A 138460-nucleotide genomic window follows, 5' to 3' on the forward strand; every position below is an offset into this window, starting at 1 on the left:
ATGATTACAGCGTAGCCGGGCGTCCGCGGCGAGCGGCGCACAAAGCTGTGGTAATTAATCACAGCGTCCCGGTGAATACCGTCTAAAATTCGGCGAAACAATCGAGGGAAGTTGCGCCGCCCCCCTCCAGTATATGCGGCACAAGTGCCATCCACAGGCGAGCGGAGGGTGGTTTCCATCGGCCTTCCAATCCATCTGTAAACTGTCCACTTTGATGGGACGACAATCACACCCCCGTTGTAACGAAGCTTCGCGGCGGTATTGTCTCGTTTGCGCGAAATTCTAACGCCGCGCCACGCTGGCCCACCGTTCCGGGTATCGGGTTGGGCTGAAAATAAAGATCACTCGGCGTTGATTGCGCCATTGCGAAGTAATCGAGGAGTAACGGGCCGCCGATGGATCGCACGCACGCACCACCCCTTCTATTATCACTCGTTTTTCCTCCTCTTTTCCCTCCTTGTCGCGTATACTCCATTTACTTCTTTCCCTCCTCCTCCTCTTCCTCCTCCTCCCTTCGTCGAAGGATCGAAGAACGTAGGCGCGGGGCGAAGGCCGCTACGTCGATTAACGGCGATAAACTAGGAAAATTGCATGGACGAGCGACGGGCGGAGAGCGTGCGTGGACGGGGAGGGCCGCAGGGGGCGACGATCCGCCGTAAAAAAATAATGAAAAAACGTTCCGGAAGGGGGATCGAATTCGGGAAAATCAATTTTGACGCGCATTTATTCGGCATCCTCTCCCCGCCCCCTTTCCCTCTCCGTAGTAATTAGAATAATTTAGGGACGTGATTAAAATGCTTCTGCTCGCGCGATCAGAATAACAGGGGAACCGAAGCCGAATCGAACAGTACCAATACGCCTCTATTATTTGGACGCGCCCCGATACACGTCCATCTCTGCCGCTTGAATTCCTTTAATTAGAGAGAGGATTAATATCGCGGCTACGGGCGAACGAAAATAAACAATATATCATTCGTATAATGTATTTCCTATATATATACGGAAAAAAGACAGCATTTCAATTCAATTCTCCTTCACCTCCTCGAGCTCTAACATTTCAACCAAGTTATAAAGAGTATAAATAATAGAAACGTCGTTTGGTCGATTCGATTCCTATATATAAAAGTGAGTGGACGTGGTGTTTAAGCGGGCACGCAGGTGTAGCAGCATGGGATGTGCGCGGGCACGTGATGGCTGGAGATCGCTAAATCAGAATGATCGATACGGGCGATCAGACGAGGCTAGGATTACGGCGACGCGATTTGTTCGGCAAATTATACCGGCAATCACCGACTGTCCCGCTTAATCGAGTCGTTATGGCTTCCTATATAACGCTGAAAGCCAATAAAATCGTGGGGATATATCGTTCGGATGAAGGGAGGGGGAGGGAAGGAGGGACCACTTACCGATCGAACGACCGTCGGACACGACGAGAGGGGTTATAAAAATATTTTTAATTGCCAATCCTTGGCCACGTGGAATCGCGCGTTAAACGCGCCTTTCGTCCACGAGGAGGAGACCTGTCCGTTTTCGAGATCGATCGTCGAGCGTGGATGATTATTAACGTTCATACGTGAATATCCTTTTACGAAATTATGATTATTCGCAACAATTTTGGAGATTAGCTGCAGAGTCTTGCGTAATATCCGTATGGATCTTGAACCGACGCCAAAGCGAAAGGTTTTTCCAATGGGAGCAACAAGTGTCGTATTCCTCTTATTTTTCTCGTCGCGTATATAAGAAAATATATATATATATATACATATATATATGTATATATGTATATATATATATGTAGTTTGGTAGAGAAGCTAGTTGAAATTTAGTGGGCAGTAAAACTTTCGGCGTATATCTCGCAAAGTGGCGGCATCCATCTTGGAAATGGCCGGGACGGTACTACGGTTGCCACCGGGAGGAAAATGCAAATTGTCGAATATTTATACGCGACGCTGTTCGGGAATGATTTGCATCCTCGCCTCGAATTTCTCTCCGCCGTTTCTTATCCAAGAACGAAGCAGGAATACCACCTATCCGTCGAACCGAGGAAAATCTTTCCACCGTATATTTCCTCCATTTATCGTCGGAATGGAAATCTCTCTCAGTCTCGATACACTCCAATACTTGTTTCCCGCCAATCTACTTTGACCCGCTTTTTACTTTCTCTCGACTCGATCTTCCGATTAATGTACCCTTCGTATCTTATCAATAGTTCTTTTCACCCGTATCGAATCCATGACGAAACACCTTGTTACATTTTAACGAAAAAAAATAAACGAGTTTGCAAAGTCATTCGTTTCGAGTTAACGGATAAAGTTTCCAACGGAGTTATTTTCTACTTTTGTCCAAAGCGGGGAAACGTATTAAAAAGAAAAAAAAGAAACTTTCACGGGATGAACAGAGGCAACAGTTGCGTTACCCCGCGTACACGGAGCGAAACGCAGAGGGCAAGCAACGGCGGGTAAGCAGAAACCGTACCGATGTTGTACAGCAGCCGCAGCTTTCCCATTTTCCGCGACACCATTTCCGCCGCAATATCGCGCGGCCACACACGTTTCCATGCATTATGCAACGAATGATATACGCACGATATCGCGCATTATGCGAGCGACAGATGTAACAGTCTGTTGCGCTCGTTGCCACCGACTTACGTTTTCGCCGAGAGAGAGAGACGTGCCAACCAGAGGCGTTCCACCGCCGTGAAACAAAGTCTGCCATTTAGTTCGCCGCGCCTCGTATTTCCTTCGAAATTTCCTGTCGAACAACTGCGTCTACGGAACAATCCAGAAAAGGCAGGAATCCCCCCCTTTTTTTTTTTTTCGAACAGCATGTTTCGAAATAAGCGGTCGAAACGAGATTCGCGAAAATTTGCATTTTCGACTCGCATTTCGTATCGGTTGACGCAATGGCAGGTTTGCATATGCAATCGTACCGTATGTCGCGTTAGGTATATGTATATATATATATATACATATATATATGTATGTACTCATTACACATGTATGTATACGTATATAATATATACAGATTTCTATATGTATATAACGTTAACAAACACGATAGAGGTTGTACATAATTATAGCCGGTACACACGCATCGTCTGTCGATGTCTGCACATAATGTATGTACATATGTATAAATATATGGACAGGAATTGGCACACACGTAACGCGACGCGTATACGTGTGTTGTATATGCATAGGCATTATATGCCTATTAGAGGAATACGGGGATGTATACGTAGGTACATACAATATAGACACAGGAAGGAAGAGGAGTGGGATCACGGGGGATAGTACCATTACTAGTATTGATGAGCAGCTGACCAGAGGAATTGGTTCAGCACGTGTGATCGATCTACCTAATCTCCCTTTGCGGCCGGCCAGATGCTAATCTTCGATCGATATCTGCCTACGATACGATATTATTACGTTATAGCGCGTGAAAAAATTTCCAACCTCGATGGAAATTATCAACGTATATATATATATCTCTTGGAACCGTATCCGTTCGTAGAATTAGCTTCTCCTCTCCTCGATGAAGGATGTAGCCTAACCTAAGACAGCCTTTGCTCGATGGAAGCTCAATTATCGAAATCAACGCATTAAGTGGAAAAGATAACTAAGAAATTTTGAATAAAGTTGCCCTATATGCTATATTTGGCATTACAATTATGTTTCGAACGATAAGTAACTTTATTCGTAACTTTAGCTCGACAGCAACGATCGTCCTAATGCCTATTAATGACAACATTCGGGGAGAAATCGTGTCAAGGAGACAATGAATCCAACGACCCGTGCGTGCTCCACGGGTTTTCGAAGCGAATCGAACGAAATATGTAACGTTGTATAATCTTCTGCCGTAACGCGTTCCACGCCGCAGAAATTAAGCGGAAAAGATCGGTCTAAAAAGATAGTGGATCCGTTTCGCACGAGATCGCGAGAAATGTCGATCGTACCGTTAACATTTCCCGCGTGCATATAATGCAAAAGGCTCGAATTACCATTATTAATTATCGTGTTTTGATACCCACTTCGACGGAGCGTTTCGCGTATAATTTTTACGACGGTCATTTACAACAGTTTTACGGTTTCTTTACGACGACGACGGTTTCTTCCTCCTCCTCCTTCTCTCCCCCCCCTCCCCTCCCCTCTCCGCGAGAAGCACGAGAAATTAAAGATCACGGAAGCGTGAAAATTCATCGTGACTCTCGGATCGAGACGACCTTGCAAATTTGCGACAGAAGGTGAGAGAGAAATTCGCCTCGTTACCTTACTTTTGTAATAATTCCTCGTAACAAGTCCCCCGTTTCCGGCTCGCTGCCCGACTCGGAAGACAGAGAGAGAGAGAGAGAGAGAGAGGCAAGAAGCAGGCTAGAAACTCATTAAGCTTCGAATCCATCCACGTGGCGTCCACGCTCCTTCCTTCTCCTCGCGTGGGTCGTCCTCACCTGGATGCGTACGCGCCGAGAAAACTTATTATGCAACGGGTGCGTGAAGGATCGCGCGGTGGATGCACCCCTCCTTTGCGCTGAGCGGAACGGGAGGTACTTTGCTAAATTAAAGCGCGAACCTCACGCAATTCGGGCTCGCGCATATGCACGCATGCGACAGACGCGTGCACGCGTCCTGCACGTTTGCTCTCTCTCCTCTACACGCACCTATCTTGTCCGAGAAATTTCGAGCCTCGATGCACGCTCGCGTGTCAATGTGAATTACGTGCCACGCTCTTCTTCTCCGATCATTATTATCGCTGCGGTTTGGAAATGTTTGGATTCGCTCGTTTATTACTTTTATCGCGAGAGTATATATATCGATATATCGAAGAGAAAAAGGTTTTGATTCCCTCCCGAATAGATTGGGGATTTGTTAAAAATTCATGCACGGGGATCGTTCGTTAGCGTGTCATCGATACAACCTTTTTTTTTTTTTTTCTTTTATTATTGTCGGTTAATGCGGTGTGTGATCGAGACGAGCACGACGATCGAGGGGAGCACGAGGGGAACAATGAAACGAAAAGCTAGATTTACTTTATTGCGCGCAGGTGTCGTTGTTCGTGAATTATCCCCGGTGTATTAATGCCATTGAATGCCGGGACGGAACGTTCCACGGAAAATAAATAGTCGTCTTTCTCGTATCGCATCTCCTCGTTCCAACGATTATCATAATTTCACCGTCGAGTACGTCGTCGAGTGGCTTTATAACTCTCTCTCTCCCTCTCTCTCTCTACCAGGGAGCATAGTAGCACCCTGCGTAGCAGAACGGGTATAACGCTATCGTTTAACGGTGATTCGGATATAACTGCATTTTCATTCGTTCGCCATTTAAATCGAAATGCAGTTTGTTGTCTTTGTGGAGTTTTAATCGAATATCTCGTGCCGCCTACCTACGTTCCCTTTATAAACCTAACCCTGCTCTCCCCCCTCTCCCCGAATTTTCAACGAGAACCCGGCAATTGTTATACGGCAATCGATTAAAATATTTTCATTAAGGGCCGCCGCGTGCGGAGTTTGGAGGACGCGTGGTGCAACGAATGATTCGAATCAGGGCTGATTGTAAATTAAGCGCGAAACCGCCGTTGATTGGTTTAAAATCAGATCACCGCGAACGTTCGTCGGTCAGTAGTCGGGCGCGTCTATCGTTCGTGTGCATCTGCACGGGAGAGAAGAGTTGGCGGGAGTGCATCGAGGGAGAGTATGCAATAGGGGGGAAGGGGGGAGGGGATATATTGCATACAGAGAAACTTCCCCAAAATGAATTACACCATGGCGTGGATCGGTTGCCAGGCAACGCGAATTCCTCTCTCCCTCTCGCTCTCTCTCTCTCTCTCTCTCCCGCGTTGATGCGTTCTCTGCCTCGCGCTCGGTTTTTGTTTGTATTACAGTACAGCCCTGTCACGCGCCCTGTTGTATCCGAATATCGGGGAATTTGTAAATTCTGGGTCGAGTTGGGTCAATTGACCCGTGCGCGAAGTAATCAGCGATTTTGGGGAAGAGGAAGGGGAAGGGGAAGGGGAAAAATGGATTGGCTGTTTTTTTTTTTTACATCGATATGTTTTTTCTTTTTTTTTTTTACGTCCAACCAGAAGCGTGACACCTGGAATTTACCACTTGTCGTTTGCATATCATCCACATTTGTGACATTATGCGATCGCGAAATTTATCTCGGATACAAAATTCACGGGGATGTTTTTTGTCTCCTTTCTTTTTTTATCCTGCGTTCCACGATTTACAGTTTCAACGTAACGGGTGACGGAGAACGATAAATTTTCAGCGTGACAAAAGCGGCCCCGGTGTCGCGGCCGTTTCCACGCCAACAGGTATGTTTATTTTTCCCTTTTGTGAAAAAGATCGCGAAGATTTCGCCATTCATCGGCGAACGTCGACAGAAAAAAAAAAGAAAGAAAGAAAAAAGAAGGATATTGGAACGTGCGAGGGGTACGAAACGAAGTGTATTCCTTTCGTTCGGTTCCGGCTGCACTCGACACCGGAGTTCCCACAACCGAATGGATCCAACCACTCCCCCTCCCCCTCCCCTCCCTCCAGTTTCACGGTTGTAACTGCGATTTGCTCTTTCGCGAGCCGGCCTTTAAACTTTCAACCCTAAAAGTGTTTCACGCTTCGTATCACCCATTGATCGAATTTAAAACTGATGCGTGTACCCGTTCGGGTGACATCGCTTTGACATCCGGATGTACTGATTTTACAAGCAGGCACGCGGCGGAAACGGATTCTGGGAATTAAATTTAGGGTTAAAAAAAAAAAGGAGAAAAGAGAGACGATCGTTTCAGATCCATTCATTCGATCTATTCAACGTGCGATAAGCGGGACGAATTCTACGAAATCGTGCGACGCAGCATCAATTAGTCACGTCGATCGTGTTAATGATAAGTGCGTTGCAAATATCTAATAGTAATAGAGATAAGTAAAGAAATTGCAGTTGAATCATCAGTTTTAAAAGCTTTCGCATGCACCGATTAGATTAACTTGCTTTGCTAACTTGTCCAGATATCGAAATGATCTGGATATATATCGATAACGATCCGGTTTCAAAGGATTGATGATTGGAAACACAAGCTCGGGAGAGAGGTTTTAGGTTCAAGGACTTCGTTTCCCGAACTGGAACTGGGTTTCCAGGTAAGAGAGGCGGATTCCGCGGACAGCAGTCCTCGTCCGCAACTTCGTCGAACCGAATCTTTTACAAGGAAACAGGAAAGCCATAGTAGAAAGGGTGACGACGGACGGTGTGTTGGATTACATCGTTTCGTTCCGTAAGAATTCCACCCGGCCGATATATGTCGTATTCATTGCGCAATTCGACGAACCGAACGACCGATCGATACGGCGATAATCCCAACGACGATTCCCATTTCAGAGTTCCTTTTTGGACCGCGTCCAACGGAATGGAAACCACCCGTAGAGAGAGAGAAAGATATTCGCCGTGGCGGGAATCGAAACAGTATCGATAAGACGGATCGCATCGATCACCGTGCGAATAAAAGGAAAGCAGAAAGCGATCCGGTTCACGCAATAATCGTATCCGGCGTAAAACGGCGAGGATCTCGAAATGGAAAATTATTCACGCTCCGATTCATTCATCGGTTTTCCTCGATAATGACTCCTAGTGAAGGGAGGGGTTCGCGTTAATTGCGAACGAAACGGGTGGCAACACTTGTCGCGCGGCGGGAGACCTTTCGCGCATCGCCACCGCGTCGAATCGTAAAAAGCGCCGCTTTGCATACGATCCAACGAAATCGGACGTCACGTTCCTCGAAACGGTTCCCTTATCATCGACCGAGGGGTCCTCTGTTCCGGTCGTTAGAGGCGCTCGTTTTATCTCCATCGGCGGTGAACAGCCGGTGAATAGGTTTCCCATAGGTTGCTCGAGGATTAAGTAAATCTGGTCACGTTGAATCACGGAGGAGGAGAGTTTCGAACGCGGCCTGATTCTCCCCCTTTGTCTTCTTCTCGCGTGTAAAAAAAGAAACGAAAGTATATGGTCGATAGCGGAAAGGAAACTCGAGGACCCCGAGCGGTAGTATTTACAGAGAACTTTTCCAGAGAGAGAGAGAGAGAAGGAAGGAAGGAACGGACAAAAGGATCTCTCTCACCACGGGCGGTCGGCTACTCTGCAGCGGGTTACTTTCGTGTAAACAGGTCGAGCTACGGGGGCTGTTATCGCGGGATTATTTCTTTCGTTCGTCGACTCGACTTAAGGATGCTAAGAATAAAATATGCACGGCTGTTTCTGGGAGCCGCCTTTCTTCGCCAACGTTATCCCGCCCCGTTCTTCGATAATTAGGCCCGTTAATTGCGAAACACCATCTCTCTTTCTCGTTCTTTTCTCCTTCCTTCGGATCTTTCTGAGGAGAAAGAGAGAAAGAAGGAAGGGAGAGAAATGGTATTAAAAGAATGTTTACGAGAGGCCGGTTCTCGGGTGTTAAAGTGTAATAGGACGTATGCCTTTGGGCGCTCCTTCTCTCAGGATTAATATCGCTAATTGTTAGTCTCAAAGGATGCGAAGTATGTCGGGTTGAGGAGCTTGCAGGAGGGGGAGGGCTGGGGCAATGACTCGGAAAATTAAGGATTAAGACTTCGGGGCTAATATCGTGCCTTCGTGTTCCTCGTGAAACATGGGCGAAGGTGGTAATTTAAAGAACAAAGGGGTTTTTGTCGGGCTTAAGAAACCGTTTCCCGCGGAGGAACCGAGAGGATTTGCGTTCGACACAACATGATACGAATAATGTTTCTCGCGTTAGCGGGAACGTTAACAAAGAGGTTATTCTATTCTATTTCTTCTTAAAAAATAAAGGGATGCATTAAATTTTTTTTCTTTTTTTTCCATTATCGAGTAGGAGGAAAAGGAGATCCGTCTCCGAGTCCGTCTATTCGTTCTTGTTTTTAAGATGCGCCAAAGAGTATTGTTTTAAAACACCGCGCTATCATTCTCACATTACTGTTTGCTTTGCCTTCGGACTTCCAAAGAGGGAGATTCTCGGATTTATACGATAAGAATGCTCGTTCTTATTCGTCCGCTTCTAAAATATCACATTACGGGTATCGGGTTACGATTTATCAAGTTTTTTTTTAGGCATACAGAAAATTTAAAAGGGGGATATCAGATTGCGAGTTACTGCGTTGTCAAAAGAATATTGACTTTTTGCAGGGACATTGGTCATTAAAGAGAGAGAGAGAAAGAATTGTTTTCACGCAATATTTAATTTACCGTGTTTGAGTTGAGCTATTTTGTCACGCATTGTGAAAAAGTGTATATAAAGCAAGTATAATACGATCATTAAGATGTATCCCGTTCGCTCCAAGTCAAGTGTTACAGACTGGTTTAACAACACCTCGACAGACATAATTAAGAATGTATCAACGCAACGTAAATGGATGGTAGCAGTTATCAAGTTCTTTCAGCTGTTGAAACAGTCCGCCGCGTCGGTTCGTAAGACTTCCTTCTTCTTTCTTTTACGGCAAAACCACCGTCATTTATTATAATGCCTCCATTCCGCGCCACACATATAAACATCTTGGCCTTTAGAAAGCAACAGGGAACGGTTTACTTTCACTTTTACCCTATTCTCTGCGTGCACACTCGTCGTATCGGCTGGACGCGATGCAACGGATCTGTTCAAAAGGTGTCGGAGGATCCGACGAATTTTTATTTCTCACTTTTCGTAGCGTAGCTTCACCTTCCTCTGAAAGCTCGTGCGTGGGATTTTCCCATTGTAAATCAATCTACGTTTGACGTAGTAGCTGATACACGAGAGTTTCACTACTTTCTAACACGCGTGTGAACGAGACGAAAATTAAATTTTACGAATAAGAATCTGAAAGAGGAGCACGCGTAATAAACGAATGGAAAAGCAAGAGGATTTATTTTTAAAAATATCGATGATTCGGGAAAGCATAAATTCGTACGCGTGAAATAATAATTTATAAACCAGACCAGGTTCTCGAAACGAAAACAGAGGAGGTGAAAAAAGAAAAAAAAGGAAAATGCGGGCGGAAGATAAAAGAGACGACGGTGCACCGGGTGATAGATCTTCATTAGAGGTTGTCGGTGCATAAGTCACGCGACGGGGGGTGACTTTTAGCCACCCTCGTAATTCTTCGGCACGTACTCCAACCCCGTGCGTGGATCCATAGCAATAATGGACAACAATTGCGATAGACGATTATCGATTTTGCCTCGGGAGCCACTCGTAATTCGCGTAACAGGTCTTTATGTGGATTATACGACGACGGTCAAATTATACGTTATACGTTCGGATACGATACATCTGTTAATAATATCGGTATTACATAAGTGCAGAATAAACTCGTAACAGACACCTGGTCTCGATCTCGACGATATATATATATATATATATGGAGAATATATAGATATTTGAACATTTGTTGGAATAATCATAAATAATTGCATTGATTTAGCGTGTATTTTTCGTAAATATTTCATAATTAGTTAGTATACGAGTTACATTATCGCTTCAACGGTTATTATGGAGTATAAATTCACATAGAAGTATCGTGGGGATGTAGCTCAGTGGTAGAGCGTTCGCTTTGCATGTGAAAGGCCCCGGGTTCGATCCCCGGCATCTCCAATTTTTTTTTTTTTTTTTTACGCACATTTGCACGATGATACATTCTGTCAAGATATTACATTACTTATAATTTTATGCTCGAAAAGTGTGTACGCACGGTAATTTGACGTGTAAATTCTTATAATTCTCTGTTCATACGAACGGAACACAAGTGAATACAAGGATGGAATTAATCGAAATCATCGATACGACTATTGTACAGTCGAGCAAGAAACATCGTAATTACGATATATATTATAAACCTTCGTGCAAGTAAAAAATAATTACACGTTATTTTTCAATGGGAGGTGCTTATACGAGCTATCTTTTATTTGTATAATTTTATCTTGATTACCGATAAATCAAAATAGAAGAAAAGGAAAAAAAAAAGAAAAAAGAGAGAATACGGTGGTTTATACAGTGAAATCTGATATTCGTGTAAAAAAGCATAGAAGTAAATTGAAATAACAGGAAGCTGTGGAGTGCACACGTATAATCATCGATTCCCCTCCCAATCTCGCTCGCTCGCTCGATCGTTCGATATCAGCAATCAGCAACTTCCTCCTCTTTTCCTTTTTTTCTTTCTTTCCTTACATTTTTTATAAACCTTTTTTTTCCCAGAAACCTCACAACTCCCGACCGGACAGAGATATTTTACGTTTCGCGAAGCCAGAAAATCGCGGGATTCGCAAAGATTTTATTAAGGTTTCCGTGTTTAATTTTCCGGGAACGTATACGACGATTCTATTAAAATGGAACGAAACAAACGCTGGTGTGCGCTCGACGCGCGAGCCAATAGTAGAAGAAACACACGAGCAACGACGGGTTGACAGAGAGAGGCATTTTTAAGGGAAAAATTGGTGGTGGAGGGTACACGATACAATGGTCGGCGCGCTTTAAACTAAATTTTAATTATTCCACGCCCCCGTCGTGTTTCCGTCGCGAATAGCTCATGGAGCTCGCCGTACCTACGTACGTAAATGAAAATTCTTTCCTCTTCTGTTGGAAGAGAGGGAAAATACAGGGAGCAAATCGTTCGTAGCGTTTCTTTCATCGTACGGTGAAAAACAAAGGCGAAACACCGGCGAAAATATAACATATATATATATATCTCGGGTAGGTAAACGGGGTTTGGAGGGAGAACGCCGGGAGAATAAACGCCGATCGAGCGTGGGTAACACGAGCCCCGAAGGGGTTGTTGCTCGTTCGTTTCGCATGCCTCTCTCTCTCTCTCTCCGCCTTTCCACCTTCCAGTTCATCTCGGAATCGAACGAAACGGAGAAAGAGAAGAAGCGGAGACCCTCTCCCTCAAAAAAAAAAAAAGAAGAAAGAAAGGGAAACAAAGGGAGCAGCAAAGAAAAAAAATTGCACGTAACTGCAGAATCGTGTTGACTGCAGCGGAATAACACGGTTCCCGGATCCTCTTCCTCCTCCTCTTCACTAATCCAGTTAGGACGAAAACTGCATCCGAATGCAACGGGGCGCAAGAGTGTTGCGCCGCGTGTGGCGTCGAATCTCGGCGCGGAAAGCGCGCGGGCCGAGGAGAAAGAAGCGTGGAGGAGCGGTCGCTTCTGGCTAAACGCATTTATCGGCGATGCACCGGGGGAGAAAAATCAGAGCCCTCAGAGTCGTCGCACCGCCATTGTCCCCGTTGGAGGGCGAGGGAGGACGCGAGAGAGGCGGGTCGAGAGTAAGGGTTGCGAGGGAGGGTTGCGGGGTGGAAGGGGTTGCGAGCCATTCCTCCGGCATTACGTCATACGTCGATTCCCCGGGGGGATTCCCACGGCGTCAACCGACGACGAGTCGAGAAACTTCGTCGCAACGAAACGCTTTCTGCCAGGTAATAATAATACGCCTCCTTCTCCTTCGTTTTGCACTTATCCACCGTTATTAGCGATATTAGAAGGATAGACTCCGCAGTTTCCTTTTCTTTCCTTTCGCCGAGAAGAGGAGATCTCTGTTTGCTTTGTAGGGAGAAGGGAGAGAGTTGTTGGATATTTGTGGGAGGAAGAAAATTGAGGTATATGATGAGATATGTCTCATATATGTATATGTATATGTGTTTAATTGATTCGAATGGGAAAATTGAATCGGTTTTCGAATGAGTTTCACGAGGAGAGAAATTCTTCTCGATCGAGTTGATATATTTGAAGAAAAATTCCATGTACATACAGTTTGCGAGAGGAGATAAGGGTATTAATTCGAAAAATCGAGCGGAATCGAACGAATTGGTTCGACCACGATCGTCCGATAACAGTCATAGCAATCGTTTTTCGAATCGTTCTCGTGTAAAGAATTTTAAACGGAAAAGAAGAAAGAAAGAAAGGAAATCGAAAAAGAAAAGGGAGCGAATAATGGAAGCGGTGTCTCGCTTAGGGGCAATCGTCGTCGCGTGCTCGGGGGGGAGGGAGGAGGGCTAAAAATGGGGCTGCCGGGACTGATTAATCATCGGCAATCTCGCGAAAGCGCGTCGAAAAGACCGCGGCCATTAAAGGTAAACGACGAAAACTTCGTCACCGGGCGAACCCGTTCGAACGCTCGTCGATCGGGGTGGACCCGTTATTTGTTTCCACTCCACGCCCTTTCGCCGCCGGGAGGAGGGAGGGGAACGAAGGAAATAGAAGAACGGGCGGATAATTTAATTGAAATTCCCCTGCCACCTTCCGCCAATGATAGCGTGGAAATTATGGAAAAATCGAGTCATACGCGGGTCATACGTGAAAATGGAATTATACGCGCGTAGGAAAACGAGGTTTGGCCCGATGACGCGGACGGGTTGGGAAGGGGGTTGCGCTCGAATCGAATCGAAAGAGCGAGGGGAAGGAGGGTTTGTCGGGACAAAATTTTTTGGTTTTAAATTTCCGCGCAAATTGGCCTTGCAAAATTACTCTCAATTACCGCGTCGTGCTCGAAATCTCTCGATGGTGCGCGCGCCTGTGCGTGTGCACGCGATATACAGGTTCTCGAGCAGGCTGTGCGCAACTCGGTTGAAAAATATCTCCTATCTCGAGCGTACGAGTTTTCCACGCGTGCACGTGCACCGCGTACGTTGTACAAATTGCTCGGTGCACAAATCGATCGATAATCCGGCCGGTAATCGAGCAGTTTTTCCCCGAACCGATATCGCACGAGCGGAAATATACGTACACAGCCTCGAAATACCTGCTGGGGGGGAAGGCGACCACTTATAACGCAATTTGTTTTAATTAAAAAAAATCGCTCTATATCGATAGAATAAAATCCGCGTTATTATATATATCCCGTTTGGAAAAATTTGCACGACGTATAACGCGTCTCGACGTTGAATCTCTCCCGCGTTAATTATGAATCGATCGCGAGACGATCGTGGCGAAGGCCTCATCTCGGTATGCGCATTTTAATTAAAAGCGGCCGGGCGGAGAAAGAGCGATATCTCGACGCCGAGACAAACAGAAACACCGATCGTGTAATTCGATTCGGAAGGTGCAAATATTTGACAAGGTTGTAACGTTGTGTTTCCAGAGGTTAGCCAGAGGCGCGGTTCCTCGTATCCGGAGCCGGTGCAACCGAGTGCATATAGACACTTCATCGCCGCGCATCCGGAATCGCCGGAGGTCAGTTACGCGAAAATATTCCCCTCCGCCGCGTTTCGGGAAACGCGCCGTTTCGAAACCACCCCGGCTGCTTCCACCCGGTTGGATTCCGCCGCTCAATCTCCGGGTTTGCAATCGTTTGCGCCGATTCGAAACGGAACGGAGAATTCTCGGGCGGAGAGAAAATATCGGCCGATCGCGCGTAATGGAACGCGGCAACCCAACAATGGGATCCCGCGCTCGTTACCTATACGCGAGGCACGCATCTACCGGTCCGCGCATCCGCTAAATAGCTCGCGTTTATCGCTTATGAATCACGGATATGTAGTCGGCTAAGCGTAGAGACGCGTGGAGAGGCGGGCCGACTGTTAAAGCGTCCACGTTTCCCCGCTCCTCATCAATTGTCATTAAACGACATGATTATTGAGCGTGTTGACGATTATTGCGGCGATAGGGCACCGTTAACGGGAGGATAACCCACGATACCCGCGATGATCGATGCTCGATACGCATTCATCGAGTATTTGGTTAATGGGCGGCACATTGTGTCGGGCCGGTGTGCACGGCCTCGCGAAAATACCGTCCCCCATTCGACGTTAACGAGCCGTTTCGAGGAGAGCTTTCCAGTTTTATACAAGTCCTCTTGCCTGGGCTTTTCCTGGCCTCGGATCGTTCCGCGTGGAAACGGGAATAATCGATCTGCAGGCGAGTCTGTCGATAAATCGTTTCGCGGTTAATTGATTATTTTAATTTTTCCAACGTGACTCTTGCTCCGCCGCTAATGATTTCGATTGTCCTGGGAAAACGATCGTTTAACGGGGCAAATGATCGTATCATCCGATTAATAGTTGGACGGCGATGATTTTGCGTTATTGAAACGAACACCTGTACCGCATATCGAGTGTATTATCCGCCCGCGTGTTTCCCTCCCATGATTCGCCGAAAATAATAGATTTATCATCCCCAATTGGCTTCTACCAGTTTATTTCCACGGAGGATCCGTATAACGCCCTCGCGTATAATATTATACGCGACATGGCTGATATACGCGCCCGGGATTTTCTCTCCGCACGATATGCAACACGCGGGACCGTAATTCAGTCGATGCAAGTCATCGGGATCATCTACGACGTATGGACTACGAGTACGCTACTAACGATCCATCATTTACCGAGACAGCCACGAGTATTAGGCTAAAGTGGCGGCGTGATTCTGCTAAACGCGATGCTAAACAACGGTATATACCTCGCTCCTGTCGCCAACCTTTCCGTAACTGTGAAAGGAACGATATCGTTTCGATGCGAGAAGCCGAAAGAGATCCGCTCTGATAAATCATTTGAAATGTCACGTATTCCTTCGCATTTTCATATCAAAATTCATAAAAGGTCAAGGATTGGATTTCTAAATAATTCGTATAAGTAATATCTTCTTATCTTCTTATCGGTGTCAAGAGATTCTTATCGGTTGAAGAGATTCGAAGAATGATGAATTTAACGTGATTTTCCATAGATCGATGAAATGGAGAAACGAAGAAAAAAATGAGAATATATCGATGAATATATAAGGATGTAAAAGGAGGCAAAGTTATAAACCATCGGCATAAAGAATACGAAAGAGCCAGATTTATCTTCTATTTTTCCAACGTGGTCGTATCTGCGATCCGTAACGAGGGGATCCTCACTTGCGAAGACCGATTTCGGCTTATCTCGCCGGCTTATCAGCTACACGAATATTCACGCGAATTTATCGATCTGTCTGCAGCCGTTTCGGCATGGCCGGTGTTCTTTTTCTCTTTCTAAAGCGTCAGTTTTACGCTCGTCGTTCCCGAGGGACGAAGATAAGAAGAAAAAAAAAAAAGAAAAAAGGAAAAGGGAGAGAAAGAGAGAAAGGGAGGGGGAAAAAAAAAGGAAAATAAGTCTTACTTGGAGTCGCGTTATGAGCATGAATTTTTATATTGAGATGTTATCGCGTTGCTACCGAGAAGAGAAAATAAAAACGAGAAGAGATTCCGCGACCATAATGACGTACGTTCGCGATTTCCTCCTTTCTTTTTGTCTTTTTTTTCAACGTGCGAATATCTTCTCGAAGAAAAGAAAATAACAATAATAAAAGATACAAAAGTCACGTGAGAGGTAACGACCGACGAAATCGATCGTAAAAATTTTCGTTCCCTATGAGTTACCAAATACAAGTATAACGCGGTTAATACGTTATATGAATTCGCGTTAAAGAAAAATTATGCTGTTATTTTTCTTCGTATAACGCGAAGAAGAAAATAATCTAATGCTCAACTAAAACAGATTCAAGATTTTTTAAATAAGGTGTGTTTATTATTTGGCACGTTGTACCAAGAATCGTTGTATAAATAGTCGCAATATTTTTAGGAATATATGTTTTAGGAATTCGCGTTATAAAAATTCGAGAATCTATTGTAAGTCTTCCAGTTTTAAAAATAACGAGTGATTTGATATCTTTAGAATTTGATAAATATATATATATATATATCGGAAGATTAATGCAGTTTCATTATTTCGCGATTAATATAAAAATAAGATTGAACAAGAAAGATAAAAAGTTAACCATGATAAAGAAGAGGACTATGTAGAAAACAGCAGGCTATTGTGAAGAATCCATAAGGGAAAGAGAAAGTTTGCACGTGTCTATAGAAAAACGTTGAATACAAGGTCATCTTGAACGAGACCCTTTTGGAGAAAAAGTGTCTGTCAAGATTATGTGCGCGTAAAAGAGCCTAAATGCGCATAAAACGGACAAATATTTTAGAATATATTGTTTTAAAAATAACAAATATATCCACAAAGACGTAGACAAAATTTCATACACGACGTATTATCTTTGTTTTCTTTTTTTTTTTCTTTTTCTTTATTATCTTTGCCATTATCTTTGATTTTGTCCTTGCGATGACGAATTTCTAAGAACGCAATACAGTTGAATGTGCAATTTCGCAGTGAGAAAAATATATGAAATATTAACGTCATATCGGCGCGGAAACGAAACGACTCGATTTGCCTGTCCGCTTACGAGAAAGATGATTCCTCGTCGAATTACGCAACCCGTTTGGCGAGAATAGACGTCACGCATTCACCGTTATATACACTGGCGGCCGAAAGCGAGACCACCTCTTTATCATGATGATAACCTGCGACGATCATTCGCTGTCTGTGATGAAAGCGTTTAATCATTGCTCCACGATACCAACTTCCTGCCTTAATTGCCCCGTCTGTTGACTTAATTAATTGTTTCTGCCGCGCGAGAAGTATATAATTTCTGATGTTACACAGAGACGAGATGTTACACAGAGAGTTTGTATCATGTACCGACGTATTGCTGCATTTTGCAAAAGATTTTTCATGAAAGTTTTCACATGTAGCTTAAACTAATTCTAGTTTAAGATTTCCAAGAAATTTTGTAATTTCTTGGACATGATTCTTAATGAAGTAATCGAGATAAATATTTTTCTCGAAATGCATTTTTCTTGAAAAGTATTTAAATAACGTGCAAATAATTTATCGTTTATTTATAAAAATATATTTTGCATTCTTGTGATTGGTAACGACTTCCGTTTAGAAGGAATGTTGAAAAAATATGCGTAAAATGATTAAACCAAAGTTGTGAATATGACGGTATATAGAATATAGATGTAATATAGTGCAAAATGTTTGTTAAACGATAAATTAATATACGTTATATAATATATATAGTAACAAACAATTTTTCTACCAAGATAGAGGACGACAATTTCCGAAGGCAGCGTGGCCGAGCGGTCTAAGGCGCTGGTTTTAGGCACCAGTCCGTAAGGGCGTGGGTTCGAATCCCACCGCTGTCAATTTCTTTTTTTTCCTTTCTCTTTTAATTATTCATAACCAAGGAAACGCAACGAGCAAATTTAAATATTTGAATCTTTTGTAAATCTATTCGATAAACGATGAAAATAGAGGCAATTATTAAAAATATTATTGTGGGATCTAAATAGATACCGACGATCGATAATGTCTCTTTCATAAAATAGATAAACGATAATTGATTAAATTTTAGATTATATTTAAAATCGTTTCAAAATAGCATATCGGTGTATCGGTGAATGCAATGAATTCGATGCAAGTTATCGTAAGATATATGATATCTGTATAACAACAATAACGAATATTTTTTATTGATATAGCTTCTTTTGTGAATAATTGGACGTTTTAAAAATTAATTTACGTGTGTTGTAAAATATAGTTTATCGGTTGAAATAAAATCAATGAGATAAGATAATGGCGTAAATTCTTGCACGACGAAAGATATTGGTAAAATATTAAGGTTATGGTTCGTGATCATGGTCATAGACAAAAATTATGTTTAAAAAAATCCAAAATTCAAAGGTCCCACCGAGATTTGAACTCGGATCGCTGGATTCAGAGTCCAGAGTGCTAGCCATTACACCATGAGACCCTCGAAATTATTTTGTATCCTTACAGGTGAAATGTGACCTTGAAATTAAACATTACTACGAATAAAGAACCACTAGTGTGTTAAAATCAAGAATTGGTTCGACTTAAAATTATTCGTACAATAATTAAATCTAATCGTTTCATATAAATCATTTTTTTGTAAATTAAATTAATATAAACAATTAGATAATCCAATTGTTTAACAAATATTAATTAAAAACGATCGATATATCGATCGAAGACAAGAGTCACGATTAAATCAATTTAACGAAATTTAAAATCGACTTTCTCATCAAGATCGATAAAAAAAGTTCTAATATTGAAATTAAATTTCAACGTGTATGCGTAGAATCGAATTTTAAATAAAATAAATAACATTTAAAAAAATCAATAAAAATTATAATAAACTCCTCTTTCATTTGTACGAAAATTCTTAACATCGGGGATGTAGCTCAGTGGTAGAGCGTTCGCTTTGCATGTGAAAGGCCCCGGGTTCGATCCCCGGCATCTCCAATTTTTTTTTTTTTTTTTTTTTTTTCGATTCGTTCCTTGCAAAGCAATACCGTTCGTATAAGACGAGCGAATTAAAATTGGTGGGAGAATATTAATTTCGGCAGTCGCGAGTCGACGCTCGAACGGAAAGGTCGTGTTTGTGTCTGTCGCGTTTCGATTATATTCGTATATTTAATTCGTGCAAATTTATATAACATTGCCAATAATTCTTCACTTTTTAATATTAATATTTATAATATTAAATATATCATATATTAATCAATAAAAATCAATACAAATACATTCACATCGATATTAAAATAGTCGCGCACAAAACGATCGATTCCGCGAAGACAAATCTTTGTTGTTTCCTCTTAGAAGTTTTTTCTCTCTCTCAGAAGTTGACCAACAATCGTATATCCTCTGAGAAATTAATAAAAAGTGATCAGAGAGGTTTATTTATATTCATTTTCCCCGCCTCTTTCTCGATATATATTATCTCTCGCGTAGTAAACGTAGAAAACAATCGTGCTCGATTATCCATAATCCAAAGTGTGTACGAAGCTTCGCATCGCTGTTCGAAATGTGCAGCAACTGCGCACTTATGGCACGTGATTGGCTTTGCGATTGCGAACACGTGCAGTACGATTATCGACTCGGTCGACAAGCATACGTCGTCGGGCGACTGACACATCGAGATGAAAATAATAACAATAATAATAATAATAAGAAGGAAAAGAAAAAGAGGGAAACGAAAAATAAAGGAAAAGAAATGAAAAGAAATGAAAAGAGGAGCAAAAGAATGACGAGGCAACGTATATATACGTATATACGTATATACGTAATTCGAGTCGATGGCCATGGCCGTATGTAAAGCGAGATAGGCATGGAGGAGATGATAGGATGCAAACGAAGCCGGGCGAAGGAGATTGAATGGTAATAGTCCCCGATTCGTCATATGCAAAAGTTTCGTATAAACTGCGTGAAAAGCGGCGGTGGTGAAGAGAAGAGGGAGAAGGAGGAGATGGTATCGTTTGAATTGCCTTGCTCATCGCGCTTGCCGGATACCTCGTATCTGTACATGATAAACGCCAAGTGAAATAATCGCGAGAAATATATCGTGACAGCCTCTTTTTTTCTTCTTTCCTCCCCCTCTCCTCCTTCCCTCGCCTTATTCTCTCGCTTTTCTTTTTTTCTTTTTTACTCCTTACTCCCTCCCTCTCTTTCTCCCTCTCTCTCTCTCTCCCTCCCGCGGGAAGGGGAGGGGGAAATATACACCAAGATCGCGCGAACCGTGGAGAATTAATCATCGCGGTGAAACGACGCAGTAAGGCAGAAACATAGCTCGGCCGTAACGTAATAGAGCCGAGCCGATGAGTTGTACGATGCAAGAAATATACACCGATGCGGGAATAAAGGCCTTGATTGATCGGAGGTAAACGTGACCGTTTAAATGTTGCGGCAGGGGAAAGAGGGAAAAGACACGGCCGATCGGGAAAAAAGATACACACAGCTGCGCGCAGTTGTTTCTTTTCTTTTTTTTTTCCTTTTTTTTTTTCCCCTCTTCTTCTTCCTCTTGTTCCCTATTGTTCCAACAGGCCTATTATCCACCATGCAAATTCATCCTGGCGTCCGAACCGCTCTGCCTCCGCGCGTTACGTAAATCTATTTTGCACCGGTGGACGGCCGGTGCATCTCGATGAAAGAAAAAGGAGCGCGAAGTCGTCGTGAAACGACGACGGCGTTTTGTAACCTGCCTTCTTGTGAAACGTTATGGACCTTGAACGGGAATTCAACGAGAGAGAGAGGGGGAGAGAGGAGGAAAATTAGAGAAAACCGCGTATCGGATGGCGGCGTACGCGGGACACGCGAGAAGAAATCTAAACAGAGGCTAAGGCCAAATCAGCGGGCAGATTTCAAAGCGTTGTATTTCCCTCGAAAGGGAGAGGAAAGAAACAGGGATCCCCCCCTGTCATTGGACCGTTATAATATTCTGTCCACGGCAATCCCGTATCTATTTTATTCTTTCCCCGATTCGTAACTACGTGAAAACAACGTAAAGAAAGAAAGAAAGAAGGAAGGAAGAAAATCACGCGTAGAGATATCGAGTTTTGACCCCGATAGGGTCAGCACTGGAGCGTGTGACCATTTTGTCACCCTCGCGAGAAAATTTTATTTACGAATATCCGACGAGTGTCCGAGCGATCCTCGGCGGATCGGCATAAAATCGTATCGGGGATGGCTCTCTTTCCCGAGTTCCAAGGCGCGTTCCAAAAACTTTCTCGCTGAATTTAAATGTCGAGTTGAACGAGGAGCAAGGATTCTCGTCCCTCGATTCTCTCAACCACCACTCCTCTTCCACCACTTTTCCTGCCTTCGTTCGGTTGGCATCCGACGAGACGCACCAGGAAGAAACACCATCATCCTCGTCCTCGTCCTCGTCGTCTCATTCCCGAGGTCGTTGTTCCATGAATTCGTGGCAGGGACGAGAATTCGCGTCACGTAGATGTCTCCACTTCGCGTGATAAGTCTCCTCGAAGAAATTACCGCGTTAATTCGATGCTCTCGCCCCGGTATTTTCCTCTTCTGTTCGACGGAAGGGAGGGTGCGAGGCGTTGTTGGAGCCTCGGTTGAATGGCGAGGACGAGGCAAAAGGACGAGGAAAAAGGATTTAAAACAAAAAGTCAGTCCAATGGCACGAAGCGCAACGGGAAGTGACGAGCGAGGTGGTTAGAGGTGGGTGCAACAGAAATCCATCAGATGGAAGAGATCACGCCTGTCTCCATGCCCGGGACAATGACGCGTCCCGCAGACGCTTGTTTTTTATATTCCCTCCCTCCTCTCTTTCTTTTCCTTTATTTTTTTCCTGTTTCTATTTTTTTCCCTTCCCTTTCCTTCCTTCTATCCACCCCCCTGAAGCGAGCAACTCGATTCGCCTCGGCGTTGTGCTTCCAAGACTCTGCAACGAACGAACGAACGAAGAAACGAACGAACGAGCGAACGAACGAAAGGCGAATAGTAGGGGAGAGCTTTAAATATTTAGGCGGCTAATTTTCACGGAGGATTTTTAAGCCGGCGAAGGAAAGTGAGAATTGAAAAGAAACGCGGTGACGCGGAGGAAGAGAGGACTGTGGGCGAAATGTCCTCCAGACTGAAATAATAATGAGAGGCGCCAGCGCCTTTAATCACGATATTAAACATTTACGATTGCCGTGCCGTCCTCCTCTTTAAGACGGACTATTCTTTCCTTCCTTTTTTTAACGCGGCCCCGATCCGATCTTCCCTTCCCCACACAAAGACTCCACGCCACCTCTTGTTTATGTTTACGTACCTTCTGATAACCTTACGCGGAGATCAACCCGGTTCACCGAGAGACTTCCTTCCAGATATATATATATACTCACACCCGTGCAACCGACGCTCGAGATTATTGCCAGGCAGGCGGAGAGAAAGAGAGAGAGAGAGAGAGCGAGGGTGACTATCGCGGCGGCAACAGAGGGTCGAAGGACGAAACGAGTATTCGTTCGTTCAAAGGAAAGGTGGCTGGCTCGCTTTGGATGTCCAAACAGAGATACAGTTCATTTTTCTTGACTGCTACACCGTAAGCCGGGGAGATTATGTCCAGTAGCTGGTATCGATGACAATGGCGAGAGCACCTCTCAACCTATTCCTCCGTTTGTTTTGCTTTCCCGCGCGATTTGTCATCCATTGTCCGAACGAGCGACCTCGCCCCGCCTCGCGATTCGTTATTTATGGTTTCCGCTTGATTAATTTTTCCCTCATCTTCGTATCATCCGCGATACCTCTGAAATTGTCAAGCGCAGACAAGCCTCCCCGGCTGACACTCGATTTGCAACGCGATTTTACAACGCGATTTCCATTGTGAAATCCCGCGGCGAGTGGACAAACAACAACGTGCGAGAAAGAAAATTTTTCTACAAAAATCTACTCGAGTATTTGGATTCATCGAGGCGTGATCGTTGGAATAAAATAAAATCTCTCCGGCGAATCGTTCATCCCTCGCGTGGAGGGACGAAGGGATATCCCTTGGAAGGGAGGGAAAGAGGCACGTTTTTAAGATTCGATTAAGATGACGATAATGCGGGACGATAGCCTGGGAGGACAGAGATGAATTTAATATTCCGAATCCGGGTAACGCGATTTCGCCGGATGTCAGGCTTGAAATGCGTAAGTATTATAAATACGATTTCCCTTTTCGATTCATCGAGGGGATCGGTTCGCGGCTCGCCCATTTCCAACCTGTTTTCCAATTTCTCTCCTTCTTTCTTTCTCGCTTTCACGCCTCAATGTGTCGGAATCGAATTATCGTGATACCCGGTTGACACCGGGCGGGAGAACGAAGGAAGAGGAAACGGTAGAGCAATCGGAAAGAGATGCTTCTCGAGAATATCGATAGAAGAACGAACCCGGGTTGGTTGATTAATTCAAATTGCATAATGCAAAGCGTGGCGGATCGAGCGGATGGAAGAGCAAGGAACAGGAGAGGAAGAAGAGTCGAGCGAAGGAAAAAAATAATGCGAAATATCCCGATTCGCGGACACCTATGTTCTACCCTGTTCTACTCTCCCTGTCGTTCACCGCCTCCCCCCCTCCTCCTTTTTTTTCTCCATAGCAGACCCTTTATACGTCGACCACAGTATCGACAGGAACGGCACCCCTTAGCTAGAGGGGGACCTTCGAGGCTGTTCCATTGTTCGCGCAAGGGTTGCTTGAAATACGCGCGTCTGATTTTTCTCCATTCTTTTTCAACGCGTTCCCATCTCTCTCTTTCTCTTTCCTTCTTTCTCTCGTTCTCTCCTTCCCCGCTTCCCCTTTCATTCCTGGTGGTCCCTGCGATCGTTCGAAGAAAGTCGACGAGATATTGGGCGCGGTAACGTGAGAATGACACAACAGATGCGGTGGAATGAAATTACAAGTGTCCCCGGATTCATTGTGAGGCCGGCGCAGGAGTTGTGCTTTTTTTTTTAGCGAAATTGTTGTGACAAGCATTTGAACCGGTCCCGACTCTTCCTCTCTTCTCCCGATTCCGGTACACGGGATACTCCCCCTTTCCGAATAGGGTGGTCTCATGACACTTTTACGGTGTCAAGTCCTGGTCTTCTGGGAAATGGGGTGGGCCACCACCGGGTTCGGTAATCCGATTTAATCGGCTCTCTTTCCTTCCCGGTACGACGATTCGGGCGAAACTGTTGGCAAAACTTGGAAACGTCGATAAAACGAGATCAGGAGCACGGAGGGAGGGGAGGGGGAGGGGTTTGGACACGTTCGTAAGGCCTCTTTTCTCGAATGAATGCGAATTATGAACGCGAGACGAGAAAGTTACGCGACAATGGAAGGATATTGGTATATATAAGGTGTCTGGTTTGCGAAGAAACGTACGGTTGGTTATGCGAATGCGCGTGGACGAAAACGTTGGTATTACGTTGCCTCTTGGATAACGGGATTAACGGACTAGAGTTACTCGTTGCATAGTTCGCTGCCTTATCTCAGCCTCCCTAATTGTCTATGACTATTCATCAAGTCATTTATACTCGACTCAATTACCGCCGCCATCAGTTACGAGACTCCGGAGTCACTTCGAATCCGGCTTCAGCGAAAGCCCCGACCATTTATCTTTACGCGAAGATATCCCGTAATTGCAAATCAGCCCCTAGACCGTCAATTAATGATTTGTTAACGAAACCATTTTTCTCGGAATTTAAACATTATTTTCTCGTTAAGAAATTACTTGAGATTTTTTTTTATATTTTTTTTTTTCTATGCGGCTTGACAAGACATCATTGGATATGTAATTTATGAAATACGTATATTTAGGCTGTTAATTTTTTTTTAATCAAATTGATAAATCAATTGAAATTTTTATATAAATAATTTTGATTAATGTTTTTGTTACGTTTTGAAAAAATAAAAAATAAGAAAAAAAAATATTTGCTAAGTGTGGGGTTCGAACCCACGCTCCCAGAGGGAACCAGAACTTAAGTCTGGCGCCTTAGACCGCTCGGCCAACCTAGCACCGTTGAAAAGGCTTATATTATTTGAGTACATAGGGTATCGAATCATTTCTATATATCTATATAAAATGATTAATATTATAAATATAACGTATTATGCTAAATGAGTATGTATACGATATAAATTTAGATACGGTAAAATTTAATTTTAGTGAGTATATATGATAAAAATAAAATAAGAAATATCTTTCGAATATAGATTGATTTAAGAATAAATTATTGCGATGTCGAAAAAAAAAAATTCTTCCATGTTTGTTTGTTGAATAATAGTTTTTTGATTCATATGGAAATTTAATTACGCATCTATTAATTGATGCAAAATTACAATAGAATACTAATTCACCATGAAGCGCTAACGAACTCTCCTTTGTTAGAAGTCGGAGAAAAATTATGGAAGTTGTAAAAGGCGAAGGGCGATTTGAATAATACAATCATTATTCACCCTCGTTGTTTTCAGCGTTGACTAATGATCGACTCGAGGAAATAGCGCGCACTCGTAAAACTCGATTGTGTTTAAATACAAACGACGTTCTTTCTATCGTACAAGAGCATATTGCTCTTTTATGCGCGTTTCTTCGCTTAGCGCGATTGAAATAATTATAATTCGAGGCACTTACCGAAAAGATGGATATACTTCGATCGTTCCAATGTGATCCGATAATCCTCTATCTTTCCGCAAGAAGATCCAATAATCTATTTCCAGTAGTTAACACTTTAACACTTAACACAATATTTCGCGTATTTATATATCATCCACTTCGATACTTCACTGATATAACAAGTAGGAATTGTGATACGATTGTTGCACCGTCGATAAGATGGGATGACACATACCACAAGCATAGTGGTCTTGCAATAAAACCGAATCGTAATATTTGGATTACATTCTTTGTAAAAAAAAGACAACTTCCCTAAAAGTAGTTCGTTGTTAGTATTTATAAGGATAAGATTGATGTCGTGGTTGATGCCAGGATCGCGTGCCACCAATATCGTACCAGTCTGCACCTATCCCATCGTTAAAATAAGTATTCCGCCATATTATTAACGTAATCACTCTCCGTCACTTTGAGAACTCGACGAGAATACTCGATATATTTTAAGTAGTCGAAACTTTTCATTTCACTTCCGACGTGATTATTTTCACTCACATTTATATTCGATGTATAACGTAATTTGTTTTCACGATCTCGCGCGAATATAATATACGATTAATTAATTTTTCAAATGTTCGAAAAATGTGAACTTTAATGCTAGAATACCCAATACTGTTGCATTAAGACGTTAATCTTGAAACAAGAGAGTGATTAATTGAGACACACATTCTTTCGAAAACACATGTTTTAGAATGTAAACTCGACGTCCTGAACCGCACATGTTGAATCCTATCTGAATTTAGATTAACATATATCTTGACTTTTCTTCGAAAAACACGAACTGACACGGTTGAACAAGAAAAAGATATCACTGACTGAAATTTCGACGATTTTGAAAAAATTCGATTATATTTTGTTTCGCATAAAAGTTTAACGAGAGTATAAAAAAGTAATCTATGCAAGATACTTGTGAAACGAATCGATAAAATAGGTTAAAATTGATCCAATATCCTTTATATTGACAAGAAGAAAAAAGATTATGTTTTTTATTAGTAGGCATTGACCGAGTTCACAATATTTTTCTTTGAAAGCAAAGAAGTTTATGTAAGTAATAGAAATGAACTTCGTGTTGAAGTTACTGCGCGAGATGTTTTTCTACGAATGTGTAATTGACAGGTTAGGTTATCGAGAAATAATCATAGAATGAGAAATCTAGCTTTGGTAAGTGAATGAAGGGCTTTGTATCCTAAGATTGATCGAGAATTTTGTTTGTAAATACTGATTATAAGCATCAACGACACGCAATCGTTGTCGAGGTTATCATATGAAAGAAACAGCATCTTGTTATATCATTTTTAACCATTTTTTGATCTTTTACACTATCACACTTCATAAACACTTTTTATTCACGACGTACTTATAAAAATATAAGTACAAATATATATAATAAAACCTAAATATATATAACAAAACCTAGTCGAAATACGTTTTATCGAAATACGTTATACGATTGAATTTTTTTATATTCCCGCTTGACAGCGCCAACAGTAAAGCAGTGTGACCAACGCAACAATTAATCAGGAATCAATATTGTTGCAAGGTATATCGATTTTAAACGGTTGGTCAATTCTATCACTAGATTTTAAATTAGTATTGTCGAATGGCTTTTTGGTGTCGTGTGCAAAGTTGAGTGTTGAGTTGAAAATACGATGGAATTTCCGCTTTCTAGAAAATGCAGACGGTGCACCATAATGATGTATGTATATAATCCTTTGACTTTGTGTACGGTACAGAGAAAAATTAGCTTTTTGAAATAATCCACGTGTGTTATTGGCTAGTAAGGGTCGTTTCATGTTCACCGCTCATTGTTTTCGTCGTACCACGAGGGACTGCTTTTATGCCAATACTTCAAAGTGCTATAACCTACGTGGGGTATCATACGATGCAAAAGTTACGTGGGTTAAAATCATGGACCATTATCGTCGTCTTCAGGTGTCTTTCCAAGGTAACCTATTTGCAATTGCCAAATGGCGTCTTCGTTCTAATCTAACATTTCAAAATGGCGTGCATGAACAAGCTTCTTTATTACGCATGTATATATACATATATATATAGAAAATTCGTTTTATTTTTTACATATTTGTTGTATTATATTATATAATATACATATTATACGCACAATTATATAATATAATATGTATGTTATAAAGAAATAGATGATTAATTTAAAAAATAAGCATAAATAATTTCCTTTAAAAAATAAATTCTTCGGTAAGAACACATTTAAAACCGTATATAATATTCTATATAACAAAGTTGTGTTAAAATTTGTCGCGATTCTACGTTATTTTTTATTTGGTCTGTGTATCTCCGCTTCTCATTACAATGTACAATGCGAGTGAAACGAAACTTTGTGATGTACACGCGTACCGATCTGAGCATCAGTGGAGAGGAACACTGTCGATTGCATCCGCCGACAGGAGTACTAATCATGGAACTCGCTGTCTTTTAAGATTATTAAAATCGTCAAAGCTTCAAAGTCCTCAAAGGGTTAATTACCCTACGGGATATTTATGGCTGGGTTACTCTCTTCCCTCGCTCGCCAGGGAGCAGAGGCAAATAAAGAAGGAGCATGCGGACAGAGAAAAGGTAGACTGCGAACTGCCGTGGAAAGAGCCTTTCTCTTCGTATGTCATTGTCAGGGTCTGTAGATTGCTCAGACGGTAATTGATTTCCTGTGTCATGTCGAATAATTGAATGCCTAATATTGTATATTTTTAAGTGAAGAAAAAAAAATAATATTTGATTTATATTTGACATTCTTCCAACGAATTCTTCAATTCTTTATTTCGTGTAATTTGAATTTATGAGCGGTAGAGCAGTCTTTTATTTATTTCAAACAAATCATTTCCGACTCTTTTTATTGAAAATTGTTTTCTAAACACTGTTGTAAATATATATATATATATATATATATTAAAACAGTTACAAGTTTTGCTAGAACAATAAGGGCGTTTTGTCTTACTATTTCTATATTTCTATTACATTATATATTCGATATTACATTTCATCAAAATATATTTAAGAAAAAAATTGAATTCTTCGCAAAGAAAATGCAATCTTTAGCTTTTAATGCACACAACGATTATACTTCAAAACTTTATTACAATGAAAAAAAATAAAAGAAAGAGTAGCGATATTGGTCCGATGAAACCAGTAAATGGTTCAGGGGTACAAAAAAACGCGACACGTAGGAAGAGATGCGAAAAGTAATGCTGGAACGGTGATATCTGCAACGTTTATATCCTGTTACGAACGTACTTAGACAAAGTACTTACTCGCAATCGCTTTAAGAGCACGGGCATGCCAACTATGAAAGGTGTTAAGAGGAACCGTGAACGGGCTAGCCGCGATAATGCGCTCGTATAAACGTCTGTGTACTTCACATGGATTAATGTTCGAAGAAAAAGGTTCGCTCGCTGATGGACGCCATCGTCACGTTTTAAAAGACCGCTGCCATGCTGTTACATGAACCGTGATATGATTCGTTTGCATTAAGTATTCATACATGTATATATCCGTAAATCGTGAAAAAATAACGGAATACTAAATGCACGAGATTTGAATTACCAGCGAATGGTTTTAGTTGTCTGGAAAGAATCGTTCTTGGAATGTCTTGACAAGTTTGTATCGCTTCTCGAAAATATCTTTTAAGAAATGAACTGGAATAACATGGTTGCTTTTATTAGTCAATTACATATTCATATACGGTTCTCCAATGATTATTCTTGTTAATGTCATTAATCGGGTACGAAATTTGCGTATAAAAATATAATACATTTTATTTTCTAAAGATTTTCTATTTTTCTATTTTTACTTTTTTGCATTTTTAATTTTTTTTGCATACTATTAATCGCACGATTACTTTGTAACACTAAAGCAAAATATTACTTTTATTAAAAATCATTACGTGTTGATTGTTTTTTCGCTTCTTGAGCATTCATATTAATTTACGCGTTCCTTGGTTAATCGATTCTTGGTTTAATTTCACAGTAGAACAAGTTATACGACCTCGAGCGATGACATTAACAAGACGACGAATTGTCTTCTGTTCCGTAGACACGTTTCGGTATGTTTAACGCGCCACTAACTTTGGAATGACATGAATTACATGGGTGACGTTCGTCTGTATAGAATCTTTCACTGTCAAACTTAATTTTCGGTTAAAAAGGGAATAGAAACAGAAATATACATGTATTTAAAACGAATCCGTATTTAAAAATACGAGAATGTAAAATACTACGTACAAGTGTAAAACGAATTTTACGAATGTATAAACAAACCGAACTTGAATGCAAAAATACTCGGTTGTACTCGAATGTAAAATCGGTTTTCGGATCAACGAACAAATTGAATATTTAAATTTAGGGAAAAAAAAAATGTATCAATCGATGAACAAACAGCATGGCACGTTTAATCGAAACTATTACTAGCTACGGTGCTATAGAAGAATCTCGCGATCACCTTTATATTTATTATCCAAACGAAAAGCATTTCTCTCGCAATTTGCAACAACCTGCAAGCGCGTATTCGAACATGCCATTTCCAAGAAAGGTTTCCCTTATCGCGAGAGATGGCGAGTTCGACATAACGTTTCGGGACCCTCGTTCGTCGTACTAAACGTTCCTAAATGAATCGTTAATCGTTTAACGGCGTGGCATTACGACTCTCAGCCTCGCTTATAAACCGGAAATTCGTCGGTCGAATGTCCAACTGTCCAAATCGTTCGAACCTCTTCCGGTCAATAAAGCCAGGCCTGTTTTATCGCTAAAAGAGACCTAGCTCCCGACTAAACCTATCGTTAAAGCGTACGTTAAAAGCGCACTGTTTTTTCATTTCGTTAAATCGTCCCTTTCGCCCTGCCTCCTCTTCGACACCGGTTCGCTCTTTCTCCCTCCTCTGTACATAACCGTTCTCCGCTCCCGCGGAACGAGACTCGGTAGGATCGTCGAAAGGTTGTAAACGGTCGGCTCATCCAATACGGAATGTCGACTACTAACGAAATAGTCCGGATTCCTGGCTTTATTAAGGCTTCGGTTTATGCGGGACGTTTTGAACGTTGACCCACGTGCGCCATCGGAAACAAAGCCGACCCGGACGAACGGAGAGAGAGAGAGAGAGAGAGGCCGACTTGGATTTTGATGAGCGGCATAAAAGTGCGCGTAGTCGGGTGCGCGATGATAAAAACGATTACGCTCGAGCCAAACGCTCTCTTCCTCATTTAATCGTCGTAGTTAAATGTTACTCGTTGCGTTGGATTTGGTTTTCACGAGTGAAATTTATCGTGACAAGAACGCTGACGATCCTTTTTGTTGCTTCTTTTTTTTCCTTCCTTTTCTCTCGGGCGTAAAAAAAAAAAAAGAAACGGAGGATAAAATTAGAAAAATTACGTACGAGAGCGCGAAGCGTGACGATTCGATTCGTAACATTGGACGAGGGTAAACAGGGAGGTTTGTTGTCGTTTATGGGATACGGAAGTCCCGCAGATTTATGATATTCTATTATAGGTGGACGATAGAAAAATAGCGTGCGACAGTTTTATGGTTTTATTAGCGGTTTTATGCGTTTGAAGAAAATTTTAATTCGCTTTTTGCGCCTTGGGGACCCTTTGCCTTCTTTTTGCACCCTTTCGATCGTCCCGTGGCTGCGAACACGATTCAACCCGCCCCCCAAATAATCGTAAAATTTGATAATTAAATTTAATCGCGTCTCCTTAATGACTCTTCCTCGCTGCCATTGTGTATCCGTTCACCGGCCGTTTACTGCGATTACTCGAACCTTTAAAACATATGCTTTACGCACATCTTGGATACGCCATTACGCGAGCTTGACACGTCATTAAGTTCATTAATGCTTACAATGCAAGTCGTTTCGAGCTGTTTCCACTCTCCTCGAACCGAAACGGTTGCCCTTCTCTCTAATAACAATTCTCGTAACATAACCGTTGAATATCACCGCCCCTTTCTTTTTCACTCGCGATATAGTTTAAATTAACGTCGCTTAAAATAGAAATCGTTGGAAACGCAGTGTCTAATGCGCGTCGTTATTAATGTATCATATTATTATTATACGTTGGTATTCCATTAAAACTCGGTTGATAGCGCGAGAGTATATTTTCCATTGCGTTGGTCATCCGTGTCGGGGAAGGGACGCGATCAACGCGTGGTTGTCTCGAAGCAGGTTTCGATTAACCGACATCTCGCTGATTGGCGGGAAAAATGCGATTGAAATTGCGCGTATCGACCTCATCTCTATTTACAAACTGTTAACCTGTTTTAAACGAAAGCAGCGTGAAAGGGTTATGCGTCGTTGTCAAGTTTGTCGGAAAGAAGGAGAAAAATGAACGAAAAAGGTACGGGTGGGACAAAGAGAATGAGAGAGGAGGTAAAAAAGAGACAGAAAGGAAAGAAACTACGTCTGGAACGTAATTTGTACTCTGTCATACAGTCGGGGGTCGTTGTATTAGCAACACGACAGAAAAGTTATCGCGGTGCTTAAAAGCACTAGCCCGTAGTATTAAGCGTCGCGATACTACTCGAGCAATCTTGTCTCGCTAAATGCTGGAGTGCACGTAATTCCACGGAAGATATTGGATAACCCTCGAGTGCATGGTCGACCGTTAAACGGGAGGGGGAGGGTTAACTACGTGGAACATATATATATATATCTTTATCGTGGGTGAAAACGTGCGTATCACAATGATAGTTCATTTCGCGAGGAGGAGGTGCTTGATCGTTGGATCGCCAATTAAAACGCCAATAATGTAGCACAATGAACCCCCGCAATTCCGTGCTCCATCGAGGCGAGTTTTTGATGCCGAGCGATCCTTCTATGCGACGCCGAGGCCTCCTCCTCGTATAACAAAACGCGGCCATGGATGGATCCACGTGTGCGTGTGCGCACACCGATACGGAAAACGCGGCGTGTACCACCCCGATCGCGTGGTTGTAAGAGTCGGTACAATGGAGCAGAAAACAAGAGACGGTCGGGGACATCAAAGTGGCGGATGTTATGGAGTGAGAACGCTGGATCCGGCGTAGTCTGATAATCATCTGTACCAAATACTTTGTAATCGTTAATTACGGCGCAGCATCGACCACGCTTTGGGCAAAAGATCAGTCACGAGGGGGAGGTGGGCGGGTGAAAGAACCAAGGGTTTTACAAGTCTTTTATATTGTAAAGAACGCCAGATATATATATATATATATATGTATATTTCAAGTCCTCTGTAGGCCTCGGATTCGGATCCTTTTGAGCCTGCCAACCCCTTATTCAGCACTTCGCCTTCTTTAACCGACGGGTATTACCGATTATTTCTCGCGAGTCTACTTTCCCTCTGAATCCACGTTTTCCATTCCGCGGCTGGTATAATAAGGTGCGCTTTGTGAGAGCTCGAGAGGAAAGACGCCGATAGGAAAGTTAAATATGTTCACTTTTGTGGACGAGAGGAATAATTTTTCCCTTCAAACTTTGAAATTTTTCGAATGATCGATCGTAATTTTTCTCGAATCGAATTTTCAAAGTACAATTTTGAAGAAACAAAGATCGTCTGTTTGACAAAACAGTAAATAGTAAAGAAATATAGTAAAGAAAAATTCATTCGTACTTTGGAATGGGATAAATGGGAACGAGAAAAGAGCGGACTATTACGGTTTCCAACTAAACTGAACGCGTAAATCTTCATTCGAGCGAAAGATGGCGATGATTCGAAAGGAAACGGTGGAATTTATCGTCGATGTTTAAACCGTTTGGGCTGTCAAGCAGGGGCAGCGCACGGTACGTCAAGCTGTGAGCCAGGATCAAATGAGGCGTCGGAAGATTTCGCGAAAATTTCTCTTCTCCTCTCCTCTCCTCTCCTCTCCTCTCCTCTCCTCGAACCCTAGCCATAGGAAACTCTTCCTTTTTTTCCTCTTCTTTTTTTTTTCTTCCCTCTGCCGAAGGGGCGTAACGCTCGGGTAAATGAAGCGCACTGGAAAAGGAATCGCCTCGAGGAGAGAAAGGCTCTGCTAAATATTCGAATGCTCGAGTGCATTCAAAGTGGTGCTCAGACTCGGTGCGCGGCTATCATTTCTCCGCGATATTTTAAACTTTTATATCCCCGCATTGTCTTTTATCACTATATTTCTACTCGTTCCTTCTCTCGCATGTATGAATCTTCGTGCGAACCCGAGGAAAAGATTTCGTTCGAGTACGTTTTATTTTTGCGAATATACTACCATCTTCTACGATCTTCCGTGATTAATTATATGTTAATAATTAATTAAATATTACGCGTAATCGTTTTAACAATGAACAACGTTATAAATTTGTGAAAATTCATTAATACAAAATTTATTTCAATTTATATTATATACGAAATGTACGGTAATCGTGACTCATATCGAATGTTATTATACACAACTTCTCCTTTGTATACAAAACTCCACTTTACTTGGAAGGAAAAAATGACAACAAATAGGACGATTCGACGCAATTCGAGAACGGACTCCGCCCCTCGATGTTTTCCTCTTCAGTTTCCTCCTTGACGCTCGCGTTGAACGGTCCCTCGTCGCGAAAATGGCGCGTGTCTTTCCAATTTTCGCGTCTCAATCCTTCGCGTAGTTTTCTCCAACGATTTCCCCGCGTTCATCATCGCTCTTCCCGTCGTTTCTTTGTCCCGTATCGTCCATTAACCGCGACGGGGCTCGTGCCGCGTTGACCGCACCAGGAAACGAAGACGAGTTACGCCATTACGAGTTTTCGAGATTGCAGCGCGTCTTTCGCTCTAATAAGAGCAACGCGAACCTGGCCTGGCGAAGGGAGGAAGGGAAGAAGGCTTTAAGAAGAATTATAAAATCCGAGCAAACAACCACAAAAACCGCAGCGTTGCGCCGCTCTAGGTTCAAGTAGCAAGTTCAGTGGCCTTGATAGGCGTTTGTTGCCTGAAAACGCGGCTCTCCGTAAGTACTATGTTCGAGACCTGCGTAGAAATCACAGGTATGGTGGGATTAAAAGGGAGTCCGTTAATCGTTAACAGGGGAACACATGGCGCGTTTTCTCTCTTATATAATATAATACTTGCACGCAGTTTTATTACCGCAATAAATTGCGCAGTTTATTATTTCGAACAAATTTTATCGCCGATTTAAAACGTGCTCCCATCCTCGCCGATCGTTTCGAAATTCCGATAATTACGCGGGCTCGAGAGAAGAAAAGAGGGTCGATCCGACGGGAAAAGGGGGAAAAAAATCGTAGCAAAGATTTGCGATTCTTGATTGAAAACGATTTACGATATACGCGATTCTTACGACGTATTGATTCACCTACGCGTGCCGCGATAACAGGTGTTAGCATGTCCACTCGTTCGTTGGGCAAATAGAAAGTTAAAATACCTTTGGAAGCGATAGTAATATCGATTGCTCGTTTTTTCCATCGTTCTCTGGATACGATTCGATCGCGACCTCATCGAGTCTCGCACGATTGCCTTCTAAAACTCTGTGTATCTTGCTTTAAAGAGAGACAGAGGGGGGAAAGATGACGGTGATTATATTCGTCTCTCGTAACGGAGTACGCCCCTGGAGGCTGTAGGTCGCTGTAGAGATGATTTATCGCTGCCCGAATTCCCTTCGCTCGTTTCTCTCTCTCGCAATCTTTTTCGAGTCGTGGATAATTTCGCGATTCGACGGGACACGCGTGTTCTGCATCTCTGTTTCGTGATTAAACGCGCAGGCTCGTCGAGTTGGAGGGCAGGGATCGGGTATCGAGACGTTAACGGGCGTCAGGTGGGTCGAGACGCATCATCAACGCGCGCACACGCATGCAATCAGCTATGCCGCGACGTACACCGCTCTCGCCTGTGAATTAGGGATAGTCCTTGCTCTGGATTATTACGTCATAACAGTAGGACCACCTGGACGCAATTGCCCGATCGAACCTGTCCTCCCATTCAACGTTTCCGCCTGTCGCCTCTTTATCGTCGCGAGATCTCGTCCTCCATTTTTACACACCGATTTACGACTCGCTTGTCTATATTTTTCTCACCCTCGAATCGTCGCACGTTTTCCCCGATAACAGCCTCGTGGATTTTTTCGAGGCTCGAAACGGCTTATTACGATATAATGATCGTTGCTACACCGTTCATGACAACCGTGACACCGTAATCGTGTAGGAAGTTGCGACGTCGATTTTCACGGTCTATCCTTGAAACTCGTTCCTCTTCTTCTTCTTATTCCTCGTTTTGCATCATCGATTATTGTACACGAATATATACGCGTACACTGAAATTAACAGATGTTCGTGGTTCGCAACGAATTCCTCGTTTTCTATCATCGATTATTATACGCGTGCACCGAAGGTTGAAATTAACACACGTTCGGATGTTCGTGGTTCGCAACGAATCGTAAAATATGAAACGTATCGGATCGATAGGATTCCGGTAGGTGGAGGAGGAGCATAAACGTATTTACTCTGGCCGGGCATAATATCGCGAGCTTTTATAACCGATAAAAGTTAGAGAGAGCCGTCGCTTCTCCGTGCCACGAGATACGGTTGTTCTTTTTAGACGTGCGCGGGCTCTCGAAGATGGAAGGAGGCGATTTACGAGCGACGAGAGACACGATAACCGGCCGATCGAAACAATCGCGGTATTGTACATTGCCTCGAGATCTATTTCGAGGACCGCGACTCGTGACCTGTACACCATCTTCCGTTCCATCTTAATTGAATCGAGGCGCAACGAAGCTGTCGAAAGCGTCGCGTTCAGATTCGAGTTCCTTTCGAGTTTCTTAGTTTAACGACTCCCGGAGAACGAGGCTTTGATAAAGCGACCAACTCTCTTTAACGTAGACGTAGATTTTTATCGCGCGATAAAAGTGAACGCGACGGGTGTCTTGGCACAATTAATAACGAAGGATGTATTGGATACCTCGAAATCTCACCATTGATAGTCGAACTCTAAATACCAACGATAATAAAGGTTTTATGAAAGCTCGTTCTCGGCGGGTGGGTCTGCCGGCAATTAGAAATATTGGTATCTCGGTCCGGGACGCTGTTCGAAAAATTTTATCGTCACCGAGGAAAAACGAGATTAAAGACGAAACTCTTGAAACTCGAGCTCGGCATCGAAACGCGACTCACGCTTAAAATTACCACTTTATCCTTTCCCCGAAGGAATCTCGAAATCGCAATTCCCGTTCTTTCCTACAATGTTCGTCGAAACGAACCGCATGTTCGACGTCGCTCGTTTCCTCGACGGTGAAAGAGAACAACAGAGCCGATATAATGGTTCGAGTCGAGTCGTGACGCGGTTTTACGACTCTTTTAACCGAACCGTTTCATTGATCAAATGAAATAAAGCGACGAGAATGAGTCACGTAGCAGTTGGATTTATCGGACCGCCTTCTGTTTATAATTACACCGTGGTGGCGCTTCACCCGATATCTCGCGATGAAATTGCGATCGACCTCGACTTCCCGACGCACGTACGCCTCCGCCTAATGTTCCCTTGGAGGACACGCGGATCGATAGGGACTCGTGCTCCTTCCGTCTTTTATCGGCGCTAGACCTTGCTTTACGGCGCAGTAATAATAATAACAATATTACAGGTGGGTTTCGCGCTGGAATACGATCGATAAAACGGTGGTCCGTCCATTGAGAGAGAAATACGATTTTGCGAGTTTAAATATTAATAAATAGTGATGAGAGATTGCAGCCGATTCTCTCTCGGTTGAAAAATACTTGCTTAAGGAAGGCGCGGAAGAAATCAATTAATCTGGTTTTACAACGAAGGGAAAGCAATTAGTCGTTTCGTGGAAAGGTGCAGCTGCGATCACGGGATATTTCCTATTTCGCGAGCTCCTATTAACGATTTTCTTTCGTTCGAAAAGCAATTAAACAAGGTTGGCACGGCGACGCTTGGCGGGGTGGAAGGAAACGGGCGTTGAAGGGTTGATAAAGGCTGCTCAACGGGTAGCTGGGAAATGCTTTTATACATCCTGTACCCTGGAGAATATCCCAGAAGAAGATAGCGTTTGATATACGATTGCGCGCCGGTATAAATTAACTTCTGCTGACGTTTAGATTAATCGTCGGAGTTGGTTAGGGAAAGAGAGCCTCGTTCTTTTTTCTTTTTTTTTTTTTTAAGCAATCGTAATCATTATCTTCATTAACAATTCGAAACGAAATCCAAAATGCGCGGTTCGCAGTTTCGATCACGAATAAACCACGAAATAAAGCGAGAAGTTATTAGTCGATCGTTACTCAAGCGTTTTTCCGCGTGCAGGCTATAACTCAAACGGGACAATGAATAGATGCGTATACGTACTCGAATCGGTCGGAGACAATGTAACACGGTGGGTGGTGCAGGGTCGGCATTACTGTTACGCCGTCACGAAACTCGTCACGGATATCGTCTCGATTTAATTTCAACGACGACCGAAACAGATAGATAAATAGAGAAAGAGAGAATAATACCCCGGGTGGTTTTTCGACGAAGACGGTCATTAGGGCAAAACCTTTCTCTTTGATCTCGTCACGATCTCGCCGTGTCCCGCAGGAGCACTCGTTCGGGAAACGAAATGTCCGAAATGCGGTCGCATGTCCTTTTTCGATCCTTCCTCCCCCCCCCCCTGTCCTGTCCTCCTTCTATCTTTATTGATATCCAAAGGACTCGGGCACGAATACAGGGCTGCGGTAAGGCGCGCCCGCATTGTGTCAACAACCCTCGCCGACGGAAAACCAGAAGCTGCGAATTATGATAGGGGCTGAAGCACCCTGACGTTGTCATTAGTGGTGGGCGAGAGGGGGGCTGGGAGGGGACGCAGGCGTAACGAATCTCATCGAGCACGTTTTCAAACTTGCGCCACCATTCGGATAATTGTATCCTCTCGTCCACCAACTTTCGATCTTGCTCTCTCTCTCTCTCTGTTTATCCGAGTTCGTAAATTTAAGTACCTTCAATTTTTTCGTTTCTCTCTCCCTTTTCGCGGTGTGCAAGGGAAAACTTTGTTAATTTAATTACGCTCGATATTTTATTAACCTTTCGATTCTTCGGGAAGGAAGAATCTCGTTGTTGAAAATTGCTCGCGCCCTCCTCCCCCTCGCGGGATCATTCTGTTTTCTTTCCCGTCTCGGAACTCGGAGCCAACCGACGCCGGCGAGCGGCAATTTCCTCCGGCATATCCGGATTTACGGTACTCCTCGTTCGTAGGAGGATATCGAACAAATTTAGCGCGAAACACGTAACGAACGAGGGAATTCGCGGCGTTTGGATGGGGGTGGTATATCGCGGCGGCGCAGTTTGAAAACTTTAACTACCTCACAGCTCATAACCCCGTTATGACCTCTCCGTGCTCTCTCAAGCTCCTCCTATCTTCTCTCGCTTATTATTTTCTTCTTCTCCGGGTCAAGACAAATATTGTCTAGACATTAGTGATCCGGGATCTCGAAGGAGCATCTCATCGCCCTTGTTGTTATTTCAAGCGAGATACACTTTTCCGGATAACCCGCGTTGCACAGAGGAGAAAAAGAGGGAGAGGGGGTGGGTTAAACCGAATCTCGAGGCCAATTTCGTGGCCTGTATCGCTTAGACCGCAGACGATGGTCACTTTTGTGTCGATTTCACGTGTCGTGCTCGAATCTCTGATCCTTTCCCTAAGCCTGAAAGGAGGAGCCTGTTATGTCAGGATGGAGGGTGGCCTTTTTTCTCCTCCTCCTCCTCCTCCTCGATGAATTCTTCTCTGATCTCGGCGCCGCGAGCTGAGATTCTCTTCTCTTGGAAATAACAAGCTTCCAACGGCAGCCGAGAATATCCTTCCGTAAATTTATCGACCGACGAAATGGAAGAAGAAATATATATATATATACACGTGTTTATTGTATATAGCAAGAAGATCTCACGGTTATCGTTTCCACAACTACGTCTCTCAGAATTCAAAACGCATTGGAGCGAGATACGAAGGATGTAAACGAGATGAGATTCGATTTAAAAAACAGTATGCCCCGTTTTGTTTATCTTGAACGCGATATCCATTAATATTGGGAGAAGGGATCGATGGACGATCGATGCGTTTCACGATGCGACAGCTACACGCTCTATCCGGGGTTTAGCCGGGCGAAGCGGAACGCGTTTTAAACGATGATTCAGCTTGAGACACCGGGAGAAAGAGACACCCTCCTCCAGTGAGAAGGAAGCGTCAAAAGCTGCGATCACCCCTTGACAGCCACTTTAAAATTATACCGATAATGAAATCCAGCCTCGTCGACCCCTAATTCCTAAGCTAAACCCTGCGGACAGACCGGAGGAACAGATGCGGGGACAATGGCGAGTCGATCGTCGGTACGAAATGAATTTAAAGTCGGGATTTAAAGGCCCCGGAAACACAAAACATCTCCCCCTTTTTTTCGCCGTACCACCGTACAGTCGCAATTATTACAAGCCGATCACCCGTAAGAGATATTGTTAGTTCTTCTAGGGGACGGAGGGGGATACCGGTTGTGGGGATGTGTTAAAAGTGTTAAACGGTGATTCGCTACAACCTTGTTGCTCGACGGATCGTGGCGAAGTTTGATAGCCTGTGACACACGTAACGCACGACTAATTGCGTCGAGGTAAACACGCCAGGGTAGTTTTCGTCGGGGTAGTCGTCGGGAATATCGAGAAAACCCTCCCTTTTTTTTTATGGCTTTACATTTCGATTTAACAAGTTTAGAAAAGAAGTAAAGAATCGTGTACAGGTTGCGGTAAGACGGGAAAAAGTTATTTCACCTTTTGGATTTGTGGATCCTATAAAATTCGGAGGGAATCTGGTTTGAGGATCGATAAAATTTTGATCTTTCCCTAAAAAAGTTTGGAATATTTTAAAACGAATCTATGAAAATAAGTAATAAACTGGTCCAAATATTTTTTTGGAGAATTCTAATAATCGTTTATTCGGTTTACGTTCAACGGGATCCTCAGATCCGATTGGATCGAATTTTAAAATTGCTAATCCAATAAATACTTCTACTCAGGTTAAATGACATTTTCTTTTTTCTTTTCTTACTCAATTCTACATAATGCAATTCCAAATAATCCTTGTGGAGTAAATTGATTTAACGATATCAATCTTAATTTACAATTTCATACAATAACGAACTAATTAAATCTTTTCGATAAAATCTATTATCGAACATTTATTAATAATTTTATTTTATCAATCCACGAAATTAAAATTACCACGAAAGATCTCGAGTGATCTCAAATTATTTGCTAGCTCAACTATCTTTCATCTAATATCCATGTTTTCGTTCTTCTCAATTAAATTCCCTACACAATATCCCCGCGCAAGTTCTGAAATCTTGATCTCCAGCTTCCCCGGATCGATCGATGCTCACCTTGCGTAACCGTGATTTCTCGAGCGACCCATCCCGCATCAGCTTCGTGGCGGCAGCGTGAACGCGCCATTAGGCGGGTTTTTGCGAGCCCGTGCATAAAGCGGGCATGAATGGGCGAGAAGAGCGGCGCGATTTCCCAAGTTTCCGCGCAAGTTTGTCCTCTCCCATTTGCCGCGCAAGATTTAACACTTCCACCGCGTAGTTTACGATACACGGATATATATATGTACAGTACCTGAACTGGTTACGAGTGGGTGGGAACTGGTGTACTGTAGCTACGTGTATATATATGTATAGCGTTATGCATGGGGTGCCATTCCGGCGCGCTTTAACACCCGTATATAAGGGTGAAATTACACCTCCGGCCATTGCTGTATTTTCGGAACTTGATTAACGCCGCCGTCCGAGACGATTATGGCACTACGTGATGGGATTAGTTAGGGCCGTCGTCGCGAGGTTTACTTCTTCTCGCCACGTTGTAACGACTCGCCTAATTCCGCCAACATCCATTTTTCCCCTCCCCTCCTTCTCAAATTGATCGCCGATCTTTTCTCTCTTTTGTCTCGTCCATCGTCTCGTCACTGAAAAAACCGTGACAATGAAACTTTATTATCTCGAACGGTAAAAGATTACCTATCTCTCTTTCCCTCTCTCTCTCTCTCTGCAGATTAATCGCGGAGGTGCGTCCAATGTTTTGCTCGCGGAAAAATCGTGACAATGAAAGTTTATTATCTCGGAGAGAGAGAGAGAGAGAGAGAGAGAGAGAGAGCGGCGGTGACAAATTATGGTTCGTTAATCCTTTGATACACAGCTGTCGAACGAAACGAGGCAGGATGGAGAAGAATGGCAATCGTTAGAATCGTCGTCGCGCCGTTTCCTCCGTTACCCTTTGTGCCGATCTTTCACGACAACATAAAATCTTTCATTTCCATCCCGAAAAACTGCGACGCGCGCGTAAACGCGAGCGTGTGCTGCACCCAGCGTGTGGAAGCTTCTCCTTTTTTTCTCCCTCTCGACGTGTTGTTGGCAAGTGGGGTGGCGAGGCGATAAAAATGGCGAACAACATTATACAGATTTGTCGGTCGGATTGGTTTTACGATTTTTCTTCGCGCCGTTTCGCGAACGTGGACGTGCACAGCCAGCCACCGGGCTGTGTGTCCCACTCGCCACTTTTTATTCCCATAATTTAATTATCTCCGCTTTATGGCCGGGGACTCCTAGCCTCCAGTGGGTTAGAGATCCGTCGACCGTATAACGCCTCGCATAAATCCAGTTACGAAGATATCGCGCTCGCCTTCCTCGAATATCTCCTTCCGCGGATATTCCCCATAAATGTAGATAGACGCTCTTGGATCGAGAATAGCTTAGATCATCCTCCCTCGATCCTTCAATTTGTTCGATATGAATAGAATTAGGAGGAAATTAGAGTTCTTGTTGAAACGAAACTATCTAAATTTTACTCGTTGCTTTCAAAAATATCCAATGTTTCATTTACAACTTGACTCTAATTCGTGATATTCGTATCCAAGTTCAAAATATCGATCAAAATATCGAGTCTGTCTGTTAATTAATTATTTAACAATCTTAAAAATCTCGATGATTATTTCTCGATACCAAGTGTAGTCAAGATTTTCCCTCGCCTCGTTTAGAACGAAAAATAATAATCTTCTTTCTAAATTAAAAACACTTCTCCAGCTTTAATTCGCGAATAATTAAATAATTATTTACAGTGTTAACGATCAAAGCATCTCGTGTTTCTCGAAACAAGAGAAAGGAATAGAAAAAAAATTAATTGACATGTACGTTTCACCTTTACATTCACAGATTGGTCATTGCCAGGTGGTCGCCCGCCGCGCCGGAAGTCGGTTTCTGATATATCTCGACGAAGATATATCCTCCCCCTCTCGCCAAACAAAACGTGTGAACGCGTTTTATGGAAATAAGGTCAAAGCTCGCGTGGGGTGGATCGAGGAATAGGAAGGGTGATGAGTCGAAAGGTGAACACCGTGAACCGCATAATAGGGAATCACCGTGTTGCTCAGCGCAACATCTTTCGTTTCGCGATGTTGCTAGGCGTTTTCGAGCGCGTGGAGGGTGCGAGCGCAGGTACACAATGAGGCCAAGGGAAATAAGAGGGAGGAGAGGGGAAAAAACTCTCGACAACACGCGTAACGCGGCACAATGCGCTCGTTCAGGTTCCGCGTCGCAATTTTTCTTGGGGTTGGGAATCGGCTGGGGTGGTTCTTTTTTTTTCTTTTTTTCGAGCGAACGTTCGTTGGGTAATTAGACGACGCGAAGGTTGGTCTTTCGAGGGAGAGTATCTAAGAGTTTCTTCGATATTCTTTTTTTTTTTTTGTACAGATTGCATAAGAGGAATACGTACGTGAAAGGAAGACGCAGGGAAAGGTTCGTTGGACCATAACGGTTCGTTCGTCTTTTTTTTTTTTTTCCGTTTATCTCCTTTTGTTCCGGGAAATCGGAGAAGAGGAGGCTCGTTAGCGTGTCGCTACCTCCTTTTTAGATTAAGCGTTGTTGCGCGACGCCATGGTTCACTGTCAGCGTATCCGCGCGGAGCAATTTGTTAATTTGAAGCGGATAAGCATCGGCTATTCCCAATGGGGGAGCCCCGCTGGCATTCGGGGTGAAATTGCGTATTTATGCCGCGCATAATCCGACCATTCTCCAAATGGTGGCGAATCTATCAATGCCGTCGCATTACCGGTTTCATTTTCCTACGTCGATGGAGACACACAAAGCCGTAAAAAATAGATCCCGTCCGGCTATTTCGTAGCTCGCTCCCCCTCTCCCTCCTTCCCATCGTCTCCTCCTCGTTTCCATCGAGGATATCGCTCAATTTTTTACTTTCGCCTCGCGCGGCCGGGACAGGACAGGACAGGACAGGAAGGTCCGTCCAACGTTCACGTTTTTTCCCCTTTCTCTCTCTCTCTCTCTTCCGGCCTTGTCGTCGAACGACAAAAGTCGAAGGTTTGATCGATCTGTTTCTGATTATCCTTTCTTCCTTTTTTTCCTTCCCGTAATACGGAAAAAGTATCATGGCGTGGAATTTTTTATTTCGACCGGAACGAGCGATCTCACGACTCGTCCCCTCACGACATCGCCACCGTTTAAACTTTATTCTCCCCCGATTACCGTAGATGCGATTCCCTTTCAATCAGCAGTCGAATCCTTACGAGGCGAAGTTTACGCTGTGCAATAAAGTCGCGCGCCTCCTCGCGTACGCGCTAGGAAGAGTATATAGTCGAGGAGAGGAGAGGAGGGAGGAGGGAAAGAAGGAGGCGCGTGGGATAGAGCGTGCAACGAGGCAGGCCTGCGAGACGTGGATGATTGCGAGGAATAAAAGTCGCAGGGTGTGACTGATCGTTTATCTTGCGACAGGGATGGAAGGTTAGGCTAGGTTCGTGCGAGAGGAAGCAGAGAGAGAGAGGGAGGGAGAAATGAAACCGTTACGCGTCGAGGGATATTAGGGTGCTACCACTCCACCCTCCTCTCGCCGCACACACTCGAAAGCGTGGAATTTGTACTTCTATCACACTCGTTTCGCGATAACGTTCTCAAGTATCTCGAGTTTCTCCTCCTCCTTCTTTCTTTCCGTTCTTCTCGTTTCGACGCCTTTACGGGTGTCCCGGCTTCCCCGATATCGATACCTTTGAAAAGAAATGTTGTCATTAGGTGGAATTTAATCCTGCCCGGATAATACTCGTCGGATAATCGTGCATTCTTCTCTAATCGAACCGAATATTGCGAGAGGAAACATTTTTACGCGTCGATGTTATTGCTATTGTCTCGTCTCGCGTTCGAAATTACTGTATATAGAATTGGTATCCGTATCATCATCGAAATGAAAAATCCCGTTCATTAAACACGGTGGAAAAAAGTTTCTATCCCGATGTTTCCAATTCCAATTTCTTTAAGAACGTCGTCATCGTACGTCACGCGCAGTCCCGTTGACTAATTATTAAATATTTAATTTAAATTAAATTTCCTTCATTGCTTCCTTTCGCGTGTATTTCCCGAGCTCAGGATCTCATAATTAGCATAAGTGACACGCGGGAGAACGAAGCGTTTCGAATCTCGCGTTCGAAGACAAGAACCGTCCTCGGTGTGCAATTATCTAATGAGTTAATTGGATTAACATTGGCGAAGTTTTATTACCGTGATGTAATTACATCTCCGCGCAACATCTTCCCCCTCCCCCCTCTCTCCTGGTTATCGGATCGAGTCGTGTGCCGCACGTAATTACACCATCGCGTAGAGATAATATGCTAACAAGCCGAGCCGTCGTTTCAACGATACGCGCGCGAATCCCAGAACGGGTTCTCGCGACGAGGCTGACTAATCGTCTGATCGTTGCGCGTAAGATCAATCAGAAATCCTCGAAGGATCATCGTATGTATTGATCTTCGATTCCTTTCTCAAAATTCCACTTGGAAACTAAACTCTCTCTCCTCTCCACAGAGCAGTTAATTCCGCTCTGGAAAAAAAGAAGGAATCTCTTCGCGAGCGAGAGTCGTATTCGTATATTCCTTTTTTCGACGCGTGGAGAATCCGCAAAATATCAGGTGGCGCGGAGAGCAGCTAATAAAAGTGTCTCCTCCGATAATTAGCTTTGGCGGGGAGACCTTTTAATTGTTATCGTTAAAACAAACGAGGAAGTCTGGTAGAGAGAGAGAAAAAGAAGAAGGATACGAGGGTCGAAATAATAGCGAGAGATAAAAGGAGGGCTGCTGTTACTTAAGGGACGTCCGTTTATGATCGAGGCTGTTCGTGCTTTAGTGGCTATTTAAAAACTCTGCTTTATTACGTCCCACCCGCCGGCATAGGAGATTTTTATAATCATTATCTTTTCGTACGCTCCAAGAGACTCGGATTCTCTAGCTCCTTCTCCCTTGTCGCGGGACAAATTTTGCGCGCCTCTTTTTGCCCTAAAATATTTCGATACCCGCGATCATTCGTCCTTCTCCCTCTATCTCGCGTAATTTGAAAAAAAGCGAATGCGGAACTCTGCGTGCATCGATCGTGACAGATCTCGAACCGTTCTTATGATCGACGAATAAGAGGTGGAGAAAGTTAAAAAGAAAAGAAAAAGAATCCGATAAAAGAGAGAGAGAGAAAAAAGGGGAAAAAGTTGATGGTTGCACGTGCGCGGCAATAACGAGGCCTCTCGAAAAACTCGGTCGATAGCTCGAAAAGTAACGATTCCCCCGGCGAGAAAAATTCCGCGAAGCGTATATAACGCGCATCTTGGACACATAGGTGGTGTATAATAAGGAAGCGACCTCGGGCCGCGTAACCGTGACCCTCGCCGAGGGCGCACGACGGTGAGCTCGTCAACGACGTCACGCCAACTTTACATACGTTTGAACCCGACAATGCACGGGTTAAACGATATTACATAGCGCGTTCAAAGGCGCGAGCAACGCGAGCCAAGCCGGGTTAAAGCGGAGATAAATCAGCGTAACGTTATTACGCCTCGTAGAAATCGTAGCCACTTCTGAATCCATTAAGAGGCGCCGCGATGCGCTGTTATTCTCGTAATGAGATCCTACGGGGCCAGGTGTAAAGAGAGCTTATGCACGAAGGAAACGGAGGAAGAAGGTGAAGAAGGTGAAGAAGGGGGCGGGGGCGAAAGAGGTCGGCTGAGATCGAGAAGGTTGACTGATCGTGGACGATTCGTCACAAGATTCCCATGGAACGTGGCCGAGCCAAGCCCGAAATATCCGAATCCCTTGCTCGTTGCGCCTCGTCTCTAACGTCGGTTTCCACGTGTCGGGAACGAGAAGGGGCTTTTGTCGTGTAAAGGTGAGTCAACCTGCACGGAATCGGGTCGTCTCTTGACAATGGATTGATTTAGTGCACTTGTGTTCGAGGCGGAGGCCCAGGAATGCCTTAGACAGATCTTGGCCAACCCTCCAATCGCGCCCCCTCCTCCTCTATGTATAACACGGTTCCTTCCATGCGCGTATATGTACGTTCCAGAGAAACATATATATATATACATTATATATTATATCATACCAGGTCTGGATGAAAAATCTGTCACTTTGTTTTCTAACCATCGAATTTCGTCGTTCTTTACAAGCAATTTCTCTAAAGAAAAAGAAAAAAAGGGATCAAAGATAAAAGAAAGTTTTCAAAAGTGGTATTATCGTCTCGAGAAATGGAGAAACAAAGAGGCAGCGAAATTTTTCGTCCACGGTAAATGCGTCGCGAAGCATCGCAAGATGGCCACGTTGCTCGGTTTAAAACGGTCGGTGAATGGAGGACGGCGGTAAATCGGAAGATGAATTCGAAAAGCCATTAAGGGGCGACGCAGTTGCGAGTCGCGAGCACGTGCACGAAAACGTAACGCTGTCCTTTCCGTCTATTATGCGCGGTAGCGCATCGCGTCGGATGACGCGTTGCCCGCCTCTTCTTCTCTCCACCTACGTCCTACCTCTTTTCGAGCTCAGAAGCTTGGAGGATTATCGGGCGATCGGATGCGCGGTCACGCACGTGCGTTTACGACGCGCCTCTCGCATGACTCCACCTGCAAATCCGTGCCTCGCTCTCGGATTTGAAACGCGCCCGTACCTATCCTCCACGGCTCAACTCCAAGTGGAATCGATTAGAGCCGCGTAACTGCGGGGGTTTCATAAGTTACTCGAGGATCCGAGTAAGCCGATTTTTAAACTCTGAATCGTTCGCCGTTGTTGTATCGTTTTCGAAGAAGAAATCAACGCCGTAACCGTCCTTCTTCTCCTTTCAATCGCGCGAAAACCGTGACGATTCTCTCGATCTTTGACACCTCTCTCTACATTCGATTCGGCGGCTAATTTTTTTCCTCCGTCGATTCCCCTCCTGCTTTGTCTCGAGGCGATTTTACGTTTACGATTCAAGCCACCGGAATTATTATAAGCCTCTGCGTTTCGTGCGATTCGCCTTGCCTTTTTTCTCCTCTCTTTTTTTTTTCCCCGGCCTCGAATTTTCGACGAAGCTGGAACGCGTTCCGCGAACTCGATGGACCGGCGAGAATGAAACTCGGCCATTTGCACGGGTGACGTTTGGAGAACGGCGGTTGATGGAGGCGGGTCGCAAAATTACACGGAGGAAAAAAAAAAAAAAACGTTGGATGAATGCCACCTATGCCGTCCCCGTGTCTCGATGCAACGTTTCACGGGAGATTAAATCGAGTCCAATTTGGAATAAAAATAGACAGAGAGAGAGAAAGAATGGAGGAAGGAAAAAATCCTTTCTCTCTCTGCTTTCCTAATTCGGATTAATCGGTGTCCAAAAGAGAGTGGGTTAATAAATCGCTACGCAAAGGTTTGTAATATAATTCTCGTTGAATGGACGTTCGAAACGGCGCGATTTATTCTTCCTCCCCCTCGATTTTTAAGTCAGCCACGACGTGGTGGTGCACTGTTCGGTTTAAGCAAGCAGGAAGCTAAGGGCGGATTAAGGGGCCGGTGAAGTGGTGCAACTTACGATCAGATTTCACGAATGAGCGCACCGTGGCTCCGGGCTGACAGCTGGCGAAAAGTCTGTGCACTTTGCCAGCTCCAGAAGAGGAGAGGAGAAGGAAAGGAGCAGGTTGCTCGCCGGTTAATCCGTGTTTCGATTCTAAGCAGGACCCTCCACCGATGGATCGAGGTCGATGATATTATCCGCCTCGGTTTTATTTCGGGACACGGTGCTATGCCGATTAAAATTCACGTCGCGAAGCGCCCTTGACTTTTAACGAAGCACTTGCTACCTCTTCACCACGTTTTCTGGACGCGGCCGAGGTCTCCTCCTACTCGTCGAATTACGATCGAATATATCTCTCGATCTTTATTCCGAATCTCCCTTCTTTTCTTTTTTTTTTTAGAGAAAATTTTTATCACTCTCTCTCTCTCCGTCCAAAAATAAAAGAAAATAAAATAAATTAACGTCTCTACGAAGCAACGAAGTGGAATTTTCGTTCGAACTTGAAATGTATTTAATTAAAAAAGAAAAAAGGTATAATAAGCAAAACATTTTAACGAAAGAGCAAACAATTGTTCACATTGCTCGAACGAGGAATCCAAGCAGGATACTACTACAGATCGTACATCACTACAAAACTCGGCTGTTTTTAGGAGAGAGAGTGGCGCGCCCCATGAGGGATGATCTCGCTGCCCCTAGCTATTGAAAAATGAATGGCTCATCGAATGCACTCACGGCCGATCGGCTCGAAACACGGATTCGTTGTTTTATCAACGCCGTTTCCTCCTCTTCCTCCTATTTCTCCACGGTTTATATACATCCACGTATAGAAACGAACCGTGCAAGTCGAACCATTGAGCCATTTCACCGTACATATATATATGTACGAACGAGCGAGAACGAGGGAAGATGGAATAATTTCGGGGTTAAAGTATCGCCGCGGCGAGAAAGCAGGGCGGGGCCAATTTCGCTCGCAGTGAAAAAATCTGTTTTCAGCCGATGGACCGGGGATAAAAGTGTACGGGGAGGGGGAGGGGCGCGATTAGCGGGGGACGAGAAACGCAGTACACGGCGCGACATTATGCGCACATGCGCGAGGTGAACGGCGCGTCTCGGTCGGTGTGAAGCATAAACCGAGGCATAAACCGGCCGAGCGAGCGTAAAGCATAAAACGCGAAATGCAACGCGATGCCCGGTGACAGATGCCGTTTATTAACACCGTGCATCGTGTCTCTCTCTTTTACCGTGTCGAGGCGGACGTCATGCCTGTCAATTCGACAGGAGTAGACACGGCAAGTTGTATTTCGTTTAGCGCCGGCTATGAATTTCGTCGCACCCATCCTCCTCCCGTTTTTCTCTTACTTTCTGCTTTCCCCGCTGATTTTATTACTCGTCTCCTTTGGAACTATCGATGGAAATATCGGACTTTGGCGAGGAATGTGACGGTAATTTATCAATCTTTTTTTTCTTTTTCTTTTAGAAAGGGAGGAGGGATGCAAGTTGATTTACTCGTGCTTTGGAACTATCGCGTGGGAATACGCGCTTGGACACGCTCGATGACACGACGAGAGGACGTCGTCTCGGAACGATGGTAATTTATTAGTGTTTTTTGGGTAAGTGTCGCGATGAATCGGTCTCGAACGTTGAGAGAGTGAAGATATACGGGATCGAGGGTGTGAGGAAAAGAGTGACTGGCTGCTTCTCTTTATGATTCGTTTAGAACGTTGCTGGAATTGAGATGGATCGTACGTCCTCCGCATTGCCAATGACGTTTGAATATATATATATACATTATCCATGTTTCGTACTCGTCGAAGAAATAATCCCCTCTTGATGACGATGAATTTATTCCTTTTTTTCTTTACGTGGAATTTCTTGCATAAATTTCTTTTTCCATAGTTTCGACTTTCTCTTGAAATATAGAGACATTTCGCCACCCTTGTAATATATCCCTCGCATATACGTAGCTTTCTTCCCGTTCGTTCCTTCCGTTCGTCTATTTTCTTCGACGAGAAAGTTCTCGTATCTCGGGCAGGCGTTGTTAATCGCTCCATTACCGTGAAAGCTCTCATTATCGTTGACACGAATTAGCTCTCGAGACGTTCAACTATGCATAAGATGCATCTTGTACGGACTCGGACGATCAAATATTAATTTAATCGATCTACGTCTCTCGCTTGTCCACTCAACCTCCCCTCCTCTCTCTCTCTCTCTCTCTGTATCTCTTACTTTTTATTTCCCCCTCGTCGATCCTATTCCTATCTCGAATTAAACGAGCGGCGATTCTTCAACGCTTATTAGTCCGCAACGAGGAATCGTGTGTATCCATTATGATGGGCACAGCGAACCGAGAATAATAGAATAACGCGAAAATTGTGTTTTAGAACGGCGAGATTTACGAGTGTGAAATGATTGGTATCCGCGGAACAGGGAGAGGAAGGGAGAGTAGAAGATGTTGCAAGGGCGAAGGCCTTTGCCACCCTCGGCCCCACGACACGTGAATTAAATGCATTTTACACTCTGTTTCCTCTCTCTATCCGAGAGAGGGATGGCGCAACCCCTCCTAATGTCCGGTGACTCGGCAAAGTGGTAAGATGACCGGGGCATCAATCTTCACGCTTTCTCACTTTTTGTCAAAAGTCGAACGGGGATAAGTCTTCCTTCCTTCCTCCTCCTCCTTTCTCTCTTATGAACGACGCCGTCTTGGCTCCGCCTCGAGTGTTCCTCGAAGAAAAAAGGAACGAGCGCGTCGTCGTTCCCTTTCCTCGTGGTTTCCAGCGTTCTCGTGTCGCTTCCGGTTCCCGAGACGTTGAAAAATCGCTCGCCTTCTTCGCTCGTGTTGCGCATCGATCTCGAAACGTGACGAATCGGAAAAAGTGGCACGCCTTTCCTTTCCTCTCGCGAGTTAATATCCAATCGCGATTTGCATCGATTCCGTTCCTTTTCTGGATGGAAAAACAGTTTGCCCGATAAAATTCCCAGGTTTCTCGATTTCCATAGAGCGAAATAACAACGCGTGCACTCTATTTTCGGGAAGGGAATCGAGTGCACCGACGCCCTCCTCCTCTTCTTATTCTTATCCCCCGTGCTTTCTCGCGCGGTGTCGCGCATAAAATAAGTATTATGCAGAGCGCGCCGAGGGTTTCGCTCCACCCTTGGCGCGACTGCCGCTTCCCGTAGTCGTCGTCGTCCCGGCCAAAAACTAATAAGATCGAGTGAAATACGCGCCAGCCTTCCGGCCAATAGCACCCGCGAAAGCGTGAGCCCGGATCTTAGAGCAATCTTTTCGAATTCCTTCTCTCGCGTCTACTACCCTCCTCCCTTTCCCCGCACTTTTCATACACCGCGCATACGGAGAGATAAAGAAAGAGAGAGAGTATAGTAATAATCGGCGGAGAAGAGAAAGGCGAGGAGACGACACCGTTCGCCTTGGAAAGGTCGCGCATGGGGAGGAGGTGTTTTCTTAAGCGGCGTAAAAAATCGCACCACCGACCGCGAACCGAGGTAATAAGTTTCGTTGGTTTATCGCCCTCGCTTCCCTGAAAACAGCGACAACGTGGAATCGTCGCCTGCGACCGCACGTATCCTCCTGGAGAGCGTGGAAGGGAAAGGGAAGGGAAAGAAGGTTATAGAATCGCGTATATCAAGCGATGTTTGCACCCGAGGATCGACGAATGTTTTTCAAAGGTCGAGCAGCAATCGGTCGGTTCTTCAACAGGAGTAAAAAAGAAAATAGGCTTCGAGCATTGCGTTTCGGATACGCCGCAAATCGAAGGAGGGATATTCCCTGACGTTTTTATAGCCCTACTTTCCACGGATCCTCTGCGTCGCGTCCTGGAAGGAGAGCACAAGGTTCGAAAATCGCGAGATCCTTCGCTGCGGCGAATTGCGGCCACGGATTAAAACGAGGGGACAAATATTTGTTCTCGAGAGAGAGAGAGAGAGTGGTGGCCGATAAATCTGGAACGGATACGAAAGTTTGGCGAATGAGAAACGGTTCGAGGCCCGCCATTGGGAGGAATTAACCACGCGCGCGTGTGTGTGTAGGTTTGTCGGTTGACGCGACACGGGTCGGTTCCGCAAAGCAAATATTTTTCTCGCTTTACTACCGTCGGTCGCGTCACTTTCACGAGCTACCGACCTCGAATTCGTTCGAGGAAAGAGGAGCAATATCGTGGAATGCGTGGCCAACAACGTGGTCTCGCCTCTGTACGTTGCACTCGGAGAGGAGGGGGAGGAGGGAAAGGAGAGGAGGAAGCTAAGGAACTCGGGCGCATTTCATCTCGACCGAGGATTTATCCCGAGTCCTTCCGGGCTAGGATCGCGGGGTCGAATCGTAAAGCGGCGAAATTGCGGCTTTCAGCCTTTATTGCGGCCCGTATATTAAAATCTTTCTAATTAATTCTATGGACAGGGATATTTCATCGATGACACGCCCTATAACTCTCTCCTCTCTTACGGCGCGATCGAATTATTCATTTCAATTCGAAAATTGTATATCTCGAAAGTTGCGTATACCTCTTTGCTTCGTTTCTCCTTCTCCTCTTCTTTTCTTCAACATTCAACGATTTTCAACCCTCGTCTCAACGCGCTTTCATCCGCTTCAACGAACAATTCAATTCAAACCGCACGACGCAATAAAATCTCTTGGTTAAATTTTTTAATCGTACAACATGCCGACGCTGTAGCACGTGTCCACCGCCGTGTTTCTCGTTGCTCGTCGCTCCTTTTCACGCGGCGCGGCACTCGGCCACTGAAGAAGAAAAGGATTTGTCGAATAATTAATCGTCGGAAAGAGAGAAAGAGAGAGAGAGATGGTGGCGCGAGAATGGCGGTTGGGACGAAGCGTACGGTAGCCGGTAATGCCGGTAGTCCTGACAGGATGAAGGGAAGGCTGACCGCAAATTAATCCTCGAGAAAAATTCCGGCTGCCGTAATATTCCCTTTCGGTGCTCGGCGGCCGGGCAAAGGAAACGAGAGAGAGAGAGAGAGAGAAATTCACAGAGAGACGCCGACGGAGGCGCGAGGCTTAATCGAAGTCTCGACCTCTAAAGGTGGCGGACGTCGTCCCGCGCCTGCTGCGACATTATTTATTTATTTACGCCACATTCAATTATGAGCGCGAGACCGCAAAACTGATTGCGGCAGGCGGCGGCGTTGGCGAGCGGGCACGTTGGCCGGGATTCGCGACGCTATTTGCATGCAAATTCTTTCGAGGCGCACGCGGAAGAATCCGAGCCGTGACGAAACGGGGCCGTGCGCGAGGGCGAGGCGAGGCTCTCGGACATGTCACGACACCACGACGGTCGCCTCCACTCTCACCTTCGACCTCCTCCTCCTCCGCCAATTTTTCTTCCCAACTTGCCACTCTTAGACCCGTAATCGCGCCCCTCTCGCTTATTAACTCCCCTAACTCTTCAAATGCCCGCCCATCACGCGACGTCAAGATTCTGTTTCTCGCTTCCGACCGTGGAAATAATTCTCCCTCGTGAAACGCGCCAACCATCGCGTTCATCCTGCCTTCGCGATTCCTGCGCGTCCCTTTTCTCAACCGATTCTTTCCTCCCTTCGAGATTCGCGTCTCGTGATCGAATAAAGGGAATCGAATCCGCGTTCCGATTTCGAAGGGGGAAGAAGGAGCGTGTCGGTGGTGGATCCGCGCTCGAAGCGAGGGAGGAGGAGGGAAAGGTACAAAAGGCGCGCCGTCGGGAATAAAATTGATAACGCAAGGAGGAGATCTCGGGCCGGGTCACCACCCGGGGCGCAAGATGCCGCTGACAATAATCTCGTTGTAAACATTTCGTAACAACATAATTGCCGGTTCGGAATCGGGCGTGCGTCTCCCGTTCATCTCTCCTCGTTCGTCGTTTCGCTTGGCCGAGGAAGAAGCGCCGGGGGTCCTTTTAAATTGGCGACTTTTTCGGTCAACAATCGACCCTTCCGGAAGGTCGGTGGCAACCGCCCGCCCGAATCTCCTCGATTCTCGGCCCGTGAACAACCCTATAGACACCCTACGGCTACGCTATAATGGTCACGGAGTGTAAAGGGGCTGAAAAGAAACCGCCCTCAAACTTCTATATATATATATATATATATACATTGTACCGTATATATACAGTATAGGCCCGTCTGCGAATAGAATTTAACTTTCACCGAATCTTCAAAGGGATCTCTCGGCGGTTTAAGGTGAGATTTCGCGTTTTCCACCGCCTCTCTCTTTTATCCTCCTCCCCCTCCCTCTTCTTCTTCTTTTTTTTCCTTTCCGTCGAAGAGACGATCCCCGAAGAGGCGAGCCGCTTGTTTGTTACAAACGTGACGCTCCTCTTCTCCCTTCCCTCGCGGTTGAGACAATATTAAAGCTCTTTTTCCCGGAGAGAAAAAGACGCTTTTTTTCACGCCCGTACCGAAGTGTCTCCGGTTACATTCCTACGAATCTCGTCGTCCCTTGCTTCTCTTTCTTCTTTTTTCGTTTCCCTTCTCTCTCTCTCGGTTCCTTTCTTTCTTTTTGCGACACGAGTCGACGAAAGACACGGATGGAAAGATAGGACGGAGAGATTATGGAGAAACGCAGGTCGCGCTTACTCGCATTACCCGCAGCCTGTCGATTTTTGACAGATGGAAGATGGCCAACGCCCTCACTGCAGCACGTGTTCTCGCCACGTGCTTGTCCGAGGGTGTGAAAGTGAATTTCGATTAACTGCGCCGACAGTTAACGCGTGATGCGCCTTGTCCCTGTACCCAAAGCAAACCGGGGTAAATATATCTATTCCTCGCACAAAAGCTTTCTATTATTCCTCGAGCGCACAATTTTTTTCAATCGTTCGATTTTTCTCGTTCCATTCTTCATACGCGAAAAGTTATCACGAGAAAGAGATTCGATCTCTTTCGATCTCTCCACGGAATTCGTTTAAAAATTTGAATCTCTCAGGAGGAGGAAAAAAGGGAGGTCTGATATTATTATTATTATTATTACGGCCACTCTGCCGTTCCCCGTATTACTTTTAAACTTCCGATGATATATCACGAGTGGAGCGGGCAGCGGTCAGTTTTCTGCGCGGATATCGCAACACGGAGCGGGGGATATCCCTATAAAATACGTCCGAGCCATTAATCCCGAATAGAAGGAAAATATTCGGCTCGACGCTCCACGACCACGCCGTCGACCTTAATATGAATACAAAAGCGATATAATTCCCGTGTCTATTATTTATTATCGTCGTCGTGCGTCGTTTGCGGGCAGCGCAAAAGCATTTCGAGCGAGACGAGAGCGAGAGAGACTGCGTAGAAAATATATATATAATAGATCTCGTTATATCGGTGTTATGCACAACGGTTGTGCATTTGGACGGCGTCAAAGGGCCGTTTTTGCGCGCCCACTTTACGCCCGAGCCGTGAAACGGATTAACACCTTGCTAACACCCAGGAATCGTCGATCGGGTTTATTTCCGCGGGTTTTTTTTTTTTTATCCTCGACGCCTCTCGTAACCTACCGTTGTTTACGCATTCTTTTGGCAAATTTGTCGACGCTTTGTTTCGCGCGTTACATCAAAGCGCGGGAATCGAGCGACGCGTTGAAAAATTCCACGCTTCCCCCTCCCCCTTTTTATCGTTTTCGCACGGCTCTCCGCGTGTTTATTTGTCAACGCGTGAACGCCGCCAATGAAATTTTCTCCCCTCCCTCCTCTTTCTGGATGCAGCCTCTCTGCACCGACAAATTCGAGCGATGCATAATGGAGACGTTTCGGACAGGGAGCGTGACAGGGTGTAACGGTAAAAACGTTACGTACTACCGGTAGCTCGGCCGCAAATTGACACGCCGAATTCGACGCGCGAATCAATCCGAAATAATCAGCAGCAAGGGCGGGGGGGGGGGAGGGGACAGAAGGGTTACAGTTTCGATTCATTATCCGCGTTTCCAATTCCACCTCTATATATCCCCCAGAAGGGGAGGAGAAAGGGGGAGGAATTAACGTATTATCATAATTTAACGGCGGGGCGTTGCGACGAATCCCGGGGCGCAATTATCTGTATCGCGCCGCTTTCGAAAATTCGGGTTCATCGAATACCCGGCTCGTTCGAATCGAGCGATGAGGAAGGATAGGAGACTCGAAGAGATACTGTGATAATTTATTATTAGAATTATTAGAGCGATTGTTACGTTTTCCATCGTATCGTCTCGATCTCCTCCCTCCCATACATTTCTCCCTTTCCAAAGTTTCCCGTTAATGCCGTCGTGGTCGTGAACGACGCCATCCTCCCCACTTGGTTGAACGGGTATCGACATTATCTCGTCAGATCGGGGCAATAACCATTGCACCCGTGGTGGTCATCGCGATTTTCGTCGTCGTTCCGACAATTTTCTTTGCGCAATTACCGCCGAAAGAGCGTGATTTTCGCCCCCCCCCCAAACCTACGTAGGAGGGTGCTACGAAGATAACTAATCCCAGTTACCGTCGGCGTTACGTTTTACGTTGATTGCGTCAACCCTTCCCGCGGCGTCGGACAGCTCGTCACACTTATCTCCCGCAGAGCTTTTCGCCTCTCGGATATTCTCGCGCTCCTCTCGTCCTGCTTGTTAACAACATTGTTAATTTCGAGGCTCCCTTCCCCGATTAGGCGGCGCCCGCCCGATTAGAATTGCCAATTTCTCTTTGTTCCGTTCCTCCGAAGAGTGGAGCCGTGTCGTCTTGCTTGGTTCTGTCTTTCGGAGAAGGGGGGGTCTCGTGGTCGACGATCCGCGTGGTGTTTGCCTCGCGCACGGTCCATCGGGTTTCTGGGATTAATCGCGGGGAATTAGATGGGCCGATCGCCGATCGTGGAACAGCAACAGGGCCTTTGTTCTCTAATCGCCCGAAGCTTGTTCGAGGAGGAAGCCGCGGCTCGTTGCACGTCTCGCGTGTGTGCGCGAGAACGGAGCCTGAAGGGGCGAGCCTGTTTCTGTCACCGGTGTCCGGCCTGATTACCATGCTCGAATAAATTAATAAAGTCCGGAGTCGGCCTGTCGCCGACACGTTTCGTCGATCGCGCTCGAATTGTTGGCGCGCAATTTGAAAAAAGGAGAGGAGAGAGAAAGAAGAGGAGGGAGATGTGCGTTCATCTCTGTTCGCCCGTCGTGGAATCGCGCGGACGGTCACGTGGCCGTGACTAATGCGACGGGGCACAATATTGGCAGCATCGATCACGTTAATATGCAAAGCGAATGCACCGTCGGCTATTCTCGCGATTCGAATCGCGGCCGTTAACGAAATCTCTCTCCCGTAGTTGGGATCTATCTTAATCTCGATCCTCGGAGATTGGATTCGATTCTGGAGGAAAGTAGAGAAGGAGGAAGAAAAAAATGTGACTCGACGAAAGAGTGGAGTAGGGAGCAGGCGATGTCGAGGCATTAATCGGGCGGCAATTAATCGGAGAGAAAAAGGGCCGACGATTACGAATGACGGATCATCGCGCCACGAGGACGATCCATTAAGCTTTTTCTTTGAGCGTTAAGATCGTTAGTTGCAGCGCCAGCCTTTTATCAAAACGCGTTCCCTTTTTCTTCCTTCCTCTTTCGAAGAATCCGGAAGGAAAACCTCCATTCCGAAAGACGACGGCTCTGCTGTCGATTTTTTACGTAACGGTAATATCGACAGACGTTCAATCTCGAAGAAAATGCAAGAAAACGTGCTCGCGCATTGATAATTCAATAATCGATTGATAATTTCGAGAGAACATTGAAGACATCGAACCGAATTCTTCTCTGATATTAATTTAATTATTTTAATTTCAATTTTTTCTTTTTAACGATATGTATATCTTCGTGAATGGAATATTTTTAGAATGGCGCGAAATGATTGCTTTTCGATTGTCCCTTGAACCAACGAATTCCGTTACGAATTACATTACTCAGAAGGGACGAGAAAGATTTTGAAAGAGCGGGCGAAAAGTATCTCTTCCTCCATTCTTCCGGTTTCCCATTTAAGCTTTATTTCACGCGACACCGTGAAAACCTGTTTACTCGCGCGCATATCTCTACCGCCAAAATGCATTTCGTCTATCGTCTCCTTCTCCCCTCTCCTTCCTTCCATTCTCTCCTCCTCCCCTGAAAAGAGCCGCGCACTCTCAATCCCACGAACACGAAGAGCGAGACTTCCACTTTCGGAGCCACGGCAATCCTCTCGAATCCTTTTAACTCCATTCTTCTAATTTTATGCTCAACCAGCGTGGATGCGCTTTTTACGAGTGTCTCCGCGAACGCTGCTCCATCCTACGAAATATCTTTTTTCCCCACCGTCGATAAGTAAGTTATACAGATATATTTCTCTTATAGAACAAAGAAAAGAAAGAAAGAAAGATTTTTCAATCCTCTTCAAAACTATCGTCCGTCAGAATCTTACGAATATAATTACGCATTTGATATCGCGACTCTCGATGCATTCGATTCGCAAGATTCGATGTTTCGACGATCGTAAACCGGGTCCGGCGCGTTTTAATCCGATTTATCGGTAATTCGGTTCAGATATCGCTGGGAAAAGTTGGACCCGTTACATTAACACTGCACGCTTGCACGGCAGCCCGGTTATAACGGGTATAACGGCCCCGTTACACAGAGGTGACTACGCTCGAATATTGGCTTTTACACTTGCTCCCTTCCTCCCCCCCTCCCCGAATTATTAAATTGATACACGCGGAACGTGTAATTCACGCGCATCGGCCGGCGTCCAATGTAATCGACACCCGGCTGAAATTGTACTCCCGCGGATCGGGAGTACATCCGGGAAGGTAATCCAATTAAAAGCGAAATTCGGCAAGTAACGGCGATAAAATTTTCATCCGGTCGCCGTCCCGTATATATTTGTAACCGTGCGACGAATCGGTATCCAATCCTCCTCTCCCCTCTCACCGACACTTTAATAGGTATTTAGTTTGCCCTCCCTTTCAGATTCTAGGGAAAAATCCCTGGCGGACGAGCGGGCGCGAATGAATTCGTCATTAGATTCGGTGGACACCGAACAGGTTTTACTTTAACGCACTTTCCCTCTCCATCTCTCTTTCTCTCTCTCTGTGTCCAGCCCTGTTCGTTTTAGGGATTAGACCACGTCCATTGGATTTACCGAGTTTTTCCACCAAGGCTCCGGATAAATCCTGTATCCCCGGCTAACGATGATTCGATATACAGCCGCTCCACGGTCAATCGTGTTATCATAATATCTCCCCGATTATCCGATCTACTGTCCCTTATTGCGCCATATTTTCTTAGCCAGCGATTGTTCTCGGTAATAAAATTATCTTTGGTCAGAAGCTTATATATTATATAATAGAAATAGAGCGACAGAAAATCGATTTTCTCTCGATTCGAAACATTGGCGTATCTTTAGAATATTTAGAACATTTTTTACAGAAGTTTTTCTAATAGTGATTTTTCAATTTTTGCGATGACGTAGATCGAAGGGGTTTTTTGCAAGAGAATCGAAAACGAATTAAACTAGTAGATCCAATTCATCTCATTCGTCGAATTAGAATATTCTTTCGGAGTAAGGAGAAAATTTGATAAAGATAAGAAATTAATTTTTCCAAGATCGAATCCCAAGGATTCGGAGAGCTTCGAAGTTGATGGAAGAGCTTCGAAACGCGAGACGATGACACGCGAGAAGGATGCGTCGATAATGATTCGTGATAACGATCTTATGCTGCGTTCGACGCTGTTTAAAACATTTTCACACGAAGAGGAGGTCGGCGTTTTGAATTCCTCGAGGGATGATCGCGCTTTGATGAGGGTGAGAGCGCCCCGGGGGTTAACTCGTATTTCACGTGAGGCTTGTTGTCGGGTGATAGGCATTAAAATGGCGAACGGGGCATCGATCAAAGGCCTGACAGATTTTAGATTGCTCTCCTCGCGCGCCTACAAACCGATGGACGAGCGAGCCCACTTTCGTTTCGACGTTTTCAGATTTAGCACTCTCGATCCATCCTCCTTATTCTCCTCAAATCGAGATAGAAATTTTTTCCTATTTAAAATCTAAGAAGAGAGATACGAACAAGATATTAATACAACGAATCGAATAAGAGGATTAAATTAAAGGGAGAGATTGTCGGGCAAGGAGAGAAACTGGGCGTACTTTACGATGGACAGCCATAGGAATATGAGAATTGGGCGTCGAATCAATTCACCGATTTGGTATTTACTCCTTCCAGACGAGCGGCCGTTACGAGTCTGACCGAGGGGTCCGGATGGCATGCTATTATCATGCGTGACTATTGTTGGACAGAGAGTTACCTCAGTCCTTTGAGTGGTGGTCCGATATGAGCATATTTGAACTCACGCACACGCCGCCGGTGCTGGTCCATCGACGCGGCACGCTCTGGCATTCTGCCTACGAGGTGTTTGAATTTAATCAACTCGGTCATGCGTTCGAGATACGTTCGTCGCGCCAACTCAAAGCCCGATTAACATCAAATACCATTATGCCAGTAGTTGTCATAGATCACCGGTGATTCAAAAGGTGGGGACGAGGATGGGGATGCGTCGCGCCGAAATTTTACGTACTTTTTTCCTTTCTTTTTAATTTGAAATTTCTCCAATTTTCTTAATAGGACGAGTAGCCAAAAAATCTAATGATTCTTTCTTACGTTTCAACTCTTAAAGACGTCTTTTGTGAATTTTCAAAAAATGTTTCAGTTTTTACCTCTTCGGCGGTGAATCATATGAATATTCATGAAATGAAAATTTAAATTTTAACAATAATAATCATTTTACATCTTTTACATTAACATCTATATCTTTATTCGTATTAAATCATCACGATTTCGAACGTTTTACGTATCCATTACGTTCTATGTTAATCAAGGACGATAAATTCTTTTGCTTGTCGCAAAGAAATTCGAAGCGAAGAAACGATGTTCCCCCCAATCGTCGACCTCTTAATTTTTCATTCGCCGGTAATCGCAGCGCGAATTAAAAGTCTCTCGCTTCTCCTCCCCTAAGGAAGTATCGCGCGCAGTGACAGATAAGCTTTTTCTATCTTTGCTCCATTGTCGGGCGAGCTGCAGCGGAAACATTGACTGATCGGCGGGACACCCTTGGAATATATAATTACCAATCCTCCCCCCTCGACTCGACTCGACCTAACCCGGCTTGGCCTCCTCTTTTCCTCGCCATCCTCCTGCCGCTGGTCGCTACAACACCCCACTAATAGGGGATGACTGTAACTCTGACGTCACCGGGAGGAAGAGAAGAAGAAGCGGAGGGGGAGGCGAGAAGGAGAGGATGGTGCGCGTGATTGATTGGCCCATTCAAATGCTTATGAACGGTAAGAGAGAGTCACAAGTTGGTAGCTGATTGGCGACCTACACCGGGATCTCTCTTTCCTCGATCGCTCTTTCGATTGTCATAAGCGGAGATAAATAAATTATCGTCGTTCCAAGAAGATGTCGATCTTGAATGGAACCCGGTTCTATACGTCATTCTCGATGGCGCATACGAACAATGGTATGAAGATGTGGGGATAGTTTTCGAAATTTTTTAATAAAAAAATGTCTTTGGCGATCGTCGAAGAGATTATTGCTCCTTTTTTCTTCTTTTTATTAATCGTTAATCGTGTATTCGATTCGTGAAGCGGGATTATTTTCACGGATTCGCGATCGTTCATCAGTGTCGGATAGTTTTTCGAAAACGCGCGCGAGCGAGGGGTTTGATTAATTAATCCATCTCACGGAGTAAGAGAAACGAGAGCGATGCGATTCGAAACGAGCGTGGAATTTCGGTTTCAATGCATATTGGTCGCGGCAAACGGTGCGGGGTGGAGGGAGTTTTCATTGGAAAAGGGGGAATCAATGTGTTCCCCGTGTCCACGGATTGACGTGAAATATTTTTTGATATTAGCGCTTATTACCTGGATCCGAACGGGTTTAACCATCACCGTAACGGAGAATGGAAGAGTCATCGGTTCGGCTCGAACGCGTCCCACCACTCCTCCCTCTTTTTTTTCTCCCTCCCCCCTCCCCCCGTACGAGAGAGAGCTTTTAACGTGTACGATCCGGGGCCATTTATCCTACTACCGATTATTCTTTCACGTTCATTCTTCACGGCGAAGAATGAACATCCATCGACTCGATAGATATCCCAAAGAAATATGAACGGGCTTCGATTCGGGCTCTATTTATTTATTATTCATCTCGTTACACGAATATTATTATTCTAGCCGAATAGATTTGTACCGATTTGTCACCGTTCGCAATTTCCGTCCGATTAATCCACTCCACCTTCCCCGCCCGAATAAATCAACCGTGGACGTATCTTTGATGAAAAAAAAACCCTCTCTCTTTCCCTTTACGCGAGGACTCACCTTATCGACTTGCCGACCCCAGTCGCCACCGCGCTCGATAATCTATCTAATCCTTCAAGCGGTTTCCCGAGCAGAAAAAGCTTTTTTCTCTTTTCTCTTTTTTTCTCTCGTCTCTTGTTCCGGTCGTCGTGGTCGTTCCATAAACGGCGTGAAGTTTTCCCGTGAAATTGGGAGATCTCTCCGAAGCGGGGAATTTTATTATTCTCTCTCCCCTTCTCTTCCTCCTTTTTTTTCCTTCGATCGCGTAAAAAATGCAACGCGCATTAAGCGGGACAGGGCGATGATCCGCGAACGATGGCCGAACTCGATGCTCGGGGAAGCGTGAATGATGGAGGAGCGGCCGATTACAGGACCGTACGCGAAAATTATTCCGAAATTTGGTTACGACGATTCTCTCTGGTCCTTTCTCTTCTTTCCGCCCTCTTCGCGATGGACGAGAGACGCGATCCCCGTTATTTACTCGGGTAATCTCGTATGACGGATCGCCCACCCCACACCTTCTTCCTTCTCCCTTCTGTCTCTCCGGGGGTGGTCGATACGAATTTACTTAGAGGGCTGATTTTCCCGCCGCCAGAGTTTTCCGTTCCTGACTGACCGGTCATTTGTCCGGATCTTATCGCACCCCGGGGACACCGGAGGATACCGTCTCCGCCTCGTGGCTTGTACTCCGTGTTGCACGCGTTTCCAAGCGGCTGTCCTTCCAAAGGACGGGATAAAAGGCGAGAGGAGTATGACTCGAATTCTATCGCGTGTTTGACGAATCGTAAAATTAAGGAATTTCTTCTCCCTTTGTCTTTGTCAGCTTTTCTGCATCGAAGACAAAAGGTACAAAGATCCTTTCCTTTTCTTTCCTTTTTTGTAATCGATTATTCAAAGCTTGGTTATAATTTCAGTTTACTTTTCTTCGAATCTTTGAGTTCGTTAACTCACGAAGTTTACGATCATAAGTCGATTCGAACGTTTTTTTCTCTCGATCATTCTCTCTCGCTCTTTCGTCGGCGCTTTATCCGCGTCATCACGACCCGTGGAATATTTCTAAAGGGCGGAGGGTTGTTTGGCAACGTAACGGTAAATAGGTGTTAATGCGAGGCATCTTGAACAGGGGTTGAGGCTCGGACGAGTACAGGGCTGCGACGAGATTGTAAAGGACGGCCATCAGGGCGGACAATGTATTAAGTACCAGAGGGACACCATTCACGGGGGATTACCTTAAACGCACGAGCAGGTCCCATTGTCTAAACTGATGGTCCAATCCAACTGGCGGAGGACTAACTGAATTCGGTGTGCCGCCTCGTCCACGCGGGAAGACCTATCTTGACCGATTGGATACTCTACACCTTCCTCCTCCCTCCCTCTACATCCAAATGAGATGTTCCTCCTTGAGATACTCTATCTCTCCTTCGTGTCGACGTAGCGTACGCGCGTACGTATACACACAGACAAGCTGCGTTGGTAATCTAGCTTAATGGCGATTCGCAGATAGTTTGAGGATTTAACTGGAATTTTATCGCGTGCGATAATTACGCTGTCGTCTTAATGGCGGGTGTAAAATGCCTCTTCGAGTTGATGTTTTCAGTTGGAAACTGTCACGTAATGGATACGCTCCGACCATAAATTTATCCATCGATTAACCGTCGATGTGTAACCAAGCCAGGCAATGGACGATCATGCAAATTACGAGTGTAATTCATTAAAGGCGTAGAAGGTTGTTTTATAATAATAGCCTCGGGAACGATACGATTGCTACCGCTAGAACGTAAATTACATTGTCTCTTGTCCTTTGACTTCCAACTCTCACTTATTCGTTTCGAATTATGGCTATTATCGTATTTCTTTTTAATATTTTTTCCTAACACGGATTAACAAAGCCGAGAGTAAATATTTATACTACTTGGAAAGTGTTCATCTTCCTCGAATTACGTCTCTATTTCGAGCAACGACGAGTACTCGAAAAGGAAACTTGTTTTCGCGCGTCGGTTGATTTTACGTACGCCTCGGAAAAAGATAGTCATCCTCGTTCGACTCGAAAACGGTTCGATTATCGGCGTGGAAAAGTCAATAACAAACGCGGTTAAATAATTACCGCGCCATTTACTCGATCGCTCGAGTTTCGGTCATTGTCGATTCTTCGTGCAAACAACCTCCCTCCCTCACTCCCTTCTTCCGCCTCCATCCTTGGTCCTTTCGAAACGAGAGGCGAGGCCTCTCTATCCGCTCGAGAATCTAATCAAACATTTATGCTAAATCACGAAACAATCCGCACGGAATCAGCAAATAAAAGGGCCCCATTTCGCCGCCCCCTTAAAGCCTTCGCCTGGTCATTTGACTCTCCTATTTACTCGTGCTCGACGGACAAAAAGTTGATGGACATTCCGCGCCGGACAAAAGGCTCTGGATTGACCGAGAGAGAAAGAGAAAGAGGAGGAGGAGGGCAGCGTCAGTATGTAAATTCTTAGGGTTGGCGGACACTGGCTTTGAGAGCGGCGGGGGAGGGGAGGCGAATTTGCATGGGCCGCGCATTTGCGGCGACGGCGACTACCTTCGCCAACGATTCCTCCTCGATTGCCCTCGTTTATTAAGATTAACTTCTCTCTCTCTCTCGCGCGTGTAATCTGAAGCCAAGCACGGATATACGAGTTTATGGCTAAGCCTCGTTCGCCCATTGTTTCTCCGAAGATTCCGATTACGAGGAGGAAATCGCCCTCGATTTTATCTCGTCCCATATATACGCGTGTGCGCGCGATTTTCACCTCCATTGACGAGAAGTAATTATGTAATTCCTCGATCGTTTCTATCTCTATCCCCCCTCCCCTCCTGTACGGGAAACTACCGGTTTTCATTGCGTATTATCGATGTTGAACGATCGCAAAAAGAGGAAAAAGCGATACGATTTCTACTAGCTCGAAACTAGACTACCGCTATTATATATACACGGTGTAATGCACAAGGCAAGTCGTAAAAGCGGCCTAAGTCGTAATAGGTAGTTTTACTCGGGGCCTCGTTGCATCATTAACGGGTAATAAGAGAATTGTGCGCGGCGTAATAATCGTACACCCGGCGTGTCTGAGAGCAACAATTAAGTCCCGACATTATCGGCGGTCCTCTTTTCAATAAACGTTGCAACGAGCGTGCACGACATCGAGCTGCTACGATTTTTTGCCCGCGCACGATTCACTCGCTTTTTCTTGGAAATTTTGCGCCTCGACTCGTAATTGCATCGTATTATATATATATATATGTATATAACGCGTTATCCGCCTTTCTTCTCGTTAATCGACCGGCCATTTTCCCGTTTCAAACGGGAATGTTACACGCTCCCGTAGAATAATTGTCACTCTAGAGAGCCCGCATAATCACTTGTACTGCGATTCCTCCCTTTCGTTCTCGTTTTATCCGTTCCAAGGATTTAATTAATTACCATGGACACGAATCGTGCCATTTACGGGACGATCCCCCGTAATCCTAATCCAAAAAGTCACCCTATACACGATACAACGGTTGATCGGCTTGACACTTGGTTACTAGAAAGAATAGAGAGCCGCGTCCATTTGTCAAACTCGACGCCCACCCGTTTCTTCTCTCCTTTCGAGAACTTTTCCAAGCTCTCGCAATTGTCGCGCTCCACCTCCTCCTCCTCCTCGCACGCACGACGAGGATCGATCCCTTGGATACCTCGATGCGTCGTGTCGGGGAGCATCGAATCTTTGACGAGACATCATCGTTCTATTTCCGTAGCGCTCGTCGTCTATATTCCGTGTCGTGCGCGGAATTCAACCGCCACGATCGATCTCTCGAGAGAGAGACACAATCGAGGGTGGAGAAAATGGAAATTACGCGCGTGGTTACATTTGTTTCTCTCCATCGCTCTGCTAAACCTTCTTAACTTCCCTCCGTTTCTCTCTCTTGCAAGGCAAAGGGAGGAGGAGGCTCGTCTAACGATCCGTCAACGATGATGTATGAATCGTATACGTTTCTCGTATATAAGATGTACGATACGTCACTCTCGATTAGATCGCCCGGAATAAACGTCGATTTCCAGATTTCCAGATCGTCGTCGCTGTGATTTTTTAAAATTTCATTTTAAATCCTCCTTGGATAGATTCGTTCGAGAAAGAGCGCAAAAAGTATCAATTAAATTATCTCTTGGATAACGAGAAGATCGTGAAAACGTATATAAATGAAAGGAATAAACAATTTATTAAAGGGACAATCAACCAGTTTTTATAAAATTCTTTAACGCGAAAATGTTTCCTGCCCCCAATCCTCGAACGTCTCCATCCACCGCGCTGCTAACAATCGACTATAATGGCCCACGTTTCCGCCAACGTGTCGTCCACCCTCCGTTATAATGGAGGACGCCGCTCCAATGTATAGCGGTAATTTACTCTAATTTTAGAAGCCCGCATATCTTTCCTCCTAACACAAATTACCTAATACAACTCCTCTTATATCATACCACCTTCTCCTTAACCAAACCAACGATATTGGAAAAATTCTCTTACAAGACAATTAACGCACTACCGTGTTTGCTCGATTCGAACACGTTTGCGCCGCATTGAAGAAGCAGGCAACGCTCGATCGGCCATTCTTCCGCCCGTTTTACGAAGGGAGAGGATACTCGTGCGTGTGGGTCGGAGTTTTCGAGTTCCGTAGTAAGCGCATGAAACGACGGTCGCGTTGCATCCGAATGCACGCGTTTTAGCGCGGATGAAATGCGCGCACGAAGAGGGAGGGAGAGCTTTACGGCCGCAGGCTGCATGCGGAAAGGATTACGCGGGGGGAGGGGTGCTCGGCGGGGAAATTATTGGCGCGTCCGCGCGGGCAGAATGCGAGGCGAGCCGCGACATCGGTTGCACGGGCCGCGCTTGCGAAACGATTTAGACTGTCATTACCTCGTCGATCGGAAGAAAAGGGATGCCGATCGACGATCAACACTCTTGTGCTCGCCAGATTTGTCCGGGGAACAATGAGGGAGGGAGTGCGCATGGATCAAGACTTAATAACGGACTCGTACTACGCAGGATTTCGTGCAAACCGAATTCGGGAATACCGCCTTTGTACCGCGGGGGAACAATGGCGTTTTTTCGCGATTCGAGCGCGAGGCTACTACAATGGCCCCGAAACCTTCGATGCGTCGCTTTTGTCGCTGCGCTTTAATTGTTTCGTTGTTGTTTTTTTTCTTTTTCTTTCTGTTTTCCTTTTCTTCCTCTCCCTTTTTTTATCTTTCGCTTGGGAAATATTTTTCGACGCTTCTCTCTTCTTTTCTTCTCGTCACTAGTGACCAGATATTTGACTAAAGATCTTGTTTACGAGAGAGAGAAAAAGAGAGAGGAGAAGAAGGCGCGTCGTAAAAATTGGTGAGCTCTCAACAGGGAGGAACCTCAAACGGCCTCGGGTAGGTGCTAAAATCTGGGGCATAAACACTGACCGCGACATAAAATGGAAGTATTGAATCGTTCTTCCCTCCTTCTTTTTTTCATTCTCTCTTTCTCTCTTTCTCTCTTTCTTTCTTTCTTTCATTCCCTTCATCTCGCCACTCGTTCACTCGCGGTTCGGCATAAATCACCGCCGCCTTCGTATTTATATTCATAGGCGCGTTGAGGAAGATTGAAGAGCTGCGGCCCCGTCGGGAATCGCTCGTAAAATCCGTTAGATTGTAAAATATTGTTGCGACGATACGAAAAGCCGACCGATCTTCCGCCGGATGTCCCGACCATCGTTTTCGAATAGAAGGATCGAAGAACGCGAGAACCGCCGCCGCCGCCGACTTTCTTCTTTCTTTCTTTCTTTCTTTCCCGGGAGAAACGACATTTCTCGAAACTCTAATAACGCGAAACCCGGGAACGATTACGGGGAGATATACGGTACAGTTTAAAGGGACACTTTGACGCGGAAATTTTTACAACTGGCGCGTTGTCGCGCGACGTATTAAATACTTCATAAAAAGCGTGGGCCGTGACCATGTTTGCGAGCGCGCACGTATTCGCGTTCCGTTGCGGTGAGCCCACTTTTACGCGGCCATCACTGCCGCTGTAAATATTTATCCTCTCCGCTGTTGCGGCCACGATATTCGGTGCAACGATCTTGGAAGGTCGATCATCATTGGAACGAGGGAACGCGGCTGTATTCCGCCACTGAAACCGTCCCGCGCTGTATAACGCGCTGAAAACGGTTTCGAGGGAGGAGGAGGAGGAGGAGGAGGGAGGAGGAGGTTAGTTGTTGTGCGCAGAGAGACCGCAGACTCGTAAGTAACCGCTCGTCTGGCGGAAGTCTGGTGAACAACATCGATGAGTAATGCGACGTGAATGGCCAGTTATTAATCACTGTTGCGAGCCAAGAAGACGAAGGAAGCCGCGCGAGAATCTAACGGATAGCGTAGCTCTGTAGGATGCTGTTGGAATATCGATTATCGGTGAGTATCAATCGTTCCTTTTTTCGTTTAACCTTGCCATGGATCAACGTCGATAACGATACGCTCGTATCGTTCGCGACGAAACGTTGATCGAATCCACGTGGCATGGATAATCGAGGAGAAAGAAACACGGATCGAACCGATCCCGTTTCTGTGACCGGGTCACTCGGTACGTAACCGTGACGTAACCGTAGTTAATTCGAAATCAAGGTTCGGTTAGGGAGCGCAAACATTGTTTCCAGGATTAGCACGGATGCACCGTGTTGCTTCAATTAAGTCGTATTTCCTAATGTCGCGTATACCACCGGATATCTACTCAGTATTATAATCAGACGGCTGGAAGCTCCTGATCTGTTGACACGGACATGCCACAATACGCGACATTGATGTTTGCGGGCGTATATTAGACGTTGGCGTGTGTAAACTGTGACCAACAGAACAGCCGAGATGTCAATTCATTAACCCGGTATTCGATTATCGGACCGCTTGTGCCTGCACGATAATGTTAACAATTTACGATTAACTTAACTCCTTAAACCACATCGGATCGACAACCTTCGGATCCGACACCTTCGTTCGAACACCTTCATCCTTGGTCTTTCACGGAGTATCCAGGGGTTAACCAGCTCGCAACCTTGCTCGCTATCCCCTCAATTATTTCGAGACGACGTCACGTCACGTTCGTTCGATCGGATGTAATTAACGCGGTATGGCGCTTTATTTATACCGCCTATATATTATGTAGCCAACCGTTCCGTTCACGGTCATACACCGGTATAGATGTATATAATACGTAGCCCGGTTATTCGCACGCACACGTGCATCCTATAAGGACATCGACACGTGCTACCAGGAAGGGGGGTGGTTCGAGTTCGATCCTCCCTTGGTCCTCCTCATCCTCCTCCTCCTCGCTGACGCCACCCGGCAGTCCACGGAAGAGGAGGAGGAGGAGGAGGTGGAGATGGTGGGGGTGGTTGACAGTGACAGATGACCGCTGTCCAGAGTCCAATACGTATACCCCACTGGACTGGTGGACAGTCCATAGTGTCCTGGAACCAGCTACGTAACGTTGCCCCCCTCCCCCGATACGCAGCACGCGTGTGCGTGTATATACGCGGCCTCTATACACGATAGTAATTCGAGGTTGCACCGGTCACGGAATACGCCGCGAAATGTCACGTAGCTATCCTCCTGGTGTCATAGGTCGCACCATTCATCGCGTGTGACATTTCGCCACTCTTTTAATGGGAGGGCTCGAAATGTTAGTAGCATTCTTTATGAAACGTGGAGGAAGGGGGTGGGGAGGTATTTGATAGGGGTCGATGATGATTAGCCTTTGAAACGAGACGAGGTTCTCGTGAATATCGAGGGAACGTGTAATGGTAGGGTAGGTAATTCCAAAGTAATTGGCGCATATATATATATATATTTTTTTAAAGCGATGAGTGAATTTTAATATTCGAAGTATTCGAAAAATTATTTCTCGTTTCTTTCTCTAAAGCATCTGAATATCTTTCGTTTCGATCGGGAGTTCGATCGTTTTGGTTTCTCTCTACTTTCGTGAATGAAAAAATTTTCACTCGATTTCGATTATTCCTTCTTTCCGTAGAAGGAAATATTGCACGGTTATAACGATTATTTCGAAGAATAGCGTTCTAATTTTCATGTATTGGCCATTTTCATCAATCTTGCATGCTCGTCCAAGGAGCTTATATCGGTATAAGAATCGCGACACTTAATTCGTGGAGCGGCTAATCAATCAAATCCGACCGAGACGCGAAACTTTTCCACGATATCAGCGTATCGGATCCGAGGGCTTATCCTCCGTCCAGAGAAACAACCCCAAGTTCGCCCCATCCCCGCCCTCCTCCCTCCTGCACCCGGGGGGGATGATACCAGATTCGGAATTCCGAGCGGCACTCAACCGACCCTTGACTAATTACCAGGGGATGACTGGCATCTTCTCTCACTTATCTCTATAGCTTGCTCCCTTTCAATCGAATTACTTTTTCTAGGTATTCACTTCGTGGCGTCCCAATTTTTTGGCTAATTGACCGGTGGCTTCCACCGTTGGCTCTCTCTCTCTCCCGTGAAAGCGCTCCGAGACATTTGTCTTGTCACTTTGGACAGATTGAATTCGGAGCAGGTCGACCCTTAACCTCTCCACTTCCCTTTTGTCTCTTTCTTAACTTTTTTCCGTCGAGAACGATATCGATCGACCGATGGAATCTCTTTCTCTCTCTCAACCTTTACGATCTTCTCGCGTGAAAAGTAAATATAACTCGCAATTTTGGAAAAGATCGTTTCCAGCGTCGCAATTTGCAAACCGCTTTCCCAAAGGAATCGGCGCCCTTCTTTTTTTTTTTTCTACGCTATTCTTTGGGACTTTGAATTTAGCATTTTACGATTGTTGATAATAAGAGGAGGAAGGAAGGAAGGACCCAGGTGGCGAGTTTCGCAGAGGAAGCCGGCCTCGCTCGTTCCAACGATTTTCGTACGCGAAGGTTTCGAAGGTATCGAAGATACCCCGCCTCCCCTTGTAAACAGCCCTAATGCCTGGTTACGACTTCGCCGCGCTGCCTATTCTTTATGATATTGCTGGATTAGACTGAAATATTTCACACTTGGAAATATCTGCCGTGCTTACGTTTTATGACGCAGCCCGCCTTACCCTCTCGCCCCCTACCCTCCCCTCTTGCCCAACTCTCGTAAACGTGCTAACTAGAAGCGCTCTCGTTTCACGGAATTCCGCCTTTCGAAGTGGTGCCCGCGCTAATCCCCTCCCCTAGCAATTACATTTCCATTCGTTAAAAGTACGTGACGCGTAAAATTTTGAAACGAACGAGTAAAAGTATTTCGTCCCCTTAATCTTTAAAAAAGAAGCCGAAGAAGAGAATAATTAATCGTTCGAAGTGACTTTAACCTCATCTCTGTGTACAAATGATCCTTAAATTATTCAAGAAAATTCCACTCCAAATAATCGTATCGTCAAAAGTTAATTACCACTAAAACCTAAATTTCTAGATTTTAATTTGATCGTTTGATATTTTTATTACTCTGTTTTCTCCTCGTCGGTTTCTTATCTTGGACGACGAACCACACCCGTCGAATCGAGGCCGTGAAATCGCGCGTCGTCGAGGGAGCGGTCGCGAGAAAAATGGTACGTGTCAATGCGGCCTCCGCCTTTGACTGCGATAATAAGTACGAATCCCGTTTCGGATTCCCAGCGGAAAACCGCGGCCGAGCCGCGATAGCGCGTATGAATAATTGCGACGACAAGCGACGGGGGATAAATAATACATCGGACGCGACGTTATCCGGCGGCGATGAGTTAGAGCCGGGCGAGGAGAAACTTTGCCGCGAGACCGGTTTCAAGGGGTAGATCTTAATCTCGAGGCGGAACCGCGAAATGAGGGATTGTCTCGAGGTGACGAGGCAGCAACGACTTTTCCGTTGGAAAATCATCCGAAATCTCTCTTATCTCGAATGGAAAGACTCTTCCCTTATCTCGAATTTCCCCCCCTCCACCCGAAAACGTTCTCTCTCCTCGTCTCTGGAAAATGTATCGACACGATTTACGCGTCGCTCGTTCGATTTCTCTCTCTCTCTCTCTCTCCCTCTCTTTCTCTCTTCCCCGAGACAAAATCGACCGGCAAAAACGGCTCTAATTTGATTGGAGAGCACTAACCTCTCTCTCTCTTAGGGATGAAAATACGTTTCCGACGAGACACAAACCGAACGCGGTGTTTTTAGGGGGAGGAGGGAGAGAAGCGGGATTTGAAAAATGCCGAATCCAATTTCCCTGATGATGGTCCCTTGGGAACCGAGGAACCGACCACCCTCCGTCTTCCTCCGTGTTTTCGTCGCGTCCGCTCCCTCCCTCCATTGTCGACGGCTAAAAACAAATAGGGTAAGAGGGATAATTCGTTTCCTCCGTGACCGATGGAGGATCACTTTTTCTTTCTCTATCTCTCTCTCTCTTCCTTGCGTCTCGAAGAAAAATCAGATCGTTAACGTTAAGTTTTTTTCAATAGACAAATGTGCCGTTTTCGATTCTTTCGTGCAATTCGATTGGTCTTCGACGAAGGATTCTTCAACGCGTCATTGCAAGTAGCGTGTGCTCGAACGTGTAAATCGATTCCACGATCATGGAAAATTGTATCGAAGTTCGAGAGTTTTGACTTTCCTTGAAATTACACGAATCTACGTGTGTTTCACCTTTTTCGATAGTTAGGAAATTTGTCACACGGGGAGGATCCATTAGATGGAAACAACGGGTCAAATAATATTTCCTACCGCGAGGCGGCAGTAAAGACGTTCCATTTGACTATCCTTCCACTAATTAACGACTAAGATTCTCTCTCTCTCCCCAATGTTGAATACCGTACAGTCATCGACCGAGTCTCATCTCGTCTCGGTCATCGTTTGGAACTCGGTACTAATTAAGACTCGCGCCGTTATATTCCCTCCGGTTTAAGGCGAGCGCATCGCGTCGCATTCGTGGAGAAGCGGGGGGTGTGGGCGACGATCGTTGTGTTTAGAACGGTTGCTCGTTTCGCCGTCGAGATACGTACATCCTGCCCGCGGGATGAATAATCCTGGCGGAGTTGTCGTGCGACCCGCAGGAATTGCGTCGCATTAAACTCCGCCCCCGCGCGACGACTTGGCTCGCCTCGGCTCGAAGAGGAACAATGAGGTGACAAATGTCTCGGGTCCGTCCCGAGCAGAGCAACCACCGAACCCACTCCTTCCCCCTCCCCTTGGCGAGCAGCACTTGGAAGATTTAAGCCGGACATCGAGGGCAAGGGGGCCGAGGATCGAAATTAATAATCCGATTAGGCCAATATTCTTCGATACGATGGCGAGCCGGTGATTTAGGTTTTTCCTGTTTAATCGTTAAGGAGAGATGAAAGTTTGACGGAGCATGGCCCCCCTTTCTCGTTCCCCTTCACTGATTCTAGTCCTAGTTGAATAGTTAGGCGAGGAACAATGAGGCGACGAATAAGGTCCTCCATAGACGACCCCCGCGGCGTCTATTTCGTCGACTCGAGGGTAAGGTTTGGTGTGCTCGATGGATCGTTGCCATTTGCGAACCAAAGCCTCGAAGCTGTCTTAAAATACACGAGTTCGCAGAGAGAACTCTCTCACTTTGTCGACGGTTAGCCTCGATCGACAACGTCGATCTCTCGTACGCGGATGAATCTTGGGAGAGGACGTTGCGCGCGTTTGACACGTGTCACTTGTACGTGACTGGAACCCGTGATTGCCTGTGTGGACGGAAGAGAAAAAGGAGGAGCCGAGCGAAATCGCGACGAACGTAAATAGCGATATCTGTCGGTTATCGAAGAGGAGCTCGGTTTGGTAACGAGCCATCACGGAGCAGGGGCCACATGGGTCCCGATAATCCCAGAAGGGTTACCGAACCCTTGTCCAATGATTTGCGGAAATTTGAATCCCGCTTCTCCACGTTCGCTTCTCCCCTTCTCCCCTCCCCTGTGCAGTAACCTGGATATTATCCATTCTCCCTTTTCTTCTTTTCGTTCCATCCCCCTATCTGTTCGACGAGTGACAAGTGAACGCAGCCCACTTCACTCCCCTTCCTCTTTCTCCTACTTCCCTCCCCGATCTCTGTTCGACTCCCGTTTCACCTTGCACGGTCCGCTAATGATTTTCGGAAGACGCAGAAGCCGGTTGAAGAACAAGTTGAGGCCGAGGAGCGACACGATGTTAATTAGAACGGCGTCAGGGAGCGCCTCCGCGTCCCCTAAGAGAGCGAGACTTAGCGACTTGACTTGATTTCGAGGTTTTCGAGGCCAAATTTGAATCAGGGGTGGCTTCCTGTTGAGCCATCCACCGGCAAATCCCCGGCAGAAAGTTGGCGTGGATTACGGGCCGCATCCATCACCCGTTTCTTTCGCCTGTTTCGCTCTCACGGAACCCCAGGAATAGCATTGTCTCTGCCCCTCTGTGATCTTCCTCTATCTCTCGTAGGGAGATGGTTTCTCGTACGGAGAGAAATTGATAATACAATCGAACCTTTTACCCCTCTCGAAATTCTGTCGAAAAGACACTGCGGGGGATTATGAATTTCAAATTTCGCTCGCGATAGGTGACGCGTAAAGCTGGCATTACCGTTCCTCCGAAGTTTAAGACATCGTAGGAACTTTTCACGCTAGACTGAGCTCCGGGATAGTTGGAAATTTTCGAATTTCCGACCGACACCGAGTCGGTGCAACGACCTCTCTCTCTCCCCCTCTCTCTTTCGAACGCGACGCCATCAACCCTCGATATTGGAAAGAAGGGGGACGAATTTAATCGAGAGAGATACAGCGAAACGTAACGTAAATGCAAAATCTTTTTTCCAGCCGCTCGAAATGAGAAATGGAACGACGGTATCCGGCTAATTGTTTCGTTCTTCCCCTCCCCGTGTCTGGATCCGGGTAGTAACACCGTCGATCTCCTTTTAAAAAGGCATTAAACCCGATCGCGCGCATGGGGCGCGATCTCGGAATAATATCTCATAATTAAAGCGAAGCCCGTGGCGGGCTGCGAGTATCAGTCAGACTTAGCGCGGCGATCTGTCAAGTCGGAGAGACGAGAAATCCAGACTGGAAAATCTCAACCCTTTTACGCACGGTCACGTGACCTGACAGCAAGGGGGCGACACGTGACCCCCTCCCCTCCCATCCCATCCATCGGTCTCCGTGTTTTAGATACGCGTGTCAAATCCCGAAACGAAGACTTTCATCCTCCCTTTCGCCACCCCTCTCTCTCTCTCTCTCTCTCTCTCTCTCTCTCCTTTCCTCCTCTCTTCTTCTCTATTTCTGTATATAAATAGTTATATAACGACGATTTAATTTCGAATCGAGTTTGATCGGGTAATAACGGGAGGATTTTTCGCAGGATTTTTCAATGATGAGGATGGAGAAGGAGGAGAAAAGGTGGTGAAGGTGAAGAGGCGGAGAGGGAAGTTGGAAAGGAAGCCGTAATGGCGGCGAGGAAAAGGGGTGCGTCGTCGGCTCGACGACGAGTTTCCGCGGATTCCTCCACTAATTCTTTTTCTAAGTTTCCGCTTTCGCTACTCTTTTGTGATGACGTCACGGTGTCCAGCTCGGAAACGGCGGAAGACAGCCACGTTAATGGCCTCGTAAAAGTTAACGACAATGTTCTCTTACGATTTTCCGCCATCCTTTCCTATCCCTTGGCGGTGGAGATAGGTGGGTGGTGGTGGTGGGGCCATCCGTTAGCCTCCCGAAAGAACCAGTGCCCGAAATTATTGTCGCCGACGTGGAATTAATTTCCGCCCTCGCCCATCCCTCCCCCTTCTATTCAACGGAGGAGGATTGAATCCTCGGACGGGGGAGGATTCTGACTTCTCGATCGTGCGTTGGGATTAGAGGAGAAGAACTCGTTGGCCGCGATTCGGAAGTTTGGAAAGCCTGGAAACCCTGATTTTTACGACTTGCTCGTTCGGCCTGGCAACTTTTTAATCCGAATGTTCCTCGATAAATTCGTTGGAACTTAATTTCTTCTCGTCGTCCTCGCGTATTGTGTACGGATACAATAGCGGGCGAATCTTCATTTTCCCTCTTTTCCTCGTCGAGAGAATTTTTTTTATAGGGAATAGGTTGGTCAATTAATTCATATCTCGATTCCTTTTTTGTATATAGCGTAAAGTGATATATAATTTTTTTAGAAAGTATTTATTTATACCTGCAAGATCGATGACTGATATCAAATTACCAACTTTTCTTTCATTATATTCATCAATTGGAACGAAGATGATAGTTGTCGACGATTTTAGAATTTATTATTGTCAGATACGAGACGATTCTCGACGATCGAGTTGGCGCCAAATTTTCATCCCCGGTCGGAATCGGTCGTAAATTCAACGGCCTAGGAATCTTCGATAATTGGAAGGCCGCTTAGCATATTTCTGGTTCTAATCACAGACACCAGTCAGTAAGTAAGGGCGGTTTAAAGTCTGTCCCGGCAATCTCCCTGCTTCTGTTCCCCCCTGCGCGCCACCCTCGTTGTACCGAGATAGGGGCTTAGGGGTGAGACCAATCTGCTTACAACCCCCTTAGCCTGAATAATTAACCCGGGGAGAGGAGAATGCGCGCACGACTTTTTGCCAGTGTCATTTATTACGAAATCACCTTGTTCGTTAACTTCGTATTTGAATGTGAATAGGAGCGCGTAAAAAAAAAAAGAAAGGAGAGACAGAAAGAGGGGAGAGAGGGAAAAAAAACCAAGACAGGTAGAAAACCACGAAGATCATCGTTACCGTTATTAATCGATCTTCCGGAATTTGTCATGCCTCGTGCAAACACCGTCCGAGATGACGTTGGAAAAGTTTTTTTTCCATGTTTTTTTTCTTCCAATTTTTTCCTCTCCCTCTCTCTCTCGCTCACCAAAACCCAACCCTTTTTTTCATTCAACGCCGCAACACCTGAGCGTTCCCAGGTACGTAGTAACGGAGGGAAGGGGGGGGGGGAGGGGTGGGATATCGGTGACGCTCTCAGGTTAATTCTCCGTCATTAGTCACACGTCGGCCGAAACCCAGGCCGCGTCCGTGGAAAAATTTATTAGCCGTTCCGTGGAGCGGGGTTTCACGGCGTAAAAGTGTGCGTATTTGCACGCGCAGCGCCACGGCTTTCATTTGCCTAAGCCACGGAGATCCGGAACGGTTCGGGATTCGTTGAGGCCGATTTCGACCACCGCGATGCGAGGGGGAGAGGAGGGAGATGTGTGCGCGCGGGATGGACGCAGGGATTAATGGCGATTTTGAATATTTAATTAATGAAAGTTCGAAGCCCGCTTTCGAACCCTCCTATTTTTCGCGCGTTTCTCTTTCTCTCTCTCTCTGTATTTTTTGTTTTATTCTCATCCTTCCTTTATATATCCTTTTTTTTTTCGCCCCAGCGCGAACGAATTTCATATGGCGTGGATATCTTCGTTTCCCTCCGAATTTTCGGGCGTGCATTCCGTTTCATTCGAGTCGTTGTTTGATGAAATTTTGTTTAAGAGGGGGGAATTTTGGAAAGGGGGAGTTGTCGAGCGAGATTAAGGGAGCCGTTTGGCAATTATCTCGATTTGTCAAGTGAATGGATTATCACGCGAACGTTACTTTTAATAACGAGGGTCGTTAGCTTTCTGACAAATTTCGCGGCCTGAACCGCCTACTTCACGCCTCGGCTGCCCTCAGACGGCCGAATCCACGATAGGAATTCATTTAATCTTCGCCACGGTATTAATTAATAACGACTTGCCCGCGGAGGAGGAGGATATTTCGTGGACGGAGGGTTGTAACGACGATATCGGTCGTGCTTTTGACTTATCGATTAATCGTGCTTTGAAGGCCATTTAATTCGATTAGTATTTTCGTAATTTTTATCGAACAAACTTGGAAAAGCTCCTCGTTCCAATAAGTCGAAGCGATAACAAGTTTCTTCTCCCGATTTTTCCATTCCCATTTCCTCGAAGCGAAGGAGAAACGTCTCGAGAAGTTGAGAAATGAAAATGTCGATTGGCGGGTTGGAAAAGTGGAAAATGGCAAGATAAAAAAAGGGAAGAGGAGAGAGGAAAGGCGGTGGTACGCCCTTGAAAATCGTTAACTCTTGTTCGCGATGACCTCGAGCCATTTGCGCTTTACCCGTCGCACGGTGACTGAGTAAGTACAATCGTTTTTAGACCATACTGTATAAACCCCACGGGCAGAAAGGGGTTAGGGAAGATCATTATCAGAGGCTTAACCACGCGAGAATTTTTAATCAGAGGGTGCGTACCCCTCTGGGGTAATACCGTTGCTCCCGATAAACGGACAACAATTGTCGGCCGCCTCTATTTAATTTAGAAAATCGCCCCGATCCACCGTTGGACAATATTTAACCGTGGCCCTCGTCGTTTTCGAGTAGGTGCTACCCCGAGCGGGATTACACTCGGTTCAGGCCAGTCATCGAAACCACGCGGTGACATTAGAAGCGGTGCCCGAGTTACCGCCACTCTTGTATTAGATTCCATTCACGATGCGAATACCTGGCCATAAAAAATACTCCCAACCCCGCTATTCCACCACCAACTCGATTTCCCTGCCTCCCTTTCTCCCTCTCTCTTCGAAGAGATTCGAAGGAGGGAGTTTTTCGAAATTTCATCTCTCGTCTGGAACGACTTCGGTCGAGCGTAATTTCTCCTTTTCGATTCCCCCGTTTCCCTCGAAAAGCGGAATTCGGGCTCCTCGTGTTCACTCCGAATTCCCTCGAAAACCGCTAAAACCAAACGAACCGTGGATACGTATACAGAGCCCGAAGTGGTCTCCCGATTAGCATCATCTTAAGCTCGTACACACCGTCGTAAGTAACTCCACCCTTTCGGGTATTCATATGCAAAACTGGCCAGATAGTGACCCGTCGATTTACATAACGTTAGATTGAGCGTGATTTCGTTCTCGACCAAAGGGTTTCGTCCTCCAGATGGAAACTCCTACGAGACGCGTAAATTCATGCAAACTGTGTCGTCTTGAGGAGGCCGGTGGTCGCCTCGTGATCGAAACGGCCAAGTGTTCTCCCTCTGTCCGTGTTCCGTCTCCACGATGGCGGTCCTCCGATTGATTTTAACGGAGAGACAGAGAGAGAGAGACACACGCACACATATATACGCGTCCATTCTCGGCCGAATCGATACTCGCACGCTCGGAATACTTTCGTTAATACGCTTACATTCTGCCGCCGGCCGAGTCGCGGACCCGTGAAACATGGTATTAAGGGATACGCCGATCCCTGATGGTAACAAATGATAGGATCCTTAATGGTCGAGGCGCGTATATGGGCTCGCGTACGCATCGAACTGTCTCGCCAACTGAATCGAGTTGTCCCTTTGATCGATCGCTTTTGTCACCGCTTGCCTCCCCGTCAAACCGCCTTTCCCCCCGCGCGATCCTCCCTTTTAATTACGGACTTAATTACCCACCTATCCCCCCTCTCTCGTTTTCGCGCACACGACGAGGAGAGGAACTTTCGAACCAACTTTAAAACCTTATTCCCTCGAGTCTACGACAATCGACAGGGTGGACGTTGAAAAGTATACAGGGTGGACGTTGAAAAGTATTTGCAACTCGCTTTCGATCTTTCGTAAACGATCTTTTTGTCGTTTTTCATGCGACGAAGATTCGATGAACAAGTAAAGTAAAAGGCGTTGTTGTAAAAAGAAAAAATCGTTGATATCGTTGCACTACCGATTGATTGCTCCGTTATGAAATGAAGAAGAACGCGTGCAGTGTTTTTCTTCCTCTTTTTCTTCCTCATTTTTTTTTTTTTTTTTTTTTTTGCTTACGTTTGACGGAACGAGGCGAGGTGATGGCGCGTAGGAAAGCTTTAAGCGGGTTCCACGATGATTGGCTGCGATGAGAATTGAATACGAACACCGTGTATATTGGTAGGTAGAGGCGTGTATGCAGGAGAGAGTAGTGTATACGTAGTAGGGTGTACGGGATACGGGTTACTAAGGCCTCCATAATGACCACTGCAATCCTGCCCTCGCGCACAATCCCATAATTAAATCCGTTAATCAAGGCTTACTGCTCGGGCTGACCCTATCAACTTGGTTTATTGTGATCTGCGTAATCTATGCTAAATTAAGACGGACCGTCGTCGCGGAATCGCAGGTCTAGTTTGCGTAACGTCGTGTTACGCGTTCGGCATTAATTAGACTCGGTACTTAGTTTCGATTACCGTCGTCGCTTCGATATTTTGGACCACGTTCTTCTTCGTCTTTTTCCTCGAGGAAAAAATCAACGAGAGATATCGAATCTGTGTATGTTCGCGGCTAAGATAAGGGAGAAGACAAAGAGTGATTTTGTTGCTTTTGAAGTTTTTGAAAAAAAAAGAAAGCCAAGGCACGAGAAATAGGGAACGAAAGAATCGGGATTCATCCACTCGACTTATTTTCCGGCGTGCAAAACTGTTTCCCCGACGATCGCACAAAGGAAGTAATCCATTGATCTCTCTGTGAAATCTGGTCGAAAACCCATCGCCGTCCCCCGCTACCTTGCACGCCTCATCTGCGCAACAAGGTGGGCATTCATCGAGATAAAAAGCGAGATCCTCCGCGTTTCAGAAGCGGATCACCCAAGTTTCTTCGTCTTCTTTAGATTCGTCTTAGAATTAATTGTCTGGCTTATCTCTCCGGCTGGCTTCCTCGTCTCGCGCTTTATTGCTCGAAAAAGAGGAAGAAGAGGAGGAAGAAGAAGAGGAAGAGGAAGAAGAAGGCGCAAGGCTTTAAGCATCGATCGAATCCGTGGCGGAGGCGGCAGGCCATCTCCTCCCCTCCCTTTTCGATTCCGCCACTCTCGCCTCTCCAACCGTTTCGTTGGCTTTGAAATGACAGAAGTCAAGTAGAAGAGTAGAAATACGGAGAACGTGGTTGAAGTGTAATTGGCACTGGAGTGCACTCGTCTTGGTTCATTAGAGAAAATATCTTCCCCATTGTCGAGGGGCTTAGGTAGCTTCGCTAGCTGGTCCGCTCATTTTTCTTTCTTTCTTCTTCTTCTTCTCCTTTTTTTTTTTATCTCTCTTCCCCGGGACAGAATTATTTTTGTTTCGAGTGGATACGGTCACTCGATGCACAACCAACCACCCCTCCACGGGACTCACCCTCCTCGAAGCGAAAGCTTATTGTGAGACGTGGAAACGTGGAAAAGCTTGCGTGACAGTCTAATCTTCTCGAGTATTCCGGAGAATGGAGACTGATTCTCGAGTGATCTCGAAAGGAATTGACCCGGATGACGCTCCTCCTCCTCCTCCCTTCCAACCGAAATTCCATATTTCGCGTTTCTTCGGCTTTCCTCTTTGAACTCCTCCTCGTCGTCGTCGTTGTTTTCGTCGTCGTAGACTGGAATAACTGAAAAAACCAACGACGCTTCCACCGTCTTTTGATCCGTTCGCCTAACTTTGATACTCTCTCTCTCCTCCCCTTTTAGTGTGTACCTTCGGTTTACGTTTATTCCCAGGGATAAGAGCGCGGGACCACTGTTTGGCATTCTTATGAAGCGCTCTTGTGAAGCCAGAACGGCAAAAGTTCTTTCTACAGAGCTTAGAAACAGGAACACTCGTCCCGTTTAGTTAGTCGCTCGAGCGTCCGTCTTCGAGTCCGAATCGTTGAACGGTGATTTTAGAGAAACGTTCATCATCGGCAGGAGTGAAAGGCGAAATCTATCAGGACCGCAAAACTTAACGCTCGAGAATCAAACGCGTTGAGAAGAACACTCTCCCTTCCACCCCCCCTCCTTCCTTGTTGAAGAAGCTTGTTCCCCCCCTATTACGCGATAAAAACTCACGTTTAATGGCCACCATGTTTTACCAACAGCTTATTAACCGCAAAACGGTTTCTCCTCACGATGGCCCTTTTCAAATTCCTCTCCTTCCGAGCGGCGGGGAAAATATGACAATAAGCGCGGTGCAGATGCAGCCGGGCAAGAACGAGAAAGAGAGAGAGAGAGAGAAAGGGGTTACTACGTCGCACACTTTTCGAGAGGAGTCTCTCTCTCACCGAGCCCTCCAACCCGGAAAGGAGAAATATACGGGCCCGCTTTGTATACGAGTTGAGTGTGCAGAGGTATAAGAGGTTTTTAAGAGAACGAGTGCTTACTTGTGCATACCTGCATACTTCAGGTCCGCGAAAGCACCTGTTGAAACCCGTCGGCTTTCACGAGTCCATTCGCTCACTTGGAAGCCGATTCACCCGATTCGTTCGTCGAACGATCGAGATCGTTCGTTGGATCGATCCGAGTTAATGCGATCTCCAGTTTCCAAGCGATATATTTTTCCTTCCACTCGCCCTCTCTCTCTCTCTCTCTATTATTTCAACAAGCCGCGGCTGTGTCTCGAACAGGCACAGACGTTAGACGTTCCACGCTAATCGAAACGAACAAATATCGTCGTCGAGCCACATCCACGCTCTCATCTCTCTCTCTCTCTCCGTCTCCCTTCCTCTCGAGAGTAGCGTAACCGTTTAACGCTCGGTGCAGGCAGCCCCTCGACACGAACGTAACCGTATCGCGTGATGGAGCGGCACGAGAGGCGAAACACTGATTATTTATAATCAGGCCGGAGGCACCTGCTAAACGACGTTCCCATGCGAGCTGAAATAGTTCGAGGTTTACGAAGGGGTCCCAACCCCTTTCGATAAAAAGGCGACCACGAGTCGTGGCGTCTGACGCGTCACAAGGTGGTGCTCGTTGCTAAATATAGCACCGAGATAGCACCGCGCGCCGTGGAAAAAAGGAAAAGAGAGAGAGAGAAAAAAGAAAATGAAAAGAAAGAGTTCGGAAACCACCGCCGCCGTAAATATAGAGCCTCTCCCACGACGGTGGTGGGACCGCTCGATGGATATTTTCACCAGTTTGTTTGGCCCGTTACACCCTCCTCCGCTCCTCCCGAAACACGAGAACGTCCATTTATGAGAAGGAGAAGGAGACGATGCTCTATGGTGATCGGTCGATCGATCGATGATTGGCAAACGCTTTAAACGCTCGAACGTTGCAGTGCTTAAAGATAGAGAGAGAGAGAGAGACATAGCGAGGAAAGAGGGGAGTGGAGCACGAAGAGATAGGAGATACGCTATAAATCATACTCCGTTGGCTGGGTCACGAGTGGAACGGCCGTGAATCCGTGACGGGAAGGAATAAGCGAGAGTGGAACTTCTCTTCTCGGAGAAATGATGTATCGCGTTGAAAAAGAAAGAAAGAAAGAAAGAAAGAAAAAAGAAAGGAACAGTTTCCCCTCCCCCTCTTGGAGTTGCGATATAGATTTTATCGGGGAGTGAAAGCCGCCGACCTACGTGACGGCTCATTACCCGGCCCATCCCGGTGGTGGACAGTGGTACGCACCGGCCACCCCATTTCTCTTACGCGACACGCGGGATAACTATACATATACATGAGACGTGGAGGGCAGACGTGGTGGACAGAAGCGGCCATGTGTTACGTCTCATCCCAACCATTGGTCCCCTGGTCAACCATTCGCATTATAAAACCATAAAACGTAGCGTTTTCGTGGCGAGGACCCCGCCGTCCCTTCCTCCGGGGCGGTGGCCATGTGTCCCGACACTTTTTCCGAAAAAATTGGTGTCGTGAAACCGCCACCCCTTTCCCATTCGATCCTCGTCCATCTTCGTGCAGGGGGGGGGGGGAAATAGAATAAAAAATTGTTTTCCACCGCCGTTCTCGAATTACCGGCGCGGCAATCTCCTCGGATACAGACGACGACGATTTTTTTCATTCAAATGATTCAACCCCTCGCTCGATTGGGTGTGTTTCGTTGGTCGAGCAAGAAAGGGGGTGGAAAGGAGAGGATTTTTTAACGCGTCGAGGATGCAAAGCAGAGGGGAACTTCTTTCTCGAGAGAAAGAGAGAAAGACAAGGAGCGCTGTAGTGGTGTCTTCCTATCCGTATTTTTCGCAAGTGTCATCGCTGTAAATTATTATGCGTATTTACTCGTCGAGTCAATTTTTATCGTAACAGGAAAATTTAAACTTCGATTCCACTTTTTATATTTAGCATATCGATCGAGCGTGGCATCGTGGCTCACATCACAGGGCTTTCCCGTTACCGTCCGCCACCTTTTAAATATAAAAACCTCGCGTCCTCGTTCCGAAACGAGGCGGCGGCGTTCCCTTCCACCTTCGCAGAAGTGTTTTGGGAACACTTCTCCAGAACGGGAGACAAATTCATCCTTATCCGAATAGATCAGATTCCGGGCCGAGAGAGCTTGTTGTTGTTAATCCTCTCCTTTTAAAAGGGAACTCTCTCTCTCTCTCTCCAAAAGAGAGAGAGAAAGGATTGAATAGAATTAATAATCTAATTGTTAACAGGTACGAGATGGGACGAGAGAAAGAAAAAAGACGAGAGTCGCGTTTTTTTTCGGCGATTCAAAGGGCCTTGCCTGCGAAGAATAGTAGCCTTAACTAACTATAGACTCCTTGGACGACATAATCTCTATCCTAACATGCGAAGCGAGTGTGTTCTTTGCCGCTAAGTACACATTCAATCCCGCGTTCCCTCCTCGGCTCGCGCGAGTGTGGGTGCGCTCAGAGAGAGAGAGAGAGAGAGAGATAAGAGAAAGAGTTTACGCGCGGGGGTGTGCGCGCGTGTTGTAAAACTGGCTGGCTGGTGCGTACGTGTGAGAGAGGAGGGAAACGGGACGATGACGAGGGGACACGAGCTCTGATCTTTATGAGTCACCGTCATTCGGATAAAAATACCGGGGTGCTTGTACAAACAGTTACCCTTCGGGTGTCTCTCGTAGCGACGTTCTATCTCGGACAGGTTCACACGCCACTCGACCAACCAGGTGGCCTCACCTGAAAGACAACCGAGACACATTTCCTCCTCCTCCTCCTCCTCCTCCTTCTCCTCTTTTCCCCGTTTTCACTCCCTTGAAAGGAGAGGAACAAGGTATAATACGAAACTGGCATTCGGTCTCGGGATCGTACCTCTCGTGCATACCTCGCGAGTTATATAGACGAATAATAATAGAGGGAGGGAGAAATGTGAAACGATATATTTGAGATATATATATATATGTATGGAAGATTGATATCTCGTGTCACGGAGATATGTATGGTAATCCGTGAAAAAGAAAGAAAAAAAGAAGAAGAAAGTAGCAGATATCTTCCCTAAATCATTCGATATATAAATTCGTCGGACTTGTGGACGTCACGAGCCGACTTTTTCGATGCGGATCATTTGTCAAGGAGCTGTGAGCGAGCGATAGATGATCCCATGATCGTGGTCGAGGCAAGGCCCCCGATCGTAAACTCCGGAGGATACCGTTACCATTCTCTCTCTCTCTCTCTTCGTACGGCACGAGCGTACGCGATAAATAATAAGGTGGAGGACCGTGTTCTGGTTCATGGATCCCGGTTCATAGTTTTCCTCCACGCTTGTGAGGAAGAAAAGCGGTTGAAAAAACGCGGATACGTGGACGAAGAGAGGGGAAGGGGTCCAGGTAAAGCGATCGTAAATAGCGTCGACAATGGGCCGCTGTTTGACACTAATACTAATGATCCGCGCTACGGGACGATAATAGATAAACCGATACAAAGGCGACGGAAAATCGGTGAAATTGAGCAGAACGGATGTTTCGCCGTGGGCCTTTGAACAGGCAGTTTCCGGTCGGTTGGCCACGCTCGCCCGACTCCCGACTTTAATGATGGGAAATGACGGTTTATGAGCCCGACGACGAGTTTGATTTATTCCCCGCGTACCACTCCACCATCTATCCCGTAATAGGGATCCTTTAAGCTGCTCGACTTCCGCGCGAGAAAATAAACCTATTTATTTCCAAGTGTTGTGTGTGTACGCCGAATCTTTCTGAATCTTCGAGCGTGAAGATTCGATCGTCGCCTCGATTAATTTTCTATTTTTCAACAACAACAACTGTCACTGGAAGATGTACCGCGTTTGAGATAGATTGGAAAGGCGTTGATCGCGTCTAGTGGAGGAATTTAAGTTACAAATTGTCGTAGCCAATATCTGTTTCGAGAGTGAAATTGTAATCGTGTATTTGAATATTTTCGGAACAGAGAGATTTCACTCGCCGCGTTTCGGAGAATAAAACGACGAGGACGGCATCGCATTATATCGCGCCACTCGGTGATCGATAAATTCGTTTATTTTCAAACGCGATTTCGCGATCCACTCGACGGCCTCGTATCGAATTAAATACTCGTCCGGTCAAATATCCGGACGACATCTGCGAGCAATCCTCCCCCGTTAAAATATATATATATATATATATATATATATATCTTCCATATTTATATTCCTCTCCGTTATTTACCCGGAAATACGTGAAAGAATTATCGGTCGTCGATAAATTCGATTTCACCGTCGATTAGATCCAATTATCGCGGATTAAACGCAAGCTCGAAACGGTCACGAATAGAGAAAGGAGAGGATCGAGCTCGTGGCCGTTTCGTGACGCGGGCCAATAAAAATTGCACCCGTTAATTTCTCTACCCTCGAAAAAAGAAGCCTCGTTGTTCGTAGCGCTCGATCGATCCAAGATTGGAGGGGTTGGAAACCACCCACGGCGAAGGAAATACGCTTTTTAGACCTTGTCCAGATGCGTTTAGATAGACTCGCTCGCGAGATCCTCGAGAGCGTGGCGTGAGAAACGTCTCGCCACCTGAAATCCTAGGATTTCCATTATCGGGAGCCTGGTTATTTTAATCGATCCGCTTCACGGTTAATTTTATCGCGCGGCAAACTTTGCTGGAACGAGATTCGTTGGTTCGTCAAGTCGATAACTCTTCGCCGAGTTTACGAGTCGTTTCCCGATACGTTGACGTACGCGATTCCACGCAGGAATCGGATACGTATATACAGGGAATGGCCACGATACGGGAGAGATAAAAATCCAATTTAATCCCCCGGGGCTAATCTTTACGGGCCGGCGGCAGATTTAACCCTGTTCGAAAGGAGAGGCGGATATAGAGCCTTGGCTACGCGAAAGCCAGCCTCGTGCGAAAGAATAGTAATTTTAATGGCGCGCCTAATGACACCCGGCCGCTCGATATTTACGGCCAATCGGCGAATTGCCGCGACGGGTGCGATCGATCCGCGTACAGGCGGTGATATAAAAGGATTCGATGCAATCGCGACGGGTGATTATATCGTCGTGTCTAGGAATAAACGGCGACCTTCTATCCGCCTCCCTTCCCGTTTTTACTTTATTATTCTTGTCCACCACGGTTGGCGGTGCTTCTATCGCGGGCACACCCACCACGGCCATAATTCACTGCTAGAACCCATGCAACCCGTACGTTACACTCGCCCATCCACAACACTTTCCCGTTCTGTGTACACAATTTTGCAACGCCCGCCACTCTGTCTGTCCTGCCACTACCGTCTACTTATCGCGTTGCCCCGATATACGATTCTAGAGATCCGGAGAGAGAGAGAAAAAGAGAGAGGGAGAGAAGGAGACGTGTATGTACACCGTCGTCACGTTTTTCATTTCAGGCTCACCTTTGCGCGGGGAGTCCACGGTGAACCGATTAAATGGTACGCGCGACTTATTGTTACGTAGTAGCAGCGGCCTTTTGTAATACGTGCCGGCTGCTGAAATTCTCGTAGACCTCGATTTCCAGCCGTACGTGATTCCAATCCTCGACGACGCAACGCTGGGAAAAGAAATCTCGCGGTTTCGAAGGAAATCGTGCGATTGCTTGTATGCGCGGGGAGCAGATTGGTAAACGAGGAGAAAGGAGGGTGATAGAAAAATCGAGTCGAGAAATAAGTTAGGATTTGATTTCGAGGAAAAAATCGAGTTTAAATATTAATTGGGTAATTGTAATGGAATATTAAGATAAACTTTATTATTCCAAAGATTGCGTACACTGTATATATTCAATTTCTAGAAGAATGATTAAATCGGTTCGTTCTATATTTTTAAAATGGTTCGATCGTACTCTTTCAACAACCGAGTATTAGAGAATGGGTCGATTTGTTCCCCCGTGATAAGTTTTCACTGTCAAGGATGGAAGATAAATTTATTCCCTCGTTGTAATCGAATACGTATACGAATGCGAAGAAAACGTTAGCAATAGTGTTTCTGAAGCGTATTCGCCGTGTTCCGCCCCGGGGATGATATCGATTTCGCGTTGAAGGGCGGCCCACACGATTGGCGAATATTAATTGCACGGGCTTCCGTCCGCGCGACACCAAAGGTTTTCCCCTCGTGCTCGATTGATGTCAACCCCGAAAACGAGCATTGACCAAACCGAACTAAACCATTCCTCTCTCTCTCTTTCTTTCTCTCTTGCCCAAAGATCACCCCGGAAATTGCGTAATTTGTAATGCTTCTGACTCCTCTCCTTAACGCCTTCTGCCTCGCTCGCCAGAAACAAAATCAGAAAAAAAGAAAGAGAAAAGGGAGGGAAAAAAAAAGAAATAGATTGCTTTTTCTACAATGCTCGCAGCAGCGTAAAAAAAAACAACAATGCTCTCCCTGTAAAATACACCACGCATCATCATTATTGTATATATATATATATAATAACCACGAATGTTACGAAAGCAAGTTTTGGTGCGTTGACTCTCGTGGAGGAACGCGCGGTGAAAAGATGAGCGTCCCTCGTACGCTCGGCGCCCCCTCGTCGCTTCGCTATAAAGCAGTCACGTGTCCTCCCCCCTCTCCCCCCGAATATGAGGGCCCCCCCTCCCCTTGTATATTCCTTCGCCAGCGTGAATGGTGTAGGAGCGAACAGAGATGCTCTCACGATGGGGTCCTGCCCCGATGGCGTGACGCGATGGTGTGACCAGTAACCACCGTTCTCTCATTAACGGCTAATGTCGATTCCTCCTTCGTCGAACTGGTCCGCGTCACGACCACGGACCACTTTTATTGGAAATCGGGAGCGTTGTGTTCCATTTCCCCTCTTCTTTTTTCTTTTTCCCCTTCTTTCGTTCGCTCGTGCGATTTCGATTAATTTGTTCTTTGGAGATGGAGACCATCAGATTTTCGATTTTAGATCGCGAGAGAGGAGCGTTTCTTTCGAAAGTCGTTCTATCGGTGAAAAGGAAGAGAGATGTATTCGATCAATGAGTTAATTCTCGTTCTAATTCTCCGTTTCATTTTTCATTTTCTTTCGTCGATAAATGGATTCATCGAAGAGTCTTGTTCGGTGTACTTGTTGAGTGTAATGCGTCAAGTAGCCAGTTTCGTATCGAGATAGCATCGCTGTATCGAAAAGAAAACTGTTTTCCTCGAACGAGTCTTTGACGCGTTTCCTCGTTCCTTCTCGTTTTGTCACTTTGTGCCAGCGAACGAACGTAAACTCGTCGGGTTGGCTCGAAAAAAAGAAAGAAAGAAAGAAGAGAAAAGAGGAAGTTATAGCATCACCGATAAGGATCGGCGGCCTCCCGGCTTCGTTTCGCTCGTTTATCACCGTTTTATCGGGCCTCGCTCGACCGTTAATTTACATTTCCTGGCCTCGTACGTTGCCTCTGTCGCCGTCTCCTCCGCGATTAGCAAAGTACACGGTAAATGGGATCGAAGACGCAGCGCCAACCGGTCCCACCACCGCTTTGTTTTACGATTCACCGAGGAGGAGAGATCACGATCTCTCTCTCTTTCTCTCGAGTTTTATCGTTTCTGTAACAGAGCACGATCCGTAACGTAACGTAACGTAACGTAACGTAACGTAACGCGAATCGAGATTTCGAACGACGATCGGACGCGATTAAAATTTTAACGATTCCTCTCGCCTGTCCTCCTGTTCGTCGCCTCGACTCTTCTCTCTCTCTCGTTAACGATCGTTCGTAACGCGGGAGCAACGTTTCATAAACGTGGTCAGACTTGCAGTTTATACGCGCGCACATCCTCCCTCCCTCCCTCCCTCCCTGTTTAGCATTCAGACGACGCGCGTTAAATTAATGTAACGCGGAATTAATTTACGCGGACGTTTCTCATCCGCGTGTCCGGATGCACCGATCGTAAATGGAAATCGATACGCACAATGGTGTTGGGGGATCGTAAATGGAAATCGCTCGTACGACTCGTTACACTGTTTACATTCTGATGATAATAATCGTCGATCGCATGACCCGCGACGCGTAACGATATTCCATAACGTGAAACGAACGCACTTTGTTATTATTTGTATTTCTCGCGGATCCGCGTGGGCGTACGAAGGAACGATCTTCTTTCGTTTCGTCACGTTAATTCTCTTGAATCACGGATCAAAAACAATCGTTTTGAAATAGTCGACGGTTTGAGAAAACGGTGGACGATTTCTTCCGCTCGCGGATTCTCGTTCCGTTCGAGCGGGTTGAAAAATATCCGAGGACTCGTCTCCATCTTCCCCCTTGTTCTCTCTTTCTCCTACGCGAAGAAAAATCGTGGCGGACGAGAGCGCGACGTCTCGCGATTTGTCAGATTCCCTCCTTTTCCCTCGATATCTGCTGGTGGACGAGACACGTCACACATAATCGAATACCTTTCCTCCTCCTTCTTCTTCTCCTTCGTATCGTCCGTGGCAAGCTCGAGGAGGGGGGAGGAGGTTGCGCGACGGGGTTTTAGGTTTCAAAATGATTGGGGTGAAATTGGGGTAAGCCGATACCGTCTGGCCACCCTCGATGTGATTTCCTCAAGGGCGTAGATACGCGTACATACCTACCTACCTACCTACCTACCTACCTACCTACCGGTCAATTTGGAGACCGTCTGTCACTCATGGAAGAAAAGATTCTCGTACTTGCTTCTTTCTCAAGTAATGATCCCGCGTCAAGGGAGACGCTTCTTCTCTTTCGGCTGGTCTCCTTTCTCGGATCGGGTTTCGCTTTTGATTCACTTTGGTTTGGGTTTTTTTTTTCTTTTTTCTTTTTTATGTGTACACATTCTTCGATAAAATACCTTTTCCGACGACGAGAGTGAATGGGATTCCTGATAAACGTCATCATTTGTTGTTGATTATATCGCGTGCGTCGAGGAAAGTAGAATAACTTTTTTTTTTAAAAGAGTTTTTAGGTTTCGTGAGTTTGAAAGTGAAATTAGATAATTGAGATTACAGAATTATGTTCTTTCGCAAGGAGAGGGGGAATTAATTTGATTCTTAATAGTTGCGAATAAAGTTACTTTCGATAATTTATGTTCAGAATAAAGTAATAATCGCAAATAAAGTAACAAAAGCGAATTAATTGTATTAAGTAGTACATGTACTAACAAGTGACTTTATTCGTAAATTTTTAACTAATTACTTTTTCAACTTCGATTTTCTCCAACGATAAAATTTTCATTCCGCGCATACAAAATATCCACTTGAACTTTCTATAGCCACACCTATACACGCGCATACACTCATACCGGCTTTATTATTAACGAGACTTTCGAATCGCCTTTTTCATCGTTCAAACGATCCCCTAATGGATCCATATACACGATCCATCGTTTCGATCTCCCGTCGAGGTTTCACCTGGGAATCACGGAATCGATTGGCCGCTCGCCCCTTTCTTTCTTTCTTTCTTTTTTTTTTCCGCAGCCAACGTTTTCCATTTCGAGAAAATGAAGATTGACAGGGTCCACGTGTCGGCCGCTCGCCGACACGAATCGTTTTCCTCCCGTGCCCCCATGTCGTGGCAAACGACGCAGCTCCCCCCCTCCCCTTCCTTCAGGAAAGGAACCCCTTCGATTCGAAGGGGGTCAGCTCGAAAATTGACGAGCGTCAATTAACCGTGGTCAGTTGCTGCGGCGTGTCTAAGACGACGGCGACAGGACTCGTCTCACGGTACTTAGGATCGTAGAAACGGCGCCCTTGTGTCCGTTGGATTGGCAAACAGAGAGGCTTGTGCGTGCCGCATTGTCGAATCTCGCCGATCTGTGTCTCTGGGAACTGACCACTGGTCACCTCCTCGCTGCTCCTCTCGATTGATCCTCGGCTCGACACGGACGAGCGTGTTAAACGCGCCCCTTTCATCACGGACACGCTTCCGTTTTCGGATCTTTCGGCCGCGATAAGAAAGGGACTTTACGCTCGTCAAACAACGCCGTGTATCAACGATGGGATGACCGGTGGTCATCGAAGGGAGTTGGCCAACTGCGAAATAAGGGAAATCCAGGTTTCTCCGTGGGATTTTTGCGAGAGGGGGAAAGGAGAGGAAGGATCAGAGAGACAAACACGGCAACAAGGCAGATTGGAGGAAGATGCGCTTTTGGATATGGAAACCGTGTGTTTGAAGGGCGCGTTTGATTCCCGAACAAATCGTCCCTCGATTCGACGCGGGGATGAAGGCGAAACTCAATTTCTTGGTATCTGAATACCAGCCAATTACGCGTGATGCGCGAAGGGTACGCGCGACATATGTATATTTCCGTCATTTTCCCCGAGAACGAATTTGAATGTCATCTTCGTATCATCCCCATTTCGTCCTTTTCAATTTATTCCCCTCCCCTCCTCCTTCCCTTTCTCTCGAAGCGAGCCGTGCGAGCCACCGAATGATTTGCATTTTCGGAAAAAAAAAAAAAAGAAAAGGAGAGACACATCGCGGCTACGTCGATTTTGCAAGTCAGATGGGAGATATCGCGCGAACGGTGTCGTGATAAATCGTTCCTCGCCTCAATCGTTCGAGCGTTAGATCGTGCTACGTTTTCATAATGGGTATGCGAAAATGGAGACGTGACTCCATCACCATTCATCCTCCGCCGCTCGTAGTAGTACGTCTCGTCGCCTCTCTGTGGATGGAATTGCTCGAAGAAGAAGAAGAAGAGGAGGAGGAGGGCAAGTTACCGTTTCCATTTCGAATTTGTTCCAAAAAAAAAGAAACTGAAGATAGAAATTTTGAAAAAGAAAGAATTCGCATTTCCCTGATAAAAAATTGTTATTAATAATATGAGACGTGAAATCTCTGGAGGATCAGTTTCGAAAGTTGTTCGTCGCTAAATATAATGAATGTTTCCAGCCTCGAGGGTGGTGGTGGAAATAAATGATATCCATGGTTATGGATAAATATATTCGAGGCAATTTCGCTCTCAAATACTACTCTTTCGATTCGATGTTTAATCTCTCGAAATCGGGACGGATGATATAATATTAACGGGAGGAAGCGAAACATTAATGCGTTGGCCGGTGGACAAAGTCACGAAAAGTGTACCGAAGCGACGAGAGCCGCATACGTAATATTTGCATGGGGAATTAAACGTCTGTTTGCGAACGAGAAATGTCCTTCGTTGAAAAGATCGAACGCCGTAGGCCTCGGCTACCATATATATATATTCAGAGAGAATATCGTACGTGGATTCGCATCGCTGTCAAACGGCGACCTGATAAAGTATTCCCTGTGATCCGTTCGACGTTCGACCCGTGTTTCCCCGTGTATCCCGCCCGCCTTCGATCGTGTACCCAAAATTTCCCTTTTCGTTGCGTTCCGTGTCGAAACACGCGTCGTGAGTCGGTTTCCAAACGGTCGGTCCGATTGAAACGAATGGGACCGAGATCGAATTGTGGTGGCGGGAGTGGACGAGGAATACGAAAGAGAGTTAATCTTTTTTCCAAGATTAAAAAATAAAGAAACAAAGCATTAATTTCAAAATAATTTCAACAAAATGAAATTGATATAATCGTGCTAGACGATTATAGAAAAAAAAGAATATTTTCGAATTGCGATTCTTCTAATTTCTAGCAATTCAGCACACAACGATTGATTCTGAAATAAAAATCGTGATTGAAAGAAACGAGATTCTAATTTGTTCATATTTGTAATCTTCGACTATTCCAGGACAATATCGAATTTTTCAACTTGAAATACTGAAAGAGAAAGGGGAAATCTTGGAAAATGGAAGATGGAAGGCGAAAGAGTTACTCTTTGAAGTCTTTGACTAAGAGCGGATATACAGCTAGCCTATTGTCGTTGGCTAAGAGAATGGACGTCGAATGAGATTTTTGCCAGTCGAATCGCGAACCGAATTTCTCGTTATCGCAATTAAAATGGTCGTGAAATCTCAAAAGCTCGTCGGATATTTCATCCCCTGAAACGGGGATATCCCCCTTCTCGAAAAAGATACGTCCCGTCTTTGCAACGACGTCAGACGTTTTCGCGGATATATAATATTTCTAAGGCGGTCCACCTCTCTCTCTTCATTCCTCCTCCTCCTCCTCCTCTTTTTTGAGAGAAAGAGAGCTTCGAAGGAAGTCCCATTGAGGGCGCTCCTTTGATCTCTCCAGTCAGGCTTTATTGAACGTCGAGACGCGATTGGCGAGACTCAATCATATTCTATTTCGTCGAGATTAAGGGAAATTTGCAATTATACGGATTACGCGCTGGATGCTTCTCGTCGAGGATATAATATTCAATTCGACGAATTCTTCGACTCGAAAGAAGTTCTAATTTTCCGTAATTTTGCGCTCGTTCCTTTTAGGGACGAGATTGGTTTCGATTCTTTTTTTCACGAGGGTGTACATATTTTCTTCTATGGTGAAGTTGCAGTGAAGAAAGCGACTCGAATTCATTTTTCTTTCCTACGATATTTGAATCGATCTTCCTATACACCATAATTCCTTAACAAAAGAAACAAAAAGAACGAAATTAAGACGTCTATCACATCTCGTTCTATTTCAATTTTTGCGGGTTGTAAGAGGGTCGTGAAGATGGAGGCCGATTCCATCGCGTCCGTGACTCGTGGAAAAACGTCGAGAACGTCGGGGACGAGTTCGTTAACGAACCAACGCGATGGAATGCGATTCACACGCGAATTATTCCGCCCTTTCGACCGGACGCGGCGAAAGGGCTGTTGTTGGATCACGTTCCGGGCCGTGGTCGTTACTAGCCGGGCCACGCTATTTACCCTTGTAGTTGAGACGGTCGCATAAAGATTCAGATAGCGCTCACCCTACGACGACGGTGGTTAACTGCGCCAGGACAGGTTAGTGGACACGAGGGGGTAAAGAAATTTTTCCTCCTCGCCTTTTCAACGCGTGTTCATCGTCATAAGTAACATCTCTTGATTGAAAGAAATCTTGGAAGAAATAAGGAGGAGAGTAGTAACATTGAGTTAAACGATTTACAAGTTGAAGTGCAGCGACTTTCACGGAACTATAAACATTATTTTATTACATAAAATTATGCACGTTTGTTTATACAATAAAAATTGTAAACGTATACATCGTTTACATTCGTTGAAAGTGTGAAGTAAAAAAAAAAAAGAAGAAAAAGAGAATGAGAGAAATCGAAGAAAGATATACCCATCGACTCGCTTGTCACGATTAATTACAGAGGAAGTTTGGGGCTCGGGTGTGTAAGAGCGCGACAGGTTGTCGACGGAGGGGTGGAACGTGGCGGAGAGGACCGGTGTCAAACCCCCTCAGGCTCTCCCTCTCTCTCTCTCTCCACCCATTCGTCTCGCATTCTGCGGATGTCGGAATTTCCGCGACATCATTTTTAATCACGCGAGCATTTTAGCGACGCGTTGTACTCCGGGACTCCGGTTTAATATAGCAGCAATGCGGTTATGCATAGTGATGAGGAGAATGGAAACGAGGAGCAGGAGGAGGAGGAGGAGGAGGAGGAGGGGGTTTCGGAGCGCGAAATGCTTCGGCTAAAAACTCCATCTGTAGGCAAATTGTTTAATTACTTACGATATTGCGGGGGTGTCGGGCGCCCGGAAATTCGACGAGGCGCGGTGGAAAAGAAGGGGGGCGAGGAGGAAGGGGGGAGGAGGGCAGGTCTCCTCGGCGAAACGGTGGCGAAAACTGCTGGTGGCTAAACCGATTTTAATCTATGCGGCCTGCGAGCTCGAATTCGTTAATTTCCACGAGTCCCCGGCCTCGTTAAAGGGAAATTTAATTGCGGCAAGTGCGATTGATTAAACCGTCGGGGACGATCGAAAAGGAGAAGGATCTTTTTCCTCTTTCTAGAACGCTAGATTATTTCTCTTCGAATATTTCGTCTTTGGGTGTCCACTGTCTCGCTCCTCCTGTACTTCCTCGTTAACACGAAACAGAAAGAAGGGTTAAGAGAGAGAGAGAGAGAGAATTAAATTCGTTCGCAACTCGGGCGAAGTTGGCGGGAACACAAAGCGAAAGCCCGTTAGGTTAGGTATCCGTGCGGTTTTTAGCCGCGGATAATTTTTTTTTTTATTTCCCAAGACTTCATTTTATACTTCATTCATCCCCTTTGTACTTGATGGCTTGGAAAAAATTGAAGTCCAAAGGGGAGGGGGGAGATAACCGCTTCACCATTATTGCAATTTTCTTCTCGGCCCGTTCAACGGCGAACAAAAACCGGGGTCCGGTTTCGTAGAAAATATACCGTCGATGTGGTAACGCGTTTATCAAGCCAATGTAAACGCGGCCCGCATTTTCGCTTTGCGCCCCGGTTGAACGGAGAGAGGGAATCGAATTTGCCCTCCTCCCCCCCGTCGTGTAAACAGCACGCGCGGAACAGCACGTCCGGAAAAATTCCATGCATCCATGAGAGGTTTTATACACGGCAGAGTGGTCGTTGTGCAACGCAACCGATCCTTCCTCAACAGCAGGACCCTCTCTCTCTCTCCTACTCGGTCGTTCGCTCGCCAAAATTGAATAAAATTTCGGACGGAATAACGACGGGGCTATGAATATTTCGTTGCCGTTAGAAAGGATAGATTGGTCGTAAAAATTGCTCCGCTATTCGTTGGAATAGCGTTGCGACTCGTCTCGTCCGTAAAAGTGCCGTAATAAAAATCGCCGTATATATAAATTAAAAGGGACGACGACAGAGCGTTGCGTCGCTCGAACGCATCGTACGTACGCATCTCCGCAGTACCGTGGCGGTGCGAACACAGGGGGTTTAATGGACCTCGAAAGCGGCAGCTGTATCGTAGTTGCTTCGAATCGAAGGGGAGGTGATCGAAGGAAACGAAAGAAAGGCCGGCAAGCTTCGATGGAGATTCCCGATGGACGATCGTCGCGAGATGGTGAACCCAGAAACGGGTTTTAGCTCGAGGGTGATGGTGGTTAATTAGCATGGAGGAAAGGTTACTTTCGAAGGCCTCGAGGAGCCTCGCCTATATCCCAACATAGCTGACATAGTAGAATGCTGCTACTCTCGGTCGATTCGAGAGAACCAGTTTGTCTGCATTGTCTCTCGCTACGTGTACGAGGCGAGTAATAATGGCGGCGAGGTCGGCCGGCCAAGTTATTCCGTGATTTAGCGCGAGAATCATCCCTCGAGGAGTCGGGGACCCCTTGTTGTACAAGCCTCGCCACCCCCTCCCCCAGTGGCGAGCAACAACTACAGCCAGGATGTATATATATGGCGTAGGATCATCCGCATTTGGATTTCTCCTAAAACCCTATACCTCTAACCCAGCCCGACCCGTCGAAATATTTTCATAGAAATGTACCGCGGAAATGAGCGACGAGAGAGAGGCAAGCGAGGGGGATATATTGGAGCAACCTATAACCCGCAGGGAGGCTCAGATGCTGTCCCTCTTTTCCCTCTTTTCCTTTTTATTTTTTTATTTTTTTACTCCTATCCCCGGGATAGGTGGGATAGGGAGGGATGCTCATTACGGGGCGAGGGAAGGGTAGGAACGATACGGTAGCGCCGACGAAACGGTAATTGTTTTTAATCACTCGAGGGAAGGGGATTGCCGCGCTATTTCTGCGGAGGACCGACGCGGTTAACCGACAACTAACCCCTTCGCAACCGCTTTCCCTTAATGTCCTGCCACTTCTTTAACCCTTGCGCGCGAAATATCGTGAAAGGTTGCGGGGACTCGGAGATTCGTATCTTCAATCCTCCTTCCCCTCCTAGATATCGCGCGTTTTGGAAGCGTTAATGTCTTTAAATGCTCCCATCTCTCTTATAACTTATTCTAATTCGTCTGCGGAAAGAAAGTTTTGCTCGTGTTTTGTTCGATCTTTCTTTAAATCGGGCGAGAGATTTTTGAAATGACATATATGAATTAATAAATAAATAATATATAAATTTGACGCAATGAAAGGGGAATAAAAACGGACGAGGTTCTCGAACTACATTCGTTGGAACGTTCCTTTTTTTCTTTTCTTGTTCTTTTTTCTTTTTTTTTTTTTTGTTTCCTAGGTTATTGAAATCGATTAAGCAATCTCGAAGGCATTCAACGTTTCGAAAGTCTCGCGTGCACCGCGATCCGTGGCGCACCGTGATCGTTTTCTCCGCATTGAAACGCTTATTGTTCCTTTCTGCTTCTCGCGTCCCAAATAGAGTCACGGTGCGTTTTCAACGGGGCAAACGTGGGTCACGTTTACGAGCGGCTACCGTGCACGCGTGTTGATGCGAGATTTTCTTGTTACTCGGTTACCGCGAGGTAGTACAGCGTTTAATGGGGCACGAAAAGGCAGGTTGCATCACGGCAACTGGTAATCCGTGTGTAATTATTTGTCCCTGTATTACGTGCGTGTGCGCGATTTGCCTTGGACTGTGTGTTCATCGTGTGTACAGGGAATAGGAGACCGATTGGTCATTATGACGGATAGGATAATCGAACTGTAAATGTCGCGTGGGTTAATTGACGCGTTCTCTTCGCCGTTATAGGATAATCAATTCTTTTACACGCTTTCGCTACGAAACAATGTTTTAACGTCACGCGTAAACTTTGATAATTTTTATCGAAATTAATCACGGTGTATTATTGAGAAATCTTGTTGTTGGAATCTTAATGCGGATTTTTACGTAAAATTATTTTTATCTTTTTGTACCTTTTTTTAAATTTTTATGCATATCGCAACCACGATACAGATATTTTAATTTACGAATTATCAGCAGAATTACGAGAAAAGAATTTGTAAGATTGGTTACTTACCCTTTGGCATTGTAAATATCTCTCGTTTCAACCAGCGATAAAATATCGATGGAATATCCCTCAAAGTCAACTTAATCTCTCGCGTTTCAACAACACTCGGTGTATCTCTTAGCTTAGCAACCGACCTCACGACAGACACCATAACTTTCCCCCTCCTCATCGATTAATCAGAATGCTATCCACCACGATCCGGCATACAACAACGAAACACTCGTCGCGTTTGCGAAAGATAAAAAGAAGTTTCGAAGTCCTTCTTCGATACCGTTCGAAAAACTTTCTTCCTCTTCTTCTTCCTCTTCTTTTTTCCTTTTTTTCCTCCGTCCACGATTGCACCATCATTGACGGGAGGCCGCGACCTGCAAGTTTCAGGTGGCGCAAAAAACGCTTTGCTCGCACGAAGAGGAGGTGCTCGCTCGTTCGTTCGTTCGGAGTTGAAAACGCGGTTGGGCGAGGCGAGGAGGGGACGCGTAATACGCGTTGGCGGAACTGACAAACAAGGCTCGTAACGGGTTTTACGCGGTTGCCAATTATCAGAGTTGTCAGCCAGTCGGTTTAACGCCTCCATTTATGCGCGTATAAACGGGAGTCGAAGCCTCGAGCCAATGAAATGTAAAGCCCGGGCCGCATTAATCTCCGACTCCGGGGGTCGCCGTTTTACGCCGCTCCTCCTCGAATTTACCCGACCCGTCCACCGTTTAATCCGCGTTACACCGTTTAACTATCACGCGAGCAAAGAACATTTTCGAATCGAGTATGTATCGATCGTCCATATTTCCTCGAGATCGTTATATCACGTGTTGTCGTCGCACGTTCGCGCTCCGAAAATGGTCGACGATCGCGACCATTCGGAATTCGCGATTCGAACCGGTTCGTACGAAAGAGATTTGTTTATTGGATTCGGTTTAACAAACGTGTTCTCTCTAAAGAAATTTTCGAAATGGGCGCAGCGGTATGATACATTGGATTTTAACGCGAAAAAGGATGATGGATGGATTAGAAATAGAAAAACGTTAAAAAAGAATCGTTCCTTCTCACGTTTCCCTTCCCTCCTGTTAAATTAATTAATTTCCTTGGCGCGACTTCCGATCGAAGATGAGAGCGCACATAATCGGTGCGATCTCGAGGGGCACGCCATTCGCCCGTTAAATTCGTCGGCGATTAATATGAGGAAGAGTGAGAAATATCGAAGCGGGGGTGGAGAATGCATATATGTAATATACATATATATATATTGTAGATGGATGGTTTCCTTCGCCCGCGTTAATGGAATACCGAGCACGTCCTAATGCACGGTCTAAAGAATATCTAATTATCGAGCACGTGACCCGACACGTGTGGGAAGCTCCCGCCGCTATTTTCTGATTCATTTATCGGCTGGCTCCGAGGAAGGAAGAAGGAGAGGAGTGAAACCGTGGCGGCCCCTTGGTGAGATATTTTGTAAAGTTTACCGCGCTGCGAAACGCGCGCCATTATTATTATTATTATTATTATTATTATGGAGGCCCACTTTTCACGCAACGCACGAGGCCGCGTGTCCTACCTGCGTGTTCGTGCGCGTGCCGCGCCACGATTGCAGCATGGTGCAACCACTTGGTCGATCGATGTTGACGGTAATAATAATAATAATACTAATAATAATAATAATATCGTCTATTAGAAACAAAAATGTCGAAATCGTTTAATTGGCCGTACCAATAATCGTTCACCTTCTTCGCGCTTCTACCCGCAATAAGAAGCCTGTTGGAGGGCTTCTCGTGGAGCATAATGCGCCATGCCACGATTCTTTACTACGTATATATATATAGAGAGAGAGAGACGCGTGAGACGCGTCTCGTATATTCTCGCAATACGATATTTATTCTCGTAACGAGGATACTTCTAGGCTCGATGACATTTTCGAAAGCGAAACACAATTGCGAGTGAGAACGCAACAAGAGAAGTATAAAGCACGCGCGACTCTCGTTCTCGAGCTTTGTTCAACTCAGGAAATGTATATATATTTTCTCTCATTGCTCCTGGTTGGAGCGTACTACTCGTTGGAGAGGACGCCGGTTCGAGAGGGCCTCGCACGAAATTTTCGAGTGTTTCCCATGCCTGTCAAATCGCCGTCCCGTTCTGCATCCGCACGCGCGCAACGATCAGGTATTTCTCTTCCCTTAACACCACCGCCCGCCGCTACTACGACGCCGCTGCGACACCCATTACCGCCCCAATGACTCCGCGGCGTGCTTTAATATTTACTATTGCATCCCTCGAGCACCCTCGAGCACCCGTGTATCGTGCCACGGTCGAACGCCATCCACCCGTCAATATGCTTCGATCCTCCAAGGGCGGGATTGGCGAGAAGGGGCCGGTGGTTAGAGGTGGTAGGTAGCAGCATCTCGCTACTACGTGGAAACGTGCGGATCGGATCGGCCGAGGAGGGATGGAAAGGGGGAGGAATGGATGGATGGATGGATGGATGGGCGGGGAGGGAGGCAAGTGGCGAAAACACGGAGCAGAGTGTGGGTAGGGTGCGGAACACAGGGTGGCGGAGGGGTTAGCTCGGTGCTAACAAGTAAGCACCGGCAGGAAAACTGGCCACGGATTGAGAGCGCGAGTTAATTGATCGGAAGTCTTGAGGCTGCACGTGCCACGTTTTGTGTTTTCGCCGAACTGTGCGGAATCGACTCCGCGTTATTCGAGAATAAATAGTCGGAGCGAGTATTTCTTCAACTCTTCTTCGGTTCGTCGACTCGGGATTCGTGTCTTTAACGCGACTAAGACCTTGTCACATTTCTCTTTTTTTTTTCTTCTTTTATTTCTGTCCACGCGGTCGCGATTAAAAATGGAGGCAATTACCACGTTTGATCGCGTTCTTCTCACCAATCTTCTCAATTTCCGCTCGAGGATATTAGTTAGCCGGCAATTGCGCGAAAATTGGCGGCAGCCAGCGGCTTTTTCCGCTGCCGAGTCGAATTAAATTTTCTAAATCCCGGAGCGAAACGGCGGCTGCCTGATATCGTCGTCCCTCCTCCACCCTCTTTCGTTCCTCGCCGACCTCGTCTCGACATCGACTTTGTCCTCGTGCGAAAACAGAGAGGGAGGGAAAAATAAAAAATATCCCGATAAACCGTAGCGTTAATGCGATTGCAGAGAGGGAAGGTTGACTGCCTCCCATATATAATCGAGTTTCCATCTAGCGGCGGAGAGACGGACAAGGAGGGAAGAGGAACGAACGAAACCACCCCCCGGTTTTGTAATTGCTGGTATTTATAAGCAATACCCGGGCGAGTATAGGGCCGTGGGGCTCTCCTAAACGTAATATGGTAATACGGGCAATGGCCCATATTGACATGAACGATGCCCGCCATTAGCGGGCCCGGCTCTGGATGACTGTTTTTAATTTCCTCGCCAAGTGAATTTCTGCCCGATGGCTGAGGGTGGATATTGCCGCGTATCACTCATAATCGCTTTTCTCCTCTCTCTCTCTCTCTCCTTCCTCCAGACCTTTTTTCCACAATTTCTCCATATCTCTCCTAAACGACGAGTCCTTTCGCGTTTTCGTTGGATGAAATATTTCGGGAAAATACAAACTCGAATAGGGATAGGTTGGGAAAGGCAAAAAAGGAACGAAAGAAAATACAGTAATCTATATATATATTATATACGAGGGCGCGTGTTTCGAATTAGAAATTCGGATAGATCGGTGAGTGGATAGACACCGTTTAAACATACGGCCTCGTCGCGACCCTCGCCGACCCCGAAACTCGAGCAAATTTATTCCACCGTTTCGGAGATAATGATCGGTTGTTCTCCCGTGGAACGGGACCGAGACACGTACACGTACGCGTGTGTACGGCACGAAAAAGTCATCGAGAGGCTAATTCTGTTTGACAAAACGAGCGAGCGTTTGACGTGGTTGTTGCGGGCCCACGAATGGTAACGAGAGCGCACCTGCGAGCTGGCCTTTCCTGCCTCCACTTCTCGCTTCCACTGTTGCACTCCACCCAACGTTTTGTATACACGTTTGTGTCAAGTGGCCATTAAAAGTGGCACCGAAAAAGCGGCGCGGGACACGGAAATCTACGATTTCGATCTCTCGCGGGTGAAATTAAATCACCATCACGACCGGTTCCGCGCCTACCTACACCGTAGTAGTAGATCCGCATCGGTGTGGGATTGGCGCAGGTGTCACGTCTCGTTGCGGTTACGCCAGTGCCGCGTATTACGCTTGCACGACTCCACGTACGTATATATATACATATATACATACGTATACGTGTTGTACGTATAGGTGGAGAACCGCGCGCTCTCGCCGCCTCCTCTATCTGATCAACGATTTGTCGCGGTGCCTTTTGCCGGCCCAACGGCAAACGATATCCTTCCGCGCGCCACGAAGAAGCCACGTGGGATCGATTAATTAAGTCGTTCCGCGTGGCGAGCAAAGTGGTTGGATTTATCTCGCAACGTTGCTCCGTACGATCGCGGCCCTATTCCGGTTACCATAGTTTTCTTCTTCCCTCCCTTTCCTTCCTTTTCGTGCATGCGTTCGTTTGAAAACTCGGTTCTGGATCTCGAAAGAACAAAGGAATGACAATTTTCGAATGGTAGAAAACGTTGTTGCACCTCGACTCGGGAGAATATTTTTTCTTCCAAGTCTTGGAATTCTTTCCGCGAAGTTAAGAGTTGAAACGATCTTGTTTTATTTGAAAAAAAGATAGAATAGGAATGAATGAGAAGGCGAGGAAGGAGAAAAAGATGGATCTAGAATCGGGCAACAACAACAACGGGTCCATATGTTTTAATGTTCCCGTTAATAGAGATCCTTCATTCCACCCCTTTTAATCTGGAGAATACATCCCGCAAGGATTACCGATGATATACGCTGATGGAAAGTTGTACGGTTTATAGTAGTTATTCTCCTCTGATGAGCACCATTCATAGCCGACGCGGCGGCGGGACAGACAGACAGAGAGGATGCGCGTCTGGTTATCAGGGGGTCCGTAATTAACATTGTCCCCCCCCCTTCGTCTCCGCCTCTCCGACTCGCGGCGTCTAACCCTCGCGCGGCGAGAGAATTTTTCGCTGATGTTTTAACGATCTAACGCGACTTAATAATCGAGTTACGACGAACAATTTCGTGTCTCGAAATGGCTAATCTACCGCTAATCGAATCATCCCTCTCGTTCTTCGAGGCGAAGAAAATCCGTGTCCCTGAGTTTTCGACCGGGTTCGAAGAACTCAAACCCCCTGCCTCAACCTTTCCCCTCCCGCTCGATTTTTGACTTTCGACCGGCCGTGCACTTTCACGAGGAACCATTACGCCGCGAAAGGTCGTAAAGCGTAAAAGGCTCGCTTTAAAGGCTCGCCTCTTAATGACGTCCACGCGCATAATGCCTACGTGGAAACGAAAGTCCTTCCCCCGATTATTACGAGGTTAATGCGTGGCGGCGATCGTGTCGAAAATACCTGCTACTACTAAAAAAAAAATGTCCGTGAGTTTTGATAATGGTTTCAACGATATTCGCGAGGATCTTTGTTTATCTTATCTAACGAGGTTTCGAGTTCGAGTGAATCGCTCGTGCTCGATGCTAAAATCGTAATTGAAACGAGACGATGTTCGTTTCTTCGATTATTTTTAATTTTTCTTTTTTTGCCCCGCACACGCGCTTCTTCTAATCTCTGGCCCGACAGAGAAGGATTTTACGCGGTGTGTAGCGGCGACCACGCAGGATTTCCACGTCCCTCCCCTGTTATTTATTTTCCGCCGAGCGACGCTAACTCTTCCCTTCGTTTACGCACATAAATACTCGTTTAAGCCTCCCTCGCGGTATCTCGAATCCATCCCTCGTCACTCATCCAGTATCATCAATCGTCTCTCTCGATGCTTTCGGATGGTTGCCGCTCGAAAATACTTTTCCAAAGGGGTACGGAAATAGAGTCAGCCCGGTATGGGGACATCCTCGCGTTAGAACGGTCGAGTTTTTACGAATTCTTTCGAAATTCGAAAGAATTATGGAGTAATTAAAAAATTACCGTAAAGCGAACCGTAAGGTCGTAGATATAAAATTCTTTATCGGATACGTGTCATATTTCAACAGATTTGTCGTTCGCTAATCTTGGCGAACACGGTGCGCATCGCGAGACCACACACTTCCTTAATCGCACGATAGACGATCGTAAACCTTTGGACCGTCGTATATCAACCGTCGCATACGCGCAACCCTCGAAACGTAATCTTTACTTCTTCCCCTTTCTTTTTTATTTTCTTTCTTTCTTTCTCTTCTCTCTTTTTTCAATACGACATCCTGGAAGCGTATACAATATATATATATATACTCCTTGCAACAAATTATAATTACAATTCCCTCGTCTCTCCACGCCAACTTATACATTACGCAATACCGTATCTCTTACTCGCTGCTGCGAACCCAACGACCCACGCCAATCGTAAAATCCCCGTTGCTCTCCCTTTTTCGTCCATTTCCCGTTACCGACCGCGGGACGCCTCGCGAAACTCGTCCTATAATAACGAAAAATCGCGGCGAGGAAACGAGCGTGCCCCTTCGTGTGTCCGCCGAGCGTTCCGCTCGTGACCGTCGAGCGTTAACCGTAATCGCGTCTTTGGATCTTCGGCCGGACGGATTTCGCCGGTTTGCAGGCCGATAAAAATTAAAAATTCACGACCTTCCGTCCTCCTCTTCGTCTCTCTCTCTCTCTCTCTCTCTCTCCGTCGAGGGTTATTCGTCGATTCGCGGGCGAAGGCAGAAGGTTTGACCGGGCGGCGTACGAGAGATAATGATATACCTTTGTACCGTTATCTCGTACATTTATCGAGCCGGTATATACGTGTGTATATGTGTGTATATATATATAGAGGTATGGCGAGGAGTACTATCGGGCGGGCAAGGCTTGTTTTATTTCCTCGTTCGAAGGCTGGAGAGTTTCGCGTAATGCTTCGTCCGAAGAACGGTTTTACTCGAACGGTTCCGCTCGCGGAATGCTCCGCGTAATCACCGGTTGCCCGCTATTATGTACGCGAGCCTACGCGGATTCGTCTCTTCTTCGAACAGACTGCGTCGCACCGACTCTTGAAAACGGTGCGTAATAAAAACTTGTTCGGGATTAAAGAAAGGAAATATAAATATATATCATGATACTTTTCAGTATATAAGTTTATATAAACCGTTCTCTGAACCTTCGACATTTAATAAAAGATACCGATAAATGCTTGTCAAATAATTGGACGTTAAAATTTTTACTCGATCTGTTGCCTGCCTCTACCACATAAATCTCGAATGACATATGTTGTTTGTACATGGCGCAAATACATAGGGAACTAGGATGGAATAGTTGGAATAGATTTTTATTATTACATCGTTGACGTATCGATGGATGGCACGCGAGGCTCCCCCTCGCGTTTCGTGGCCGCAGATTAAATTTCCACACCAATCATTCGGAATTGTAAAAGCGGTGTAAAATTTACGCGGGAAAGGGGTGAGAGAGGGGAAATTTCGGTGACGGAAAATTATTGGAAAGTTTCCACCCGCGTGATCCACAACGAAACCAACAGTTGTTCCATTTCATAGATCGGTGTAACGATGGATTCGCCCGAGAAGGAATAATTTAATATTGGAATGGTCGGTGTTTCGTGCCACGATTATCCTTCTGTATAACGGTACTTTCCAAAGGAATGACCGCGCGTTGAAACATAGATATCGATCGGAATCGAGGTGCGATACGCCACTTCTGTCCAAAGTGAGACTCTTCGAATCAACGAAAACTGAAAAAAAAATAAATAAATAAATAAAAAACAGGAAAAATAGAAGGAATGGAAATAAAAGCGTAAAAAAACACATAGGTACACACATGCACACGATCAATCCGTATAAATAACCCGATAGGCAGGTTCCAGTTTGTTTGATCAGTTGGCACGGCCGTTTCGCGTGATCCGTAATCCGCCGGATGTTCGCCGTTTGTTCTCTCCGCGTTTCATCCGCGATACGCGCTTCCAAATCCTCGAATTACCCATCGACTCGACCTTCTTCTTCTTTTTCTTTTCCTTTTTCTCTTTCTCCTCATCCACCGTGATTCGAGTGGCAAGAGAGAAAGAGAGAGAGAGCGGGTTCCAAGATTACACTTGGACGAGGGAGATGGGAGATATATTTTTTTTCTCGGGGGACGAACGAGCTCGCAAATCACGGCTTAAGGCTTCGGTGTCCAACTTTTATCGTCGATGGCGGCGAATATTTTATGGGAGGGGACAGTGTAAAATTAAAAGAAGGCGGCTCCACCCCTCGGATTCTGCCGATAATAAGGGTGGTTACGCACGATACCGCCGTTTAACGCCGAGGACACCATATGCCCCCCTCCACCGGCGCACCCTTGCGCACCACCCGGGGTGCGAAACCACTATTTGACTTTCATTACTTCTTATGAAAGGAGAAATTTATTTCGGGGGCAGATTCTCGCTCGACGCTTTTCATTCCGCCCGATATCGACATCCCTTCTCCTCTTCTTCTACTCCCTACACCTCCCACGGATCCTACGAATTTTCTTATTCGCTGGTCACGATGCAAGCGTGAATTTAAAATGACCACCATCCGATCCTTTTCATTCCCTGGAATGGAAGCTGAATGAAATTGGTTTGCCGCGTATCGAAGCCGGGGATCGAAGATGTCTCTCTCTCTCTCGAATTCACCCTTTTGTGAAAATGAATGAATTCTCCCTTCCGAACGTTTATCGAACTTTGTATAACAAACAACGAAATTTCCTCTTCCTACGCGAGATCATAAAAATTTATGAATCTTCTTCTTTCTTTTCTTTTTTCGTTCGCACGTGGATCTTTTCAAAGGATCCGATCTCTACGAGGCACTGCAGTATCTTTAACAAAATACGATACGAAAAGTCACGAGTTGAAGAATCACACGAATCCACCGTGAATCGCGAATTTATTCTACTCCTCCGATACCATCAATTTTCCTTTGGATAAACGATTACGATTCGGTCGTTCGTCAAGCCCTCGCCACCTAAATTCTGCCGGTTAAGGCAGGACTGACAGGGGTAGCAATTTGCCAGTTGTTTAAGTGCCAAGTGTTAAGTGCTCCGTCGTTTATGCCTCGCCATTATTGTTTTATGCTTTGCCTACCTCCCCACGCGGTGAATTACACGCGCGTCGCGGATCGGGAACGATTGAAATTAATTCTCGCGTTTATGAGCGAGCGCGTAAACCTCGGCCGCGCTCGAGTGTCGCGCGAAGATAGGAGGCGACTTATGCCCGCTCGCGACACAACAGGGGGGAGAGGAGCCGCTTCAAAATTCATATCCCGCGGGATCACCTCTCGGACTTGCCCCTTTGCAAGGTGGGATCGTTATTCGCCCTTCCTCGCGCAATAACGCTCGCGCGGAAAGTCGTAAGGGGATCCGTCCTCGCGGCAACGTCACCATCGCTATCTTTACGGCGAGGCAGCCGTGTTGACGTATCGCCCCGATTATTAACGAGCCTCGCGTGAATTTGTAGCTTGGAGATTATGCTCGAAGGTTGATTAAAGGGAAAAATCAAGGGAAAGCCTCGCTCACCTTTGATCAAGTATCGAGTTCGAAACGAGAAGGAACTTCTATTCGTTGATTATCTCGCGGGAAGGATGTAAAGAAGAACGGATTTGGATTTTAATCCTTTCTATCGCTCTTCGAAAATCGTACGAAAATGTAGAAGAATATACAATAGACGGATGATTCTCCATTGATTTGACGAGGTATTCTTTAACGAATCAACGCATCTCTAAAGAATCTAGCATTCTTATCAAATGAAAATTCCTTTTTGCCACCAAACACGAGAGAGTTAAAAGAATTCTTTATCGCAGCATCCACCTTTAATCATTCGTTCATTAAATTCGACGCCTACCGTTATCACGCATCCTCCTGGAAGGGGGATCCGACTAGTGAGCGCAAACGTAGTAAACAGCTCGTCGTATAATTGCGTAGGCTTTTCGTATGCCGGCTAAGCTTGTATAAAACAAGCCACCCTTGCAACGCTTTCGCGTAAACCGAGAAACCTTGGAACGATGGAAACGCGCGTTACCTACGCGACACGTGCTTAATCTCTCTCTCTCTTTCTCTTTCTCTCTCCCTTCGAGTTTTCTTGCCCGAGGAACGGGTTGGGCGTCGTTGAACGAAGCGGTGTAACGAAGCGGATGAAAGCGGATCGTGTGTGCGCGCGCGTGTGCAGGCGTGATGCAATTTCATGTAGCATCGTAACGTCGTTACCGGGGAGGGGAGGGCAATAAAAGGGGGTTTTAATCATCCGACGGATTAAACGTCCGGAGTTTGATTCGGTTTTACGAGTTTTCAAGACTGCCGATGGCAGGGAGGGGCGCGCGTGGAAACGCATTCCTTCGCGTTGCCAAAGCTCTGCTTTGTCAACAAAAGAGAGAGAGAGAGAGAGGGAGAGGGAGAGAGAGTCAAAGTGATCGATCGCATCTCGTCCCCCTCTCCTCGCTTCAGGATTCTGAAATTGCTGCAGCTGCCCTACGGAGGAAAACGTTTGAACGGGGCCGTTTTAACGAGATCGTAATCTTTGTTGCCGGTTTATCGAGCCACCGTCGAGTTTCGCTCGATAATTACCATTTTTTATTCCCGCGCCGGAATATTGCGCTGTATGCTTTCGATCGAAGGGAGAGAAGGAGAGGGGTTGACTCCCTGTAAATGGATTCGTAACAAGTCCCGAAATCGAAGTGATGGATACCGTTGACACTGCCATATGCGTTACTTTATCTCTCTTTCTCAGTGAGAGAGCTTTTAAACGATATCTTGAACGAATCTATTTTCGCGTGATTCGATCCAATCTTAACTTCAAACCGAACGATCGAACTTTGAATATAAAATAGCATCGATCCATTCACCGCGAACTATATATATATATATATAAATCCTTCTCGTTGAAATGGAGAACGGTCAACGAAATCGGGAAATTCGGGTGAATAGTGCACAGTCCCTTTACGAGGGCCCCCGTAAAACCCGGTATCCGGCTATAAAAAAAGAGAAAAAGTTAAACAGTCTCGGTCGGGATTAATAACTTTGGACTGGCACGTCGCCCTTCGAGAGGAAGATTTTTTTACAGGCTTTGGGTAACGAGCGAGGCTTTAACGAGGCAACGTTATCCGTTCGTTGCGACTCTCTCTCTCGGTGTGTCACGCACTCCTGGCCCACTGGATTTTTATCACCCGCCCGCATCGTCGCGGCGATGCCGCGCCGATCGAGGGGGCGAGGCGCGTGACCAAAGCTCGTCGTTCGCTCGTCGTTAACGGCTCGTCGACGGCCACGACGACGACGACTACACGTTGGACTGTGGGAGAGAGAGAGGGATTTAGATAATGGGACAATTGACTCGTAACCGATCAAAAGCATGGACGAAATGAAAGCGACGTATTACGATCCGCTCGATAAGCGGTCGAGATCGTATCTCGAAGGCCGGGTACACGGTGGTTCGCGCGTAGCGTACAACGATTGTATGCAGGTATTGTTCGTCCTTTTTTAACGACGTGTCTCCACGAGCCAAGTGTGTTATAACACGCATATCGATTGCGCGTGTTTAACTAGATGGACGTATCCTCTGTTGGGATTAATTTTCGTGGAATGGATTTGGTGCGTTGATTTTTCTTTTTTTTTTTTTTCGAACGGAATTGGATTCCTCGCCCACGAGAAGATAGAAGGTATTATGTCAATTGGATATATATTTATGGAGCGTCGATTTCGAAACGTTGACTCATTCCGTTAAAGAGTGTTAACAAATGCGGTGCTGTGCGATGTAATCTTACCAGCTATGTCAATACGCGGGGATTGTACCAGTTTCGTATAGTCGTATAGCCGGACAAGAGAGCAAACAAGAGCTCCCTCCTACGTTTGTATCTCTCTCTCTTCAAATCTCTGAATCTGAGAATATTACTCGAGATTTTTGAGCCACGCGTAAAACGATATATACTGTTATAACGATATACTGGTGGACACAAGTCTCGGGAGACGGCACAGGAGGGGACAGGAGGGATCGTTTATCTCCGCTTCAGACGCCTTGTTGACAATCCCCACAAAATCATAAAAATTATTTTTTCATTTATGAGGGATACGTTAGGATAATCTAATCTAAGAAGCTGAAATATTTTCGAAATTATTAATTATTTTGACGTAGTAATATATTTATAGTATACATACAATTATTATCTTAACTACTGTGAAATTATATTTATGAATTAAATTATCTTTACAAATCAACGAGAAATCGTGAGAAATTTTTACATCACATCGACGCGTTAGATCTCTCTCGATCCTTTGCCTGATGCATCGAGGTTTAGATAAGGATCGTCGTTTCGGATTAGTACAAACACACCAGATACAAGATACAAAAATGCGTGTGAAAATAGACGTTTCCCCTCCCTCGAATTAATCAATCAGACCCGCATTCCTTGCTTGTTTCCACCACATTGAACAACACCATAGCCAACTCGGAAGAAAATCAAATTCTATGGCACGGGAGATATCGCTTGTATCAATCTTTCGTACGTTCCCGCATGCGATCGAAAGTTGCGGCGCAACTGGATCGGTTCGTAAAGCTTCGTGGCGCGTGGAAAAACCTCGCCACCCTCCCGGAAAAAGCGTTTCTGGGTCATTACGCGGCCATAATCACTCTCATCTCGGCGGAATCGCGAGTCTCGAAAACTATTAGCATATTAATGGGCGGCAGTCGAGTTAACCCTTTCATCGGCGTCGGCCAGATTCGCATCCCTCTCTCTCTGTCCGCGCCGCGCTCGCGCCGCGCGGTCGAGCGAGGAAGCGGGACGGTGGCAGTGCGTTAAAAGCCCTGCTCGGCCACCCTTCGCGAGTCTCGCGAAATTAACATGACAAACTACCCCGAGCAATAAGGGGGTCGAGAAGATATATCGCGCTGGATATGCGGGTGTACGGCAGAAACAATGGATGACGAGGACGAGAGCGGACGGGACGAGTTGAAAAGCGAGGATGAAGCCACCGCCGCCGCGATCCTTGTTATTTACATTGCACGCCATTATTCCAAGCAATACGCCCGACTTTGCTAATATTTGGTCGGAGGGCCGGGGAGAGGATCGTTGCAGATCGATCGATCGATAAACCGTTGTTGGAACACGTGGGATTACGTATCATATTTGGTGGAATCGTTGAACTTTGCGAATAAAAAAGGTAGAGAAGATAATCTAGGCTCTCGTTTCGTTCCATCGCGTTTTCATTTGTGTCTTTTATCCAATCGTACACCTTTTACGTCATTCTCAGTCGACAACGCTTATGATAGATGTAGTACATATGTTCAATTTTCGCTCGAAGGATATTTCGTTACGATCGATGGAAGGAATATCGATTAAACGTCGTTCGATTAATTAAATTTCTCTTTCGAGGGATAACGAGATGATCAACGATAGTTTTTTTTTTTTTTTTTTCGATAGAAGACAGAGTGATAAGTTGTTTCGCGAGTCGATTCGATTATACACCTCCTCCTTTTTTTCAATTCCCGGCCTTCCCGGGGAAAGTTTGATTGATCGCGACGTTGATCCTCCGGCGAAATTAATGAACTCGTCGACGAAACGGTAGCCAGATAAAAAGCGGCGAGCCCGGCTGAAATGACTGAAATCCGATGGCTTGTTTTGAAATCTCCCGGCGATCTCGTTAAGCGCGATGAAATATGAGACGAAAAGTTTGTGGCTGGGCGGGAGGGAGGGGGAGGGGTTTTACGAAGTCGTCGTCGGAGACTGACGGAGAGGAGGTTTGGAGGGGGGGACCGAGGTGGAGGTCGAGAAAAATTAGCATGTTAATTTGCCCACCGTCGCTGCCGCTCGTAAACTTCGGTAATTAAGCTTGCTGGTTGCCCTTATTCCCTCGAAAAAGATGATCCCCCTTCGTTTCCTCGTCAAAGGGTTGCCGCCACCCAGGATCTTCGATCCTTCCTCGATCTTCGATCGTTCCACTCGTATCGTCGCCATTAACCCCAATTTGTCGCGTCGAAGCCACGACTCGTTTCGTTTGATTTTTCTCGTTTCTTCCCGCCTTCAGGATCGAGATCGGGGATCTTTCTCCTCTCTGCTTGTCGCAATTTGTCGTGTCCCTCGTTTATCCGCCTCGCGCTCCTCTTTTTTTTTTTTTTTTTTTTTACGAGTTCCTTCGATGGAGAAGAAAAAAGGCGGGGGAGGGGAGGAGGGAGGGGGAAGGAAAAAGAAAAAGGAAGAAGAAAAGAAGAAAATAAGGGAACGAGATGGCAAAAAGGAGGTTCTTTTGATGGCCGAGGCCCCCGGTAATGAGGAGTCAGGATCCTTTCAAGGATGCTCTATAGAGTGCCGGTGGGATTTGATAATTACAAGGATTATTTCGAATTTTAAAAAGCCGCCCCTTATCGCCAGACCGCGAGAAAATTCGAAATCTGCTCATTAACCGTGGCTCCGGCATTTTCGCGACGATTTCTCTCTCTCTCTCTCTCTCTCTTCTCATTTCGTCGAGGAGTCTCGAGGTCGCGTCATCGATTTTACTATATACCGCCTCTCATTGTCCTCCGCGATTCTTTAATTAGGATACATTCACTTAGGATGGTAATTAATCTTTTTAAGTTAATTGGCAGCGTGTATCCTTTTAATTAGAACTCTCTCTCGCGGCTTCCAATTCCAATTTCTCCTTCGTACTGCTACGTACAATCTGCTCGATGATCGATGCGCGTTGAAAACGACCCACGAAAAGAATGATCTTTCCACGATTTCTTCATCAGACGTGTGTTTCGTATTTTCCCGCCACGTTTCGAGAGTAACAGTAGTCGAGGGTGAGGTAGCAAAACCCGTTGGCGATTGCAACTGGAGTGGTCGTCTTAAGGAAATAATTGGCCATCGTTAAAAGGCTGGTTCGCGTTATCGGCTCTTCTCTCCTTGCCTTTTCTCTTTCTCTCCTCCCTTTCACTCGTCCTTCCCTCGAAACTCTCGTGCTCCTCCTCCACCGCCTCCGTTCCACCCTGACACGACGAAAATATTTTTGATGGGTTATTAAATTAAACGATTTCTCTGATTGGGAGCAACAGACTTGGGAGCATCGATTCTCTCTATCTCTCTCTCTCTATCTATCTCTTCGCATCTTCCCCCCCTACACGTAGCGTGCCACCGTCCCATGGGACGCTTCTGGTGTACTGTAACGTTGGGGTCGTGCCATGGCAACCCCTATACAGTAATTATGCTTTTCTTTTTTATGTCCGCGCCATTTCATTGGACCGATATAATAAGGCATTGTTGGGCCGGCTAGGGGGGATGGAAGGGGATACACGGGGTTTTCAGGATACTCGCTTAATTAGATCTCCTCGCTGTGTTAGCTCTCCTCGGGACTGGACGGTCCGATCGCGTTTTCCAAAAAGAGCTTAAGCTGTTACGGTATTAAGCTGTTGAAGAATCGGGTAATCGTGTTTCCCTCTCCCTTAAGAGATCCCCCTCGAAATGGATACATATACGATGTGATATGAATCGTTGGCTATTATCGATTTTAACGAAAATTTTCGTGCATTTCTTTCCGAATAATCTTTCTTTCTTCTCGATGAGACGGAATTCAATAATCACGCTTTCGACTTTTGCTTTATGATTGTCCGTTTAAAAAAATAAACTCGTTATATCCTTTCCTTGTCTCATAACTTCTCTTCCCGCTGGTCCAACAAACGATATCCAATCTTCCATGGGAGGAGCACGGTTGAACACGTTGGTGAAGACCGACTAATCGTCCTCTCGATACCACCGTGTAACGGGGCATTACTGTCCATTGTTCGACGAGATGGGTCACGGCACGGTGTTGGCGACAATATCATCGAAAGTTGTACAATTTTTCCCGACCGATACACGTTTCCTATTTATTCAACCGGGCACGGAGCTCCTCCGATATATTGCCTCATTGTCACTCCCATAAAACCTCTCCAGCCGCGGCAATAAATAGCGCGGATCCCGGCTGATCTATAGCTCTCTATTGTGGCCGGCGTGGAAACGTAATGGTAATGGAAAGAGGTGGAAAACCGAGGAGGAAAATTCACGGAGGAGCGTCTGGTGGTAACCGCCTACCCGGACGAATAATGGCGTTGGTAACGTTGATCGTAACGTTTTGCAATCGTATGGAAATAAGGTTGGTTAAGCGAGAGAGTTAAGGCGCGTTTTGTTTGCTCAAGTGGCGCCACCCGATTCTGTCGTCCTTCCCTCCGATTTCTTGCCCTCCTTTCCCCCTCGAGTTAATCGCCACACACGTGTCGACTCGAATCTCTCCTCCCTCGGAGAGGATTTCTCTCTTCCACCTGGATTTCGATATCTACGGAGATAATAGTTTGGAATCAGTGTTTGCGTATTAGATCTTAAGTTAAGTTGATCGAAATTAGTTAAATACGTTGATTTGGAATATTCGATTTCGACCTATGCAACAGTCATACAATGTACAATGTGTGCGCGTTCGTTCCAAAAAATATTCTAAATCCGGAAGCTCGCGCCTCTCTTGGGTTTCTCTTTCTGTCCAATTGTCCCGCCTCGAGCGGCCAATATTTTTAGTCGCCACCTCGCCACGAAGATTTTTCGAGCTTCCGGTGGCGTGGTCAAACCCGAACATTTAGGTCAAAAATCTCTCCCGCGTTGGCGTTTTCTTTGCCGCGGCGCAATAAAATTCAAAGTACACAAACTCCTCGTTTCGCAACTTTCTTTCCGCTCGCTCTATTTTAATTTAAACCAGTAACTGTCCGGGGAACGACCACCCGGCGAAATTCTCCGTCTTTCTTCGGCCTTTCCTTTGTCTCTTCTATTTTTCTTTTCTTCTTTTCTTTTTGGAAAGGGAGGGGATTGGATCGAATTTTTCATCTTCGGATTTTTAATCTTTGAATGGGGATGCGAAATCTATTTGAGATGTAAAATTATTGTCGAAAGTTATTATTCTCCTCTGAACATTCTTTGGAGGGTTCTGCATTCTCGAGAATTAACGTACTCTTTAAACTTCGAATGTACTAAGAATTCGTGATAAAATATGCAAATAGATATCCGAATGTTATAAAACGATTAATCTTTTCACCAAGCGAAACTTTCGAACTTGAATATTTTTAATCTTCTCTACGCGAAACATTATCCGTGATTTGAAACTGAATCACGTAACGTCGTGAAGTTCATCAATTTATGACATCATGTTTCTCGATTTACATATCATGGCTCTTATCTTAAAAAAAAAAAAAAACAATAACTCGTTTGTATCCGGTTTCGCTTCCTCCAGCATTAATTTCCAATTTTCATTTTTATAATATTGCGAATACGTGCACGATCATTTTTTTTTTTTTTTGATCGTGATTCTATCTAATAAGATCGAAACAACGAACCAGCGTAACTTTCGAACATAAAGTTTTCCAAATTGGACCGATATTAATAAACTTCGCCGGGTAATGTATGGTATAAATGGGCGATAACCTTTAGACAAAGTTATCTCGCCAGAATACCTCATACCAGCATACCAACCAAGAGCGGATGGACTTGGCGCAGTTGCATAAAGTTAGATCCCTATCCGTATATTTATTCGATCTCTTGCCGCAACGCGTTCTCTTGCATGCAACAAAACAGTCGGTTTTTCGCGCGAACCGTTCTTCGCTGTAATATTTAACTAAACTCGCGCACGCGAAAATCCTTCGTCTCTCCCCCCTCCCTCTCCCCTCTCTCTTATTCACTTTAGCCACTGTTCACTTCTTCTTTGCCGACTCTTCGAATCGTCATACCAGATATAGCGTGCAGAAACGTATACGTCTGTGTTTGCGTCCAAGTTCGGTGCTCTGACACACAATCGCGCTTATCTAACCGTACTTTCCGTTCTTTCCTTAGTCTCTTCGTGTCGCGCGAGCGTGTATCAGCGCGAATTCGCGTTTATGGCCCCGTCTATACGTATCCGTACACACTGTGTGTACAGTCCCCGGCAAAAGTATATCCGCTCGTATTATTTTATGTAAAAAGTGTGACAGGAAAGGATCGATTTTCCACCATTATTTACTCTCTGAACGAAGAATCTAAAGGGTGATTTTGAATACTATTAATTTGATTAATTTTTTCTTCTTTCTTTTTGCGCTAGATGTGGAGGAAAGGATGAAGATACAAGGAAATTTTTATCTAACCTTTTAAATTTTCGATGATCTCTACGTATGATAGATCTCTACGAGATAAAATCTTTTAAAAGATAAATATCGGATATATCGAAAGAAAAGAAAAATAAAAATCGTCGAATAGAGGTTGCCTTTTTCTTCGACAAACATTTACCAAATTTTCTGCACGATTTGGAGAAAAAGCTTTGTATACATATTATATGCGGAGAGGACTGTTCATACTTTTGGGGCCAACTGTATCCAACGTACGTACACTTTCCCGACCCCGAACCACCGACCGACTACGAAGTTTTGTTTCAGCAAAGTCCCTCCTTTACAAGCAGTTTTACGCGACGTAACTTACGAGTCGGGGCAATCTAGACGACCGGCGAGTCGACGACGATATTACTTCCTTGGGTTAGGTTAGGATCGCTCGAGGAAACCAGGGTTACCGACCCAACATCGCCTTCGGCTTCCTTTAACTTTCTCTCTTTCTCTTTCCTCCTCCCTCTTTCTCTCTCTCTCTCGTTTGTTTCCTCCTCCGTTTGTCTGTCTCCTCCTCGACTTCTCCTCATCGCGGTATTAAAGCGCGAACGCGAGAAGAGACACGCCGCTCGCACAACCTTACTCGATTCTCTTGGACGAGAATCTATCGAGCGAAGCAAAGTTCCTCGGGACCGGAAATTTGGACGGTATCGAGGCGAGTATCGGGAAGAGGAACTCGACCTCGTTCCGGTGTTGGCCGATGGAAGAGAGGAGAGTGCACTTAAGCAGGATTTCCACTCCTCTCGAGACGGTGTCGTCTTGTTCGATCGTATGGGGAGGAGGAGGAGGATACTTGGATACTCGAGGGATATTGCATAATGTCCGGCGGCTAAGTTGCATGGGGAAGAGGGTAGTCTCGATCGCAAGTTGCGCGAATATTGGCCGTGTTACCATCCGTATTCATAACGCGGCCGGTGTTTAGAAGGGAATATATCCCTTCGAGATTAAAAGTTTATATTAGTTCTCTCTACTTTTTTTAGGGGAAAAGAGAACTGCGTGACTGTGTCGGGGATCAGTTTGGACATCGGGGAATAATGAAAAGAATCGAAAGGCGAGGATAGATTGTGTTGGACGGCCGATAATTTCCGGGATAATTTCAGGATGATTCCCGAGGTATACCTAAAGGTTGGTATACCTTTATCCAAGGAGGATGATAATTCTTCTTCCCAGCCCAGGTATTATTCACGCGGGCGAAACAGACTCTTCAGACTTCTTTTTCTCGTTTCAATATCCAGATAGCACTGCGAGTGCGAGAGGGGAAGGGGGAGCGGTGGTTGTGGCATAAAGGACATCGTCTCTCTCGCCACGGTAAATATAAGTGCGACCAAGGAGAAGGGGGTGGGCTTAAAACATTTTTATTCGGGCCTTGATGGAAGGACGACGACGAGGCCGAGGAGGAACAGACAGTGATGACAGTCGTTCGTCCGAGGGCAGGGTGAAAGGGAAAAAGGCGAAGGTGTCCCGAAGTTTTTCGGGGTGGTTGTCGGATATAATCACTGGCAGGGCCGCGTCTCCCCGCTCGTCGTCGTAGTCGTCGTCTTACCGTCGTTGGTGTCCCTTCGAGCAGCAGGGAAGAGGAATTTCCCCCTCCCTCCATGTATATTTCGTCTCGCGGCATTGTCCCTTTTTTTTTCCAGTCCCCCCCCACGGGATTGCGGGGCCAACACGCCGAGATATCGGATCAATTTTTTAAGCCGAGGGTGCCGAGACTTTACACCGCTCCTTGAGAGACGGGCCAGGGCCACAGAGAGCTAGCACAGAGAGGGAGAGGGGGTGGCGTTTCGGATCTCTTCGTTTTATCGGGTTGGTGGGATAGGATCGCACCGAGGGAGGGAGGGAGAGGGGAGAGGTGAATCAAGGGTGAAATCAAGCCGCGAAGAAAATTAAAACGAGGAACCGAAGTATCTGGAGAGAGGATCTCGCGGGTTGGAAATGCTTACCACCACCACCACCCTAGACGCCACCCCAAACGGCACTCTGACGCCACCAATCTTCTTCTCAGCGACCGACCGTGTCTTCTCCTCTCTCGCGACTTGCAGATTGCTCTCCTTCCGTTCCACCCCCCCCTCGTCCATCTCTCTCCCTTCCAATTCTCTTCCCTTTGTTTCTCTCTCTCTCTCTCGTTCTCTCTTTCTCTCGCCGTTACACTCGAGTGACGGCCCTCCTTCGAGGACCCGTCCAATTTCCATAACGAGAATCCGCGTGGAACTTTCCGCGTCCGTTCAACTGCCGCATCGATTATCGCGAGGACTTGTTGCGGCCTGGTTCTCCCAGGTCTGGATCGCGATCCACTGGGCGAAATTAACGTAGGGGGGACGGGGCCGAGAGTAATGCTCGAAATGGGAGCGATTCCAATTCCGTGTTTTGAATAAAACAAGCGGTTCTCCCGTTTCCCCCGCGTTTCCAACGCATTAAGAGGGGAGGGAGAGAAGGTCGACGATTCGCACAAGCGTGAAAGCGTATAAAATGGAGCGGGAAGAGGGGACAGGTGTTGGAAGGATCGCGAAGCGTGGTGAGTTTTCGCGAATTGATGGTTATTTCGATTTAGACGAGCTGTGCTGTAAAAAGGTGGGAGGGGAGAGTAGGAACTGTCGGTTACGACAGGCCTCTTTTTTTCCTTTTTTTTCTTCTCTCTCTCTCTCTCTTTTTTTATCCTTCGAAAGGAAACGTTACGCGCACACGCGTTCGTTTTACGATAGCCGTAATTTCGATTCGCGGCGATAAACGAAAAGAGGATGGCGCCATCTATATAAAGCGGGGTGGTTCGATCGAATTTTCGTTGGCGCGTGTTCGAAGAGGAGAGAGAAATAGAAATAGAGAGAGAGAGAGAGAGAGAAAAGAAAGGTCTTCGTAAATCGCTTCATTTCCCGGTCGAGGATTATAACGCCCTCGACGGCCAATAATAAAATAAATCTCAGCCTCGTAAAGGCATCCGTCATGGCGCGTTGTACGCGCGCGAGTCGGAGCGCTAACATTGCGGTTGTGATGCAGTTTAGTGGTAAGCGCTTAGACGATGGTGTGGACCGAAAGCGCCGGGCTATATTTCTTTATTTAATGCTGGCGGTAACTGCCTCGATGCTAAAATCCGTTTTATTCTTCGCGCTGACTCAGCTCGAACAGAGGTGCACGCGCTTCGACTTCCGTTCTTATAGGGCCCTTGTCGTTTAGCGCCTCTTTCGGATCTCGTTTCTCTCCTTTCGATGCCCTCGTTCTCTCCACCATTTTTTTTTCATTCGATTCGAGGTTTTCTCTTTCCTTTCTCGTTTCACGAGAATTTCATGAGAGATCGAACGACTCCATTTTGAAGGCAATCGAATACCGATCGAAACGCTCTTTCGAAATATAACATGATGTCACGCGAAGGTAAATCGAGATACAGTAGATCTGTCCTGCAAAATTTGATCATTTGAAAAATCTTCGATTGCTTTCTTCTTTTATATAATAGATTCCCATTAGACTATACGAATTATTATAGGAATTTTTCACTTTTATTTTCTACGTATATTCATCAAATGGTATTCCTGTGTTTTATTATTTTTCGTGATACATGGAAACAATAATCGCAATATCTTTAGAATTTTTGTAGAAATTCTCGTTACTGTAGTTCCACGAAAAAAAAACAAAAACTTAAAATTTTCCTACACTCGATACAATTACAAAACACGGCTACCGGTATCCTCGAGCCGATAGTTTGCTCCTCTTCCTAAGGTTTACAATGCTAAACCATTATTGGCCGCAAAGTAAACGCAAATCACTTAAATTCGAGTGTTAGGGAGGCGAGCAACTTTGCTGTTTGCACATAGTGGCGCGCCATTATTCCCCCAACGTTCGATGATCTCACCACGGAGAGGAACGAGGAGAGGAGAGAGAGAGAGAGAGAGAGCGTGGTCATCGATACGTTTACGATCGCCGGACGGTTTTCGTCGCTTCCGTTTACCGAAAGCACGGCTTGGCTCGTTTCCATCGCTGGCCGGCCCAGATGTTGCCTCGTTGGATCGATTTACATGCAGATTCCGACGATAAAACGTCGGAACGAAGGAGTTGATGGCGCTTTTGTACACACCCGGAAATGGGTAATTAGAACGATCGTCGGGACACGATATCGAGACGAATCTGCGAGGCACGAGTTTAACGATCCAATCCGATCCGACCCAATTACTCCAACTCGAAATGGGACAATTTTTTAAAACCGATCCGTGAAATTTCCGAATTAATACTCCGTTTCACTTTATTTCTTCTTCTTTTCACCGATGATTACCCGCGTAAAAAATTCGTCGACCTTTTTCACCGACGTGTTCGTTGGACCAATAAAAACGGAAAATAATAACCCTGGGGGGGTCTGGAATAACCGTTCGAACCACCCCTGTTCCTCGCCCTCCAATTGTTTGCATTTCTTCGGCATATTTTCCTCGATATTTATTCGTCGCGGCTCGATTCGCCTGTCAGTCACAGCCTCCTTACGAGACTCGAAGGAATCGTAAAAAAGAGAGAGAGAGAGCGCGTTAGATCGAGTTGGAATCACGAGTGGTCGGGTATGTATAAAATACGAGATAAAGTAAGGCGAAATGAACACTCTTCTTGAAACTGTGCACTCTTCGAGAGACGCAACACGTGTCAGTTTACAATTTTACGCGCGCGAAATTACGCTTCTCAGCAACACGATCGGTTACGCGAACGATTCCGTTTCCAAAGATTCGAGGATTAATTCTCGAATTGAAATAACCCGACCGTTGTGAACGCAACGCGTTGCATTCATCTTCCGGACTTCCCCAGCGAGAGGAATCGACGGTTAATCGGGTCGGTTAACGCGTATCTCGGTTACCTATTACGTAAATCGCGCGCTTAGGCGCGTTGCCGGTTTAATGAGCAGCCGCGCGTTCCCTTACGAGGCGGCGATAAATCATGTAATTAACGGTATAAACGGTGTAATCGGTGCTTAACTCGGCCGGTTAACGATCCGAAAGAAAGCGGCTCGTTGAAACGAGTTTCGAAAATATTGGAATGTACAGCGTCTCTGTAACCCTCCAACTTGTGCAGTGATAAAGTAGGAAATATAAATATTATGTAGCCGGTGCGGTTGGGATAAAGTGCGAAGCCTGGCCTGGCTATTGGATCGCGACGAGTTAAAGAGGGGATCGAACGTGATAGCGTAACCAGGAAATTAATCCGAGTCGAGGTGGCCGCCAGAGAACGGCCGACTGTAAAGATAAAGACGCGGGGAAAATTGTGGGAGGAAGCCGCGGGAATAAAATTCGGCGTCGTTTTCGATACCTTCGTTTCTTCGTTTCCCTTCCTTCGAAGGGTTTTTACTCGAAGCATAAGCTCTCTCTCTCTCTCTCTCGCGTCCCCTCGAGCAGTTTTTTTCCCGAAAGGAAAGGGTCGCTTTATCCTTGTGCTCGGCCCGTCTTTATTATCGGGAGAGAGAGCCGATCGCTTTTCGCCTTCTTTACAACCGCGGATGCAAATGGTGGCCGTATCCGCTCCTGCTCCGCTTCCTGCTTCGCCTGTTTCCCGCCGAAAAATCCTCCCGAGCTATTCTCGGGGGTCTCGGCCTCTTAACCGCCACCGGCAGAAATAATAAAATGCAGATTTGTCGTGTATTTTAGGGCGATCGTTGGAAGGAGAGGGGGTGCTTCGAATCAATCGTCGAAACAGAATTATTGCGACCGTGGAGGATTTCTTTCGACGAGAGGAGGAGAATGAATATCATGGTGAACATAAGGTGAAGTCGGGTCCTGTTGAAGATCGTTGAGAAGGGGTATTATTGATCTTGGAATTGTCGAAATAAAGTTAGAATTTCTTTGGATCAATATCGTGGTGCACTCGCTCGGCCCATCGATCGCGAGAATCAACTCGGAATTCAAATTCACTCGGATACAAGAGAACAGGAGGACCCGTGGGGAGAGGTAAATCCTATCGTGGACATAACCTGGCGTTACATCGGGAACCGTTGGCCGGGGACCCGGCGGATCGGTGAAAAGTGACGGTGTTAACTAAGATTAACGGGCGAGATTAAGCGGCGGAATTAATTCCGCTCGCTCATTTGATCCTCCGCTAAGCAGATTATCGCCAACCTCGACTAAGCGCGAATTAATTCGATTGAAACGTAACCAATGTTCTCCACCCCCATCGAGGCGGAATCGATTCATATTGGATCGAGCGTCGATGACCACTTGGCGAGGCCGAAACTTATTTACGACCATTTTCCTCGATCCTTGGAACGATCTCCCTCCTCCTTTCTTTCCTTTTTTTCTCCCTTTTCTACCTCGAGTTCTTTTTCTTCTTTCGCCCGTTCGTTGTTTGCTCGACGCATCTTTCGGGGAGAAAAACGCGTCGCCCAGGCCTCGAGGCATTAGCAGTGATATTTTATTCATGAACCACCTCTTCTTCTTCTGTACACGGGTGCCTAACCCGTAGCGCGATGCGAGACCTACTAAATAAAACATCCATACGCGCCTCGCCCATAAATTTCTGCACGGCTGATAGATTTACAAGCCGCCCTTGCCGAACTGATATTTAAATTAGTCCAACTAAGGGGCACGCGGAATCGCTTCGCCGCGGGTGGCTTACCTTCCACCACCTCTCTCTCTCCCTCTTCTCGAGCGAAGGATATTCACCAAGGGTTGAGAGAAATATGTTTTCCTCGCGGAAACACCGAGTTACGTTTCTTCCATTTTTTTAAATCCACTTGGTTGGTATCGCATACATCATCCATCGCATCGAGAGGTAACGGCCTCGATCGAAAGCTCGATTCTCGATAAATCTACAACTCGTTTCCACTCCCTTCGGTATTGAAACAAGTTTCGATCGAGGCGAAAAAGGGAGAGAGGAGAGGATCGAGGGATGATCCGTGTCTCTGATTACGGTTTCCTTTTTTTTCTTTTTTTTTGCACTCGTCCGCGGGATCCCGGACGAATCGGTTGTTTCTTTATTATTCATTGAGATCGTTGGAGCCTGTTATCCTCTGGTGCAGAGTGGTATCTCGAGCAGTACCACTGGCCCACTTGCTCCCGGTTGAACAGGGTTGAAAAGACAAGAAGAATTAAGCGCGGCTCGCCCCCTCCTGAGTACGCTTCTTGCGAGGGTCGCTGCTTCACATACGAGTCTTGCCTCGCTCCGAGGGTGTAAATAATGAACGAGAGAGGGACGATGCGCGAGCGGAAGGGTCGCCTCACTAGGTCAATACCTCGCGACCTGGAACACGAGTTCCTTCCGCGGTTATCGTTTCGAGAGAGAGAGAGAGAGAGAGAGAGAGGAATGCCTCCGGCTGTTCCATCATCATTCTTTTTTCCTTTTTCATGAAATTTCTTTTTCCAGAGGATGAAAGGGTGGAAATGAGAAGGGCAAATTTGGAGACTTTTTGTATCGTGAACGATTTTAATCGAGGAAAAATTATTGCTCGTTAATATGAGAGAGAAAAATTGAAAGATAAAAATCCAAAGTTGTTTGACGGATATTAAGGTGATTGGATATTACAATATTCCACGGATGAAGATCGATGAATAGAAGGCTACGATTACGATTATGTAATTGTAATTATGACAATGAGTGATTCATACTACTTTTTATAGACACTACTGAATGCGCATATTATTATTACACATACATAATGCACAATGACCGCTATTACTCATCGCTTTTGCATCGTTTCATTATGCAAACCTTGTATCACTTTTACACGCCAAAAATTTGCATCGTTGCAAATCGAACTTGTTACTTTCTTATACCACTTCTTTAATCTAGATCCAATCGTAAAAGACACTTTCCACGGAAACAGAAGCAAACTTCCACTCCTCGCATCTATAATATAATCGTATCTATCTTCGAGTCCAAACTCGATCATCCCCTTCAAACACTCCTCAACAAATATATCCACCAAATAAAACCAGTAAAGGAAAATCTCGAGCTAAACAAGAAGAAAGAAAGAAAGAAAGAAAGAATCCTCGGAATTGGTAACGGGATATTTACTCGACTTTCAGTCGCATTTTGTTTAGCAAACAAGTCTTCGAAGGATGGTCTGCGAGGAAGGGAGAATCACTCCGCTCTGAAAGACTCGAACGAAGAAAGTAAGGAAGGAAGGAAGGAAGGAACGACGACGGTCGAAGATCAAAGCGGCAGACGTTCAATCGCTGGGCTGTCCGCCGAGACGCACCGCGCGCGGGTAAACTATCCACCATCTCCAACAATAACCCGCTATGCTCGGCCGCGGTGGGAAGCGCGCGGAAACGATTTCTCAGTCGCGATTCCGGGGGTGGGGAGGGGAGGAACGAGCTTTTCCCTTTCCTCCTCTTCTCCTCGTAATCGATGATTTTCCGGTATCGGGCGCGCTCTCCCGGTTTTACGACCACGAGTCGCGGGTTCACGAGCGACGGAATACGTTAAAACTCGAGGTCCATCGAGGAAAGCCCCGTTTCCTCTCCATGCAAATGCCGGCCCCGCTCCTAATGACGACGCAAATGCCGTGGGCGCAAAATCGTCGGCCACGATACTTCTCTCCACCCCTCCACTACCTTTTTCCTCATTCTCGTCGTTCGAGATTCTCCTTCTTTTCTTTTCTTCCTCCTCCGATTCCGAGGATAATGGGAGGAGGAGAGGGAAAAGCATTCGAATGCAAACTCGGATCGTATCACTCGGAGACGTGGAGACGTTAGGCGGTTCTTCCTTTATTTGAGGGGGGGGGAGAGCGGATCGAGTAATTCGTCGGGCGTTTCGCGGGCACACGGAAATGAGATTGCTGTTTGGGAAGTTATCGGGAAAAATTGGAGGTATCAAGGGTGGTGTGGAGTTATTCGAGGTCGAGGGGAGGAGAAGTGAGCAATCTTTGATCGTGAATTAAACGGAAGAAGAAGATCACGAGGAAGATCTTTTCGATCGTTAGATTGATTCGATTGAAAGATTTTTCTATTAAACGTATTCGTTCGTTTATTCTCTCTATTTTTATCTTTCGTTAAAAAAAAGAAAAATTATAAACGATACATTTCCACATTTTTAGAAAAGAGAAAGATTATTAAGATTCCCTGTTTGGTAAAGCCATCACGCTTAAGATATCTGTTACGATAGATATCTTTCTCCGCTCTGTTTTTTTTTTTTTTTGACATGCGGTTGCGTGGAAACAAATGGACTATCCACGATTCGTAGATTACACCAATTTAGATAAAGTGTATCAGGAAGCGTACGATTTTCGGTCGAGTATCGTGACTTGATATGAAACGCGAAAGAGGGAGATGAAAAGAAAAGAAAGGAGAGAGAGAGAAGACGAATAGAAAAGTGGAATAGACGTATCCCCGACGACTAATGACACCGAATTCTTTTTCGTGGCCAAATAAATGTCTTGATTCGTTTAATGTTTGCCCGCTCGTTTATTTACCGGCAAATTGAGGGGAAATTGGGTCAGAAGGGGGAGATGGCGCAATCGGGTGAGCCACGACACGGGACAAATAACCCGTGAGGGCCTGTTTATGGGGGAAACGTCGAGTAACCGAATGGAACGAAACCGAATGGACGATAAGGTCGGCTAATCTTACACCTTTTCCTCCCAACTTACCTTCACGAGGTCACGTCTACTCTCTGTTTATCCTCTTTATTACGTGCTCGCCTCGGATGGAGGAGGCGAGGAAGGAAACGGGATCCGCATCCGATACAAACCCCATCGCTTGAACAGGGGGAGGGGGGGGGGTTGATTCCTTTCGAGTGGTCGAAGAAAAGCTCGAGCGAAGCTTTCGCCGTGGAAGAGCGGGGGAAGAGATAAGAAGAGAGAGAAAAAAGGAGAGGCCTGCTTTGATGAAAGCAGATAGAGGCGCGGTGATCCTTGCCTCGAGGATCACCCTCGTTCGTCTTGCTCCTCCTCGAGTGGGGGGGAGGGTCAAGTGGTCTCGGAGGTTGGAGGACCTTTCGAATAACGTCAGATCGGCAAAAAACGGTTCGCCACGACACAAAGCTGCAATTACCATTCGTCTCACCATTGGCACGTTCTTCGTTGGATAGAGACCTCTGTCTTTCTTTTTTTTTTTTTCGATCCAGTATCGATTGCCCTTTCGTTATTAGCGTTTCGTTATTATTATTACTATTATTATTCGTGGGGCGTTGCGTTATTTGTATCTGTCCACTCGTGATTGAAAGGTTTTAATCAAGAGTTGAATTAATTCTGACATCGCGCGACCATGCGAAAATTGAAAAAAAAAAAGGAAAAAAAAGTGAGAGCGCGGCCAAGCTTTCATCGCGGATAGTCGAAAGAGGAATCGAAAATGCGATGCTCGCCGCGTATCGTAATTAAATTCGTCGTATAATAACCGTGGCGGATAGAGGGTGGACGAGGCGGAGGGGATGGCGCAACGGCCGTGAATATGTATATATATATATATATATATATATACATAACTGGGCACAATATTTATCGCGTAATAGAATATAACCAGTCGGTGGCCGGAACGGTTGCGTTTACGTGCTCGGTTAACTCAGGAAACCGGGGGAACGTAAACTCGAAACTAAATCCAAACTAACCGAACTCTGTCTATGTTTATCTCTCTGTTCCTCCATCCCCTTTCCATCCAACTATCGACCTGTACCATTCTCTCTCTCTCTTTCTCTTTCTCTCCTGTCGAGATATGTTGTTTCGTCTCTTTCCAACCTTTCTCCCTTGTTCTCGATTTTACGGTATGTCCAGTCTCTCGGTGTATACGCGGAATGGGTTTTCGAATTATTGCCCTTTTTATGGAAGCGCGCTCCTTTATTGCATTTTCGCATTGCATTTTCATAGCGTTGTCAGATGCCATTCCAGTATCATCCTGGCTTTATTCGTTTAAAGGATAAATGTAATTAAAAAGATAGCGGCAAATATTACTTACAACATTATTATTAACCTTTTTACATAAACGATCCTAATTAAAATGAAATTTTTCCCCTACGAATTTTTCATTTCTCCTCATTGGAAGAAAATACACGATCCGTATCTTCGAAATTCTACATACCCACTCTTTCAAAAATTCGAGTTTATCAACCAGAGTGGATACGAAAAGAAACTCTCGTTTACATATGACCGGGGAATACAATAAAGTAAAGAATACCAATAAAACTTATTTACGGTTTTGAAAGACAGTTTAAAAGACCCGTACACTTTGCGGATACAGATAGGTTCGCGGTATCCGCGGATTCCATCCTTCCTCGTGTATCGCGTTACACGGCCGCGGGATGTCGGCGTAGCACGCGTGCAGGACACGCGCGCGGTCTTACGTATCACGGAATCGTAAACCGGTAGATATTAAACTTTTACAATCCTGCCTCGTTGGCCGGCCAGCTAGGTTATGATGATTAGATGTAACTCGATAATACACGAGAACCAGTCGGTCGTTAAAGGTGCCGTTAAATCGGTGGAGAAGCAAGAAATCGTAAAAATTCGCCCACCGCGGCATCGAGGCATCGAGCCAAGTCGCGGAGATCGAATCGCGGATCTTGATTCATTTTAATTAATACTTATTCGAATTTATTGAACTTATTTGAATTATTTCAATTAGAGTTGTAATGTGAATCGATTACAGGGTTCTCTTTTGAAATCGATATAATCAAAGATATAGATCCCTCGTCAAACGGACGACTTTCGAGATGGTATTTTACGAAAATTAAATCAATTTATTTCGATTTAACAGATAATCGAGCGTACTAGAAAATATTAAATATCTATATTCGCGGGATTGGACGAATTAATTATGCCTCGTGTTTCGAGGTGGATTGGCGCGCTTCGATTGCTCGTTTCGCACGCATTTTCAACTCGACGGTATCGATTACCTTCGAATCGATGGGAACGAGGATGGAAGCACGTGGAGTTTTAACCACCGTTTCGTTTCTTCTTTTCCATCTGAATGTGCAAACGTGGGAAGGGATTGGAAAAAGAATTTAAAATTTAAAATCGCATTAACAATAACAATATAACCATTTATTTTTTAGATTATTATTTTATCCACCAAATATCCAGAATATTTTTCTTCGATCAAATTGACGATAAAATTACATATTATTCATAATACATACAAATTGATACATATTATATGAAACGTATATGTCAATAACGGATCGACTAAAGATATTGAAAATTTTTCAAAAATCAAAAACTAATAATAACTGGATATACACCGATACAGTAGCTCGATATATCGAGATAAATAGAGAGAGAGAGAGAGAGAATATTGGAAGCATTTTTATGATCGGGCATAAACGTAACAGCGAGTCGTAACGCGTGTCACGAGCAAATGGCATTGCATAGCCGAGTAAAGCGACCACCTCGGCCGGCATAATAATTCTCCGTATTGTCAAAGCCAAATGTGCGCGATGTTCGCCGTACCCGCGAAATGTTATTAACGTTTATACCGAGAGTAAGATAACGATTCGAGTGGGAAACCGGCCATCGAGAGTGGCCATCGCGGGCACGAGTAACGATCCTCCGGTCGGGATTGCGGGGCGGGGAGAGGGGAGGTTAGCCCGGTTACAATTCCGGTTATTGGGCGTAATTCGTGATTGGCAGCGGCCGTTTCTCGCGGCTTAGTGCTAATAAATTCGACGTACTCGCCCGCACTACGATATTCGACGGCCACCCCTCGCCTCTGCGAGGAGGGAGGGAGGGAGGCAGCCGCTCGTGATATAAAGCGGTTTTGCTTCGCCGGTTTTATGAATATGCTTTCTCCGGGGCCAACTGTGCGCCCCCACCTCCCCCTCCCTCCTCTTGCGCACCAGAAGGAGGAGCCGTCGACGCCGGAAACCGGGGTTGAAAGGCAAGAACGTTATATAGGTGGACGATAATTCATCGGCCACGCTTCGTCGTTGAAACAAGGGAAACCTTTCCGCTCGTCCCGGGTAGTTTCGGGACCCTTTCGCGCCAATCCCCGCATCGTTCGATGGGAATTTGCGGCGTGCTTGTTGGAATCGCTTGTTTCCTCGACTTCGTATATTTACAAGCTTTCTTCTTAAACGGAAAGACGAATGGGAAGTTTAATATAAATTAAAAAGAGGTAAGAGAGGATATTTTGTGGAGGATATACCAATACAAATTGATATCTTAATATAAATTGATTGGCCACGGTAAATTGTTTTACGAAAGGATACGCGTAATTATTCCGTTTCGTGTTCCGGAAACGATTCCTAATTAAATCGATCGATTCCCTTTTGTCGTGGCTCGTAACAACGTTACGCAGGTCGAAATCCATCCGACAACGGAATACGGGACTTCCGGTTAATAAAAGCGCACAGCGTTATACTCGAAAATCACTGGAGATCCTTCTCCCCTCCCAGTCCAGGGTTCGATGTAAATTACATAAACCTGGGGAAACGTTGTCTTATGAAATTCATTTATGGCGTACTCGCGAGCGTAATCGAGTTTGTCTGGGGGGTGGAGGGGGCAGGGAGGCGGTTCGACAAAGTGGCTTTTCCTTGCTGATGCCGGGGACGACGACGAAAGCCGGAAATACCCGCGCAAGGTGAGGCGATGTACTTCAAAGAAGGCTGACAGGAGAACATCATCCACTTGGAAATTCGCTCATACCCTTCGCTCCACGGGCTCGTGTTTTATCGCATTATTTATTGCCGCGAACTACGGGCTTCCTCCCTCCCTGTGTGTCACCACCACAAACCTTGGCACGGAACACACGACGACGAACGCACACGCCCTGTTATTGATGGATTCCTCCCTTATGAAATATCTCGACGAGTCGGCACGAATTTATTGCGCACCAGCTCGACCCGCTTTATCTCGTATTGTTCATGATAAACCCGCACTGATATCAATCCCCGAGACGTTCCACCGGTCTCCCCTAAAAACCACCACTCCAGATCGGCCGTTATACCGATTCCTTTTTCCGCCCGTGCCCGCGACGTCGATAGCGCGGCGAGTCGAGTATTCGCATTAAGGAAGAGGAGACGGAAGGAGGAGACGAGTCCTCCGCGGATAAAAACGACCATCTTCCTGGGCAATGCTGCGAATGGGAGGCCGCGTTATGACGGAACCAGCGATCGATCGGATCGGTTGCTTCTTGGGAAGAATCCGTATTGCGATTATCGGTTAAGCGCGTTAAGGAGGACGATTATTGTACGTTTTTATGCTTCAGAGAGAAAAAAGAAAAAACAGTTTCGATACGTAATCGATATCGAAGAATTTACTTTCGCAATTTACTTTTGACAGAGAGAGGTTTCGACGGTATAATATGAGTTTCAATCCTTTTCAGAGATCGACTTTTAAGGAGCAAGATCGTTGGGAAGAAACGCGTCGGCGCGGTTAAATATCTCGTTTCTCAATATTTGCGCGGGGCATGGATATCACGGAGCCGTTTGAAAGAAGAGCTCGCGGTTTCTCACGGAAGCCGAGGGAAATTCCGTTTGATGTCGGGCCGGGGTTCGGAAGTTGGCCGCGCAGAAACGACATAATTACAGGCGAGCGCGGTTAAAAAATGCAACGACCGAGGGATAAGGGTGGGACCAAGGGAGTATTTGTCAAAGAAAATTTTCATAATCGCGTCGCTTGCTGGCGGAGCGTTTTTCCGTGGCTTTGGGCGTCGTTAAACAAATTTGCACGCCCTCGTCAGCCGCTCGTCCGCCCGTGAACCACCCCAAAGGACCCCTCCCTCCACTTTCCACTCGTTTCCTTATTTCCCCACCTTTTATCTCTTCCCTATTTTTTCTTTTTTTTCTATATATATATATATATATATTTCTTTTACTCCTCGACCATTTTTTTCTCTCTCTCTCTTCAAAGTCTTCGTCTTTGCACGATTATCCCGCGTATACTATAAAGCCCGTCTCGCGTTTCCCTCCTCGAAACGCAATGGAATTTGGGGCAGATTGCGGTTCGTCCACGCACGCGAGCCTGCAAAAATTGAAGGAGCCCACGCTTTCTTTACCCGCAGGGCGTGCCATCGTTCCATTCGACACGAGAGAAGAAGGTGGCCGACACGCAAGAAACACTTGTCATTACGTCGATTCGTTCGACCGTTCGGGAGAAGAATCGTCGTAAGAATCGTTTATTTTAATCTGGTGCCATTAACTCGCGGCATAAAGGAATCGCGTACGACATTTACGCTTCTCGTATACACGCCTCGTGGAGAAACGTCACGTTCGTTGACACTTTAAGACACGCTCGATTTTCGATACTCCTTTTCTCTCCTTCGTTGCGCAATACACTCGTGCAGGTGGGCCGCGCACGAACCTGCCTGCCTCGTTTATCCTCGTATTCCTACGTAATTCGAGAAGAATTGATCGATTCGTTTCGAAAGATAACAAGCTTCCAATTTATATTTGACGCATCTACTTTGCAAAGTATCTATAAAGCTCGATTAGAAATTTTTTTATCAATTACACAAAATTAGAAAACTTTAAAAGAGTTTTAGGAAGAATTTCCAAGAGGAACAAAGTTTCCTTCCCCCTTCGAAATAACGAATTTAGAATCTCGCAGTTGATCTTGCAAACTCCGGACAACACCACGGATTATCCCGGGAAGTCCTTCATCCGAGATCAATCTCCTTTCAGCTTCTCTCTTTCTCCCTCCCTCCCTCTCTCTCTCTCTCTCCGTTCGTTCGCGGGGTTGCCGTTCAATTACGTAGTCATTAACTCGCGATTGTCTCTTCGGACGTAACCTCGTTACGCCGCCTCGAATCCCGGGCGCGGCAATATTCCGCGCGCAGATCTCAACACAGATAGGCTTTTAGCGTATTAGCAGGCACAATGTGACAATGGAACACAGGCTGTGCGTTACGAGAATAGCAAATGCCGCCACTCTATCCGTTTCCCATACAATGGGCCCGGTCTCGTCCCGAGCGCAGCGAGACTTGCGAATAGCCAGGCGAGACACGTATTTCATAAACGGCCGTCGTCGTCGCGACGATCCGAGCCGAGCAACGCGAAAATGCATCCAACGTTTCTTATCCCCTCCCTTTTCCTCTTTTTGTCGCCTCTTTATATAAACGGAGGTCGAGAATGGTAAAAATTAAGTTAATCCCTTTCCTTGTTCGAGAATAAGCAAGAAGAAAAAGAAAATGATTGGTTTCTTGGTTTATTAAGGATTTTTTTTTTTTTTTTGGAGATCCACACGGAATGATATTCGAATTATTTTTAGAAGACAATGTGTTAAACGAGGTCGTATAGTAGTAAAAAATTTTTGTCCGTTTAAGAATGCGGGTCTCTTAGAATTTTTCATTTCTTTCTAACGAATATTTGGAGCTTTTAAGATTACATCAGGATTAAACGGGATTTTAATATATTGATATTATCATAAGAAAATAATTAAATTTCAGATATTTTCAGTTTTATATATTACTTTATTATTATTAAAAAATTTAAAATCAATTTTCTTCGTTTAAGCGTTCCGTTTAATTTCTTCCACGATTTTATCCGTAATTTCACGTTTACGTTAATTACCGAGAAACGTACGCAAATTCATTTGCGGGTTAATTTTTCGTCCGACCGGAACACGGCTGACGATTTTAGCTTAGCTTTCGACCCGTTCCACCAGTTGTTTCGTTTGCGCGAACCAGCGAAAATTCGGCAAAATTTTCTGCAAATTGAGCGGAATGAAACCGTTTCAAATGGAATTCGAATACGAGGCAAGAGGCAAGTGTACCTTGAGCCGGGATACCTTTCATAATGGCTATATGAAATCGGCGTTCACGAGTCGAATAAACGTTTCGACGAGGCATACTTGCTACCTTATACGTTTTCCTACGTACACCTTTTTTTCTCGATATAGAAATTCCTCGATAAACTCGGTGATACTTTTCCACGTATTTCGCTTTTTTTCTCCCTCCCCTAGCATTCTCGTGCGCGTTTCCATCGAGCGGGCCTAGAAGTGGTTTAAAGTATGATTGAGCTGACCGTGTTACGAAAAGCAATATTTCACGAGTGAGCGGGTTTCGAGAGATCCTTGGATGATTACGAGGATTCTTTGGAACGACTCGTGCGCGGAGATTATCAAGTGTGGTGAATTGTTCAAGTTTGAACGAGAGTACAATTGGAAATAGAATAATATTCTTTTGGGTGAACACTATTTGGGCTTCTAACGCGATTCTCTTCCTTAAAATTTGATCGAGTGGTACAGATCAAATTTATTTGTGTTTGTGCAAAGAAAATTTAGTCTAAATAATATACTTAAGATTAAGTATTTGCAAAAAAGACTCACTATCTGTAATTATTGCCATCGCCTCCGGCTCTTCTTGAGAAATACCAAGTGCAAATTGTGCATAATATTTCAATATTTTATATTCGACGTGCTGTTACCGTAATGAATAGCCACCTTTAGTTTTACATAGCTATTAAAAGGCTGAGAGGTTGAAAGATCAATATACCGTTTTATTTCTTTTGCGCCATTCGGCTCTGTAAAAAGGTCTTCAATATTTTTACTATCCTTCAATTATCTTTAATTAATAAAACTTCATCCTCGATTCTTACTTGCATCTTTCCTTCTACGTTTCCTATTTATTAATCAAACAACCTCAACCCTTTCTCAAATATATCCAATTCGAAAAAAAAAATGGCTAACCATCGAGAGTGTCAGTTTCGTCGAATCGGTCAGATTATGCCGAATCCGTGGGACACGTTACGTTATCAGCCGGTGCACGGGGCACGGGTCGATGGATACGAGGCATTGCGTGGCGCGACGATGGGGGGAGGAGAGAGGTAAACCGTCCTTCCGTAGATCTCTGGTGGATGGACGCGTTAGAATGCCGGTTGGTCACCGGCGGTGCACGCGTCGTAAAGTGACGATCGGATCAGGATGCAGGAAATTGGCCGGATTCGCGAGCAATGGGCCGTGCTGATACTGGGTTGGATATCGGGCCGGCCGTGGAGGGATATCGGGCCGAAGTGTTGCCGCACAATATGACCCTACTCTACGACTTTACCTAACCCCCCCGTACGTGCCCTATCCGCCTCTCTTTCTATCTGTACAGCTCTCGTTATTCGCGATCGGTCGAATTTCGAACGGTCGTGTTTCGTCGAATCCTGCCAACGCCGATCTTTTCGATTCTCACATAGATAAAGGGAGAAATGTGATGAAGAATAATACGTATGGAGATGTATCATTCGATTAATTAAAAAGAACGACAAGGAAATTTTTAATTCCAGTTATAAATCAATATTGTGAATTTATTCAAAAGAGAATATACATCTATTTTTTTAACAGATTTAAGAAATGAATTGAGAAGTCGTCGAACAGGGATCGGATTAATTCGAAAAATCCTCCAAAGTTCCGCGTGCGTATGGAGATTTATCATTCGATCGATCAGTTAAAAACGACAAGGAAATTTTTAGTTCCAGTAATCAACATTGTGAATTTATTTAAGAGAGAATATACATTTATTTGTAATGTAATTATACAGATTTGAAGAACGAATCGAGAAGTTGTCGAACACGGAGCGGATTATTCGAAAAATCCTCCAAAGTTCCGCGTGCGTATGGAGATTTATCATTCGATCGATCAATTAAAAAGAACGACAAGGAAATTTTTAGTTCCAATAATCAACATTGTGAATTTATTCAAGAGAGAATGTACATGTATTTGTAATGTAATTATACAGATTTGAAGAACGAATCGAACACGGAGAAGATTAATCCTCCAAAGTTCCGCGTACGTATGGAGATTTATTATTCGATCGATCAATTAAAAAGAACAAGGAAATTTTTAGTTCCAGTAATCAACATTGTGAATTCAAGAGAGAATATACATCTATTTGTAATGTAATTCGAAGAACGAATCGAGAAGTTGTCGAGCAGGGAGCGGATTAATTCGAAAAATCCTGCAAAGTTGCGCGAAAATGGGGGGAAAGTAAGCGGGAGGCGGGGAGATCGGGAAAAGTTGTTCGATCCGTGCGGCCAATATCGCGCCATTAACCGTAGATAAGCCAGCGGCTAGAGCTCCGGCCAATATTGAATGGTCTGTATAGAGGTAGTTTGCCGGAGGGGAGGGGGAGGGGAGGGTGATTGTGCATTAGTGGCACTATTGTGCCGGGCCACCCCTCAAATCCATATTACTCGTGTAGTAGTCGGTCAGTGTCCGTGTTTCCTCTCCGCGCGCCCGTTCGTTCGGAACTACGTATTCCAGTTGTTGTATAGAGATCCGCCCCCGATTCCCGGCGTGCTCTATATGCAAACCGCCGCGTAATGAGTCCGTCAACCCCGTAACGTCGTTTGCCGCTATCCTTGCACTTAGGCGGCGGTACACCCATTTTCCACCGGATCCACCGGCCTGCCTCCGTCTCGAATGCAAATCCGTCCAAACTCCTGCGCCGCCGCCAACCACCGGCGTCGCCCAACCTCGATCGGGCCCCCCATGCAAATTCGCCCGCGGCTCCGATTATCGTTCCCCGACTACGTGACCGAAACTGTGCGTGTACTCTGTTTCCTCCGCGATTCAACCATTTCTGGATGGAAGGAGATTTTTCTCTGTGCGCGCGTGCCTTTTAGAAATGTTGTTTGATTTGAGAAATTAAGAAAAGATTAAGAAAATTTCCAAGATTTTTAAAGAAAAGTTTATTAAATTCTAAATTAAAATTATGAAAAACTTTGAATCGTTATGATTTCGAGGATAATAACTTTCGATGAATGAGATTATGTAAAGAAAAAAGTAATCTCTTTGATCCTCTGTTATTTTTATTCTCGTCGTTTACTCGAATCTTATTATTTTAAACTCTAAACAGTCGCGATTCCTTGAAGTATTTACTATGCTAATTCTAGGAAAAAATAAAAGACACGTAGATCTTTGTGATCCTTATATCTCTGCATAATCTTAATGAAAATATGTACATATCTTCATATCTTCCGTTCTATTCCTCAATCTTATTTATCCTTACCATTATTTCTAATCTTCGATTTAATTTCTCGCGATAAGATTCGATCCATCGAATTCGAATATCATCACAATCCCAAATCGTGGGATCGTAAAATAGCCCGTTTTGTCTCGAGACGTCGCGGTGGGCGTAGGAGGAGAGTGTGTATCTCGATTAATGTCGGTTATTAGCTAGCTGTCATCGCAGTCGTCGTAAGGATCGCGGTCCGCTTTAACAATGCCTCGTCAACGCGCGAAACGAGATGACACGGCCGGGCGCGTGTGATAATTATTCCCGCGGTTGTGTGCACGCCTCTATCGAGGGATTGTTCTCGGTGCACTCGTACGAATAGCTCCTCTCTCTCTCTCGAGCGCGTACGCGCGCGCACACGCACCCACCCAACCCATTTAACCCCCACCAATTTTTTACCCCGGGGGAATTTCTAATAACGCAACGAGAGGAATATAAAGCGGTCGATTCATCATTCCAGTGTTATTTTCATCTCGACGCCTATCGCCGCACTTGCCTCTTCTTTTACAATGTAAAATTAAATTGGAATCTAGTTTGACGTTTCACTGTTTACGCTCGAAATAATACGATCCATTCATCGAGCGCCGATAATAAATCCAACTTTCCTCTGTCTGGGGAAAGAAAAGGAGGAAAACGGAATGGCGCGATAAAAAACGAACCTTGAAAAATCAATTATTTATACGTAATATAAATGATGCATCTTGCATCATTTATAATATTCTTTAGAAATAATAACATTGTGTGAACTTCTAATGGATATATTTCTATTAAAACTTCGTATTCACTTCGCGATTCAATAATACAAACGTCTAAATTAACAATTCAACGTACATGTAC

General features: G+C 45.6%; 1 protein-coding gene and 5 non-coding genes across 6 annotated transcripts; 4 read left to right on the top strand and 2 right to left on the bottom strand.

Annotated features, from left to right (window-relative positions):
* Positions 1–10530: 10530 nt before the first annotated feature.
* Positions 10531–10602, top strand: TRNAA-UGC. The gene has a single exon. It is a non-coding gene; the product is annotated as a tRNA-Ala (tRNA).
* A 7315-nt stretch (positions 10603–17917) lies between these two features.
* On the top strand, positions 17918–17997 carry TRNAL-UAG. Its single transcript has one exon. It is a non-coding gene; the product is annotated as a tRNA-Leu (tRNA).
* A 536-nt stretch (positions 17998–18533) lies between these two features.
* On the bottom strand, positions 18534–18605 carry TRNAQ-CUG. The gene has a single exon. It is a non-coding gene; the product is annotated as a tRNA-Gln (tRNA).
* A 440-nt stretch (positions 18606–19045) lies between these two features.
* Positions 19046–19117, top strand: TRNAA-UGC. Its single transcript has one exon. It is a non-coding gene; the product is annotated as a tRNA-Ala (tRNA).
* A 5929-nt stretch (positions 19118–25046) lies between these two features.
* On the bottom strand, positions 25047–25129 carry TRNAL-UAA. The gene has a single exon. It is a non-coding gene; the product is annotated as a tRNA-Leu (tRNA).
* A 2237-nt stretch (positions 25130–27366) lies between these two features.
* Positions 27367–50203, top strand: LOC102656216. Its single transcript, XM_026438974.1, has 3 exons — positions 27367–27477; positions 27560–27726; positions 50077–50203. The coding sequence occupies exons 1-3, from the start codon at positions 27431–27433 to the stop codon at positions 50154–50156; spliced, it is 294 nt and encodes a 97-aa protein (XP_026294759.1). The 5' UTR covers positions 27367–27430; the 3' UTR covers positions 50157–50203.
* Positions 50204–138460: the final 88257 nt, after the last annotated feature.

This window comes from Apis mellifera, linkage group LG2 (assembly GCF_003254395.2).
Source record: "Apis mellifera strain DH4 linkage group LG2, Amel_HAv3.1, whole genome shotgun sequence".
In the NCBI taxonomy this organism is placed as follows: domain Eukaryota; kingdom Metazoa; phylum Arthropoda; class Insecta; order Hymenoptera; family Apidae; genus Apis; species Apis mellifera.

Bases quoted from the DNA above. Each gene is read 5' to 3' on its own strand.
- LOC102656216 (XM_026438974.1), top strand. From the start codon at position 27,431: ATGGAATTTCCGCTTTCTAGAAAATGCAGACGGTGCACCATAATGAT. The intron at 27,478-27,559 runs GTATGTATATAA...GTTATTGGCTAG, and splicing joins AGACGGTGCACCATAATGAT to TAAGGGTCGTTTCATGTTCA. The intron at 27,727-50,076 runs GTAACCTATTTG...TTTTTCTTTTAG, and splicing joins TCTTCAGGTGTCTTTCCAAG to AAAGGGAGGAGGGATGCAAG.